Genomic DNA, 144,179 nt, shown 5'->3' on the forward strand with positions numbered 1-144,179 from the left:
GTTATCCCTCGCGATACGTCTTGGAGATCATCCCACACCTCATCTTTGCTCTTAAATTGGCGTCCACTTACATAGAGGCGTTGCTTCATGATACTCCAAAGGTTCTCAATTGGGTTCAAATCTGGTGAATTTGCAGGCCACTCCATCTTCCGTAGCCCAGAGAACCCCAGTTGTTGCAAATAATTTTTGCTTTTGTTTGCTGCATGCGAGGGTGCATTATCCTGCATTTATGCAGGATAATAACAAAAGCAAAGAGTATTTGCATAATGGTTTTTCTGAACCTTTGCTTCTTCAGCCATAGTTCAAAGTGCTCCTGCAGAAAAGCCATGTAAGCATTTGAAGTCATTTTTATGCCTTCTGGGATTCTCCATGGGCCAACTAAAGTACCTCCGATAATCCCTGCCCAAATCATTATCCCACCACCACCTTGTTGGCGCCTTAAACACTGATAACAATGTCGTTCATCTAGGACCCATCCTTTGCTCCAGCTATCTGGGCCATCAAGAGTGACACACACTTCATCCGTGAACAAGACTTTAGAAAAATCCATTTTCATGTTGTCCTCTGTCCATTTCAATCGGTTTTGTATGTGATGTTCCTTTAATGGTTGCTTTGTCACAAGCTTAACAGACTTTGCCACTTCTTTCAGAAGGCAACATCGAGTACTTTTTGAGACATTATTCAATCCGGCTTGGTCAAAGACTTCTTAACTTGTCTGCCAAGGGTTCTTAACTACATCACCTTTAATTTGGAGTAGAGAACGGCGTGAAACAACTCTAGATTTACCTTTATCAGCTCTCTTATGTACCTTTGTAGAGTCTTTGACAAAGTTCTTCACAGTTTGATGGTACCTTGCTATCATTTTCAATATTTCGAGGGTAGTTTTACCTTTTGCTAGCTGTTCTGTAATAGTACTCTTTTCAGAACTACTCAAACCACCTTTACGGCCCATTTTTTTGACGAAACAAACTGCCTTGTTAATAATTTGACACACTTCAAATACCTTGGATTCAGCAATTATGATGGCAAGTTGTTTACATTGCACAGAACAGTACAAAAATTTCACAGTAGACGCAGCTCAGCATTGCCAATGTTTCTGAAGCTTTTGATACAAAACTACCAGTAAGTTTCTGAAACTGGTAAAAATTTTTTATCTCGTTAATAATTTGACACGCAGTGTATAACGGGACTCAGAACAAGGATGATAATAATATTTATATAGATTACACACACTATTCATATTTATAACACATAGATGTGAATTCATTATTGAAGGAATGTGTAATACAGTTCTTTTACATCAGAGGGGGAGAATCATTATTGATGATGGCAGAGGAGACATATTATACTTGAAGGAGTTATACAAAGTTCGTTTACAAGATGATGATAGACAAAACACATTTTCGTTTTCCTTTTGGGTGGAATGACAACAGACGAAGACAACAGTTTACAAATATTAGATGATTCTTTATTCATACCAGCTGGATAATTGATGATTGTCAGGGATTCAAGCTTTTACGACAACATGGTCTCCTTTTCCCTCCTTCCCCCTTTCACCTCCAAAAGGGCATCAACTCTCACTAAATCGCTTTCCGACTCTTGTCTGCTAACTCTCCGTTCGTGACTGTGACTGTGATTGACTCTAACTTCGAACCCTGTCTCAATAAATTGAGAATCTCTTTTCTTTATGACGTCAGAGGTGTGGTCAACCAATGTGACTTATAGTCTATAGAGGTTTATCAGGTTTGTGTCTAACTCTCTGACTTCATAGAAATAAATAATAAAAACATATTTTAAGGGTGAATAAAAAAAGGCAACTTTATTTACTATTTGGGAGGTATATAGAGAAGGTTCGTTTTGTGGCAGAAGAGAATGTTCATGAAATGTGTGTGAGAAAATCAACAGAAAGAATGTTCATTGGGTTATACTTATCGGTTTAGGTGGGAACAAAGTTGGTTTGAATTTACTTCGGTGTCTTCCTTTTCTGGTTTTCGTAAACGAAGCAGTGTTTAGTCATTCAAGGCGTTCGGGCCATAACGTGGGGCCAGTACGTCGTTTTTGACTTTCATAAACTTTTCGGGGCTCCTCCGGCCGCGTGGAAAATCAACCGTCCTCCCTTTTCTTCTTCTTCTCAACCCCAGAAAAAACGTGCCAAAAACCAAACTTCCTTTTTCCACCGGAAGTCCCGCATCTTCCAGTCTGCAGTCAATTCTTATTAATCCCCACAGACTTTATCTCGTTTCAGTTTACCCATGCCCTTTCCGCATATATCTACACACCTCTGATGAACAAAAGAAATTCCTAAATTTAATTGTATCGTTTTTAACCTATTTTATTAATTATTTCTAAAACTCGTATCGTTCATTCTTTTAACTGACATATTTAATATCCAGTTATTTCTAAAAGAATGCACAATCAACTGCATTCATAAATTAAATATCTATCTCTGACATAAATAATATTTAGTTATTTATAAGAAGAATGCTAATCGTTCTGCATTCCTAGGATTTCAATATCTATTATCTTTGAACACTTGCCTACTGGGTTCGATTCTAGCCTTTTCCTAATATCATTTTCAAACTTATCTAGTTTTGCTTTCTTACTTACTGGGATCTAAAAAGGGCGCTTTTTTCATAGCACAAGGTTTTAACAATAGTCAGCAACTTTATGATATCGTATTTTTTTTAAATAAAATAGACTGGCGAGAGAAGTACAAAAAAATTAGTAATTAAATTGTAAATTTCTTTGTAAAAATTTTAAGTGGTTCAAGTGAAAAAAAAAAAAAAAAAAATCTGATAAAATTGAATACGAAACTGACTGCGAGTCTGACAGGAAGTGAGGCAAAGATCAGGTTTTTGTTGTTGTTTTCTTGCCCCACATATCATGGCCGCACCCATTTCTACCTCCATGCTTTTACTTCGGTAGCACGAAAAAGATCAACTTGGAATTTCTTTAAAATGATGTCGACTTCCAAATTTGCGATTTTATTACCTTCGATGGCTCTTCGATACTCGTTAAGACCGAGTGTAAGTTATTTACTTTTTTAAAGAACCTTTAGAAAAAAAAGCTGAGAAAATTTGGGGGAAAAAATCTCGAAATTAACAAAATATATAACGCCAATCACTAGTTATATAATTATATATTTCTACTTTATTATTGTTATTATTTTAGTTTTTACTGGATTATTTTACTAACTAGATTTACGATGTGTATTTATTTTGATATGTATACAACCATTATTATTATTATTATGATTTTCAACTTATAAACGTGTAGGTAAAACATGTTGTTTAGTGATAGTGATTATTTCTTTGATTTCTTTCATTAATAATAAAATACCCATACTTATGCAGAATACGGACCGTACTAAAATAAACGTTATTTAGAAACCTAGATGCTTGTGTAGATTAGTGATGTTTTAAACCAATGCATTTCAGGTGAAACCTATTCTTAACATGGGGAGAGGGTCTTTTAAAACTATTTTGTACTTTCATCTAACAATTTAATAAATAAGATACCGTAAAAATTTAACTTGAAAATTTTATCTAAAAAAGAAAAATAGCACGGTTCGATCGTAATGTACATGTACCAAAATAGCCATAAAATTACTGAAAAGAAGCCATTTTTCATGAGTTAAGAATTTTTCTATATTTTCCATTTTAACGTAAACTTTTTTTTGTGTTTATTTATCGTCTAATCAGGAGGTTATGGACAAGTTAGGTGTTATTTTAACAAATTAGTGCGCTGTGATAAACGAAGCACACCCTGGCCTCCAAAAATGCCCGAGCAACCCTGTCAGCATTCCCCGTTATCGCGCATCGGGCGATTAACAATATAAACTAACCTTTTCTCAAAAGGAAGATAAAGCGTAGTAAAGTGACCATCATCACGATTGACAATAGAATCATAACGAGGACTTTTTTTTTTTTCCTTTTTTTTTTTTTTTTAACATCATATAATCACCCACCGGCCATCAAGACTCGGAAGCCATTCAATTTACGTGATTTTTGGAATATGACATGTTCGTTTTGTGACAAAGATTAGTCTGTATTTTTTTTTTTTTTTCTATTTAGTCAAATTCTAAATGAGAATCGAATATTGGCATTTATGGAGAATACGGGCCGTGCTGAAATAAATGTTTAAAAATCTATTTTCACATGGGAAGGACAGAGGGAGGGCTTTGTTAATTATTCTGTACTTTCAACTTAACAATTTAAAAAAAATATTTTCGATATTTTTGTTTATCAAATTAAGTGAAAGTACAAAATAGTTACAAAACACCCTCTACATGTTAAGAATGGATTTCTCAATAAAAACGTTATTATTTCAGCGCAGTAACATAGATGCATAAGTACCAACAATTTAATAGACAAAACGTTACATTTAACATGCAAATCATATCTAAAAAATAAAAATTAAAAAATAGCACGATCCGTAAACAATAGAAGTACCCTATTTTATTTATCCAATCTGCATTGCAATCCATTGCTTCTTATAACTCTTAACATTCGCTTTCTGATCGTTCCATTATTCATTTATTTTTAAAATTCTTTTCTTGAGATAAATTGAATCAAAATATCAACTTTCTCTTTTAAATAAGCCGACACTTTTTAATTGTCATTCGGGCGTGAACCAAGGGTAAGCGAGTAAGCGACTCGCTCAAATCTGACCTTGTGTCGAATTTTGTTTTATAAGGTGAACAAATTTAAATTCCTCTCATAAAGACACTTAAAAAGAAAAGTAATTTTGTGAAAACGACGAAATCTGTATTCCGAATGTCCACTAAAATTTTATTTTACAAAATAAATAAAATATATATATAATTACTTGGGAGTCACCACTTATCAAGACCCGAAGTCCACTCAAGGATAATGGTTAATGAATGTAAGGTGGCACAGTTTACTAATCGTTCTTGGTGTAAATTGGGTAGAATTTGATTATTTATGGGGACGGCTTAACAAGAACTTGTTTACATTGGATTTGAAGACTACCTGTATTCAACCGAGAAGCTGGCCAGTGTTCTAGTAGAACACTGGCCAGCAGTCCGACTGCTCATCTGTAGAACACTGTTCTACAGATGAGCAGTCGGACTGCTCAGCACTCAGCAGTACTGGGAAAGAAGCTTTGTTCATGGAATCTGTATTTAAATGTAGGCACAGATAGTGAGAAATCGTATATAGTTGTTGTCCTTTTGTGTATAGGTGTTTTTTTTGTTTTTTTGTGAAAGTTTGCCAAAGAGGTACTATAGATTGGAGTTCAGTCGAGCACTTGCCATGAAAATAACGCTAATATAGGCTAACTATATTATTTACCTAACAGAAACTTGTGAAATATTTTCGCGCTTCTTCGGAATAAGAACGAAAATCGAAATATTTAATTTCAATTAAAATCAATTTTATCTACTTAATTGTCATGTCGAAATTAGTAACATATACAAAAATTATGAACAATGATAGAGTAAAAAATAATGAATGAAAATAGTTTTCAAAGCAAATTAAATAATAAACGGGATAGGTCTCTTGATAAACAGGGAAGGTAACTTAAGTCTGTCTTGTCCCCCCCCCAAATAATGGCGGATTAATGGATTGTGAAAATACGTTTTATACACTGTATAAATACCGTTCCAAAAGTGAAGTTGTTTTCCTGTGATGAAGAGAAGATAAATGAATTTGAAGAATCTATCAATCAGGGTGTACTTGTACAGTTTAATAAAGACATTAAAAAATGAAAATATAGAACAAAGTTTATATTGTACGTATCCGTTATGGAATGAAGTTCTCCAAAAAATAAAATTAACTTAATTTCATCAAGTATTTTTTTATATACGGCGAAAAACAGTTTGTTATGATACCGAGCAAAAAGGTTCGAATATTAGGAAGAAAATCTAGTATTAAAGACGAGGAGGGAGTGTCGGCGCTTTAAATTGAGTTATCTCCCGGTGGCGTGTTCTAAAAATCCAAACAAAAATTTTAAAAATTCAAAGATGTCTACCTTCAACGCGCTGTCATAAAAACGTATTTTTTCTGCTGTAAAAAAAACAAAAAAAAACCTACTCGATCAAATTAAGTGAATTTTTTTTAGAGATCTTCAGTTCAAAACGGATATGTGCAATATAACCTTTTTTCGATATTTTCATTTTTTAATGTCTTGATTAAACTGTACAAGTACCAATCAGGGACTGAAATTATTATATTGATCTGCCCCCGTGGGACTCATAGAATCTTTCTAAAGTAGAATCTAATTATGTGCCCTCTCTACAAATAATGCATACGGTGGCAGAATCCTTAAAAGGTTTGTATAATGACTACCTGCAAGTTTTCAGAGAATATGAAGACTGCGGAATAATTGAATCCTCCTCGGTTTCACCCGGAACATACGAGAATTACATCTAAATCCCCCACAGACCTGTTGGAGTAACAACGAAGATCCGCCGTGTCTTCAACTGTTCGTTAAAACGTTGGGTGGGTGGGGGTTTACGGTTTACTTCAGGCAATGACGCCGCTTACTCTGGTGTCAATTTAACAGCTCGACTATTGGGCCTATTACTAGCCTTCAGAAGAAACAATTATGTTCTTTTAGGCGATTTACGTAAGGCCTTCCTACAGATTCACCTGAAATCTATTCAAAATAAGAATAGTTTTTTTTTTTTTTTAAGGGGGACGATAAATTGTACACCTGTTAGATACAATCTATCTATATATCTGTGGAAGTGTGTGTGTATCTGTCTGTCTATGTACATTTCCCTACGCAATAACTCTGTCAATTTTCAGTCTACAGACTCGAAATTTGATATAAAGGGTATTGAGATTTGGGAAAAAAATTTCCTGTCTTTCCTTTCTTACTTTCTCTCTCTGTTCTGCTCTAACCAAGTATGCTGACCTGTTCCACAAACCACAAAATCCTCAACATGAAATATCTCAAAAAAGAAAACACGAATAAACCTAGAACCCCATCCTCCTACGTAGACCCCTACTACCATATCTCCTCCAACATCAGGGGTCTACGTTCTAACCTTCCAGAGGTTGAAACCCAATTACAGGAGACGAAACCTGACATATTCTTTCTAAGCGAAACTGGAATAGGGCCGACTACCTCCCTAGATGAGTTCATAATTAAAGGATACTCTAACCTAACATCTAAATCTGACCCCCAAGATCACCACGGGCATGGAACATGTGCCTACATTAAAGATGGCTTCCCATGTGGCAGGGATATCTCCAGAGAAGACCCTAATCTACCTTATATGGGCTTCCGGGTTGCACTTGCTTACACCACCGCATTTATATTTGCCCTCTATCGCCCCCACAACAGTGGAGTTACTGTCTTTAAGAGTATATCAGAAAAAATTGACCACATCCTGTCTGCTCATCCCTTGGCTAACATCCACATTTGCGGTGACTTCAATGTCCATAATGTGGAATGGCTGACCACACTCAAATAAGACTGATGAAGAGGGGAGGTTCTGTCATGATTTTGCCATTGCCTATGACCTCACTCAGATTGTCCGCGAGCCCACCCGTGTGCCCGATAGTACCGGTCAGTTCGCAAGCCTCCTAGACCTTTTTCTATCCACTTCCCCTGAGCTATGCTCATTTTCCGTTCTATCTCCTCTGGGATCCTCTGACCACTGCGTCGTATCAGTTAAGATAAAAATGAAATATAATAAATCTACAGACGTACCTCTGGGATCCTCCGACCACTGCGTCATATCAGTTAAGATAAAAATGAAATATAATAAATCTACAGACGTACCTCACCACCGTACTGTATACCGATACTCTATGGCGGACTGGGATAGCTTCAAAAACCTAACAGCCAGCCATGGTTCTCCCCCCGAATGTGCTGCTGCCATCGCACACAGAAATCACTTTTTCCTGATAGTACCGGTCAGTTCGCAAGCCTCCTAGACCTTTTTCTATCCACTTCCCCCTGAGCTATGCTCATGTTCCGTTCTATCTCCTCTGGGATCCTCCGACCACTGCGTCGTATCAGTTAAGATAAAAATGAAATATAATAAATCTACAGACGTACCTCACCACCATACTGTATACCGATACTCTATGGCGGACTAGGATAGCTTCCGTAGATTCATATCTGATCTCCCTCTCCATTCCATGTTTAAAAAGGATGTGTCCTCTATAGTATCAGATCTGACCGAATGGTTACTTGTAGGCATAGGCCAATTCATACCATCCAAAAAATTCTAACAAAAACCTAACAGCCAGCCATGGTTCTCCCCCGAATGTGCTGCTGCCATCGCACACAGAAATCACTTTTTCCATAGCTACCAACGTAATAGATGCACTGAAACTAAAGCTGCTTTCAGAACCACCAGTAACCACTGTAAAAGAGTAATAAAAAATGCAAGAGAACTATATGCGCAATCTGTTAAGTCCAAAGTAGCTGAGCAGCGACTTGGTTCCCACTAGTTCTGGCAAATAGCAAATAGGATCTTGAACAGAAACGTGCGCTCTATCCCAACCATTATCAATGGACCAGAGGTCATCTCGACACAAGGCCAAACTATTTGCCAAAAACTTTGCGGCAAATTCTACCCTGTGTGACGATGGCCACCAACTCCCCATATTCCGTCCTATAACAGACAACACGCTATGCAACATACAAATATCTGTGCGTGAGGTTGCCAAGCTAATCAAGAACCTTGACTCCAGTAAAGCAACTGGTCCCGATGGTATTCCAATTATAGTGTTAAAAAAATTACAATCAGAACTTGCCCCCATACTTTCCAAACTGTTTAAGCGTTGCCTTAAGGAGAAGTGCTTTCCAACACCCTGGAAAACCTCATCAGTATGCCCTGTATTTAAGAATTCAGGTAATAAGTCATCCCCCTCTCAATACAGACCAATAAGTCTCCTGTGTGTCATGAGTAAGTTGCTGGAATCCACAATAAATAGAGAAGTAGTCAACCACCTCAGCAGAAATAACCTTCTTAGCGACACGCAATATGGTTTCCGCTCTGCTAGATCTACAGCAGATGTGCTAACGGTTATATCTCATAGGATTAGCGAATCTCTCGACAAAGGCTTCATTTCTAGGGCAATTGCTCTCGACATATCAAAGGCCTTCAATAAGGTTTGGCATAAAGGCCTACTACACAAGATTTCCAACTACGGTATAACTGGAAATGTTTTCTCTATCATTAAATCATTTCTTTCTGATAGGTTCATAAGAGTAGTTGTTGATGGGCAGAAATCAGAGGCCCACAGTATTAATGCTGGAGTCCCTCAGGGGTCCATACTGGGCCCAACTCTCTTCCTGATCTACATCAATGATCTCCCAAAACACATACTAAAATCTTTCGTTGACATCTATGCTGATGACACGACCATCTATGGCAACACATCAAAGGGCGTAAATGATGATATTCTCTCTGATTCTCTCTCCTCTGATCTTGAGCGCGTGGTACAGTGGGGAAAGAGGTGGCTGGTTACCTTTAATGCATCTAAGACCAAGCTCCTATCTCTACATCATAAACGTTCTGATCCCCATCTGGCATCAATTGAAATGAATGGCTCTCGTCTAAGGGAGGCCCCAGGATTTGATAAGCTCCTGGGCTTGACCTTTACACCTGATTTTAAATGGAACACATACATCAAGTCTGTGGCCAAGGTCGCTGAGAAAATGGTGGGATCCTTCTACCGCTCCAGAAGATATCTCACTAATGATGCAATTCTCTATCTATATAAGAGCCAAGTACGTACAAAGATGGAGTACTGCTGCCACATCTGGGCGGGGGCTGCAAAAAACAGCCTATCCTGCCTTGACGGAGTACAAAATAGACTTCGTGGCTTGGTGGGGGATGCCCTTTTCTCTACCCTGCAACCTCTCTCCCACAGAAGAAACGTAGCGAGCCTGTCATTGTTCTATTGTTATTTCCATGGCAGGTGCTCGTCAGAGCTCCATTCTCTGGTCCCCCCTCGCCAATCTTTCTCAAAAAACACTCGACTAGCTGAAACCACCGTCAATAATTTTCCCCACTCCCTATCTGTGCCTAAATCAAAACGTAGATACCATGAACAAAGCTTCTTTCTTAGAACTGCACGCCTGTGGAACTCTGTTCCGCTTGCCTGTTTCCCTCCCGACTTCAACCTGGATGTCTTCAAGTCCAACACAAACAAATTCCTGATGACCCCCCCCCCAAGTAATGACACCTTACCAATTATCCAATACTATTGCTACACTATCCCTTTGATTACTGTACACACAATAACCCTTATCCCTGAGTGGCCATTGGGCCTTGATAAGTGTTGAACTCCATGTAAAAAAAAAAAATGATTTGACCTTTGAGAACTCTACCAAACTCCTCCGTGTTTGTGTGTACAATTCCCTAACTCCATGTGTGTGTGTACAATTCCCTACCAAATTACTCTGTCAATTTTCAGTCTACAGACTCAAGATTTGGCATAAGGAGTATTGAGATTTTCGGTCAGAAATTTGGCTATCAAGGGGTCAAAGTTCAATGATTTGACCTTTGAAAACTTTACCAAACTCCTCTGCTAATTGTTAGTCTAAACACTTGAAATTTTAGATATAGGTTCCTTGCACATGGATCAAACTTTTTAACTTGATTTAATCCCAAAACAAATGTTAAGGGATCAAAATTGGAGTCAAAGTTAAAAAGAATTTGATCTCTCAGCCAATTTTTGGTCTAAGCATTTGAAATTTTCATAAAGTGTATTCAGACATAGGGCAATTTTAATCAGTTTTTGGCCGAAAATTTGGCTGCCAAGGGGTCAAAGTTCCAAAGATTTTACCTTTGTGGTCTCTAGCAAACTATTCAGCTAATTTTTGGTCTAAACATTTGAAATTTTACATAAAGAGTATTGAGACATGCAACAAGCTTTTTAATCAGTTTTTGGGCGAAAATTTGGCTGCCAAAAGGTCAAAGTTGAAAGGGTTGACCTTTGTAAATTCTACCAAACTCCTCTGCCAATTTTGAGTCCAGACACTTGAAATTTTAGATGTTTTAGAGGTTACTTGGACATGAGTTAAAATTTTTAATATATATATATATATACATATGCACATAAAGTTATGAACACTATATAGGGCCCGAGCAAAGCCGGGCTGGACTGCTTGTAAAAAATAGAAAAATTATAAAAAACAAAACTTTTTTATTTTTGATTATAAATAGACTGTCGAAAACACTGTTTTTTTTTTTTTTTTTTTTTTTTTTTTTTTATATATAAAACAAAATTATATATATTGTTTTTAAAATATAATTACCCAATGGTCAAAAAGAAAATTATTCCCAACTCACATTTAGGTAAAAATTCACTTTTTTATAAATAATTGAATTCATTCAAACATACAGCAAAAACAAATAAATAACATCTATACACACACACACACACACACACACACATATATAAGCACGTGCACAGGTGTGTAAGTGTAGTTGACCGAATAGGTTAACTTTTTACCCCCCCCCCATCACAACACACGTGTGTAAGATTTTCAACTGATAGTGTCCGATCCTAAAAATAAATATTGGTACCCTCATTTTTTATTTTATTTTATTTATGAAGACGGTTTATATTTTTTAGTCGGGGGGTGGGGGAGTGGGCATTTCCACCATCAAGAAAAATGCTGAAAACGAAAATAACGTTTACTGGCAATTCATAGTTTTTTTTTTTTGTTTTTTTTTTTTACATAGGCATCACCACATTATCAAGGCCAAGAGGCCACTCAAGGATAAGGGTTAAAGAGTGTACAGTAGAAATTGGACAATATAGTAATCATTAGTAATGAAAATTTGGTAAATTTGATAACTTATATGGAACGGCTCATCAAGAACTTATTTACGTTAGACTTGAACACAACCATATTGTAGTCAGCCGGAAAGCAGGAAAACGGAAAACAATTCCACAGGCGTGCAGTTCTAAGAAAGAAGCTTTGTTCATGGAATCTACGTTTAGGTTTAGGCACAGATAAAGAGTGTGGGGAATTATTGATAGTGTTTACAGCTAGACGAGTGTTTCTTGTGAAAGTTTGGTGAGGGGGGACCATAGACTGAAGCCCAGTCGAACACTTTCCATGAAAATAACGATACATCAGAGACAAACTCGCAACATCTCTTCTGTGAGATAGAGGTTGCAAGGAGGAGAAAAGGACATCTCCTACGAGGCTACGAAGTCTATTTTGAACTCTATCAAGGCAGGACAAGTCCTTTCTAGCAGCTCCTGCCCAGATGTGGCAACAGTATTCCATCCTTGGACGTACCTGGCTCTTATATAGATAGAGAATAGAATCAGCAGTGAGATATTTACCGGATCAATAGAAAGATCCCACCATTTTTCCAGCGGCCTTGGCAACAGATTTGATGTACGTGTTCCATTTAAGATCAGGAGTAATGGTCAAGCCCAGAAGCTTGTCAAAACTTGAAGCCTCCTGAAGACGAGAGCCATTCATTTCAATTGATGCCAAATGGGGATCAGAGTGTTGATGGTGTAAAGAGAGAAGCTTGGTTTTAGATGCATTAAAAGTAACCAGCCACTCCTTTCCCCATTGTACTACGTGCTCAAGATCAGAGGAGAGAGAATTGGAGAGAACTTGGTTGTTTACTGTCTTAGATGTGCTACCATAAATGGTAGTGTCATCAGCATAAATGTCTACAAATGATGTAAGGATGTGATTTGGAAGATCATTAATGTAGATCAGGAAAAGAGTTGGGCCCAGGATGGACCCCTGAGGGACACTGGCATTAATACTGTGAGCTTCTGATTTTTGCCCCTCAACTACTACTCTTATGAACCTATCAGAAAGAAATGATTTAATAATTGAGAAGACATTTCTAGCTATACCATAACTAGAGATCTTGTGAAGTAAACCTTTATGCCATACCCTATCAAAGGCTTTAGATATGTCAAGAGCAATTGCCCTAGAAAGATTGCCACCGTTGAGAGATTTGCTAATCCTATGCGATATAACTGTAAGCACATCTGCTGTAGATCTAGCAGAACGGAAACCATATTGAGTGTCACTAAGAAGGTTATTTTTGTTGAGATGGTTGATTACTTCTGTATTTAACACAGATTCTAGCAACTTACTCATGACGCACAGGAGACTTATTGGCCTGTACTGAGAGGGGGATGAGCGATCACCTGAATTCTTAAATACAGGGCATATTGATGAAATTTTCCAGGGAGGTGGGAAACTATTCTCCTTAAGACAACGTTTAAACAGTTTTGTAAGTATGGGCGCTAGTTCAGGTTGAAGTTTTTTGAGTACTATAATTAGAATACCGTCAGGGCCAGTTGCTTTACTGGAATCAAGGTTTTTGATTAGCTTGGCAACATCACGTACAGATATACGTATATCACATAGCGTGTTTTCTGATACAGGAGGAAATATTGGGGGTTGGCGGCCTTGGTCGCAAAGGGTAGAATTAGCTGCAAAGTTCTTGACAAAGAGTTTGGCTTTGTCTGATGCTGACGAGATTACCTCAGGTCCATTGATAATAGTTGGGATGGAGCACACGTTTCTGTTCAGGATTCTGTTTGCTATTTGCCAAAACTGGTGGGAACCAAACCGCTGCTCAGCTACTTTGGACTTAACAGTTTCTAATATACAAGGAAATATCACTTTCCTGTAAAAATTTTACGTACACTGTGCATCTACTTTATGGCCACCTGTTTTGGTAGGGTAGTGCAGCAATGTACAGTGAACTCAATTTAACGTACCAAATAATAAATTAAAAACATAACGATTTCTTTGTTTAAAAGAGAATGTGGAAAACACGGTTTTTAAATCTAATCAAGAAATGGTTTTATAAGAAACTCAATCTTGCAATAAAAAATTGTGTTTGTGTTAATTTGTGTGTGTGTGTGTGCTTGAGTCTGCAAGCGCGTGCACACGTGTGTGCGCGCTCGAGCATGTGATGTGTGTGTGTGTATATATATGTATGTATATATACACATACGCACATGTGCATTTCATGTTTGTTACTGCAATGTAGTTTGTTTTTGAACCCAAAAGAAGAAAACCGTGTTTTCAACATTATCTTCAGCGAGACAAAGGAAAAGAAACCTAGCATCGCACTATTGAGGGAAAAAAAAGAAAAGAAAAAAAAGGAAAGAAAAAAGAAAATGAAATGTATAATGCGATATGTATATAGTAGATATATGTAACAATTTTTTTTTTCATTAAAATATTTGTTAACCAAGAACTGGTATAGTAATAATGTTATGGAAGGTACGTATAGTGTAGCCATATTTCAATATGATAAATCATTCATTAATGTAGGCAAGAATGGGATTCTAAGAATAATGGAATTTGCCGAGCTCAACCAATAGGAATGGCCGGACGATGGCCCGGCAGGCATTAGTAATTATGTATAGGGAGAAGGGAAAGTTATGTTTAGTCTATGTATGTCATAAGCAGTTAAGAACATTATAGAAAAATGAAGAATAGTACACGATGTATAGTGGTAGTTGTGGTAGGACTTGATAGTCAGAGAGAAAAATAGGAACTTCTTCCTCTGTAGATGTGACGATGGTGATGATACTTCTCCTAGGATGAAATATAGGATTTAATTATAATGAATAAATGTGTATAAAATGGTGTAGTAAAGTTACAGGAGACGGGGGTTGAAGGTTTGGACATAATAAATTTGTATGTAGCATCTGTTAATGAAAACCTATGGCAATTTGGTGCAGAGGGGAATTTCAAAATATTATATAAAGGATAATAAATAAAAGTACAAGTTGTTTAAAATGTCATAAAATGCATGTGATGCAGCAAAAGATTTCACCGAATTTATTTGCGCCACTCGCTCTCGCAGCATAAATTCATAAAAATATGAACTAAACAGATTCATCATAGTCCTGTCGATTCATTCTGTTTGAGTCGATCTTCATTTTTGATCGCAAGGTCAAGGCTGCTTTTTAGTCTGCAAAATGGTAACTGGAGGCCATGTTGATTTTTCTTGCTTAGTTTACTTATATTTAATCATGCATTTCTCGAGTTCCGATGGGTAAAATAAATTGACTTTTTATACAAAATGCCTACTCATGTAATAATGTTTAAGGTACCATTTAATGCTAGTAAGACTAAACTGCTCTCCTTTAACAATTACAAGAAGCCTCTCTAACCACTGATAGCCATGACTAATACCTTCTTACGTGAGAATTCTTCCGTCAAACTCCTCGACTTAACATTCACAGGAAATATGAACTGGAACAAATACCTTGAGGACATTGCGAAGGTTGCTGTAAGAAAGGTGGGCTCCCTCTATTGTGCTAGAAAACTACTTACACCTGAGAGTATCCTGTACTTCTACAAGGCCACCATTTGCTCATGCATAGAGTATTGTTGCTACATCTGGGCTTGTGCATCTACCACTAGTCTCTCCCTCTTGGATAGGGTCTAAAAAAGGATCTCTAATCTAATATATCCCACTTTGTCAAGTAGGATCCAACCCCTGTCCCATTGTCACAATGTTGCATCCCTATGCCTGTTTTACAAGTATTTTAATGGAATATGCTCTGATGAACTCGTTGCACTTGTGCCCCTTTGACTTACATATCCCCGACAAACCCACTTAGCAACAAAATCACACCCCTTAACTATTAAGGTTCCCAAATGCCAGAAAGCTCTCCACTCTAATAGGTTCTTCTCTAGAATGGCTAGACTTTGGAATTCCCTTCCTGCTACCTGTTCCCAAACTGTACTGATATGCAGAAGTTCAAAGGCAACGTAAACCAACATCTTAATCTTTCTTAAACATGGTCCCAATTAGTAGCTCCTTATGTCGTTACGGCAATATGACTTGTTTGGAGTGAAGGGGAGTAAAAAAAAAAATAAATAAATAAATAAAAATAAGGAACATTTTTATTGCCTTATTGTTCTCATATAACCCGTAAACCCTATTTAACGACATTACTGAAGATGGGAGTGGTACCATTAAGATGAGCGACCTATTGTGCTGCAGAACTTATTTTTTTACATAGTCACCGCATTCTCAATGCACTTTCGCCAGAGATGAATGTTGACTCGGTCGTAAAATTCCGGAGCGTGCTTTGTCACTCGCATCTCTGTTGGCTTTCTGATATCAATGAACCCATCTTCTAACTGTGGTGACATTAGCTGCATCGGCTTCGTAAACATTTAGTAGGCGCCAATGAATGTTGATCGGTTCAATTTTTTTCTGCATGGAGGGATTCAATGATGTATCTCTGCTTCTGATGCATGTCCATGACAGCTGTTGCATTCTTAATTCTCACACTGTCAATATCTGTATGAGTGATGAAACTTTCAGGTAATGAATGCATAAATTCAGTCATCATAACAATGCAATTTGATTTGCAATCCCCTCTGATCCATTCTGGCGGAATAAAAATAGGAGGCATTACTTTAGGAACGTCACTCATAATAATATGAAACCTAACTTTGCTTTTTAATTGGAATTAAATTTTGTGGTTTTCGATATTAGTTTTTATTCTGAAGAAGTGTCAATACTAATATACTTAAATATACTGAAATCGAGATATTTTGATGCTTAAATTACATTTTCCAAATACTTTTTATACTTAAATTACATTTTCGAAATATTTTTATTGGTAAATTACATTTTTGAAAGATTTTTATACGTAAATTACATTTATAAATAAAATTTTCAAAATATTTTTATACTTAAAAAAACATTTTCGAAATATTTATATATGTAAATTACATTTTTGAAATAATTATATACTTGTATTTTTGAAATATTTTCTACTTAAATCACATATTCGAAATAATTTTATATTTCAAAACATTTTTGAAATATGATTATACTTCAAAACATTTTTGAAATTTTTTCATATATAAATAAAAGTTCTTAAATATTTGTATACTTGAATAACATTTTCGAAATATTTGTATACTTGAATAACATTTTCGAAATATTTGTATACTTGAATAACATTTTCGAAATATTTGTATACTTGAATAACATTTTCGAAATATTTGTATACTTGAATAACATTTTCGAAATATTTGTATACTTGAATAACATTTTCGAAATATTTGTATACTTGAATAACATTTTCGAAATATTTGTATACTTGAATAACATTTTCGAAATATTTGTATACTTATATATTCAAACTATTTTGATGCTTGATTTACGTTTACGAAATATTTGGATACGTAATTTTTGTTTATGAAATATTTATATACGTAAATTACATTTTCGAAATATTTTCATACTGGAACACATTTTCGAAATATTTTCATACTGGAACACATTTTCGAAATATTTTCATACTGGAACACATTTTCGAAATATTTTATACTGAAAAACATTTTCGAAATATTTTATACTAAAAAAACCTTTTCCAAATATTTATATACGTAAATTACATTTTCAAAATTTTTTTTTTTTTTTTTTTTTTCACCCCAAACAAGGCACAGTGCCACTTTGAAGTAGAGGGCTACTATCGGGGACATAAGTTGCAGGAGTATTATGAAGGAAGAGAAGTAGCAAGATGTCTGTTCACATTACATTTGAACTTCTGCATGTCAGTACAGTTGGGAAAGCAGAATCTCGGAAGGGAGTTTAAAAGTCTTGCAGTTCTGGGGAGGAAACTATTGTAGTAGAAAGCTTTCTTACACCTAGGAACCTCTGTGAAGGGGTGGGATTTAGCTGCTTGTCAGGTTTGTCGGGGGTATTCACGTTGAGGAGGTACAAGTGCTTGTAGTTCGTCAGAGAATTCACCATAAAAGTACTTGTAGAACAGGCAGAGGGATGCAACATTTCGTTAATGGGACAGAGGCTGAAGCTTAGATGACAGTACAGGACCTATCAGGTTGGTGACTCTCTTTTGAACCCTGTCAAGGAGCGAGAGACAAGTTGCAGATGCACCAGTCCAAATGTGACAACAGTACTCCATATGTGGGCGAATGGTGGTGGCCTTATAGAGGCACAGGATACTTTCAGGCATAAGTAGCTTTCTAGCACAGTAGAGAGAGCCCACCTTCTAACAGCAGCCGTGGCAATGCTCTCAATCTATCTATTTCAGTTCATGTTTCCTGTAAACGTTAGGCTGAGAAGTTTAAAGGAAGTACTTTCAGGTAATGTGTTCTTGCCCATTGCTATTGGTGGTCGTGAAGGTGTCTTGTAGTTATTGAAGGAAACAAGCTTAGTCTTGGCAGCATTGAATGTGACCATCCATTTTTGTCCCCATTCCACTACAAATTGGAGGTAATCCTCCGTTTCTGACATTTCCTTAGATATGTATTCATTTGTTTTCCTCTCGTGCTTGTTATAGAGAGTGGTGTCATCAGCAAATATACCCATCTCCGAAGCAATTTTATCATTTATATACGTGAATTACATTTCCGGAATATTCACGTACGTAAATTACCTTTCCGGAATATTCACGTACGTAAATTACCTTTCCGGAATATTCGCGTACGTAAATTACCTTTCCGGAATATTCGCGTACGTAAATTACCTTTCCGGAATATTCGCGTACGTAAATTACCTTTCCGGAATATTCGCGTACGTAAATTACCTTTCCGGAATATTCGCGTACGTAAATTACCTTTCTGGAATATTCGCGTACGTAAATTACCTTTCCGGAATATTCGCGTACGTAAATTACCTTTCCGGAATATTCGCGTACGTAAATTACCTTTCCGGAATATTCGCGTACGTAAATTACCTTTCCGGAATATTCGCGTACGTAAATTACCTTTCCGGAATATTCGCGTACGTAAATTACCTTTCCGGAATATTCGCGTACGTAAATTACCTTTCCGGAATATTCGCGTACGTAAATTACCTTTCCGGAATATTCGCGTACGTAAATTACCTTTCCGGAATATTCGCGTACGTAAATTACCTTTCCGGAATATTCGCGTACGTAAATTACCTTTCCGGAATATTCGCGTACGTAAATTACCTTTCCGGAATATTCGCGTACGTAAATTACCTTTCCGGAATATTCGCGTACGTAAATTACCTTTCCGGAATATATTTATATTTGGAAACCTTTTCATATTTCAAAAACTTTTAAACTGATAGCATAACAAAATTTCATTGTAAATTTTTTATCCCTTTGTTATCTTAGCTTAATCTATAAAGCTGATTTAGTGTATATGTGAGTATATTTATCATACAAGTGAATGTTAAATATAAATAAATGATATACATGAAAAGTAATTATAAAATGTTGGCTGAATAGGTATGAGAGGCTAGTATATGGATCTGCAGATAGATTTCCACATAGTAGTCAAGGAGTTGAGAATCCGAGTCAAAGATATCAAAGGAGTCGAAGTCGGCATCCTAGGAATTCTATGAGTCGGAGTCTGACTTTTACTGTTCGACTCCGCAACTGTGGAAGATCTATTAGAGTAGAAAGCTTTCTGGCATTTAAGGACCTCAACAGTTAAGGGATGATATTTTTTTGTTAAGCAGATTTATTGAGGATATGTACGTCCAGGGGGCACAAGCTCAGTTACTTGTAAAACAGGCACAGGGATGCAACATTGCAGCAATGAGACAGGTTGGAGCTTAGTTGACAAAGTGGGGCCTATTGAATTAAACACTCTTTCTTGGACCCTATTCAAAAAGGAGAGATCACCAGCCCAAATATGGCGACAATACTTCATGCATAGGCGGATGGTGGCTTTGTAGAGGTACAGGATACTCTGAGGTGTGAGAAGTCTTCTAGAGGGAATATTTGATCGAACCTTCAACATTTTTCAGGTGTATCTTATCGAACTCGGGGGAATCTTTTTGCGAAGATCCATGGTGTAACAGGTGAAATTCAGTTGTAAGTTGTTGTAATATTTTGATACATAAATAATGGAGGTTATCGTCCCTAGGAGTTGAAAGATCCTATTTATAAATGCTCCCGATAGGAACTGACAAATAAAATTAATTAACGTTCTGTTATCAACCAATCAGAAACCAGAATTGCTCCATAAAAATTAAATCTTTTAGCATTCCAGCACATAATTTTTTCCGTGTCGATACGAGAAGGATATTTAGCTCTTTGCTTGCAAAATAATAAAGTCCAGAACCTGTACAGAACAGTGAGCCACTGAAAATTCTTCATCTCCAGGACTTGTATAGAAAAGCTACGCGTCGGAAATTCTTTTGCAATTAAACATGGCTGCCAATTTAAGATAGTGAAACACTTCTGGAGTTTGAAGGTTCAATCTTCAGTGCAGGCAATACTAGTAATACCATTGTAATTACTCCTGATCATGGCTGATGGAATGAGAACATTCTACACTCGTGAATAAAATGTGCTTTATTCAAAATTTTGTGCAGATTCCCGAGTTTGACAGAAAAAGATTCCACGAGTTCAACATGATACACCTGAAGAAGATTACATCATTCGAAACATTATGAAAAACACTCATGATGAGAACAGTAGTTTAAATAATACAAATAATTCAAACTTTTATTTTATATTAAATATTAAAATGTTTTTATTTGCAAATATGTTTACAAGTGACTGGAGATCACTTGTGAATTTAATATCCTCCTTTGGAGGAAGTCTGTTCAACCCACCTTGTGTAAATTTCGTACAACAAACAAAAATACATTACTCATGAGTAGGTAAATCCAAACAAATTGGCAATAATTTCCAAACTAGGCTTCCTTTAAAAGCTTTTATGCCATCAATAGTAACATTGACCAAAATCAAATGATGTAAAGTTTATAAGTAAATCTTTGATAGATTTTGAGTTTAGTAAAATGGTCCCCGACTATTGGTACGGTTTCAGAAACTTGAGATTTTAAAGAATTGTTTTGATTACCACAAATTAAGAGGGAAAAGTACATGATAAAAATACATTATGAATACATAGGTCTGTGAAATACAAACTTACCAAGATGTGTAGAGACAATCATCATCCTATTTCGTTTTAATGCCCGTTTTACATGCTGGCATGTGTTGGACAGCTTTAAAAAATTTACTTCCAATCTAACTTATTTCTGGCCAGGTCTTTATTTATCCCTCTTTCCATCAGGTCTATTTTTATCACTTCCTACCATGTTTCCTTGTTAACTAAACCTGTTACCTTAACTGTTTTACATCTACTAATGTTTCAACAATTAATCAAAATCAAGAATCGGAAAAATCTAAATTTTATTGGGGTATTGCAATCAGAAAATTTGTGCTCATTTTTTGATGCCAAAACGATTCTTTTAATTGTCTTTTTTTAAATTTGATTTTCTTTAAAACAATACGTTCCACTGTTGGTACTAATGATAATATAATGAATATTTATTTTAAATGACCAGTAAAACTAAAATTTGTAGATCATCCCCCACAAGTGTATTTTTATGTCTGTGAAAATATATACACATTTTACATATGTTTTTAGGGTAATCAGGAAAAAAATAACAGCTATGATTAAATATTTAGAGATTTATAAAGAATCTGAATTGATAATTGTATCGGAATCAAGAAACAATATTGGAATTGTCTCATCACTAACATCTACCAACTCAAGAACTCTCATTCTTTCAATGTGACCATACCATCAAAGTCTCCAGTTCTGCACATGTCTCTCTCCACTGTCCAGACTTAATTTTCCTCTGAAGTTATCAGATTTAAGCCTATTTTTAAGACACATTACACATCCATTGTATCATTCTCGTATCATTTCTCTCCATTCAACGCATGTCCTCAACCTTCTCTGGCCAGATTTCACTTCCCTACATTATCACACTGAATACACATGCTTGATAGACTCTTCCCTTAATCAACTGTGTTAATACTCTACTCGTTAGTAATGGAATCACATTAACACCTGCTCCTCCTTGTGCTCCAATATTATCACCAAGTAATAAAACTTCTCAGTAGTCCCAATAACTTCACCATGCAGATAAGAATCAATGAATTTTAGTATTGACCATGCTCAACGTTGCTTAACTTCAGTGATTTAACAAGAACTGGTATATCAACGTGATTATGCTGTATACACAACATATAGACATATGGCAATAGTCATTACAAGCTAAAATTATTTTATCTTTGATCGAGTAAGTTGTATGCATGTTCAGCTGGAGAGGACTCGTTTGGGAAGAGGAGAAAGAGGGGGTTAGGAAGAGTAGGGAGGGAAAGATGATGATGATGAGTCCCTTAACACTCCGGAGTCATGAGGGGATGCTGTATTATTTCATGTAGTGTATCTTGGCGAGGAATAGCCTGGCGGACCCCATTCTTCTCAAGGTTTCAGAACACGTAGAGTACCGGGTATGATCAAATGGTGTCCCATCTTAATGCTGAATTGATGCGTCCACGTGATTAAGCTGAATATGCTGATATACTTCCTCCAAATTTGAGTTTCCATTCGTCTCATTGTTTTACATTGCTTGCACACGAATTGATAATCCTTTCTTGTATAAAGCACCTTGGCAAAGTTAATCTGCTTGATGCAGAGTTGAATTATTGTCTGGTTACAGAACGAGCTTGCAGTAAATAAATGAACGTTGTCATTTTGAGTATTTAACTGCAAAGGGAAATAGAGAGCAATAGTATGGCCTCCTTGACAATCGGCTCATAACTGGGAAAAAAAGATGTTGACTCTGAGTCACATCTTTTATAGCTGGTTGCCATGTGACTAAATCAATCAATAATTAACTGTCCCAGATAATCTGACACTCCAAACATTAGGGAAAAAGTGATCCCTAACACACCTGTAAATGACTTTTGCTTGTCATTCATTTTTCATTGGTTTTTGTCACCAAAAAAAATTTTCTTTAGGTAATTGAAAAGATGTGTAATTTTTGAACAGCAGTTTTGACAAAGACTGAAATAAAGTTCAACCAAAATTGTATGTTTGATGATTAAGTTTTTTCACGGCTCTGACAACATCGTATTTAATAATCAGAACATATCCCAAACTCCTAGATTATTGACACAGTTCCCCATCTTGAAGGCAAATAAATGAACTTAACATTGGGTCCAGGCCAACTTAATTGACACTTAATCATTATAGTGGAAATCTGGGCTTTAAATCTGTGAAAAAAAAAAAGAAGTTTAAAAATTAGGCAAAATCCTGTTATCCTTTAGAAAAATGTGCAAAAATGATATTGAAGTGCAACTTTGTTCATATAAAATTAATTTCAACAGTTAACACACTCAATCTTTGTAATATGATTCATATCACAGAGATCAAGCTAGAATTTTCTTTTAATAGTATCAGTGAAAAAGCTGTTAGATTTTTAAAAACAGGTGGAAACACAATTTGATAATACAGCAAGAATTTTTAACATTTTTTTGAAAAAAAAATGAAAACCACAATATTAGTTATCCTCTTGCACACAATGTGGGCAAGTGGTCTTTGTTCTTTGTTTTTATACATGTAGAGAAACAATATTGTGTGCATTAAGTTGGTAAAAAACATAAACATTAAAAGATAAATTATCTGCCAAAAAATAAAAGTAACCGAAATTGAGGTAACCTGAAAAAATATTATTGACACAAGAGTTGTATATTTATAAAGAGAAAAAATTAGATTTTTTGTTTGTGTCCAATTTTTATCAAAATAACCGGAAAAAATAATTGAGTTATCAAAAGTTGAAATTGAAAGAAAATTCACAATATTTACCCTAAATTCTAGGCTGGTTTATGATATCCAATTAAAACGATTGCAAATTATGTAATAACGATATTGTGGGGAGGGGGAGGTTGTTTTTGAAGGAGACAGTTACCTGATGGTAGGCCTTCATTATTATTTGCATGAGCATAGTTGCTTTGTACCCGGATGTAGTTGGAGGATTGGTTAGTCCCTGCTATAAAAACCGCCCCCTTCTTCTCCTTCCTTTTCAATTCAAGTTTTATTGGTCCCTTTACTCAATAGCCACATCTTGGATTTTTATTTTGAATTTTGCGCAAACATTAATTATAGTAAAAGTAAATTTAACAGATTTTCCAGGATAACTCTGGTTGGCATTATAGGGATAACATTGCCCCCAAATCGTTTATCTGTTTGCGCATTTCTCAATAACCACGCTTTGGATTTTAAAAAGATTTTGCACAAACATTAATCATGATAAAAGTAAATTTTTCACTTGTGGAGGCCCCCCCCCCTCACATGCTCAGCTTGTTACTTGGGGAAACCAGCACATGTTCATTGTCAAACCAATTCGTAATTGTTATCAAAATTGGCATAAATTACCTGCCACTTTATTATGAAAAAATGAGTGGCATTTATTCATGAACCTGATTGCAAGCTAGCTTTTTATCATTACCAGATCCTGGACAAGTGTTGATGAGGTAATATTTTTGCAAAACACTGGCAAACTGTTTTTTATCTGATTAGCACCCACCTCTCTTCACAAAGAAAAAAAGTTAACATTAGAATACTATTTTTCAAAATGATTTTTTTCTTTTACCAAAGATTATCTAGTTGTGCTCATAGTAATTTTAAATTAATTCAGATGTTGTTTTGGCTGACCTGTACAATGCACACCCCTTTTTATATATTTTTTTTCTGTTTTCGTCTTTATTCATTTTTTTCAACAAATTATTATTGATTAGACACTAATCTACAAGATTACCCCCCTCCCCTCATGCAAAAAACTTCAATAAAGAGTTTTAGGGGATGCTCAGTTTTCTAATACAATGTTCTAGTAAATTGATCTCCCATATTGGAATCAGTCGATGATTACAAAAAAACAGGTAAGAGGTTTGGTGTGTGTTTTTCTCTTATTTTATTTTTTTTTTTTTTCAAAATTTCACACATTTCTTACAAGTTTTAAACCAGAAAATAATAATTATTCATTAAATTCAAAAGAATTTTGGAGAAAATTAACCTACCCAAATCTCCCGGTTTTATGTCCTCAACGACTAATTCCAATATGAGGGATCGATTTACTTGAACATTGTATTAGAAACTGAACCCCTGCCCCTCAATAAAAAATCTAGTGCTTCTACATTATTGGGACAAGATTTTGTAGTCGATAAATGTAGTTTTCAAATAAAAACAATAGTTTCAACTGATTTTTTTTGTCAATTCTAATAATTTACAATGGTAGCTTCCAAATTATGCAGTCGAAATTACCTAAATATTACTGAATTATTTAAAAAAAAACAACTTTAATCATGTTGGCAGGTGAAAAATTGCTGCCATCTTTGTTTAATTCGAACGGAAAATTACCTTCCTATTTAACTCTTCTGTATTTTATGATCGTTTTCATCAAATTCTATTTTTTATTTTTTTAATAAATAATTTTTTACCTTATCAATTTTCGTAATTTTTTCATCTTAAAAATATGAGGAATACGTAGATACCATTGTTTTCATGTGAAATTCAGTTTTACGATTTCCAAAAATCTCGTCCCAATTCTGTAGAAGCGCCAAAACTCCTTCAAATTATTTTTTTTTCTTTTTGATAAGCTGGTAAATTAGTGTCCAAGCGACAATAATTTGCTGAAAAAAAATTGGAAAAGTGACGAAGTCTCTATCTCTCTCTCTCTCTCTCTCTCTCTCTCTCTCTCTCTCTCTCTCTCTCTCTCTCTATCATATATATATATATATATATATATATATATATATATACACAAGGGGGTGCATTAGGTCGGCTGTTTGGTTTTTGCTACAAGTTTAATTCTTGTTTCAGAAAAATCGTGATTTTAAAAAAAGAAAAATGTCTGATAAAGGGGAGATAATTCATAGAAATAAATTAAAAAAAAAAGTAGTCGAATCAGGAAACCCAAACATATTAACATTTACTTTATAAAATAAGTTTTAATACAAAAATAAGTATAACATTAAAGCATTTTATTTAGATATATACATTTTTTGGAAAGTTCAATGACAAGCTAAACTTGAAACTTTCAATAAAATAAATGCTTTTATTTTTTAAATATTTAAGTTATTAAAGACAAAATTTATTTATATGAAGTTAGGTTTGTGTATATATATATCTGTGAAAGTGTCTGTCTGTCTATGTACATTTCCTTACACAATAATTCTGTCAGTTTTCAGTCTACAGACTCGAAATTTGATATATAGGGTATAGAGATTTGGGAAAGTCTTTGTAATCCATTTTCAGCCAGAAATTTGGCTGTTAAGGGGTCAAAGTTCAACGATTTGACCGTTGAGAACTCTACCAAACTCTTCCACCAATTTTGGGTCTAAACAATTGAAATTTTAGATATAAGTTCCTTGGACATGGATCTAACTTAATAACTTTATTTGAGCCCAAAACAATAAATGTTAAGGGGTCATAATAGGGGTCAAAGTTTAAAAAATTGACCTCTGCAGTCTCTACCATATTACTCAGACAATTTCTGGTCTAAACATTTGAAATTTTAGATAAGGCAAGCTTTTTAATCGGTTTGGGTCGAAAATTTGAGCTACCAATATATAAATGTATGTATGTATATTTGCATGTCTGCCTAAAACTTTTGACATAGGCGACGGATTTTCACAAGATCAATATCGTTTTTAAGCTCCATCCTTCAGACAACAAATACCGAAAAATTGGCTAAAAACATTAATTTTTTCACCCTCAACTGGGCACTTTTCTACAAGAAGGGGTCGCTTTTTTCACCGATATTTTCGAAAGTCATCCTCTCTTTTCGCTTGTCTAGCCTTAATTTAAACCTACGTCACTTCTGGTTTGACGGTGATCGTAACAGTAAAGACGTAACATTTTTTTTTCCATTCTTTTTCTCCTTCGCGGTATGGGTTTGAGCCTACCTTCCTACTACCACTTTTTTTTTTTTTTCAACACACACCTCCAAACACCCAGGCAATGCCGGGCACCCATGCTAGTATGTTTATATATTTGTATGTTTAGGATTTGTTTTTAAATTAATCGATCATTATAAATTTTGGAACATAATTGCTAAACATAAAGGTAGATAATGTAGGCTATATTTAGTTTAGGTTTATGGAAAGGGGTAAAAGGGGGGTAAGAAGCTCTTTATGAAAATTAAAATACACCCAATTTTGTGAAATTCAAACAATAGGTATTAGACATCAATTAATAAATATTCTTCACATTTCAGTTTCTTTGAAGTATATTGGAAGGGGCCAGGGGGCATAATATGGGTGCAGCAAATTATTTGAAGATTCAAATATTTCAGATTTGCTTTAAATTTGATCTATTAAAACACCAATTTGAGTAAGTTTCTTTCGAATTTCAATTTCTTAAGACTCTTTCAACTTAAGCTTTAACTTTTAGACATCAAAGTTATATAATAGATTTTGATAAAAATTGGCATAAGGATTCTAGACACAAGGTTTTGAATCATTCTATCTTTATTTTAATTTTCATAAAGACATAAAAGTGGTGCAAAATTGTTCTGTCCAATGAATTAATTTTACCTGTTTTGTGACGGGTATTATAGTTTAAACTAAAAAATATAAATAGAAATAAAAAAAAAGCAAAACAAGAATTTAACAATAAAATATCTCCTGGGCAACACCGGTTACTTACAGCTAGTTATTAATTAAAAAGTTATGTTTTGCTATCTCCTGTTAGACCAGATTGCGAACTGACATGAACATTCTCAAGACAGTTTTATGAGCCTTACTATTTCCGTTCTGATTCATGACAAATTGGAAGCAGGGTTTTAAAAGATTGCCATACAATGTCAACAGGTTCCCTTTATCTGGTTTGGGTTTTCAACAGAGCCTTTCTTTCCTAGATTTCCTTTCACAATGGCTAAGGAACTCCTGCTACCTCCTGTATGGTAACATCTCTAGAATATCGGAGAGAGGGTAACAGTTACTATATTTTGCCCAAGGGCAACCTAGAACTATACAAGGCAGGGATGTTTATCTCCCTGAGGTATTATACTACCCACTTACTGGAGTGTCTAATATTCTTAAATGGTCACCCATCTAGTACTGACCAGGCTCAATGTTGCTTAACTTTAGTTGCTCTAACAAGAACCAGTGTGTCAACATGATTATGAAATACACATAATCACTTTGAAATTTATGGCTGAACAAATCATCTTGGGTTTATGTTTCTGAAATTTTGAGATGAGGATTGGTTAATTGTATTATTTGGATTCTTTGAACTACTATTCTCATCGTGAGTGTTATTTTCACATCGTGTCTGCTGATGTAACCTCCAACCTTCTTCAGGTGTATCTTGTCGAACTCGAGAATCTTTCTGTCGAACTCTGGAATCTGCACTGAATTTCAAACGGAACCCTTTTTTTAATTCACAGGGATAGTATGCTCTCGTTCTGTCAGCCTTGTCTTAAGTAATTCGCAGTTGTATAGTGGTTAGAGTACTTAAAAAAAAAAATTCAATTGTAAAAGTGACCTTGTGAAGGTTCAATTCTCAGTGGGGCAACCGAAAATACAATTACAAATTAGGACTTCTTTCCAGTCATGCTATCGCATGCAAATTCCTGAGTTCAACAAAAAGATTTCAGAGTTTGAAAAGATAGACCTGAAGAAGGTCGGAGGTTACAGTGTGAAAATGACATTCAAGATGAAAACAGTAGTCCACAGAATCCAGCTAATACAAGTCTCGGCTTTAATTATTAAAGCCGAGATTTGTATTATTTCTCCATTTGTTTTCAGTTGTTTGAATGATGCAATGCATATTAATTTCAATAATGTCACCAGATCTTTTACTGACCTAAAAAGTCATTTGAATATTTTGAGCTGTCTTCATTATTTATGAAACATGGTCTGAATTTTTAACATCTCTTTGATATTATCTTTTCTTGACACCATTAAAAAACAAACAGACAAAAAAAAGGACACTCCTCGTCCTCCTCCTCCTACACAGCATCATCATCATTACCATCATCCACAAAATCATAGATTTCTTTCTCCAGCACAAGAAAAAACAAGGATCATCTGATCATCCAGAAGGGATGACTGATGACATGCGCTTAATTGTGAAGCAAGGGTTGCACAATCTTAACCACTCCTCTCCTGAGTAAGCACTGGGACATTCCAGCCCATATCATCCCCCCCCCCCTCATAAAATTTAGGTAAAATCTAAGAAGTCTGCATATTTAGCTATATTTGAATAAAGAAACTCATTTTTTTCAGAGGGTTGATTTTGGTCCAGAAATCAGAAATTGATGCATCACGACACCCTATTTGGAATCCGGATGTTTTAGAAAATTTGCAATTTTAGGGCTAAAAATAATCCTCTTGGTCCTAAATTTCATCAAAATATGTTTTCAAGGGTGAGGAATTCAATAATAATACCCAAAAATATTCAACTAAGCATAGCTTTCGGGTACAGTGACTTGGATACGAGACATTTCAAAATCTTGGTCACACTTTGGAACAAAATTTGCTGATTTTGAACAGGCATTATATACAACATATTATACAGGTTTCTGTGTGAAAATTCAATAGGAAATTCAAATTTGGATATTTAATGCAAAATCTGAAAATTTAAAAAATTATACTTGGGCCCAAGATACGGGAGCACTCAATTTTGGGTACTTTTTGGCAAAACATCCATGTAAAAAAATAAATTAAAAAATAACTTTTTGAAGTCCCAAAATTGAAAATCTGACCTATAGAAGTTATTCCTTATATGGATAGGCAACTTTTATATGCACCAGATTTTTAATTTAGGATTTCAGAAAAAAAATCTTTGACAATTTTTCAGAAAATCCAGAAAAAATCACAAGTATCAAAAATTCTTGGCAAGTATTTTCTTTCAAATTGGATAATTTCTTGTAGCCTGAAAAAAATTATATCACAAGTTATATCGAAAAAATGAGAAAATCTGGAACATTTTGTCACTTGCCACATATTCCTGTATTGAGCATAAAATACCAGTAACTAAGTTTTCACTTTAGTTCATTGTCTTTTTAGCCCATTATAAGCTACTGATGGCAATCAGTCCAAATTGTACTTGAGAAACATCACAAAAACTGGAAATGTCATTTTAAACCTGGGTTTGAAAACGTTTGCCACCTAAAATAGCCATTTGTACTCTCTTTTTGGCCACAAATGGTAAAAAATAGAAAAAACTCGCATCGGAAACATGTTAAAAAGAAATCCTTTGGAAAAACACTTTCTGCCTAGCAAATTGTATACGTGATAATATTTCAACCAATCAGTGTTGTAAGAGTGCCTAATCATAACATATCAGTGTTTTCGGACAAGTGTATCCATTTTTTGACCTTGAAATGCTCATTCTTGGCTTGCAGAAGGGTTTTTATAAGGACTATCCTCAAATCTTGGATGCTATAATTTTTTTTTTTTTTTTTTTAATGTATTTATGTATTACAAATCTTGAATGTATATATGTATATGAAATATATATATATATATATATATATATATTTCATATGATTAGTTTTTTTTTGGAAAAAGAATTCCAGCAGAGTGCTCAATTAAAAGGAAAATCCAAATTTTAAGAGACGAATATTGGCTGAAGAGAGCTTGATAAGGATACCTTAAACAGGCCTTATTATCGGGCTTGAAACCGACGGTACCAATGATCTGTCTCAACTAACAACTTTCTGTACACAAATATATATATATATATATATATATATATATACAGGGTGGTCAAAAAGTCATGTAATTACACGTGTTACACAATCAGTGGTTAATCGCTTCCAGCGATTGATAGAGCCGTCACCAGTTCTGGTTTATGATGTTGCCTTTTACTAATTCTTCTACTAGCTTCATCTGCCAGTGTGTTGTACTTACAGACAGGTTGTGAGTTCAAACCTCACCTAAGCATAAGTATTTTTCATCTGAATTTGTCTCAAAATGAATTTGAACATTTCATATTACAATATGAAACAGACTGTTTAGTTATACTTTTATTTTTCTCTTATCTGTGTAATGTATATTAGAACTAGTGTTGGAACGATTCCTAAATTTTTTTATGATTCCGATTCCAGGAAAATGTTAATTAACAATTCCTATTCTGATTCCTGTGGAATTGTTGTTTTGAAATGTACCATTATATAATCAAAAGTTTTTGTGTAGCGAAAAAATTTGGTACAGCACCACAAACCGCTTGTAAAAACTATTTTTAGATCAATTAAACAGCATTAAAACTATGTAAGAAAAAATAAAAATAAACCACATATTTTTTTTAAAACTTGATTTGAAATGATCGCTTAAAGATTCCTGCATGATATAACATATCATGTAAGAAAAACACTACTGAAGGCGGTGAAATGGCACAAAATAGTCCCAAGATCTAGGGGTTCATACCATGCAAGCGGTAAATTTGCGGCGGGTTTGATTATCAGATTTGCTGTCAGTGACCTCGAATACCCCTAAAAAACAAATTAGAGTGGTTGGTGTTCCGTTGTAGCGTCAGGTAACATTTACCATTGGTTTATTTCTATATTTATTTTTATTATATAATTATTTATTTTTATTATATAGTTATATACTTATCGTCCTTTAATGTTTATTCGTATTTAATGTCTTAATTTACCTTTTTATTTCTATATAAAATAAATTTTTGGTAATTGTTTATTTTTATATATAAAGTTTTGAAATCGCCTCCGCCTAAATGCTGTTTCTGACAGCCTTTTTATTTTTATTTTTTGTTAGGGGTTGGGAAACATTTACCTATGCTCACATCACAACTGTGATACCAGGCATCAGTGAATGTCGACCAACCCCCAACAGTCCTTTAGTTGAACGGCTCTGAGTGACTAGTTAGTTTGCTAAATTAGGGTTCAAAGGATTTAAAAAAAAAAAAAAGTTAAACTTTTTTTCCTTTTTTAATAAATTTCTCACATTTTTTTTGTTGTTGTACAAAGAAGTCCCAAAACGAAATGTTTAATTGCTTCATTCGCAGAATATTTTAATGAAATGTAAATTTCTAAAAGAAAAAAAAATTAAATTCACTTACCGCATTGTTCTATTAAACCTTTTCTTGTTTAAATAATTTGACTTTTCTTGTTTTATTTTTTAAAAATATGAAGGTTGACAAGACATTTTTCATTTACTTATGAGATTTTTCATTCATTTACTAATGGAAGGATGTCGGTAAAAAAAAAAACTTGCCAAAAGATAAGTGCCCCCCCTTTTTTTTTTTAGTCACCAGTTTGAAAAACCACTGACTTTTAACATGATTTACTCACAATGAGAGCACTGTAAAATCTTTTTTCTCTAAACGTTAAGTATTCATCAATTTTTTCATGGACTTGATATAGTTAGGCTGTTTTATACATAAATAAACTTCGCTCACAAATGAAAACAATGTTACCTCGCGGCCCCTAAAGTTTCGCAACAGTGCAAACAGATAACTAATCATGGGCCTTGAAGTTTCGAAACAGACATACATATGTATGTGGCGGAATAAGAAAACTCATTAAGATAAATAAAGATTACCTTTAAAGTAGTTAATAAAATTCTTGTATATCATATTAAATATGTTATGAAAAGTTCTATGCCGTTTTTATCATAAATTTTTGACAGCATTAATCTCACTTCAAACAAACAGTTCAACTTAAAAATATAAGAGAATCGTAATGAAAGAATCGTAACTCTAAGGTATTTTTTAACAATGCAATTCCGAATCCCCCCAAAATATACGATTCTTACGATTAACGATTCCGATTAATCGCCCCACCACTAATTAGAACCCCAGAGAGACAGATATGTCAGTTACTCTTTCTTGTAACAATAACCCTTATCCCCGAGTGGCTTCCGGGCCTTGATAAGTGGTGACCTTCATGTAAAAAAAAACAAAAAACAATATTTGAGGAAAAAAATAAATCAGTAGTTAGAAATGTTTACAAATCTTCCTCCAAGCTTAAACATGTCCATTATTTAATGAATTATTAGTATAACAAGCTTAAAAGTAGTTCTCCACACAAACGTAGAATTTTTTATTAAATTTGTAAGCGGCTAGCAGTGTTTACATCAAACAAGAAATGCCTCAAGTCATGTCCATAAGTGAAATAAGCAAAATACAGTATTTGTTTGTTTTATAGGGTGGCAATGAATATGATAGAAAGGAGACAAGTTGGTTAGTCAGAATCAAATATAGATTTGTCAGATGCAGTACTGCTTAAATTTAAAGTAGAGAATCCAACTGACTTTTGTTTATATATTAGATAAGTAATGTTTCTACATAGAAAATGAAATAATCACTTGAACTCTGTATTATGAAAATAAATATTTCTTTTTTTTGCTTTCTTCTAGTCTGTTTTATGAGGTTATCGTCAAGTAAAGTCCCTGACGCTTGCTGCAGGCCTGTTTGACTAAAATCAATTATCATGAAAAATGTATCCAATACAGAATATTCCCCCAAAGTTTTATTTTTTATTTTTTTCAATTTTTTTAATCTTAATAGTAAATAAGTAGCAATACCAGAAACCTTAACTTTCAGCGCTGGACAAGGCGCACACTGCTACTTAATTTGACACTCATAGTCTTTAAATCAGTAATAAGTACATTTCTCCTACCTCCATCAAAATAAAACGTATATAACTGGATTCACAATAAAATTTACTTTAAAATGGTATTTTAATATTTTTGTTGTGATTTGTATATTCAAAGAAATTGCTATTTAAATCCGACTATTAACGACGAAACATGTCAGCATAAAATGCCCGCTCGCAGTAGATGAGTTTTTGCAAATAAGTGGTCGGGGTGTGTTCACATAAATACTCGAAGCAGAAGTTGTACCCATCGACGACGTTTCTAGTTGTTTTAGCTAATCAGGGAAAAGAATTGTCTTTGCTACGGAATTAGAACACGACACTTACAATTTTCCCGTTAAAAGTTAGGATATCTCAAAGTTGATGTTTTGTAGCACAAAGATAAGTAAAGATAAAAACTGTGTTCAAACGCTATTTAATAGTGAATATATTAATTTCTTTTGTCCTAAAATTTGAAAAGAATTGGATAAAAACTTCTTATGCACGAGTCGATAGAAATAGTGACAAATGCCTATAAATATGAGAATTGTGCGTCGTGATACGCAACAAAAAAACAAAGTGTTCGTCAATTAACTTACGAATATAAAGTATTCATTTTATTTTTCTTAAGAAAACATAAGTTTTTAATTATGGACAGGAAAAGAATATAAAAAAAAAAAAAAAAATTCTTTGAAAAAGAATAACCGACAATGACTATGCTTTTAAATGAGTTAAAACACACAAACCACTTATCCAGTTAAGTAAAAGAATAACTTTTATTGGGTTTGTTATACAATCCACAGAGGTATGAAAAAGTGGTCAAAAACATATAGCAAATAAATGTTACCAAGGAAAAGTTACTCTTCTATCTACCTCAATAAATTTTGGGTGTTGTAAATGTTTATTCTGTTTAAAAAAACAAGTAGTCTCGAGTGTTACATGAGAACAAGAAAAAATGGCTGCAATGTCTCTTGAAGTCTCGACAATAATTTAAAAATAAAGAATTATACAAAATAGTGGTAAAAACTCACCTGATAAGTGTCACGTGTACTTGAAGCCGTTAAAACAAAATTTAATTATCCCAATTAGTTTAATGAACTTGAAAACATAATTGTAATCTGTACAAAATTTCCTTACATTTGATATGCTACAAGCCATATTTTGTTAATTTCTTTGAATCGTGCTGTGGTGGCCATCTTGGATTTCCTAGTTGCCATCTTGGATTTTTCACAGTGTAATGATGAGAAATTATAGTGTCCATCAGAATAATATTTCGCATGATGATAAAGCCTTACCTCTCGTTTTTTTTAAACTGTTTTTTTTTATGATGCTTCTACTTAAAACCGTTAAAATGAAACTTAATTATGCTGATTAGTATGCTAATTAATTTAATGTACTTGAAAGCATAATTCTGATCTGTACAAAATTTCCTTTAATATGCTACAAGACATATTTTGTTAATTTCTTTGACTCGTGTCCTGGTCACCATCTTGGATTTCCTGGTCGCCATCTTGGATTTTTCATGATATGATAATAACATGATAATGTCCATCAGAATAATACTTCCTATGATGATAAAGCCTTATTTACTATTTTTCTTAGCTGTTTTTATGATGTTTCTACTTGAAGCCGTTAAAATGAAACTGAAATATGTTAAGTAGCATGCTAATTAGTCAGTAAGTTACTAAGTGAGATAGTTTTCCAAGTGAACCTCATGGTATTATATGTTCAAAATTTCATCATAATATCTTAAAAAGATCTGAAGATACAGCTTTTTAAAGATGGGTTAGTCTTTAAATTGTGAAAATTTCCTATCATTTTCAGTCACAAGCTTATATGCATTTGAATAGGACTGACAGTGAACCACACATTTTTTGATACTTTGAATGGCCATAACTCCAGTTCTAATGAGCCGATTTTAAAAACTAAAGATATTATTTCTTTTGTTTTTATGCTCTTTTTCAATAATGCTGGATTTGAGTTTATTCGATCTAAAGAAAAAAAAAATGGTGTGGTATTGCTAAAATAAGAACATTTTTGGAATATTCTGTATTGGATACATTTTTTTTGTTTAATTTTAATCTGACAGGCCAAACAGCAAACGTTGGAGGACTTTGCCTGATAATAACCTTTTATGACAAACCTAAGACAGAACTAGGGGGAAAAATAAGATGCATGTGTGTTCTGTCTTGTAGCCAAAAAAAAAGTGATTCTAATTTTTCTTTTTCTTTCACATCATCATCATCATCATCATATTTTGTTTTACATCCATTTTACATGCTAGCATCTATTGAACGACTTTTAGAAATCGACTTTCAGATTAACATATCCCTGGCCAGCTCTTTATTTATCCCTCTCTCTTAGGCAAGTACTAAATCCTATCTATCTATGTATCTGGTCGGGCTCCTTGTTGGCCTTCACAAATACCGACCTCACGTTATAGTTTGTGTGGAGTTGGCAACAATCCAGGATTGCTTCATTACGCTATACCGTTAGATGAAAGAGACTCTCTCATTTCAGACATAAATTGTGGCAGAATGAGAATATAATCTCCGGTAATCTGGTAGGGCCACCCATAGCGAGCAGATTGATGTAGAAACTGAATTAGCTAACAAGGTTCTAGTGATGTCATGGTGAGCAGCATGACAGTGGCGCACCTTGGCAGAAGAACTAAGATAAACAGTCAACAGCAGGGTATAAAAGATGCTGAGTGGAAGAATCAGTCCTTGATCAACGGTTAAGGTCAACCAGTCTAATTTGAGAAACTACTGCATTTCACTTGTAGACAGAGTTCACACAAGTAATATTATCTGAGCTATCGAAAGATACAATATGACTCAAAATCAAAGCCTATACAGCATCTTTTCTGGAAAACCTATAAAAAACTCGCTGGATAACGCTTCTAAGATACCAATGGAAAACAAAAATTGTTTAGGGAGTTTCATACTGCCCAGAAGAGATGGGTTGTCTTCTAATGATTTCGTACTTGCCTGTCCAACAATGAAACGCACGTAAAGTTTTACTTGACGTTTATTTCTATCAGTCTGTTTTTTTTTTGTTTTTTTTTCTTCATGACCTCATCTTCACATCTTGTCTGAAGAGACAATCTCATGTTTTTTCATCTATTCTATGCAACGTTTGCACTTGTCCAAATTTAGTACAAAGCTACTGACTTTGAACGCTGTCCTCTATCCTTTAAAAAAAAATTCTTTATGTATCTAAAACAGCAAAACCCTCATTCTATCTCTATACAGTTGCATGTACAGGATTCCTTCCTAAACTAATGAACTGATCATTATGAATTTTGGACTAAAGTTAGGTGAGTAATGTGGGCTGTGTTTAATTTCATGAAAAGAGAAGAAAACGAGGATGGAAGCCCTTTGTAAAAATTCAGATACCTCTGATTTGGGGGAAATTTTAACAATAAGTATTGGACATAAATTAATAAATATTCCACAAATTTGTCTTTTTTGAGAATTTTAAAGAGATTTTAAGGGGGCGTAATAAAAGCTACAACTTCCCATTTTAAAATTCAAATATTTCAGATTTTTATAACATGTGACCCATAGTCTGTAAATGCCAATTAAGACTACCCCGAATTTTAATTTATTCTAAAGACCTCTTAAGCATAAACCTTAAATTTTAGACGTTTTCTAAAATCAAAATCATGTAATGGATATTGATCAAAATTAGAATAAGGATTCTAGAAATAAGGTTTAGTAGGGTAATATCTTGATTTTAAGCTTTGTAAGGGGACACACATGAATGGTGCAAAATTGTTTTGAGTAATTTTATCTACCCTGGGACGGGTAGTGTTATTGTTATATGTATCAATATTTTTATTTTTTATTTTCTTCAGCAGGTTGACCTCAGATTATGTCAGAAAATCTCAAAACCTACAACACCAGCATTTATTGAAAGTTTAACGAGCCGACGTTTCCATAATTACAGAAGTTGTGAACCATCAATACGACATTTCCGTAGTACGAATTCACCGCAATGCAAACAATCACCTGTAAGTTGAATTAAAGTCTGCATATTTATTTATGACGAGTTTGATTTTATCAGTTTTTATCCGGAATTCAATCTAAAAAAAAAAAAAAAAAAAAAAAAAAAAATACAGAAAATCTTTTTGATGTAAGTATCCGTCTTGGAATGAAAATATATTGATCAAATATCAATACAACATAAATTTCAAATTGTCCTGGTTGATATATTTTTCTTTGAATATTTGTGCAATAGACTTTAAAATTCAAAGCAAGAAATCTAAAACTGAATATTTATTTACAATTTTTAAATATAAAATTTTAAATGATAAACTTATAAATTGTCTTCAACACAGAATTAAATCTTTCTTTCTTATTTATCAATTTATTTGTAAATTGATCAACATTAATATTTTATTAACTTTGGCATGGCACACTCACGTTGACACACCGGTTCTTGCCAGATCACCGGTTAAGCAATGCTGAGCCTGGCCAGTAGCAGATGGGTGACCATTTGGGAAGGCGAGGCACTGTATGTACCATGAGGTACAATACTATGTTGAGAAACTGGCGTGGTCTATCCTTTTCTCGAGGGTAGATGGACTCTCTTAAACCGTGGTAGGCACCCCATCTAGTGATGGCGTCATGATAAAAAATACTCTTGATAGGCCTGGCGAAGCACCAAGTATTCAGCTACCGACAAGATTTGAATTGCACTACAAACTTGTGTAGTTAGTTCAATCTCTGCTACGGCCACATTGGATGGATGGAATTTTGACACAAATTTATCTTTAAGACTACAATAAAATCATGATGGATTGGGGGGATATGCATATATATTTCAGGTGTTAGATTGGAACCTTAGTCTATTATGCAAATAATTATTGTTAAATGATCACCTTCTTCCTGACCAGAAAGCATTATTGACCATCCACGTGTTTGTCACATTTCAATGAATAGAATTTTTGTATTTACAAAATGGCTGCCATTAAACAAAATCTTTTTTATATTTAATTTTCTTTTCTTTTTAGAACTACTAAAATTTTAGATTTTTTTTTTTTTTATTCACTTTCCTTTTTTTATTTTTCATTTCATATGTTACCACGAACTTAAAAAAATTCAACCCTACATCCGGTGTAAGTAATATGCAAAAAAAATCTTAAGTATGCTATTAGAAGTTCTAAAAAAAGAGAAAAAATAGCACCCAGTTTTGAAATACCACACACACACACACACACACACACACACACACACACACAAAAAAAATTATTACCCGTTTTGTCCATAGTTATGTGATCAAGGAATTGGTGATCTTTCTTTCTTAAATTTAATTTATATATTAAAGTGAACCCCCACTTTAAAGATTTTAAAATAAAATGAAAATTTGTCAATGATATGTTGATGCATAATGGCATTTGAAAAAAAAAGAGAATCACATCTTTTTTTGCTGGTTGGTCTGAGAATACCCCCCCCCATGCCACAAAAAGAGCTGGTCAAACAAAATATTAGCATTAGAATAGAACAGCAAGAAAATTCGAAGTTTTTATTCTTACGTCTTTTATGAAATCTTTTTTATTTTACTCATTTTTCTTTTGGTTATTCATTTTTTATTTGTGCAGATTCGTTTATTACCAAAATCTTGCTGGAATATTAATCCAAGCATTCGAGCATTTGCTTCAATGAAAGAACCTCGAAAAGAAGTAAGTAATTTCCATTTTTTTTTTTTTTTTTTTTTTTTTCCATATTCAAAAAAAATAGTTAAATTCTATTTTTGTACCATGAAAGTTGTAAAAATGTTTATTTTTCTTTCTTTCCCTTTTCTGTCTTATTCTCTTTCTTTTTTTATTTCTCTCTTTTTCCTCTTCCTCCTCTTATCTCTTTATCTTTTTTCTCTCTTCCCCTTTCTCTCTCCCCCTTCCTCTTTTTTCTCTCTTAAACAGTTTAAAAATTGAGAGTATTTTTTAACAACAGTTGAAAAAAAATCAGATACTTTTTTTTTTATCAAAGCAGATCTAAGTATCTAGTTTGTAGGAATAAAACCATTGATGACTTCTTTTATAATTATGTGGACAAGATGAAAGAAACCTTGAATTCTGTTATTTTTGAAAGTGTTGATTCTGATGAATTCATTTGCATTCAATATTAATTTTATCAAAATATTTTTTACTAAAACATTTTTTGTGATGTCAATGTTGAATACAATTACTTTTGTCAGAACCAACATACTCTTTCACAAGTCACTCAATTCTCAATTTATAACTCAATTTACTAACCCTGCTCGGTTGTGTCCTGTATGACAATCTAAGGTATTCTTTTTGGGGATATAAATATACTGTCTTAAGTCTAAAACATTCAAGGAATGATTTTATTATATAAAAGAAAAAAGCCATTTTATCAAATGAAAAGAAACAAGTGAAGCATGCATGATCCTCCGTGAGTGCACAGTGAACGAGGCATAAAAAAAAATGACTAAGTTCAGCATTCCCCCCCCATTTAACCCCCAAACTCCCCAGGGGACATCAAAACCTGGTGAAAATGAACAAACGATGCAGTTTTAGGCCTTATATAACGTATATAAATTTGAGTTCTGCATACATCATTTGCCCCCTCATCTTCCCCATTTAGCCCCAAAAGTCCCCAAGGCCTTAGCATATTCAAATTTGAGTTCAGCACCATCCTCATCATATGTCAACAGGTTATAACTTTTGTGCATTTTTAATTGGCTAAAAAGCTTAGTGCTTTTTATACTTCACTACTTTTAACATTGATTTTTCCAATCGATTGGTGATTCTAATGTTTAAATTCATTTCGTATTGATTTTTTCTTTTGTTTATTTTTATTATTTTTTTTAATTTTTATTAATTTTTTTTTTTTTGATTTCTTCAGCCAATTACATGGAAGTCGTTATTCATAACTGGAGGAATTGGTGGCTTCATACTTCTTGTTCTTTTTTATATCAAACAAGAAAGGGAGTTAAGTGAGTATCAGAAACTTTTCATACTTCCTAACATATTATCTTGTCAGATTTTTAAAGTCAGACCCAAATAGCAGTTAAATTGACAAATCAAATTTGTTTTTGACTAGCCAATCATCATTTGATGATTATACTGTATTATTGGCAGTGTGATGATTTACTTAGCTTCAATTTATTTTCAAAATTACTTTGTCTACCTTCAGTTCAATTATGTGCGGTGCTTATGTATAAAATTGAACAGATAAGATATGACAGTTCCAAATAAATTAACGAGAAAACTCTTTGATATATTTGCATATCAGGCAAAATAGGTATTTACACCAAAAATGAAGGAAAATTATCAAGTAGAATTTTAATTAAAAAAATAAATCAATTTTATTGTATTTTTCTGATCTTCCGATAAGACTGCAAATGTTTTGAAGAGTTGTGAGACAGGGGAGATAAGTCCGGCTGTCATTTTGCCAAGTCATAATAGAGAATCAGAAAAATATGATAAAACTGATTAAAAACCGATTTAAATATTTAAATGCAAATAACACTGAAGATGAGAACATTAATCCGATTAATCCAAATAATACAATTGTGCCTCATCTAAAAAATTCAAAACTGTAATATCTGATTTATATTTTGAATCTACACAATAATTTTCTATAATATTTTTATGTAAGTACTTTTGCCTGATATGTAAGTATATCAAAGAGTCTTCTTGTTTATTTGAACTGGCATTGTAACATAGTCGTTAATATATAGGGACCCAACACATTGTAGACTCCTGCGCAAAAGACATAAAAAAAGAAAGAGGAAAGAAATTCAACTCTCCGTTTCAGGTTTTAACAAAAGACTTCTCCTTCTCCCATCATGTGTGACTTCTTGTCTCGGCCGTGACGTCACTCAGGTCTCTCTAACGGGATCCTCAGTTTGTGCACACGTTTTTCCTTTTATAATCTTTTTTCTTCTTCCTTGCCATGATGTCACCTCGTACACAGCTCAGTCATTTGCATTCAGCTGCCATACGTGTGCCTGCACTGTTACACCATATTTCACCTGCGCATGTAATCAGCAAAAGGTAGAAATAAATATTAATTCTAGGAATCCCAAGCAACACCAGGTAGATACACTTAGTCTATTGTATAAAGGGAAATCTGATGTTCATCTGTCTTTTACTGAAGCTTAGAAACTCCCATAGATATATTCAACAAAACATAAATATATTCTGCTTCACTATCATATCAACCAGGTTAAAAGCTAAACACTTCATGGCATCCCGATCAACGCTGAGTAGTTATAGCTAATATCCATTATATAAAGAAATGTCATATTTTGTGTGTGTGTGTGTGTGTGTGTGTGTGTGTGTCCAGATTAATCTTTGCATTTATGACACTACATAATCTGATTTGGTATGACTTTGGTCAGATTTGGGGAAAATTATTACCGTAATCTTTATATGAACCAAGAACTTTGCACATTAAAAATTTCGATACTTATTTAAAAACCAAAACTACAGAAAAATATTTATGATGTACATACTCGTCGCAGAACGAAAATGTCATATTCCAAAAATCATATGAATTGATCAAGTGGGAGACCTGCCAGATGCCATGTTTTAAATTTTGCCAAAATTCAAGGGTGATAACTCAATTTGTCTACAGAGATTTTATTTGTATGCAAAATAATTAAAACTTTTTAATCGCTAAAAATTGTAAAATTTGATTTTCTTAAGTAAATACAAAAAAGAACTACTTGATCAATTTATTTGATTTTTGGAATATGACATCTTTGTTCCATGATGAGTATGTAAGTCATAAAGATTTGTCTGTATTTTTATTTTTATTTTTTTTAAATAAGTGTAATCTCTATTATATTAAAGGAACTTTGTGTGTCTGCGTGTGAGTTTGTTCTCTATGGACTCGAAAATGGCTGATCTGATTATAAAATTTCACACTTTATGTGCCTGGCAGTGTTCTTAGATAGGTTTTGTATCAGAATGTCTTCGATAAGTATCGATAATTGAAATAAAGAATGAACAGGCGATTTTGACCACCTTACACAGCCTAATATCACAAGTGAATTTGTGAAGTTTTATCACCACACAAGGCAAAAGAGTCAACATATAAAATCAAAAGTAGATTCTTTGATATAACAGGGGCGCATTCAAAATGAATGTTTCTGATTAGAGCACAATTGCACCATGATACTTGACGTTTTCATTTTAAACTTAAATTCAAGCCATTATCACTGCACAAGCAGTAAGGCCAGGCATATAAAATCAACAATGTTCTTTCTTTGATATAACAAAGTGAATGTTTGTTTCTGTTTAAAACACAATTGAAGTATGATACTTGACTTTTGCATTTTAAACTTTAATTCAAGCCATCGTATATAAAAAAATAATTTTATAAAATCGACAGTAGGTTCTCTACAGTGCAATGTAGACTAGAATGTAGTGTGGACTAAGTCACTGCAAGAGGCATGTGAGCTTCTTCCCAGTACACTGCGATGGGTCCCCAACTAGAGCAGGCAATCAATCAATTTGATTGAAAAATGGTCGATTTCACCGATTTTGATGACAGTAAAAATATGGGAATGTCAAATATTTCTTGATCATCATTTTAATCCCGGACAACATGAGATACCCTGTTAGTTCTAAATTACATATTAATAATGTTAAAATATAAAGTGTCCATTTTTACAGAAATTCAAAAAGTTCAGTAGACTAATGTAGAAATATTTACCTGATTTTCTGTTTTTTCTTTGTTTTTGTTTTTATTTTCATTTTAATGAAATAATTTTAATTTGTTTTCATTTGTTCAAATGGATCCCAAAAAGTACTCATAAATTTGAACAATTTTAAGCATATAATATGGATTATCTACTTTGATTTTTATGATAAAAGGGAGATAATCCATAGATATCTAGTTATCTTAAAACATTTTATCATGCTGTTAGTCAAGATATTTACTCCAAATAATAAGGTAACCATTACTATTGCAATATTAATTATTTGTCAAAGAACGAAAATGTCATATTTCAAAAATTACATAATTTGATGAAGTAGTTTCTTAACTAAGAAAATCAAATTTTATGTGTAAGTGATAAGTGTGCCCTTTAATTAATTGAGACAACTCAATTCGAACTAAGATCAGAATCAGCCTTGTTTTCTCTTAAAATCGCTAAAAATTGTAAGAAAATGATTTTCTATATAAAAAAAAGAACTTGATCAATATATACAATTTTTGGAATGTGACGTTTTCATCCCATGATATTTATATCCACCATAAAATCTTTTCTCTCTTTTTTTTTTTTTTTTTTTTTTTTTTAATTAGGTTTAACTCTGAACTTCCATTGAAAATACTGTTGCAAAATTAATCAAAAACAAATTTTGGTTTTCACTTGCTCATTCGTGATTTGTTTGTATATAAAAAATTCAAGAAGTTAAAAAAAAAAAAAATGTAAGCAGTAACTGTGAATAAAAATAGCCATTTTCATGATTGGAGTATAATATTACCTTGAAATACAAATTTAATTCCTTCCTTGATCACTGATGTATCTAAAAAAAAAAAATATCTCAATGATTATTCCCATTTGAATTAAAAGAAATAGAATCTCTTCCAAGGGTAAGAAATTTACCCAAAACAAGCTCAAGTTATGCTCAACAATCACTAAAAAAAGATAAATACAATAGTAATGACACAGAAATTCATATTTAATAAATAAAAACTCTAAAAAAAAATAGTTGTAGGTGAGTGCAAGCATATGGGATGCATGCAAGGAGGAAGGAACAAGAGAAGCAAAGCTACCATGCACTCACACACATACACTATAATAACTAAAGAGTATCAAGATTATACACAATCAAAAACGTTGAATGAACTTACTAAATGCTTAATATTGATGTCTTAATGTAACAGAATGAATAATAAAAGAATACAATTGTAACCAACTGACTATGAAGACAGGGATGAGCGGTTAATGAAGATGAGTTAGGAGGAGGAGAGAGGGCTGAGACAGCATAGCAAAGCCTGATACACACACACACACACACACACACACACAGCTTTTTTTTTTTCTTGCTTTGTGTTTTCTTTTTTTTTCTTTCTTTGCATTTTTTTTTAATTTTTTTTTTTTTTTTTTAAATTTTTTAGAATTGTATGTATCAGATTGATTAGAAATTTTGTGGCGGCTACAAGAGTCTTGAAGATGATGAGCATAGTAGTCGGCCATCGAATGTTGACAACACTCAATTAAGAGCCTTAATCGAAGTCAATCCAAACACAACTGTTCAGGAACTTGCTTCTGAATTAGATGTAACATATATGAAAATTTCGAACCATTTGAGAAAGATTGGAAAGACAAAAAAAACTTGATAAATCGGTGCCTCACGAATTGAATGACAACCAAAAGAAATACTTGTACAAAGTGTCATTTTTCCTTTTTTGACGCAACAAGAACTTCTTGTTTCTCGACTGGGTTATGTGATGAAAAGTGGTTTCTTTATGACAACCTGTGACACTGAGCTCCATGACACTTCCCAAAGTCTGAGTTGCATCAAAAGAAGATCATGCTGACTGTTTGGTAATCTGTGACCAGTTTCATCCATTAGTTTTTTGAATGCAGGCAAAATCGTTACGGTGGCGAAGTACTGTTAACAAATGGACGAATGCATAAGACTGTGACAACACCCAGCATTAGTCAATAGAAAAGGCCCAATTCTCCTCCACGACAATGCTCAACCGCACGTTGCTAAACTGACCCTGCAGAAGTTAAATCAATTGGGTCATGAAACTCTGCCTCATCTGCCATGCTCGCCAGACCTCTCACCTACCGACTACCACTGTTTCAAGCATCTCGACAATTTTCTGCGTGAGAAATGCTTCCAAAACTTAAGTGATATCAAAAACGGCTTCAGCGACTTCACCGCCACCAAACCACAAGATTTTTACGTCACTGACATAAATACATTTGTTTTGTGTTGGCAAGTGTGTTGATTCTGATGGTGCTTATTTCGATCAATAAATTTTTGTTTGAGCCAAGATATGTTCATCTGAATTTAAAAGTTAAAAACCACAAGAACTTTCTTGTCAACCTGATAAAAAAAAAAAAATCGTATCTTATGGCATAAATAAAAATACTATATATCGTTGTATTACAAATATCTTAGTGCATTCGTATCTCAAGATTATACTGTATTTACTTTCGTAGATAATATCAGATGAAGATATCAATATTAGTGGCAGACATTATTTTAAAGTTAACGCAGTTTGAAAATTAGCCCTAAACAATTTATTTGATACTGACAATATCCACTTTCCTTCTTTTTATTCTTCCTCCCATACTTCTTACTAAAAATTATCTGTGTTTCATTTATTTACATTTTTTTAACGTTTCAAAATAGAATTAATACTTCATTTACTGGTTGATATAAGATATTTGTTGTTTTTTTTTTTATTTTTGTTTGTTATTCTGCACTTCTAATATATCATTTTGTTTACTTGCCTCCCCTCTGTGGCAGATTTAGACACAATGCATTTGTTATTTTTTTTCTGTTTGCGATTTATCAACTGTTAACTATTTTGCTTTTTAATATGTCATTTCATGTACAACAGATTTAGACACGAGGTCTGCTTTTAATGTGGGGAAAGTCCAGCTCTCTAAAAAGTGGCACTCTAATTTGGGATACAAATAAAATTTTCCTTTGTCTAGAAGGGTTTTTCGGAAGAAGAAACATTGTTGGTTTGGCCACTTTGAATGAATAGGTGAATGTGCTTGAGTTAGATGTAGAAGAGTTGAGGTAGCAAGGTCATTCGGCAGTTGAAGGTGGTCAAGAAAATGCAGGAGAGAGTGATAAAGGTGGATTTGAGAGGAAGGGAGATAAAGACCTGGCCAGAGATAAGTTAGTTTGGAGGACAATTTCTGAAAGCTGTCCATCTACCAACATGTAAAAATGGATGTTAAACTGAATATGATGATGATGATGATGATATAAAAAATTTATGAAAACTGATTTAAAGTTTCATTTTGATTTATTTTCTTTGGACTTTCTTTCTTCAGAATTAGCCCAAGAAAGGAGCCGAGCTCTTGGGAAGGCATCATTGGGTGGATCTTGGACGCTTGTTGATCACAACAATCAAGTGAAATCCAACAAAGATTATTTTGGCCAATGGATCCTCCTCTATTTTGGTTTCACTCATTGTCCTGACATATGTCCAGATGAAATTGAGAAAATGATCTCAGTTGTGGATGCTCTAGGTAAGTCTGGTGTTTTTAAATATACTTTCCATATTTGATCTTTTAACATTTTTCTCTCTGCATTGTTCAAAAGTAGTTTGTCATTGATATCTCAAAGTTATGTCCATTTAGAGAGTTAATTATTTTATTTGATTCTTGTCCAGAATTCCCCCTATATTAAAAAATAAAGAAAACTCTGCATGATGTACATACCCGTGACAAAACGAAACTACCATAGTCCAAAAATTATGTAAATTGATCAACTAATTTTTTATACTTATTTTATTTGCGGACTGTTATCCTCATCTTCGTAGTTGTTGTTTCACCACGTTTCGGCCAACTCTGGCCTTCTTCAGGTGATTAACTGCGACGAGATAGGAATGCTGAGTCTCTTAAATGTATCCTCAGTAATTACTGCCTTCCATAGTTTTTGTTGTCTCACCATGTTTTGACCAACTAATCCTCTGACACCACTATCTTCAGACAACCCTCACCCGGAACAGTACACATTCTATGCAACTCTATCCACTGTGCTATGAGCCCCGAAGGGCGATTAAAGTTAGATTTTTTGGTCTTATAAGTCCAAGTTTTCATTCTTATCTGGTTTTCCATCGTCGGGTTCATACCAAATGGTATTGTACAATATTTTTTTATTGAAATCCTTTGAGATGAGTAATTTGTATATTTATTTATTTAAAAAAAATATGTATAAAATTTATATAAACATATATATATATATATATATATATATATATATATATATATATATATTATATATCAATCACGGAAAACACAACTCTGACTATTTATTTGCGGACTGTTATCCTCATCTTCATAGTTGTTGTTTCACGACGTTTCGGCTAACTATTTCTCGCCTTCTTCAGCTGGTTAAATATGACGTGATAGGAATGCTGAGTCTCTTAACTGTATTCTCAGTAATTACTGCCTTCCATAGTTGTTGTCGTCTCACCACGCTTTTGGCCAACTAATGCACTGGCCTGCTTTGGGTAGGATTGAAACCGCTATCTTTAGAACATGGTGAGACAACAACAACTATGAGAATAAATAAAAAACATACAAATTACTCATCTCAAAAGATTCCAATAAAAAAAAAAAATTTATTTTTATAAAGAAAATCATTTTTAAGTGATTAATACATTACAACATAAATCTAGTTAGTATAAATTATTGTGGAGTTATCTCCCTTGTTTCTTGAGATTAAAAAAGAAATAAATGTTGAGTAAGACGGTCACTACACAAATACTCATAAAATTTGATTTACTTATATAAAAGAACCTGATTAATACATATGATTTTTGGAATATGATATTTTTGTTTTGTCATGGATACATACATCTTACAGATTTTTCTTTATTTTTGTTTTTTAATACAGCGAGAATTCTGGAGAAGAACCTTTTAATTCATTATTTCATCTATTATTGATTCCAATGAGTGAATGTACATGACTATAAGACCATGTTAATTCACCATGTCGAAAGTCTTTAGGCAGCTGTCAACAATTTTACAGAATGCAGGAATTCCATCAAATGGAATATCTGGAAATGCCTTCTCAGCTATTCCTCTGATAGGTTTATATGAGAAGTTGTCAGTGGGCAAAAGTCTGATACTCAAAATATCACTGCTGATTCATCTAAAGGATCCGTCCTAAGGCCAACTCTCTTCCTTATCTCCATCAAATCACATTCTAAGCTCATTCGTCAACATATACGCAGATGACACTACCATCTAATGCAACACTTCAAAAAACAACAAAGACCAAGATTTTTCAAAGTTCTCTCCTCCGACTTTGAGCATGTAGTGCAATGACGCAAAAGGGGGGGATTTAATTATATCTTTTCACTACCAACACTTTGATCCCCATTGGGCTCCAATGGTCTTTTGTCTTAAAGAAGCGGCCTTCTTTAACAAGCTTCTCGAAGTGACCTTCACCTTTGACTTGAAATGGAAAACTTACATCAAATCTGTTGCCAAAATAGCTGAAAAAATGCTTGGATCATTCTATTGCTCCAGAAGGTATCTCCTCCAAGGTGCAATCCTCTACGAGTGCAAGTACCAAATACGTCCTATAATGGAGTACTGCTGCCACATATGGAGAGGAACTGCTTGGATATCCTATCCTGCCTTGACAGAGTTCTAAACTGGCTTTGAAACTTTTTTTTTTTTAATTGCATTTTCACCCCAAATAAGGCACACTGCCACTTTGATGTAGGAGGCTACTATCTGGGACACAATTGCAAGGACACTATGTAGAGAGTTAAGCAACAAGATGACTGTTTACATTACACTTGAATTTTTGCATGTCAGTACAGTTGGGGAAACAGGAACCTGGAAGGGAACTCCAGTCTAGCAGGTCTGGGGAAGAAACTATTAGAGTAGAAAGCTTTCTGGCATCTGAGGATCTCTACTGTGAAGGGGTGGGATTTTGCTGCTTGTTGGGTTTTTCGGGGATATTTACGTCAAGGGGGTACAAGGGCTTGTAGTTCGTTGGAGCATCTACCATTAAAATACTTGTAAAACAGGAAAGGGATGCAACATTTTGTTGATGAGAGAGAGGTTGAAGCCTCGCTGACATTTCAGGACCTATTAGGTTGACAACTCTCTTTTGAACTCTGTCCAGGAGTTAGAAACTAGTAGCAGATGCACCAGTCCAAATGTGACAACAATACTCCATACATGGGTGAATGGTGGCCTTGTAGAGGTACAGAATACTTCCTGGTGTAAGTAACTTTCTAGCACGGTAGAGAGAGCCCACCTTCTTTGCAGCAGCCTTGGCAATGCTTTCGATGTATTCATTCCAATTCATGTTCCATGTGAACATTAAGCCGAGGAGTTTGAACGAAGTGCTTTCAGGTAATGTATCGGTAATGATAGCTATTGGTGGTTAAGAAGGTTTCTTGTAATTATTAAAAAGAAACTAGCTTAGTCTTGGCAGCAGTAAATGTTACCATCCATTTTTGTCCCCATTCCATTACAGACTGGAGGCCTTCCTCTAGGGTTTCCACCATTTCCTTAGATATGTGTTCATTCGTTTTACCCTCGTGCTTGTTATAGAGCATGGTGTCATCAGTAAATATGTCCATCTCAGAGACAATTTTATCAGGGAGGTCAATGAATATCAAGAATAATAAAGATCCAAGGATCGACTCGTGAGAACACCCACATTTCTATCATATTGTTTAGATGTACGACCGTTGAGGACAACCTAGTAGATGATGCTCTTTTTTCCTCCTTTCCATCTCTTTTCCACAGAAGAGACATTGCGAGCCTGTTTCTGCTTTATCATTATTTTTATGGCAAGTGCTCATCTGAGCTTCAGTCTATGGTCCCCCTCCCATCAAACTTTCACAAAAAAAACATTCGTCTAGCTACAAGTATTATCAACAATTTCCCCCCTCTCTCCGTCTGTGCATAAACTTAAATGCAAATTCCATGGACAAAGCTTCTTTCTTAGAACTGCCTATCTGTGGAACTCTATTCTGCTGGCTTGCTTTCTTACTAATTACAACATAGTTATCTTTCAAGATTTTGTTGAGCCATTCACTTAAATAATCAAATTATTAATGACCATTATGCTGTTGTGTCAATGACCATCATACACATATTAACCCTTATCCTTGAATGGTCTTATGGCCTTGGTAAGTGATGTCTTGTAAAAATAAAAACATGCGAGAATGGCAGTGTACAATACATTTCTTACCTTTACGCTTGAATGTTTGAGATGTTGTCAATGACGAAATGTCATAGCAAAACAATCCTAGCTGCAGTCTAGTAGATAAAATTTTCAGTATTACTGTAAAGGTCACCATGTTACCTGTTGTCAGTCATCTGAAATGCTTCAAAGTGTGTACCTCATCAATGCTCCAAAGCCTCACAGTAGTTCACTTAAGACATGAAGTATGTCAGTAGTGTTCTGCTTGATCGTACATTTCAAATACAAACAAAAATCTAAGAACTCCTCTACTCAGAGGTTTATTACACACTGATGTCAACATAGTTGCTACACAAAATAAGGATTTAAAGAATAGGAATATGAAACGATTAGACTTTGTAGCTGGTTTAAAACGTAAAGAAGTTATAGCCCAATGACTTAGAATGTGTGGTTTATGTTAAGTTGATGGTTTAATATGGTTAAATGTGTGCTCATTTTTGCATTGAATACTGATCCCTATTAATCCTTAACTGTGCATCGAGTGGATACCATAATATTTAGTTCGCTGCACCTTATAACAAAGGTCTATACAAAATTTCAGCCAGAGATGGGCCCAGTAGTTACCAAGAAAAAGTGTAATGGACAGACAGATTAAGAGAAATATAATATAGATTTTTAGTAAGCAAGGAAAAATGGCATTCCAGAAAGAAAAAAAAAAATTTTGTTAACTGAATAGATTGAATTTATAAAAATCAATCATACAACCCATTATTTTTAGTTTAATAATAAAATTGTTTTTTTTTGTTTTTTTTCACAGATGAATCTCGTCAAGCAAGGACTATAACTCCATTGTTCATTACTGTTGACCCGGAACGAGATTCTGTGGAAGCTATAAAGAATTATGTTAACGGTAAGTTTAGTTTTGAAATAATTGGAGAAGTCCAGAGAAAGAAATCTATTATACAGAGTAATTCAAAAGTAAAAAAAACAGTAAAAAAAATATTTCATAATCATAAAGAATTGCATTAATATAACTGATACATAAACCTATTCAAAATGCTGTCAACCTACTTTTGGCTCACTCTATATAAATGAAACTTATAATTTTATATCTGACTAAAAGTTCCAAACTACATAAGATGCGCTTATGTTATTGGATTCAGTGTGACTCCAATCTGAACTTACATTAATAAAAAAATATGGTAATACTAGATTTTTTAGCCTGTTAAAAACTGGCAAAAATTATAGCCCATTGACTTCAATTGAGTATTTTTGGTTAAATTGATGGTTTTGAATGTGGTTAAATTTGTGCTTATTTTTTGTATTAAATACTAATCTCTAACTGTGCATTGAACAGATACCATAATACTTCGTTTGTTGCATCTTATAAAAAGGTCCATACAAAATTCTAGCTAAATCAGCACAATAGTTTTTGAGAAAAAATGGAACAGACATGCAGACAGACTAGAAGAATTATAATATAGATTCCGGCGGGGTTAAATGAGTCTTTGTTGTTTAATGTATATATAATTTATATAATATATACACACTGACAAATCTTTTGTCACTATTCTCAAAATTAGCAGGAAGACAGATTTCAAAGTATTTTTTAAGTACAATTAAGCTTCTTGTTCATTGACAAAGAGAGAGAGAAACATCAGTTGTAAGAGGTTGGTTGGTTGGTATGTGGCTCACTGATGAAGAGCTGTCAAGATGTCAAATTACGCTCACCGTTGTATTTTCTCTCTCCTTTTTCTGTTTATTTTTCTTTTCTTTTATATAGTAAAAAATCGACATTCCTGGAATTGTAAACATCAAGATATTATATTCTTGTTTTCTATTTTGCATTGCACAATTCATAACTTCTGACCTTGGAATGTAAACAGTTTTTGTTTTTGTTTCGATTACAAATCCGGTCATTTTTATGGGACCAAAAATATAGGTCAACTCCATCTGGAATTTGTGTTTATGCGCACATTTGCTTTCAAATGTACATCGCCACATCCCTATATCCAACATCTTTCCAACCAGATCACGACTTTACTCTTAGTAATATCCTTTCACAAACCTTTAGCATTCCTTCAAATCATTAATTTAACAAGTAGACCTTCCATTGTTTCACAGAAGCTACTAAATCATCAGCACACAGCTTTTCCTTCGTACAATCCATATGAAACTCCCTGGATGATGCTAAGATATAAATGACTTTGTACTCAATACAGAAACCTGTTGTACTTTATTTAACTTTGTACATTAACTTAAAAACTGTCACTGTTAATTATAACACAACATCAAGCATTTCTGTATATTGCTTGAACAACTTTCACCAACCATTTGTTTGCTCCTAGTTTACATATACAGCATCTCTCATGGACAATGCTTCCAAGACAAATGAAAAACAACAGACTTATTACACAACTTTGATGTATTACTTTTTAAAATTAAAGATGGCACTAAATATGCTGTAAATTCTGACATAACATTATGCAATTTTTTCACAAGCAAGTACTAAATTATCTGCGTACAGTATCTCTTCCGGACAACTCTCTGAATGATGCTTCTAAGCAACAAATGAAAAGCAACAAACTACAGAAATCTGATGTATTGCTAATTTAACATTTAAACTGTCATTAAATGTGCTGTTAATTCCAATACAACTTTGAACACTTCTGTATATTGCTTGAACAACTTTCACAAACCACTTGTTTGTCCTTAGTTTACGCAAAACCCACATACGGCATAATTACATTGACACACCAGTTCCCATTAGATCATTGAAGCTAAGCAACATTGAGCCTGGTCAGTACTAAGATGGATGAGCATTTGGGAATTCCAGATGCTATATATGCTCTCTGCTTATCTTGGCATTGTTTCCAGTCGTTTTGGACTTCCCTTTGCCATTGGATTCAAGCAGTGACGATTCCGGGAAGTATGGTTGAAATTGCGCAAGCTTTGCCTCACAATTACACACACAGCTACCCTTACAGGGGGTATCCATTGTCTTTTGAGACTGAACGAAGGTTTTCACATAAAATCCACAGGTAACTTCTCTTGGCAGTCTATCAAAAGCTTTGGCCAAATCCACAAAAGCAAAATATGTTCTTCTTACCAAGTTACTTCCCTTGCATTTGTCTGAGGATAAATATTGCACAATTGTTACTTTTCCCAGGAATAAAACCAAACTGTGTTTCATCTTTGCTTATCTGACTTTTTGTTTGCTGCTCAGTTATTCTGTCAACCACTTTCAGAATTTGATTCATGAACTATTTTGAATTATTTTTCTCCAAACTTGCAATTTGGAAATATTTTCCACCATGGCAACACTAGGTAAATGTAACTCGTTTTAAATAGATTGTTATTAATTGTGTGTGTGTTTTGTTTTTTAATTGCTTTAAATTTTATGAGAAGGATCATTTCAACATTTTTTCTATATGAAGAAACATACTCACATAGAAATGATCCACAATAAATATTATTAAGAAAAAAACTGTCAAACACTGTATTTTTCATTACAGAAAAAATGTACTGCTATATGTACTAACTGAGCATGTAGAAATTCTACAAATAATTGAAGAAAATAAGTTTCAACTTTATTAATCTATATACCTTTAAAAGTGAAATTGCCTATCTGTGTGTGTGTGTGTGTGTGTGTGTGTGTGTGTGTGTGTGTGTGTATATTTCCCTACCAAACTATTCTGTCAATTTTCAGTCTACAGACTCGAGATTCGACATAAGGAGTATTGAGATTTGGGAAAATCTTTTTAATCGGTTTTCGGCCATAAATTTGGCTGTCAAGGGGTCAAGTTCAACGATTTGACCTTTGAAAACTCTACCAAACCCTTCCGTCAATTTTTGATCTAAACACTTAAAATTTTAGATATAGGTTACTTGGACATGGATCAAACTTTTTAATTTAATTTGAGCCCAAAACAAATGTTAAGGGATCAAAATTGGGGTCAAAGTTTAAAAAAAAAATTTGACTTCTGCGATCTCTATCAAATTACTCAGCCAACTTTTTGTCTAAACATTTGAAATTTTACATAAAGTGTAATAAGACATAGGGCAAGCTTTTTAATTGGTTTTTGGCCGAAAATTTGACTGCCAAGGGGTAAAAGTTCAAAAGATTTGTGGTCTCTAGCAAACTATTCAGCCAATTTTGGGGCTAAACATTTGAAATTTTACATAAAGGGTATTCAGACATGCAGCAAGCTTTATAATCAGTTTTTGGGCGAAAATTTGTCCGCCAAGGGGTCAAAGTTGAAAGAGTTGACCTTTGCAGAGTCTACCAAACTCCTCTGCCAATTTTGGGTCTAAACACTTTAGATGTAGGTTGTCTGGCAAACTTTTTAATATATATACACATAAAGTTATGAACAGTACATAGGGCTGAACTGCTGGTTTTATAAATATTCTCTCTCATGTGTGTGTGTTTGGAAACTTTGAGTATTTTATAAAAAATATATATAATCAAATGCAGTTTAAATTTCTATGGATATTAACTAAGTTTAACATATCGCAGACTTAGCAATTGCATAAGCCAACTTACTGCTAGAAAAATCAGGAATACAAAGGAGAATTTAACAAGGGGAATATAACAGTGGAAAGAAAAAAGAAACATTAATTTATCTTAAATAGAAAACTGGTATCATCAGCTGTTTACCATGGAGCTGTTTCAGAGATTTAAAAACAGGACAGTTGTTAAATATAGGGCTCTACAGTAGAAAATACCACTTTCCCAATAAGAAAATGTGGACAACCTAGTCACTATTTCACTAATACACGTAACCCACTCTCCCCCCCAAAATGGGAATTTTTAAAGTACATATTGCTAGATGTGAACAAATGGCAACACTATGAGATAGTGACTTTGATGACCTTGAGCAAGTAAACATTTCGCCATTTTAGAAACCATGGATCAGGATTAAGCAACATCATACACTACTCATTGAATCATCACACTAATCATTGAAGGCTCTGAGAATTGTTTGGTAATCATATGATTACAAAATTTGGTTATGTTGCCTGACCTTCTAAGTCGCCAGATTTTTCTGTTTGTGATTATTTTTCATTTTTTTTTTTTTTTATGGAGCTATCTCAAGAGTAAAGCTTACACAACTCAATTAAGAACTCTGGATAAATTAAAACAGACATGTTGCAGCAGTTGATGAGAAATCTCAACAGCAAATTTCTAAGAACCATTCGTACAGGAAGACACAATCTACAGGACATATTTTTTTTTTTAAATGAAAACTCCATCATTGTTTCTTAAATATCATTCTTTAAGATTTCAATAAATAAATGAAATATTTTTCTTCCATCATTCTTGGTTTTATTGGATTGCTAAAAAGTTCCCATTACATATATATAAATTTAAAAAAAAAACGATCATCTATAAACCTATAAAGTTAAATTTTTTTTCTTACTCTGACATTGATATAAAAACCCACTTTTTCTATTTAAAAATTATTAAAGCATATTTCTTAATATATCATGGATATATGAGTGACTGCATGAAGGTTAATTAATTTGCATATTCCTTTGAAAAACAAGCATTAATTAATTATTCATTTTTTATGTTTTTTTTTTACTAGATGATTGGTTTTATTTCACTATTACGCTCAATTTTATGTATGCAAAGTTTCTGCTATTTTAAAAATTTAATCAAGTTTTATTTGTAAGGAAAATCATCCACATGTCGGATTGTCCTGACAAATTCCTGTACAGAGGGATGTTAGACAGTCGGGCATAGTGTCAAGTAGGCATTGTGTGTGTGTGTGTGTGTGTCCAGCCAGATAGGAATGGGTTGAGTGGAGGAGAGAGAAGGGGTTGAAGAGAGGAAGGTAGATAGAAGTTTTCAATAGAAATAGTTTACACTTTTGTCTCGGGCAATGCAGAGAAGCCTTGCTAGTTAAAATATAGATAAGATATATTTCAGTAATTGTCACTATAATCTACAAATAAATGTTTTCTTGCTTTATTATTATTATTATTATTATTAAAAAAAATTCTATTGTATAATTTATGATCAGAAGCATCTGATGTTACTATAATCTACAAATAAATGTTTTCTTGCTTTATTATTATTATTATTATTAAAAAAAATTCTATTGTATAATTTATGATCAGAAGCATCTGATGTTACTATAATCTACAAATAAATGTTTTCTTGCTTTATTATTATTATTAAAAAAAAATTCTATTGTATAATTTATGATCAGAAACATCTGATGTTATCCACCAACGGGAACCTTGATTCTGTACTCCTCTCAGCCCTGAACCCCATTTTTACCATTTTATTATTTCTGTAATTTTTAAATTTGAAATTAGAAAATAAAATGTTTGTGCTACTCATGGATGTCCAGCACAATATTTTTGTAATCTCACTTCCTTTTCTCTTAATATAGCAACTGCTACCAGATCAAGATTTCTGAAGATAAAGGCTTCCTAGCCTTAAAATGCACCAAACATTGATGTTGTTGCACCAAACATTGATGTTGTTTCTTTTTTTTCTTTTTCCTTTGCAAAACTCTATCTGTTCTGTGGTGGGTCATGCGAAAGCTTGGTGTGGAAGAATGGGTTGTACTTAATGGTCATGTATGCGAATGCCGTTTGTTGGAGTGAACGGTCAATACAGGCCTGAATTTAATGTAAAGGTTGGGTGCATCAAAGTTCTGTAATCAGCACTCTTCTCTTTGTCATTGTTATGGAAGCTTTGTCTGAGGAGTTCCACACAGGTTGTCCATGGGAACTGCTTTATGTAAACGATCTTGTCATCAGTACTGAATCGATGGATAGACTCTTCCACAAGCTTAGTATATGGAAATAACAGTTTGAAGCTTAGCGTCTCAGAATAAACATGAGTAAAACCAAAATACTCTGCAGTTAACATGATACTCTAAAACTGGTTGCCAAATGCAGGTATCCTTGTGGTGCATATAAAAAGGGTGTTGTTAACAATTCCATCCCCTGCTCCTCCTGCAAGATTGGATGCTTAAATCATGGTTTGGTATCAAGAGCAGACTGCAAGACAAAACTTCACTTCTGCAATTGAGAGAAACTGTTCTGAATGAGATAAATTTAGAGACTTTCCTTCAATCGTCACTTTCAGAGGCATCTCATTACACAATAGACGTTATTCTTGCAAGACCTGTGTCAGAAGCGTTTTCCTGTCTGCTAGTGAGATGGCTTGTTACAGTTGAGGACATTACTAGACTAACTCACAGTGATCCTCAAAGCTTTCTGCTGGTACTACCAGATCAGGCTGTCTGAAGATATTGGCTTCCTGAGATGAAATGCATCTAACATTGATGCTTTTTGTTTTTCTGCTTCTTTTGCAAAACTTATGTTCAGCAAAAACAAAAACAACAACCCACCTTTTCCCCTTTTCCTTCTTATTTCCCCTTTTTCTTTCTATCTCCCCCACTTCCTGACTGGTTTCCTAACATACAATGTACCAAACATTAATACTGTAACCCTTTTCCCTCTCTCATTGCAAAACTCATTCATGTTCTGCAGGTCAGGGAAAAAAAACTATAAAATCCACTATAAAACAACCAAATCAAACACTACAAACTATCGATTGAAGATACAAAAATTTTGAATAATAAAAACCTTTACAAAATAACTGGATGCAACATGAATACTATTTCCAAAATAACTGGATTCAGCATTGAATAACCCCAAAAAGGGTTGATATGCCATAAAACAAAACAATCAAATGAAAGCTTTCTGATAGAACCTCTCTCAGTGGGCTGAGATCCAGGCTTGACCTCAATTCGGCAGATGAGATCCCGAGCTGGAATAGATCAAGATGGTTTGGCCACATCCAACACGTGACAGTTGATAAGCGACCAAGAAAAATCATTAATTTTGATGTTTTCGGAACCTGTCCAAGTGGTCAACCTAGATAGATTGAAAAAATCCAACAGGACCTAAAAAATTGTAGGCAAACAGAAGCGTTGGCAATGGATTAAATTAAATGGAGAGAAGCCATTCGACTAATTCGATGACCCAAAGTCCAACCCTCGAACTTGAGGGAAACAAGTGATGATAAACAGGCAGTGGTAGTAGTAACTTTCCCCCAAAATGAAAAACGAAACAAAATAATTAAAAAAAAATATAGTGCTGTGGACAAGGTGCAGTAGGATATAAGTTACCTAATTTAATCTGCTGATCAGGTCTTTTTGCTAATATAGTATCGATTCATTTTGTGTTGAAATAATTTTAAAATTGTATATGAGCTGCAAATATAAAATTTAAACTGTTTAAAATTTTTTTTTTTTAAATAAACTTTTCCTTTTAGAATTTTCTCCAAAACTGATCGGATTAACAGGTGACAAGGAGAAAGTTAACGAAGCTACTCGGGCGTACAGAGTCTATTACAGTGTTGGACCAAAGGATGAAGATAACGACTATATTGTAAGTTATTTGTACATGTTAAATGTATACTGAATTATCTCCCTTAGTATTATGCATGTATTGATGCAAAGATATTGAGACAGACGTTTTTTTGGTTCTGATTTAGTTTAACTAAACACCATATGAATACATAAAAACACTCAGTAACATGAATTCCATGCATTTTTAGCTTGCCGAGTTTTACGAGGATGAAATGCTGAAAATTCTGTAGAGCTTAATTACCATATATATTTTCATAGCACTCTGTTATATATATTTAAAAAAATTTATAGGTCAGAAAAATATTTGTACCGCTGGCTTCAAATCCAATACAGAGGAACCAGTTTATGGTCGAGAAATATTGGACTATCTTCAGCCTGTTTTTTATCTGTTCTTCCCGGAAATGACGACTGCACGTTTTTATTTTTAACTTGCAAATTATTTATTTATTATTGACAGTACCAATGTTTTTCTAATCTTCTGTAAAATTTTTAAAATATTATGCCCTTATATTGAATTTTTCTTTATAATGAAGCACTTTGATGGGGTTCTTTGACACAAGCACCACACAGTATATATATATATATATATATATATATATATATATATATATATATATATATATATATATATTACCATTACTTGTATTACAATTTTAGGTTCTAATCTGTTATTTATAATACTTTGTATTTATATTGTATCTAATTCTATACTAGGTCTACTTTGGAATTCATTGTTGCTCAACATGTACATGATTTTAAGAGTCCGTACTATCCACCATTTTTCTTTATTCATAATGTTTACTTTGTCTTATAAAATTAGATAGTTTATCTTTTTGATCATATATGGAGTTAAAAGGGAAATTCTCTGCCTTGTAGATTAAATTTAAGGGTTCAATTCCAAATGCCATTTATGGCATTTGGAATTGAACCCTTAAATTTACCAAGGTTCGAATTTAAGCTTACCAGGTTTGAAATGATAGATCTGAAAAAACGTGGATGTTGCATTGAAACGTGAAAATAATAACCAAAATGAGAATAGTGGTCAGAATAATCCAAATCTCTTTATTTTTCATTCATATTTCATGATGCAAATCACAATATTAATTTTTTTTTATCCCCGAAAACTCTTTATGCAACACTTAGTGCAATTCCGGCCAATAGTTCTTAACCTATGTTGATTGTTATTACGAATGGTAGCAATGGTAATATTAGACCAAGTAGGGAATAAGGACTCTGACTGACTTCACTGTGAAGAAAAAACGATACCTCTCCCTCAACAAAGTTTGACTCTCACCTTCGCAGTTCGCACACATTGGCGCTGTAAACAAATATCACAGCAAGAAAACTTTTTAAACGAAATTTGTATTGCTATATATTTTTTGAAATAATAATAAAAACGAATTATATTATTGCACAAAGCTTTTGTAAACCAAATTTTGTATTGCATTTTTTTTTTTTTTAAATAATTAAAAAAAAGAAATAATTATCTTATATTGCGAGGATAAAGCATTTTAGACCAAACTTTCTATTTATATATATTTTTTAAAACGAGTTATATTATTGTACCATGAAAATAAAATTTTTTCAAACAAACTTTAAATTGCTTTTTTTTTTTTTTTTTTTTTTTTTTTTTGTTAAATAATAATAAAACAAATATTATTTACTTCTGACCAGGACTGATTTTTTTGTAGAGCACATTTATATATTTACGTAACTTTTTACAAAACATTTTGCTGGTAGGAGGATTTTCCGTACATTAAAAACCAATGTAAGAATTTAGAACGCTGAGTGGAATCGCCATAAATTGTTTATTAATGTTCAGGTGTGTGATGTTTAAATATGTTTTGCTCCTTACATTAAAAACTTACCTTGTATTTAACTTTGCCCTTGTGGGGGAGGCAAGCAAATAGCAAAGTTTTTTTGTTTTTTTTTTATTAATAAAAATAAATGTTAGAAAAACATTTTTAAATAAAATTATGTATTTTATTATTGATTATTATGTCATTTTGATAAAATTACCTCAGTCAAGAAGGATTTCTTCTTTGTTGATCACTGACAGTGTCCTGATAATAATCAATATTAATAAAATACATGATTTATTTAGAAATCCTTTTATAACCGTTAGTTTTTTGCCCTTGTGGGGAGGTAAGCAAATAGCAAAGTTGTTTTCTATAGAAAATAAGTTATAAAAAGATTTGTACGTTGTGATACTACACCTCATCTTTATAAAAAAATAAAAGTTATAAGGTAATAATGTAATTTTCAAATCTCGCTTGTTTCTCCTTAACTGACTGCAGACAGGAGAGATCAGAATCCTAAGTTCTCAATTCTTACGTTGATTTTTAATGTAGGGAAAAATTTTGTTCCCCCACAAAATGTTTTGTAAAAAGTTATTTAAAAATTTTTTTATTTATTTTATTATATTTTTACTCCAAACAAGGCACAGTACCATTTTGATGTAGGGGGCTACTATCTGGGATATAAGTTGCAGGGATACTATGTAGAGAGTTGAACAACAAGATGTCTGTTCACATTACACTTGAACTTCTGCATGTCAGTACAGTTGGGGAAGCAGGAACCCGGAAGGGAATTCCAAAGTCTAGTGGTTCTGGGGAGAAAACTATTATAATAGGGTGTACAAGGGTTTGTAGTTTGTCGGAGTATCTACCATTAAAATACTTGTAAAACAGACAGAGGGATGCAACATTTCGTCGATGGGACAGGCTAAAGCTTAGATGACAGTTTGGAATCTATTAGGCTGGCGGCTCTCTTTTGAACCTTGACGCATTCTACAGAAAAATCCATCTAGGCCGCGAGTAAATGATATAACTCGTTTTATTATTATTAAAAAACAAAATCTAAAGTTTGGTTTTAAAGTTTTATTGTCGCAACATAATAATATAACTTGTTTTTATTATCATTTAAAAAAATATATATCAATTCAAAGTTTGGTTTTTAAAAGTTTTCTTGTCACGATATTTGTTTACAGAGCCAATGTGTGTGTGAAGAATAGGTTAAACCGGTGTCGAAGGAAAGGTGTCCTTTTTTCTTTCTTTCCAGGGAAGTCAGTCAGGGTACTTATTACCTACTTTGTCAACTCCAGCAATTTTAATAGGTCCAAGAAATTTAAGAGTAATAGCTAACACAAAAAGTGTTTATAAATTATAAAAAGATTGAGTGGACGTACATGAGTGAGGCCCCCATAGCTAAATGCGCATTGGTTCCAATGTTGTACGCACCACGTTCCAGGGAGCATTCATTAATCTGAAAAGAAAGGAAAGACTTTATTTTATTTTTTTTTTATTTTGATTATTTATTTTATTATCATTCAAAAAATATATATCAATACAAAGTTTGGTTTTAAAAAGTTTTCTTGTCACAATATTTGTTTACACAGCCAATGTGTGTACGAAGGTGAAGGTTAAATCGGTGTCGAAGGAAAGGTGTCCTTCTTTCTTCACATTGAAGTCAGTCAGGGTACTTAGTCCCTACTTTGTCTCTAATATTTTAACTGTGACCCTGCAATGACATGCTTGTTGAAAGCATATCAGGCCATATTTTGATTGATAGTTTTTAACTTATTAACAGTGTCAGTAGCATGATTTTGATCCATCTAGTATGCCAAGGATGCTTTATGCTAAATTTTTTAGTGACTGATGAATAGCTTTGGAGTTTATAAGAATTTTTTTTTTATTTTTTTATTAGTAGTAAGATAAAAATCTATCCTAATCAGCACAGTTTAATTTTGATTGTAAAAATTATTTAAAAAAAAAAAAAAATATATATATATATATATATATATATATATCTAATTCTTTCACTTTAATTATTTTCCAGGTGGATCACACAATAATAATGTATCTGCTAGATCCAAACGGAGATTTTGTGGATTATTATGGACAAAATCGAGATGTTCAGGAAATTACCAGTTCTATTTTGTTGCACATGAAAAAGTTTGAATGGAAGTGACCTATTACTGTAATTAATTAATTCTTACATAAAATGAATAATTTTTACATTTAATGTTTGTTGGAGTTTATTTATTTATTTTTATTTATTACTTATCAAGGTCCAAAAGCCACTGGAGGATTGTGGTAGAATGATCCAACTATTTTTCCAGCGACCTTAACAACAGATTTGATGTAAGACTTTCATTTCAAATCCAGAGTGAAGGTCAGTTCTAGAAACTTGTCAAGCCAGAGTGCTTCTTCAAGATGAGATCCATTCATTTCAATTGGGGTGAAGTGGGGACCAGAGCACTGGTTGTGAAAAACCCCCCAGAAAATTGGTTCTTTGTTGCCTTTTAAAATGCTCCTAGGTATAACACTAAAGTTTATCCAGTGGTAAGGTTCCACTTTGGGGAGTGTAATGTTATCCCTTTTGTCAGCATAACTTCCAGGTCCATTCAGAGACCTGCACTCTGTTTTTTTTTTTTTCTATTAGAGGACCAGCTAAGAACATATGCTCTGTCATGATACCAACTTCATAAGAGCCTGCAGGGAGCTAGGTATAGAATCCAACCTAGAGTAACACTAGGTGCTGCCTAATTGTTCAATTCTCCCCATGCTCCCCACATGGAAGGGGCTTGAGAAAGGATGATCGGCATGACAAAAAAACTTTTCGGCTCCATATTGCTGGAACACAAACAGAAGTTGACTCATGAACTGCTTATTACTTTCCTAGCAGAGGTCACCTCTCTCATCAATGTCAGACCTCTCATAGAAGTATCTAAAGACCCAAATGACCCCTGCATACTCACTCCTGCTACCCTCCTAACCCAAAAACCAGGAGGACATTTCGTCCATGAACTTGAATTTGGGCCAAGAGATATCATAAAAAGCCAATGGAAACTCATCCAACACCTGGCAGCGACATTCTGGGGAAAATGGCGGAAAGCCTACATAGCTTCACTCCAAACACGAGCAAAATAGACCTTGAAAGACTGTAATCTCAGGGAAGGGGACATAGTGCCGCTGAATGACAATCAGGTAGAAAGAAGTTCATGGCCCTTAGAGTTTGTCACATATGTTTTCCCTAGTGTGGACAAGCTTGTCAGGAAAATGGAGCTAAAAGTATCCAGGAAAGACGGCACTGGGTACCTACTTAGACCCATTACAGAAATTGTCATTCTCATATCTTAACATTGATCATATTCTGATCCGTACCATTATAGGCCTTCCGCATCACAGCTTCAGTAACATGTCAGGAGGGGAGTGTCGTGACTTGCAGTCCTTCTTTTTACTGCCCCTCACCATTCCCTTTCTCTTGAGAGAACAACTTGTGACTCTTCACCGCTAACACCGGTGGATTTTTTTTTCCCCTTTCTATGAGGTGATTGCCTCGAGGGCTTAGCTGCTACTGCCTCAATGTTTTTTTCCTTGACATCAGACCTTCGCTGTAAGTTTTTGCTTTCTCCTGTTTTCTTATTGGCACTTTGATTTCTTTTCTTATTTCGTTGGTATTTTGTTCTCTGGACTTATTCAATTCTCCTGTATTTTTAAGTATTTACTGCATTCCATTCCACCCCAAGCTTCATGCTAATTCTGTTTTATTCTTTCTTTTTGTTTTCAGTTTTTACCATCTTCATTTTCAATAAACCTGTTGATTTAATGATAAACTATCTTCAGAGTTTTGATTTTGGAGAGATGTTTATACCTTCTGTCGTAAGACTTCAAACACACTCTAGGCAGTGGAGCACGTGGTCTTTATGAGACGGAACACAATTACTAACTTGGCCTTCGGGACAAGATCAAAGTGTAGTATCTGTTCTTCAGATGCTGCACTTCAATTTCTTGTTCTCTGTCAATGTAGGAGAAATCCTTCACAACTGAGACAATTTTTATTTTTGTTCCTTTTCTCCACGTTAAAAAAACGATCCTGGTATCTAACTCTGTCCCGTGGGGAGGCATTGTAAATAGGAACTCTCTTGTGTACAACGCAATTTGGGAGATTTTGAAGAGTGTGGAGTCGTTCTTACTTTCCATTACTCTCAGGTTTATTAAGGTGGTAGTATGTGTCAGAATTCCATTTATAGGTTAAATAAAAACTATCAATTACAGATTATCTATTTATAAAATATTTGCTTACAAAATAAGTTACGCTTCTTGTCCAGAATTGCCCCCATAATAAAAAAACAAAAATAAAGAAAATTCTGTATGATGTACATATCTGTGACAAAACAAAAAATATATTCCAAAAGTCATGTAAAGTAATCAAGCAGTTTTTCTTTTAAATAAAAAAATCAAATTTTATGAGTAACTGAAGAGCGGCTATATTGTTTGCCATTTTGAAAAAAATCTAAAACAAAAGAAGATAACTCGGTAATAATTCATACATACTAGATTTCTAATGTAAAACTTTCAAAATCCCATTAATCACTTAAAAATGATTTTCTTTATAAAAATATACTTGATCGATTACATATTTATTTCATCATAGGTATGTATTACATGGATGTTTCTTTATTTTTGCTTTTAATATAGGAAGAAGTTTGGACAAGAACTTGAATTAATCTAAAATCCATCATATACCAAGCATATAAACCATCAATAAACCCATTTATGGTTGACATGCCAAAGTAATACATTGCTCTCAGTGGTTCTTGTTAAGGCATTCAATAACACCCAAAATGGACGAACTGAATCTACTAATATTACGTCAAAGTGTAGAGCAATTGCAAATTAAATTTTTATGCTTCTACAGAAAACTGACGGTGCTATATTTTTTTAGGGAAGAGTTTTCAAGTTAAATTCAATTTTTACAGTATTTTTTGTTAAATTGGTAGTTAAAAGTGGAGAATAGTTAGCAAAACTCCACCAACACCCACTCTTTCCATGTTAAGAATGGGTTTGTAAATAATACTGTTATTATTTCAGCATGGTCCCCATTCTGCATAAATGCCTATTTTTTATTTTCTGTTTTTCAGTGATCCGTGACATCAATTATGGTAGATTTGGTATTTTTCTTTGCATATAATTCTCTGATGCATCTGGATGTCAATGCAAATTTTTTTAAATAATATAATGAAAATTGATTTCATTATAAAATAAAACATCAGAAATTTCAAGAAGTTTTGTAGTTTGGATTATTCAGACTATTATTTTCACAAAATTTTGGCCAATATAACCTCTGACGTTTATAAAGTAATGTACTCCTCTCACTCGACAACCCCAACATTGTTTGGCATGATTTTCTATTTGTCTTCTTGCTCTGGCTGTGTCGCTTCAATCACGCTATTTGAAGCTGGGCGTCTCCATTTTTTGCTAGCTTATCCCTAAATGTACTAATGTAAACCTGACCCAAATTAATGCTAGTTAACTCAATATCTGCTTACTGGCATAGAATGCCAACTTAAAGATAAAAATCTCATAGGTTGACAGAAAATGGATACATTTTACTAAAGCAGTGGCTGTTTTTTTTTTGTTTTTTTTATATCAATCTCAGATAAGTCTGTGAAGTCATGTGCACTTTCTTGCTGACAATCGCTGACTCCAACGCTGTTTGCCGTGATTTTCTATTTGTCTTCATCTCTTCTTGATCTGGTCGCATTGTCTTTCTTACATTAGTGCTTGCTGAGGGAGAGAGCACTTGCTTACAAGTATAAAACAATAGGACTCAAAGTCACAAAAGAAAATACAGACTCCGACACATTGTGTGTAGTTATCTGTTGTGCTTTGATGTGTGTAGAAAAAAACTTTCCAAATGTTTACATTCACATCTTAGTTGTCTGTTGAAGTCATGAACATCAGTTGATCAAAGTCAGCCTGCCTTGGATCCGCCAACACTGTCCTCAACGCTGTCCTGATATGATCTGAGCTGCAAACTGCCAACAACTGTCACAAATTGAAAACTGTCTCTAAACTGACTCTTAACTTTATAGATTCAATATAAGACTACCTAAAAAGTGTTGTATTTGCCTCAGTAACCGATAAACAGAAATGATTCGCCCTCTTGGTCACTTCCATGACTATTCAAAAATTGACCACTGATCATGAGGTGTCTTAAAGTCCTGAGAATTCAAGAGACCTTAGTGGCTCTCCATTGTCTTTCTTACATTGGCGATTGCCGAGGAGGAGAGCACTGGTTTATAAGTATAAAACAATAAGATGACTTCAATTCACAACCCCCCCCCCCCCACAAAATCCGACACATTGTGTTTAGATATGTTGTACTCTTGGTATGTGTGTGTGTTATACCATTGTGGAAAATGATCCTCCAAATGACAACGTCCACATCTTAGTTAACTGTTGAAACCACTCTCCCAAACTGCTCTGAGCAACCAACTGTCATCAACTGCCCCTAACATAATTTCTAAATTTATTGACTCTGGAATTGGAAATCCTAAAATCTCATCTTTGTCTCAGAGTGACAAATAAGTGAAAATGACTCTTCTCAAATACTATTTGAAAACTGACCACTGACCATGGAGCGCTTACTGTCTCGAGAATTCAAAAGACCTCTGTGGCTCCCCATTGTCTTTTTACTAATCTCACTTCTATACTTTTGTTCTGCTAATGAACAATTTCCTCCCATTGTTATAGTTTTTTCCCCTCTTCTGACACGTCTTTCCTCTTCCCTATGAATCACTTTCTAACACTCTAGGAGGACGTCCTTAGTATTATACCTTCATGTGCATTTTTCAAACATCAGAATCTTTGTTAAACTTGAAACCTATACAGAATTTCTAGTTTATTGTATTCACATATTTAGCCGCACAAACATAAATACTATAATAGGAGATTTGTGGGTACATGTTCAACTATATTAACCTTTAACCTTCCCATTATAGAATTATAGATATAGAATATAGTTTTTGATTTAATTTTTTTTTTTATATATATAAGTTTATCATAGCTTGCAGACTACAAAAATCCTGCTTGCAGTTTATATGAAAGCAATATACATGAACTATTGAAACCAAATTTAGTGCAAATACGTGATAAAAATCGAATTCGAAATAAAATAAAAAATTCTACTTCAAATGTTATGTTGCATTTAAGGAACAGTTGTAGGAAAAAGATTAAAGTAAAAATTATGTTTTCAAATTTAAAGGAATGTAAATTCCTAAACATGAGGAAGATGACGACTCTTGAAATCAGCCAACTCATTTTGAGTGACGAGAGATTGGCAAGCCAATCAAATCACAGAAAGCTTGTTACTATGTGGAAAAAAAAAACCTCTTTAAGATATAAAAGGGAAAACACGGGAAGAAAGAGACAGGGCCATGCCAAAACAATCCCTGCTTCATCAAAACTTTGCTACTCAAATACTAATAAACAACTCAAATTAAGCCTGGCCATTCGGTCATGGTTTCTTTACAATCACAATCTACGTAAATATAGATTCAGGCCCTTGCACTAAAAAATGACAATGTCTGAAGTCCAAGTAAGCAATATCTGTTGAACAGTAAGACTGTCGACGATAAAATATTTTTACAAATCTTTTACAGATTTTTAGCTATTACTAACATGATTACATTTATGGTTGTCTGATTTTTTTTCTTTTTATAAAAGTCGATCTTTCTTTAACTTTTATAAATTATTTTTATAAATATTTTTTTTTTGTTTACTTCAATCTTAAAATCACAACTTTTGTGTTAACATAAACTAATAAACCGTGTTTGCGCTTTTTTTTTTCTTTTTTTCACATAAATGTATCGTTTTCATTTTAAGAACAAACCATAATATTCTGTAAATATATAAACATTTGTGTATATACAGAAGAACCCTGGGATTCAACATTAATCCGTTCCAGTGTTGGAATTATAAGGTGAAATCACCATATAGCAGGACCTAAGCAAAATTTCATACAGTACATATTAAAAATTAGTAACAAAATACATTACAGTATATGATGCACATGTATATAATGAAATAACATTAATAACACCGTAAGAAGGGGCAAATACCATAACCAGGAACTGGAAAAACATTGTATTCCACATCGTAACCTGAAAAAAAACGTGTCCTGGGCCCACCGTATCTCAGGGTTCTACTGTATATGTAATAGTGTCAAAATATATACTTATAGCAAGTGAGCTATACAGAAGTTTGAATGAATTTGCAAGGATAACTGTTAATCTGATGGATTCCTTCGATGGAATACAGCACTTGCAATAAATGTATATTTTATAGTATTACTGTAAAGTTCTAGAGTATTGAGCAGTTTTATATTACATACACGAGGAGGTTTAAAACATAGAATGAAATCTTAAATAAAATGGAAGAACTGAGATATAAGGTTTTGTTCTCTTTTTCATAAAGCTTATTTTTACAAAATAAAAAAATGAATGAAATTCCTATTGCAATCATATTTCAACATTGCTCCTAAACATTTTATTTACTAAGACCATGTTTTTAAAAGAAATAATGGTGCTTATGCAGAGAAGGTACCATGCCATTTTTTAAATAGTATTTTTAAGTTAAATTCAAGTTTTATGGTATCTTTGGTTTATTAAATTATTAGGTGAAAGTACAGAATATTTACAAACCACTCTCCCTATGTTAAGAATAGGTTTCTAAATAACATTATTATTTCAGCATGTTACCTTCTCTGCATAAGCACCAAATTAATAAAAATAAGTCATAAAAAGTTACATAGTACACATGAAACGATGAAATATAAACTACTGAAAAAAACAGTCGGCATCTTTATAAACTTGAACTATATATAAATATTTTTTTTATAGCTAGCACCTACTAAACCTAAAGATTGCTACTTTATTTTTCTGGCTTTTATTTTTCTGGCTTTATGTATACACACTTTTCATGTTTATGTTCATGAGATTATTTGTTTTTATTTTATTTATTTTTTTTGTTTACTGAGGTGTGTTGAACCAGCTTCTCCCCAAGGCGAAAGTGTTTAGGGAATATTAAATTCACAAGCGCACTCCAGTTGAATGTATATCCTGACAACGCTATGCTTTTGCAGGAAGTTGTTGACATCATCCGACATATAGCACCTGCCATTCCTAAATTGTCACCCATCTGGTACTGGGCAAGCCCAACGTTGCTTAACTTTAGTGATCTAACAAGAACTATTGTTATTGGATTATACACTAATATTATCATTCAAACACTACTGTGTTTTAAATATATGGTTAAGTGGCAGTTTTAGTCATTTAGAATTGCTTTAAAGCTTCACTGCTCACTCATTTTTCAACCAAATTTCAAACAATTATTACAGTTTATAGATCACCTTCTCAGCTATATTGTGGAAAAAAAAATTTCTATTTCTGTTCAATAAAACAAAAGTTATGATGAATTTTCTGGTGTTCAAAATCGTAAAATATGTAAGGAGTTGAGCAACGCTTTTTATGACTGGTTTCCAGAGCAACATTGTTGCTTCAGCGACTATTGTCACGAAAAGAGAAGTAACTCGTGAAACAAGCAGAATGAAAACATGAAAGGGAGATAATTGGGGGTATTTTATTGAAAGCAGACGAGTGCCGTACATTGTTATTACATATGTGTTTATGGGGGCAAAAAAAATAAGACTGAAATTAAACAAAGAACAGGTGAATTTATTGGAAGCCTGGAGAAATCATGGATTATAGAAAAATGCGAGCATAAAAAGTAATATGGTTAAGCTTAAACATGGAAAAGTGAAGGACTAGTTGTTAAAACTGGAAAAGAAAAGGACAAGATATTCTAGTAAAAAATAAAAATTTATAACTTAAAATATTGCAGCACTAAACATTTTTTAAAAAATTCAATTTATAACATTATATAATCAATTCTTAATGCTGCAATATTTTAAGTTATAAATTTATTATATTTTTTACTCGAATATCTTGTCCTTTTCTTTTCCAGTTTAAACAACTAGTCCTTTACTTTTCCATGTTTAAGCTTAACCATATTACTTTTCATGCTTGCATTTTTCTATAATTAGGGATGGTTGGATTAACTTGCTTCCTACAGCAACAAGATTTGGTATAAGACAGGAAGGCAAGTCCCACTGAGACATGCTTGTTTAATACAACACCAACCGAGTTTTCTTTTAATAGGCCATTTGAAGTAGGATGATTAATCAAGGTGAGGTGGTGACTGGGACAAGAGATCGGACATAGAGATTAATATATTTAGAATTAGTTTATGAATAATTTTAGAAGTAGGAGTGAGTTTTGCAACAGTTTACAGTTTATGGATAGTCTTGAGTTTGTGACAATTGAATGCAATGTCCAGTTGGAGGTAGTTTGTAGTGTGGAACAGATGGGGAGATGAATTGATCAACTGATTGACAAACATGGCCTTGAGAGACATCTAAGATGTGAACGTCAGGGTTTAGAAAATCGTTTACACTGATGGTGTCACACACATACCCAGTGTACAACTCATATCAATAGAATGTGACAGAGTCTTTTGTTTTTCTTGAGTTTAATTTTTTACTTGTGAACCACTGCTTGCACTTGGTAGTTGCTCATGTGAGAAATGACAACATGACCAGACAAGAAATATAGAGAAGAGAAAATAAAGAAGGAAACCATGGCACACACAATAGCATTAGGGTTAGCTATTGTTGTCTCATAGGGGAGCACATGGTCTCACAGAGGCACTTAAGATGATAAACAACAAACCAACCTTCTTTTCAAAGAAGGAGCTAATGCCTGGGACGCTGCATCTCCTAAGACTGAACCGAACCTTGCCTCAATCCAATGAAAGAAAGGCCTACGCAACAGTCATGTAGATCTTTGTTTATAAAAATGATGCAAAAGACGTACCTTCGGCTAGCATGGAAACAGTCATTCTGAATTTTGCTGGGAAGTTATGAACCCACAATTTTTCATTAGCTTTGTGTAAAATATCAACTTGTGTTTAACTAATGGTTTCCAATTTTGGGATCCTGCCGTCTTCCATCCTGTGGGCATGTCTAAGCCAGTGTAGGTGACGCTGATGCAAGAGAGTGTACATATTCGGCACATACACATGCCTGAGGACCTCAGTGTTGGTGATGAAAAACCCAAATCCTCCTCGGGCTGTGCATGTGCAAAGTGTGGAGATGTAATTTCCTGATGTGCGTACAACATTCAAGATTCGCTGCTGTGCAGCAACATACTCAGAACGCAAGCCTTATACACCGCCACTCATCTTAATTGTTAATTTTCTGTACTTCCACACTCTGGATACAAGTCTGGTGAATGTAGAGGTTGCACGACCTATGTGTCAGTCAAGTTCTAGTCCCATGTCAAGGCTGTCTGTTACAGATTATACAAAACATTTTGAGGATATGTTCAATTTATGGGGAAGGGATAAGTTTAAATTAAAAGGACCCCTCTGTTCCAAATTCTCAAAAAGAATTTATAAACGTGCAGGCAAAAAGGAAGAAAATTTCATGTTAAACTTTTATATAAAACTGACCCCCACTCCCGCCTGCTAAAAATTGTACAAAGAACTTTATTTAAATTTTCTCTTCAAAATTATTTTTTTTTGCAATCTTAAATTCTGGTGCCTAATCTTCTCTTCTCTATATAAATAAAATGAACTCATTTTTTCCCGTCTGATTTTGACATTAATAGGATTAAAAATCAAGATATTTCATGCAAATATAATATGCACAAACGGCAGAACAATATCTGAGGTGTGTTATAGGCTTATTATTTCTCAAATTCCTCGATAATCTTAGATTTCTATACTTTTTCTGCTGAGAAGTCACGGCCAAAATCGGTTAAGATCAATGGAAGTGGTAAAATATTTTCTCTCTAATAAATTTCTCCTCCCCCTGCCACCACTTAACACCGTTTGGGGATCGTTCACAAGGAACAGTTGAGAAGAGAACACCGGTTTGGCTTTGTAGTTCTTTCATGTGAAGTTATTTAAAATCACTAAACTAAGCTGCAGTGCTCTGTGGTGTAGTGGTTAGCGTGCTGGACAATTCACATTATATTTTCATGTTCGCGCCGACCTACCGTAGTCGTTTTTTTTTGTTTTTTTTTGACCTAAACAACTGGAATGGACTTTTCTTGGTGGCCGAACTGTTAACGTTGCAGATGTTTTTTTTTGTTTTTTTTTCACACTTTATTTTCCTACTTTTACTCATGACTCCGGGTTTGATCCTTCCTACTTACCTACCATAACATTTTTTAAAACTCCCCCCCCCGTCCCGGAAACAAACACTCGGGCAACGCCGGGTACCCCCGCTAGTCGATAATAACACAAAGATGTTTTTAAAAAAAAACTAGTTCTTGTTCAAAATTTTCCTATATTAAAAACTAAAAATAAAGAAAGATCTATGAATATTCATACCCGTGGAAAAAAGAAAATATATTCCAACAATCATGTAAATTGATCGAGTAGTTATATTTTTGTATAAGAAAACCAAATTTTATGAGTATCCAAAGAGTGACTGCCTTGCCCGCCATTTTGAAAAAATATAAAAAACCAAGGGAGATAACTCAACGATAAATCATGCTTACTAGATTTGTTGTGATGCTTACGAATACCAATTAATCTATTAAAAATTATTTTCTTTATAAAAATGAAGCTACTTGATCAATTTATATGGTTTTTGGAATGTGATATTTTTTGTTTCGTTGTGGGTATGTACATAATACAGCTTTTTATTTAGTTTTGTGTTTAATATGGGGTGGGGATTCTGGACAAGAACTTAATTGAATAACAAAATTTTTGAAAGTGAAGTAAGAAACAACATTATCATTTAATTCTACTGACTTTTCTTCTGTGCGAGATATAAATTCTTATCTCTGGTTATTTTTGTAAGAAGTTGAAAAGGCAAATTTTTCAAATTCTTTTCCTTCATTGAAATCTATTTTTATCAGTATTCTGGAATGCGTTAGCTAAAATAACTCTGGGAATTATGTTCAACTGTTTCTATCTGTTTCATTTTACTTCGATCAAAGTTCTCAAAAACGAAGGGGGTTCTCGCCTAAGGACTAACACTTGATCTCTATATGAGATACAAAAATATTTGAATATTCCATCAAAAGTCTTGACATCTCAAACACTGAGTAAAGAGGTTGAGGACATAAATTTTCTCTCCCCAATTGACCATATAAATATGTTATAGTATATCTTTCTTTTTGGTCTCTTGGTTTTACTGAATTCCAGGACGAGAATTCATCTGGTCTGGTGGAGTATCCAGTTTTGTATTGTTACTTGAGGTAACATCACTTAAAAAAGGTGCACGATTCCTCATAAAAACCAGTGTGGGTTAACCATAGTGAGATCTTATTTGGATCGCAAATACTATGTGATTTTGAATATTTGGTCAGGGTTTACTTGTAGGGAAAAGTATTCTAATGTGGGGTTGTTCTGACAAACCCCTGTACAGAGAGACCTTGTACACTCGAGGATAGCGTCTAGTAGGCATTCAAGTTCTCTCCTGTTGGTATGTAGCTAAAATAACTCTGATTTATATATAAATGTATGATATATGTTTGTTTTTCTGTCTGTTTACATTTTACTTCAGTCAATAAAATATCAGAAATCAAACGGACCCTTTCTGGGGCTCACATTTGATTTCTATATGAAAAACTTAAACATAAAATACATAAATACCCGGATGTTCAATCCAAAATCCTCCTTGAAGTGAAGAAACAATAATTTTCCTTTCCTCAATTGTTTTATGTTTTTTTTTTTTTTTTTTTTTTTTTTTTTTACACAGTGATCACCACTTATCAAGGCCCGGAAGCCACTCAGGGATAAGGGTTATTGCAAGTACATCACGTTAGTGAGGAGATTTTATGAAGTGTTTAATTAGGGGGGCGGTTCATTAGGAATTTGTTAACATTAGACTTGAAGACATCCAAGTTGTAGTCCGGAGGGAAGCAGGCAGACGGAACAGAGTTCCACAGGCGTGCAGTTCTAAGAAAGAAGCTTTGCTCATGAAATCCGCGTTTTGATTTAGGCACAGATATAGAGTGGGGGAAATTTTTCACAGTGGATTCAGCTAGACGGGTGTTTTTCGTGAAAGTTTGGCGAGGGGGGACCAGGGATTGGAGTTCAGACGAGCACCTGCCATGAAAATAACGATAAAACAAGGATAGGCTCGCAACGTCTCTTCTGTGGGAGAGGGGTTGCAGGGTAGAGAAAAGGGCATCCCCCACTAAACTACGAAGTCTATTTTGTACTCTGTCAAGGCATGATAGGCTGTTTTTGGCAGCTCCTGCCCAGATATGGCAACAGTATTCCATCCTTGGACGTACTTGGCTTTTATATAGATAGAGAATTGCATCAGTAGTGAGATATCTTCTGGAGCGGTAGAAGGATCCCACCATCTTTCCTGCGACCTTGGCAACAGACTTGATGTACGTGTTCCATTTCAGATCAGGAGTAAAGGTCAAACCCAAAAGCTTGTCAAAACACGGGGCCTCACCCAGACGAGAGCCATCCATCACAATTGATGCCAGCTGGGGATCAGAGCGTTGATGATGTCAGGATAGGAGTTTGGTTTTAGATGCATTAAAGGTAACTAGCCACATCTTCCCCCACTGAACCACACGCTCGAGATCAGAGGAGAGAGAATCCGAGAGAACTTCGTCATTTTGTAGTTTATCTTTCATTTGGGTTCTTTGTGTTACCGCATTCCTGCACAAGAATTCATCTGGTCTGGTGGAGTGTCCAACTTTTTCTTTTTTTTTTTTTTTTTCTTTATATGGTGGTCACTACTTATCAAGGCCCGGAAGCAACTCAGGGGTAAGGGTTATTGCGTGTACAGTAATCAATGGTATAGTATCGTAGTAATCGTTAGTATTGGAGATTTGATAAAGTATCTTACTTAAGGAGGCGGATCATCAGGGATTTGTTTATGTTGGACTTGAAGACATCCAAGTTGTAGTCAGGTGGGAAGCAGGCAGACGGAAGAGAGTTCCACTGGCGTGCAGTTCTAAGAAAGAAGCTTTGTTCATGGAATCTACGTTTTGATTTTGGCACAGTTTAAGAGTGGGGAAAATTTTTGACAGTGGTTTCAGCTAGATAGGTGTTTATCGTGAAAGATTGGCGAGGGGGGGGACCAGGGATTGGAGCTCAGACGAGCACTTGCCATGGAAATAACGATAAAACAAAGACAGGCTCGCAATGTCTTTTCTGTGGGAGAGAGATTGCATGGAAGAGAAAAGGGCATCCCCCACTAAGCCACGAAGCCTATTTTGCAACCTGTCAATGCAGGATATGCTGTTTTTAGCAGCTCCTGCCCAGATGTGGCAGCAGTACTCCATCCTTGGACGTACTTGGCTTTTATATAGATAGAGAATTGCATCAGTAGTGAGATATCTTCTGGAGCAGTAGAAGGATCCCATCATTTTCCCAGCGTCCCTGGCAACAGATTTGATGTACGTGTTCCATTTCAGATCAGGAGTAAAGGTCAATCCCAGAAGCTTATCAAAACATGGAGCCTCCCCTAGACAGGAGCCATCCATTTCAGTTGATGCCAGATGGGGATCAGAGCGTTGATAATGTAAAGATAGAAGCTTGGTTTTGGATGCATTAAAAGTAACCAGCCACCTCTTCCCTCACTGTAACATGCGCTCAAGATCAGAGGAGAGAGAATCAGAGAGAACTTTGTCATTTATGGCCTTTAATATGTTGCCATAGATGGTCGTGTCATCAGCATAGGTGTCAACGAATGACTTAAGTATGTGTTTTGGGAGATCATTGATGTAGATCAGGAAGAGAGTTGGGCCCAGGATGGACCCCTGAGGGACACCAGCATTAATACTGTGAGCTTCTGATTTCTGCCCATCAGAGAGAAATAATTTAATAATTGAGAAAACATTTCCAGCTATACCATAGCTGAAAATCTTGTGAAGTAGGCCTTTATGCCATACCTTATCGAAGGGCTTTGATATGTCAAGAGCAATTGCCCTAGAAAGGAAGCTTTGTCGAGAGATTCACTAATCCTATGAGATATAACCGTAAGCGCATCTGCTGTAGATCTGGCAGAATGGAAACCATACTGCATGTCATTAAGGTTATTTCTGCTGAGATGGTTAACTACTACTATATTTAATATGGATTCCAGCAACTTACTCATGACACACAGGAGACTTATTGGTCTGTACTGAGAGGGAGATGACTTATCACCTGAATTCTTAAATACAGGGCATACTAATGAGGCTTTCCAGGGTGTGGGGAAGCACTTCTCCTTTAGGCAATGCTTAAACAGTTTTGTAAGTATGGGGGCAAATTCTGGTTGAAGCTTTTTTAACACTATAATTGGGATGCCGTCAGGGCCAGTTGCTTTACTGAAATCAAGATTCTTGATTAGCTTGGCGACCTCACGCACATATATTTGTATGTTGCAGAGCGTGTTCTGTGTTATAGGAGGAAATACGGGGAATTGATGGCCTTCATCGCATAGGGTAGAATTAGCTGCAAAGTTCTTGGTGAATAGTTTGGCTTTGTCTGATGCTGACGAGATGACCTCAGGTCCATTGATGATGGTTGGGATAGAATGCACACTTCTGTTCAGGATCCTGTTTGCTATTTGCCAAAACTGGTGGGAATCAAGACGCTGCTCAGGTACTTTGGATTTAACGGACTGAGCATATAGCTCCCTTGCATTTTTTATTACACTTTTACAGTGGTTGCTGGCAGTCCTGAAAGCAGCTTTAGTCTATTATGTTCCTATTTACTATGCCTCCCCACAGGACAGAGTTAAACTCCCGGGTCGTTTTTTAACGTGGAGAAAAGGTACAAAAATAAAAATTATCTCAGTCGTGAAGGATTTCTCCTCCACCGAAAGAGAACAAGAAAATGAAGTGCAGCATCTGAAGAACAGATGGTATTTATTTGCTCCCCCACCGAGCAAATTAGGCACAAGGCCGATTTTTAATGTGAGGAGTGAAGGGGAAATGGGAACCAACTCCCCGGGGAGTAGGGGAGCTGGATAGTGACAATTGGTATGAAGGGTTGCCCCTACATTGAACAAGGTCTTATCTGTGGGGTCACCCCCACATAGGGTCTTTGCTTGCAGTATCTGCCGGAACAGATGGTATTTATTTGCTCCCCCACCGAGCAAATTAGGCACAAGGCCAATTTTTAATGTGAGGAGTGAAGGGAGGGGGAAGGGAAAAAGGGGACCAGCTCCCGAGAGGTGGGAAATGGGAGCTGGTTAAAGGTCAGGCATGTGGGGTTGCCCCCACATCTGGTCTTTGCTAGTCATAGCTAGTCATAGCTTGCAGTATCTGCCGGAACAGATGGTGTTTATTTGCTCCCCCACTGAGCAAATTAGGCACAAGGCCGTTTTTAATGTGAGGTAAAAACCAGCTCCCCTAAAAGGGGTCACTCTGGTTACCAAAAATAATAATTGTCCCAGTATAGAGGGTTTCCCCTCCATTGACTGGTACAAATTATCTTAAGTGCAGCATCTGCCGGAACAGATACTACACTTTGATCTTGTTTATATATTTTATTGCTTTTAAAATTTTGTAAATAAACAAAAAACAAAAGATTATCAAACAACAAAATTAGGCACAAGGCCCTACAAGAAATTGGGGAGGGGAAGGGTTCAGGGTCTTTGTGACTAAAGTGATTAAAAAGTAATAAATGTAGACTTTGGAGTCTTACTCTTGACTGGCAACATTTACCAAAATACCTCATTCACTCTATGGATCTTAAACTAACTAATAAATCCCCAGCGTTTAAGAATCAAAACCATATTTACAATCTATAAAAAGTTGTCTGTGTGTTTGTGTATGCATTTTTTTTTTTTTTTAATATATTAATTTTGTGTGTGTGTGTGCATGTGTGAAAAAATAAAGTTCCATTTCATTGGTAAATAAAAAAGTTTTTGAATTAAGAAAAGGATTGCTCGTGGAGAGGGGAAAACTAATTAAAAGTGTTCATATCCAAAACAAAAAATAAATCCTACTGGGTTGTTAGTGAGACCCCCCTGTACTAATCTAGGTGACTAGACCCCCCACTGTTTTCCGGGGAACCGAAAACAAGCAGGGCGATCCCTAATGGGGATTGGGGAAAATGTCTTAATGGCAGTGGGAGAAAACAAAGCAACGGGTGGAGGGGGGTTGGAAGGTGACCTCTGAGTAGGGGAGTGACCGGGGATGTTGAAAAAGCAAGGATGTGGCACAAAGGGGATGGGCAGACTCAGAGGTTCTCTAGTACCAAAAAATAAAATCAGGAACAGGATCTCATTTATACCACCAGTCAAGAGTCTTCTTAAGTTTTTCTTAGCTAGAACCTAAGCGGGATGGGTTCCGAAGGCCCCAGCACCGCCCGTGCCATGCTCAAGGAGGGAACACGTATTGAAACTTGGCTCCTCGACGGATGCACAAACTAGTGCTGTGCACCCACCTCTTGTCAAATTCCACTCTAGGCAACCTCCTCCAATCGCATCTGATCTTTACTTTAAGCAGATGTTTAAAGTAAATGATCAGATCCCGATCCGGAACAGATGTCCCTTTGCGGACCAACTTGAGGCGTGTGATCCAAATCACCATGCGCGCTACTGCCAGGATCGCCAGGACAACCATTCTTTCCTCCCTGGGGAACGGCGGCTCCATGTTGTACACAAAAAAAACCTTCGTCGAGATCGAGCGGACATTCGGCATTGATGCGAGCCGTTACCCCCTCGACGTACTCCAATAAGGGCTGGATCCGGCTGCAACTAAAAAACGCGTGCCCGATCGTTTCGGGCTCGCGTTCGTCACAGCGCGGACAGAAGCCGCTCGTATTTTCTTTATACCGGCAGAGTTCGTCGAGAAGGGGCAGCGCGTTGCGGACCAGTCGCCAGGTGAGGGAAAATTCCGAGTTGTTCAGAATCTCCCGTCCCGGCGTCCAACTCCAATGACAACGGACAACCTCCATCGACCATCCCAACCGCCTACAAAGTGGATCCTTCGCGATCCCCTCCACTAGCTCCCGATATAGTTTCTTTCTTGGCTGATCGAGGACACTGGTCCCCGGCAAAGCTCTAAGAGCGGTCCGGCATTAGGAGAACTTTGACTCCCCCCTCGGCCTACGATGACCTTCTACCGAGGGGTTGGATTTGAGATTGGGAAACGAGTTCTCAACCACAGGGACCCAAGGAGCGTCTTCTTCAAGCGAACGACCCAGGAAAGCCAATCTCTCGGTATTTCTATGACACAAGAGACTGGGCTGACCCAGGCCTCTCTCGCTCGGCCTCTGGACACAGACCTCTCTGCAGACATAATGCTTACAATCGTTCCACAATAGTGAATCGAGGCGCCCTTGCAAGCGGGTTAGTCGTTCTGCAGGGAGAGGAAGTACAGACAATCGGTAAAGGATGAGCGGAAAGACGTATGTAGCACACGCCTCCGCCCGACCCTTCAAGGACAATTTCCTTCCAATCCAAGTCTTCACCGACGATTTGACCTTGCCATATACTTCCGACCAATTCTTTTCCAGCTGAAGTCCCGGTCCAAACCAGACACTGAGAATACGGACCGGTCCATCGGTCCAGCTGAAAATACCTGGAAGCGAGTTTACCCCGGTCCAGGCCCCCAACCGCAGGCCGACAGACTTGCTGTAGTTGAAGATGGCCCCTGTGACTTCTGCGTATCGAGCGAGCGCCTCGACCACCGCTTGAACGTCCGTGTGGCAAGACACGAACACGGTGACGTCATCAGCGAACGCGGAAACCCTGGCTCGTGTGCCTCCAGGGAGGGCTATTCTGCGCAGGACTGGTGTAGCCGCCTCGTCCCTTAACTTGCGAAGGAGGGGTTCCAACGCCAGGACGTACAACAGAGGCGACAGCGGACAACCCTGACGCACCGACCGAGAGACAGCGAATGACTCCGACAGCTTACCGTTGATCTGCACCGCTACCGTCGGCCTATCATACAGGACAAAGATCCACTTGCGGAAGTCCGGATTAAATCCGGCGGCCTCTAACACAGCTCCCAGGAACCGATGGTCGACCCTATCGAATGCCTTGGACTGATCTAAACTGATCAGTGCGGCTTCGGCGTCGTCTTCTGTCCCCTCTATGATCGAGCGTATCAAATGCAAATTGTCTTGAATCGATCTCCCCTTCACAGCATAAGTCTGGTCCGGTTCGATCAAGTCAGTGATGACAACCTGCAAACGATTCACAAGAATCTTTGCCAAAATCTTTAACTCTGTGTTTGGCAGAGTCAAGGGCCTAAAATCGTCGAAATTTTCCACCCCACCATGCCGTTGACCTTTCCTCAGCAATGTGATCACTCCCTTGGTCACCTGTCCAGGGATGGAACCCTGAGCAAACCAATGGTTGAACATATCCTTCAGAATAGGGACCAACATGGGCGACAGCCTCAAGTAGAACTCGTAGGGTAAACCATCAAGCCCCGGGGATTTGTTGTAGCCGACCTGCTTCAACGCAGTAATGACCTCATGTTCAGTAACAAGACCATCACAGCTAGCCGCCCGAGCGGGGCGAGTCAGCCAAATAGCTGCCAAACTCATCGACCCTGAGTCCGGGTAGTTGGGTGAAGCGCTCCGATAGATGCTCCCGAAACCCCTCGCAGATTTCCCGAGTCGAAACTAGGGCGTGTCCTTCCAGGTTATGTACTTCACGAATGTACCCGTCCGAACCGCACCTTAAAGCAGCCTTACATTCAATAGCATCAACATTCACAGCCTCGTTGGAAACTTTCATTAATCTAGCCCTAACTACTTGACCTTCATACCGCTCGCTAGCCAAGCAGCTGAGGTCTTGTTTAGCTAGTGCTACCTCTAGGGGATCCCCCCTCTCCACTGCCCGGGTCAGCTTATCCTCTAAGCGCTTCTTTGCCTTGGCCTTATCTAACGCGAGGCGTTGGCTGTATTGGACAGAGAAGCGCCTAATTTTGGCCTTAAGACTAACCCACCACTTACTCCCTGTAACCGCCCCCACTAAAGCCCGCTGAATTAATTCTGTAACCTTCAACCGGTAGTCCTCCAACTCCAACAAGGTGCTGTTGAACTTCCAGTATCCGGCTAGTTTAGGCCTAGCACTTAAGTTCAAACGGGCCATAACGAGTTTATGGTCCGAGTGTCCTAACAAGTGGAACGTGGGGCACGATAGAAAGTCTACGTCGCCTCTTCTAACTAACATCCGATCCAAGTAAGTACTCGAATGGGAAGGCGTTCCAGGATGCCACGTCCACATCTCCCGCCCCGGATGATCCAGACGGAATCTGTCGACGAGATCGCACGAGGCCATCAGGTCGAACAGAGTGCTGTCACACCGCACCGACCCACTAGTCCCCCCGACCTTATCTATTTTGGGATCAAGGATTGCATTCCAATCACCCATTAGAACTAACCGTTCCGGATCCACTAAGAAGCCCTCCAACCGTCGAAAAAAGGATGCCCTCTCTACAGCAGAATTGGGAGCATAAACAGCGACAATCCGAAAAACACTACTATTAACGGCAACATCAACAACAACTAGCCGCCCGTCCTCGCCTGCGTGAACAACATTCACCGACGCTGACAGGGTGCGACTCACTAGCAAGGAGATTCCACGACTATAAGTATTGCCATATGCTGAGTAAACATCGTAATCGTTCACCAGCACCTGACAATCCTCATCACAAATAAAGTGGGTTTCCTGGATAGCGGCAATATCTACCTTAAGGGACACCAAGTCTCTCACAACGCGCGAGGCCTTGCTTCGACACCTGATGCCCCTCACATTCAATGTAGCCAAGTTCAAAGCCATGTTCACTTACCTTATTCAGTGTCACAGACGGGTCTGAAATCCTTGGCAGTGAGGACGTGGCAGGCCTGGCCGAGGCTGCCGGTAAGTAAGTCTGCTGAGGGTACTCCGTCCTTGGCCACACCTCCCACGTCCAGAGGGAAAGTTAGTTTAAGTGCCCTGTAGAATGAGGGGTGTATATACACAGGGACTCTGCCCTCACACTTAAAGAAAAAATTTTTCAGTGAAGGATGGTCCCTACCCACCAGCTGCTGGCCCGGGATCGCATCCTTCGCTGCTTTTATCATGGCCCAGAGGGCTTGTGTCCTAGAGTCCTTGTTGATCCTAACAAAAGTGGTCAACATGGGAGCGTCCTTGAACTTAGTAGGATCCGTGATGCTGTCACCGTCCACGTGCACCAGACTCCTCAACTTGTTGTAGCGGACCTTCTGCTGCCCTTTAAAGTCCGGTATTGGTAGGTGGGGGTCGAGTTCGCAGATCCTACCTCCTGGCAGGAAGGGGAGTTTTTTGGTGCGTTCTTTGCGCACTGCGGTTGTTGGGGAGGGGGTTTCTTTGGGTGGGGGCGGAGAAGCGGGACGTGGGGTGGGGGCGGAGAAGCGGGACGTGGGGTGGGGGTGGCTTGCTCAGTTTGTTGGTTTGTTGAAGTGGGCGGTGAAGGGTTTCTGGGGGCTTTGGGGAGATCTGGGGAGGGGGATGGTTGCTCGGGCTGCTGAGGTAGTGGGGTGACAGGGGGCTCAACTTGCAACTTGCGGGACTGTTGCCGTGTCTTTCTCAGTGGGGGTTGGGGGGTCGGCGCGAGTCTTTCTGCTTTTCCTCCTTCTGGCCCTCCTGATTTCGGTGGCGCTCAGTTTTGCCGGAGCTGCTGTTACCTCCTCTTCCTCGGACACTACCTCCTCCTCAGACTCTTGTAATTTCCTCTTGTTTGAGGAGGGGGGTGCCTGTGTCTCCATGGCCTCTTGTTTTTCGGGTTGGTCTCTGGTCACCGTCTGTGGGGATGACTGTTGGGGGGTCTTCCCTTTTTTGGTGACCGTCACCCAGCCCGTTGGTGCTTCTGGGAGGCTTGTGGTCGGAGCGGGAGCGGAGGCTTTGACTAGTGCTGCTTCTTTTCCGGTTGTCTTGGGCGGGTTTCTAGTCTTTTTGGGGCAGTCTTTTGCCATGTGCCCCTGTTGTTGCCATTGTCAGCAGTGGGGCTTTCTCCCTTCCACTATCAGGGAAAGGGTCCAGTCCCCAAACCTTAGCGTCGCCGGGATTCCAAAGAAGCCGGCCTTGTCCAGGACCATCTTAATCTTGTAGTCCCCGGTCATGATGTTCCTTTGACCGCGGACTGGAGTTACCTCCTCGATGTCCCCGTACTGGCTGAGGATGGCTCCCAGCTGGTTGGCTTCCATGTAACAGGGGACGTTAAGGGCAGAAATGACTGACCTCCTCTTGTTTAGGTACACCGGCTGCAGCTTGATGTTCCTGCTCTGGTGGGTGGTCCTGGACAGTTTGTCGGCGGCTTCTGGTGTGGGGAGCAGCACATCCCACTGTGTGTAGCTCCGTCTGCAGACGTAACTGGCTGGGATGTTCTGTTCCAGCAGGAGTTTCAGCATGGTGTCCTTGTTGACTACACTTTGATCTTGACCAAATATTATGTTGGTAGCTATAGAAAAAGTGATGTCTGTACGCTATGGCAGCAGCACATTTTGGGGAGAACCATGGCTGGCTGTTAGGTTTTTGTTGGAATTTTTTGGATGGTCGGGCTATGCCTACAATTAACCATTCGGTCAGGTCTGACATTATAGAGGACACATCCTTTTTAAACATGGAATGCAGAGGTAGATCAGATATAAATGTACGGAAGTTATCCCAATCAGCCGTAGAGTATCGATATACTGTATGGTGGTGAGGTACGTCTGAGGACTTATTACATTTCATTTTTATCTTAACTGATACAATCGAGTGGTTGGAGGATCCCAGAGGAGACAGAACGGAACATGAATTTAAGCTTAGAGTTTGAGCTTAAATGCTGTTACTTAAGATAACATCACTGAAAGGTGCTCCATTCCTCATATAACCCATAAGTGTCAAAGAGATTCTCATTCAGTGTTGAAAGCTGTTGGAATAGGAAGCTGTATTACAATGAGATATCAAAACAGTGAAAGAGCAACAAGTCAAACAAGATGGAACAAAAGAAGCAGTAAATATTTTGGTAGATTTTAAAATTTTATGCTTAAAAAAATAAAAGATTAATTTGCAACACAAAAGCACAGAATAATTAACCAACTTTTTAGAATAAAAAAAACAAAAAGATTTTATTTCAGAAGAAAAAGGACTGAACTGTGCTGAACTGAAAGAAAGAAAAGGAATAGAAAGTTCTTGGATGTTCTCGTGTCAGGAAGCAGAAACTTAGAGTGTCCCCAGATTGTCCAGTGGAGGTCTTCAGTGAAGCAGTCACAGCCTGGGGGGATTCAGTGGATAGAGAGAGTGAGAGGAGAGAGATTTGTCTTCTTTGGTGGTTTGGGATTCCTCTGCTGGCTAGTTCTTGACAGAAGTAAGGAGTTCCTTAAAGGACATATAGCTACTAGGACACATTAATCCTATATGTCCTTTAAGGAACTCTCTCACTTCTTGCCTTAGGAAATGTGGTAACTGGGTCTTCCAATGTGGCCTTCCACCATAGCCGCAAGAACACATTTTTTTAGGGTGCGCATAAAACGCTCTACTTCACCATTTGCCTCAGGCTATAGAGGTGTAATGTGTCTATGTTTGAAACCTGCTTGTGCTGCTAAGTCTCTAAAGTCTTGTCCTTGAAATGGCGAACCATTATCGGATTTTAGAACGGTCGGATAACCTTGTCTAGCAAACATCATGTTTAGACGGGGAATGACTGTCCACGCAGATATTGAGGGTATTACCTCCACTTCAGGGAATCGGCTGTAATCATCGATTATGACTAACACATAGTCACCTGATAGGAACGGACCTGCAAAATCGACTGAGATTTCAGTCTATGGTGCAACTGGTAGTGATGAGGAGTGCATGGGTTTGTGGCTCATGTGCCTTGGATCTGAGGCTTGGCAGGGAATGCATCCGTGTATTGCGTCCTCCACCAGTCTATCGACTCCTGGGAACCACACCTTTTCCCTTATTAGTTGCTTGGTTTTGAGCTTGCCCTGGTGAGATTGATGGGCTATATCGACTGATCTCTTCCTTAATTTTGAGGGAATTATAAGCCGGTGTCCTAAAAGGACGAGACCATTGTGTATTGAAATTTCATCCTTGGGGAAAAACTTGACAGCTGGGGGTCATTCCACTGTCCATCTTTAACAGCAACCATGACCTTTGGTAACTGGGGGTCCTGTTCTGTGGCTTGTTTGACTTCTTCAAGAGTTAAAGATTTTGGTATTGTATTCTTAGCTACATACCTTATGTAGGCTTCTGCTACATTGTCTTTAGATGGTATGTGTTGTGGGTGACGACTCAGATAGTCTGCAGGGTTTTGGTCATCTTTCCCGGGATGGTATACCAGGTTGTACTGGTAGGGCATGAGACAAATTCTTGTTGTTGTCAGTTTAAGACTTTTCACAATCCCAAGAAGAGGTCGATGGTCGGTGGTGATTTTGAATCTCGCTCCATATAAATAGAGATGAAAATGTTCAGCTGCATGTACGACGGCTAACATCTCTCTCTCAGTTGAGAGTATCGCTGTTCTGCATCTGTGAGGGCACGACTGGCATAGCATATAGCACCTTCCCATCTTGTGTCAGAACTGCACCTAACCCAACTGGGCTTGCATCTACTAGGATGTCGGTGTCTTTCTTCAGGTCGAAATACGCCATCACCTCAGCTCCAGTCAAAGTTTCCTTTAACTTGTTTGCAGCTGCTTCTTCTTCCTCTGTCCATCTCCAGTTTGCATCTTTTTTTGTGAGCCATCTCAGTGGTTCACTAATATTGGCATAATGTGGAATAAATCGAGCCACGTACTGTGTCATGCCCAAGAATGATCTGACTTCACTGATGTTCCTTGGAGATTTGCATTTTGTAATAGCAGAGATTTTCTATGGGTCAGGGGACACTGCATTCTCACTGAAGATGTGTCTGAAGAAAGTCAGTTTCCATACAGAAAAAAGGCATTTTTCTTTGTTCAGCTTGGCTCCTACTTCTTGTAGACGTTTCAGGGTGTTCCTTAAGCTGATGTCATGTGATGGCTGGTCACGTGCATAAATTATTATGTCGTCTGATAGGTTTTTCACTCCTGGGATATCTCTGAGGAGGTTTGATATAGCTTTTTGAAATAGTTCAGAGGCTGTATTCACGTCAAAACTTAGACGCTTGTAACAAAATAAACCTGCATGTGTGGCAAATGTCATTATAGATCTGCTGGACTCTTCCAGTTCTAGTTGATGATAAGCATTGGAGAGGGCTAGTTTGCTGAAAACTGTACATCCATTTAAGTCTGCTATTAAGTCGTCTATGGTTGGCATTGGATGTTTTATCCGTTGAATGGCTTCATTTGCCTTTCTCATGTCGACGCAAATTCGTACGCTACCATTTTTCTTGGGAACTACCACAACCGGGCTAATCCAGGGGGTAGGTCCAGACAATTGAAAAGAGGCGATGACATTCGAAAACATCAGCAAAAAAAGCGACCTTTCCCTGTAGAAAAATGCCCAGTTGAGGGTGAAGGAATTAATGTTATTGGCTAATTTTTCGATAACTGTCGTCTGAAGGATCGAGCTTCAAAATGATACTGATCTCGTGAAAATCCATCACCTCTGTCTAAGGTTTTTGTAAGACATACATACATACATACATACACACATTTAAACAGACAGGTGAGATTTATATTATAGATGTATTGATGATATAATTAGAAAGGAAGATAGTTTTTTATATACATGTAAAAAAAGAGTCAATTGAAACTATACAGTCAAGCTGAACAGACGAAGGGAGTCAGGTAGCTGTTTGGTATACAATATAGTCAGAATGTAGATAAATGTGCAACTTTCAAAGGAGGAAAGATTCTGGAAATAAAAGTTGTTGAAAATACATTCCGAAACTTCTGGCCGTTTCCTTGGGATGAATCTTCATTGCAGTTTTGCGGGTCTATGAAACAAGACCCAAAGATGGACAAGGTAGGTTCCTCCTATTGGACAGATGTAAAACCCCCCCAAGAGATTTTATCCATCCATTTTCTTGTAAACACGTAGAGAGTCTCTTGTAAATTGTTATATGTCCGTGTTGTTGAACTGTATCTTTTCATTATATCAACACGTTAAATCGTTATACACACATCAACTACAGAACAATAAAGAAATTAGACGATTACAAACAATAAAGACTCTCGCATATATGAACACTTATATACGCCCACAATGAACTGGAAGTAAGCGCAATGAATATTAATAGACGTTACAACTGTTAAGATGTACATAAATGTGTCGCGGTTTCAACAAAAAAAAAACACTCATAAAAAAAAATTGAATTCAAAGTATAAACACCATAGACGACGTCCTTCTGGCAAGTACATCAACACAAATAATCATACAATTCCCACTCGGATACATCCATGACTTTATCAACTTCAATTTGATATGGACAAGTAAACATAATCCCCAGACAGATATCTCCCTACAGTACGTTAAAACATGAAAACAAACACAAAGTAAAAACAAAAATGATGATTAGCGTCGGAAGCCACTTGTCTACAACTACGTCTGCCGAATGAGTATAAATACAGCGGGGCTTTTCAACAAGCAGTTAGAAACAGCTAGATCGCTGAGTGTTGAGGTTCGTCCCATCGGCAGCTTAACCCATTGCAACAGTAGCAACAGCCATGCCACCACAGAACGGGTTAAACTACCTGTCCCCCAACAGCAGCCTAACCTAGTAGCAGCAACAGCCACTTACCGCCGACTCACTTAAATACCAGCAGCTTAACATTGTGGCAGCTGCCAGCTGTCCATCGTCGGCTCACACCAGACGACAAATGCACCTACCTTTCTCCACTGAAAAGCCATTATCTCTCTTTGTGAAATTGACTCCTCTTCCTACCATTCCCAGCACCTTCCTACAACTTATCCAACACCTTCCCGCAACTTGTATGGCGCCTTTCTGCAGTTTCCAGCACCCTTCCATAGCAAGTCTGCACCTTTCTGCAGTTTCCAGCGCCCTTCTATAGCAAGTCTGCACCTTTCTGCAGTCTCCAGCGCCCCTCCATAGCAAGCCCGCACCTTTCTGCAATTTCCAGCTCCCTTCCATAGCAAGCCTGCACCTTCTTGCAGTTTCTAGCGACGACTATGAAGCCACTTCAGTTCGAACACAAGCAGTACTACAACTCTCAACCTAAGACCTTTGACTTCCTTTATTTGTTTTTTTGAAAATAAACTTGGACGGATTTGTGTCCGTTCACGACTGTATCAACTGCGTTTGTCATCTTTTCTTTGCTACTGTCATTCGTCTTTTTCTTGCCTGTGTCATCTTTTAGTTGTAGGGTCGATTGCCACGGACATTCGGCCCTGCAACAAATGTATGAACGTGTTATACAAGAATAATAATGTGAATTTGCTTTTTTCCCATCTTGTATTCAACGTTCTAAAAGAAGGCATAATTGTTTTAAAACGATTGTAATTTAAATGATTAGATAGAACGAAAAACGCTCTTTAAAATGATATATAAAGTAAAGATATTATAACGAAAACTTATTTGAAATCAAAATTTAAAATTCTGCAAGAACTTTCTTCTCAACCTAATATATACATGTTAAACATACGTAAATGACAGACCAATAGAGAAACTAGATGATCACAAACACCAAAAACATATATGAACACTTATATATACCCACAACGAATATTAATAGACGTTAAGACACACATAAATCTGTGAATATGTGATTTGCACTCCCTAATATATAACATACACATTTTATACCCTCACTATGCAACACTCCCTCCCCATACATACTGTTTCTCATTAGAACAATAAAATTATCGCTCTAGAAAAGACAACATAATTCCATTTTCCGGGTTTCATTTTTGTTGCAGACCATTTATTAGTTGACCAGTTGTGTACAAATCCCAAGAACGATAGGAGCATTCTATCATGTTTGAAAGTGGCACAATAATCAACGAGAGAGATCAACAACAGAACCATTGCCAGCAAAATTCAAATCTGGATGGTTCAACACTTAAGGGCACAGCTCAACACATCAGACAACCCATGGTTATAGCCTTTGGTGTGGTTTCAGTTGAGCGCCACATCATATCACCTCACATCTTCGAAGTCGACTTGAAAGTCATCACCAAAGTGTATCTGGATGTACTTAAAAGTGTGGTGACCACCTGGTGCAATCAGGTGGCCGCTGGCAGACCCTGGGTGTGGCAGTAGGACTGATTGCCACCATTCGCTGAGTATTCACCGAGCTCCTGCAGGTGCTTGTGGAAAAGGCATGCTCCCAATTCTAGACCTGTATGAAGGTGTTAATTAAAGCTGACGGCGGCTACATTGATAAGATGTCAGTTCTACTACATAATCAAATTACTTGAATTGATTTTTTAATTAAAAGTTTTAAAATAAAGCTGTAGTATTGTTTTCTTTTGGGCGACAATTTTATTGTTCCATCATGTACAATCCTGGTATGTCGAAGTAGATTTGTGGTATAGACTCAACAATACAAACATACAACACAATGCCAAATCTTTTTATAAAGAACTTGATTCCTGATGATTCCTGTACTTATACATTCTAAGATGGAGTATTGTTGCCACATCTTGGGAGGAGTAGCTAAGAGTACACTTGTGGCGGAGTGGTTGAATATTGTCTACCACATTGGAAAAGTAACATTTATAGATATACAACAAATAAAAAAAATAACGCTCATTAACTTGAATAAATTACAAACCATGTGAATTTATTACGGCCAACACATACAAGAGTTGCGGCGTTCCAAGTGCAAGAAAACGATCAAGAGAGAAAAAGGGGAAAGGAAATTGATATTGCCACCTATGGGCTAAAAAATGCAACTGCTGGAAATAAGGGGCAATAACTGTATATATCTCAAGCTGAAAGTGTTGTGTATTATGTTCGTGTGTGCGTTGCATGCAAAATATTGTTTTAACAACACCTCTCTATACTCTTTCTTGTTTTGATCAACAAGAAAACAAAATCAACTTGGCAATCCAGTGGAAAGAAATATATTCCCTTCCCTACAATCCTTTCTTCACAGAAGAAACGTTGCTAGTCTTTTTCTACTCTGTCGTTATTTTCATGGTAGGTGTTTGAGCTCCAATCTCAAATTACCCACTGTAAAACATTCATAGCAAGAATTTGTCTAGCTACCACTGCTACCATCACTGTAAAGAACTTTCCTTTCTTTCTCCGTGGACCTAATATTTAATTTTTTTATTTTACAAAGGCGTTACCACTTATTAAGGCCCAAATGCCACTCGAGGATAAGAGTTAATGAATGTAAGATGGCAATTTAGATTGGGTAGAAATTGGATTATTTAAGGAGACTGCTCAACAAGAACTTGCTTACATTGCACTTGAAGGTTACCATATTATAATCGGTCAGGAAACAGGCCAATGGAACAGTGTTCTGCATGCGGGCAGTTCTAGGAAAAAAACTTTGTTCATGGAATCTGCATTTAGATTTAGACACATATAAAAAAATTGTTGGGGAAAATTGTTGATCAATCGGAATTTCCATTAATAGATGTTTTGTTTAAGAACTTCCTATCTGTTGCTGAATACATTACTACAATACTTCTTCCCTGAAAACTACAAATAGTCGTCTTCAAATCCAATGTCAACAAATACTTATCATAAACCGTCCTAATAAGTAACCACAATTTGTTTATTCTATTCATTATTTCCAACCTTCTCATAATATTTTCCATCATTCAAATCATAATCAATCTACTTCATCAACCGCTGTCCTTGAGCGGTTTTTAGCCTTGATAAGTAGTGATTGGTTAATAGATGAAAAAATATCACAAGATCTCAAGTAGATATAGGTACAAGTGACGAGAGATGATCTAAATTTAGACGTAAGTGATGAAGAAACAATTGCATCTGCTTTTCATATTGATGATATTGATGAGCGATTCTGCTAATGATGATGACAAAACCGGATTTCAAATTGTTGTCGGTCAGCCTGCGATGAGCAGCGGAATCTCAAGGGGAAACGCTCCTTCAACGGGCAACATTAATTATGTATCATTTTACTTTGTTTATTTAATACTCTCTACTGCCAAGCTATTAAATCCAAAAGATAAAAGGAGCAACCCTGCCACCACCCCATGGTGCTTATGATGAAAACCTACATGTGTCTAATCGATTATATGAACAAAAGTCGAATTTTCTTCTATCTATCTATCTATCTATCTATCTATCTATCTATCTATCTATCTATCTATCATACTATTATACTTATTTATTATATAAAAGGAAAGTGTGTTGTGTTTGTATGAGAGAGAGAGAGAGAGAGAGAGAGAGAGAGAGAGAGAGACAGACAGACAGACAGACAGACAGACAGACAGACAGAGACAGAGAGAGACAGAGAAAGAGAGAGAGAGAGAGAGTTCTCTATGAACTCAAAAAAGGATGGACCGATTTTTATGAAATTTCACACAAAAGTACTTTATGTTGCCCAGGATTGAATAATGATCAATATTCGTTGATCATTATTCAATCCCGGGCAATGTCGGGTCTTTGTGCTAGTAGTCCTATGTGTGTGCGTATGCATGCGGTTGTGTGTATATATGCACACATATACATATACACATATATATACATGTATGTATGTATATATATATATATATATATATATATATATATATACATATATATATACACATACACACATATATATATACACACATATATATATACACACACATGATATAAAGCTATTAAAATATATATGATAATTAAGCTTAATTGTCATATATATTTTCATAACTTACTAACTAGCTACACTTACGCATTGAGCACTGTTGAAGTAAATACATAAAATCGATATATGAATATTACATCTCTTTATGAAATTTTATATGGATATATGAAATAATGATAAAAATAATTACACACACACATACACACCATACACACACAAAATTGGCGGAGGAGTTTAGTAGAGTTTTCAAAGGTCAACTTTGAACCCTTGAGAGCCAAATTTCTGGCTGAAAACCGATTAACAAGATTTTCACAAATCTCAGCATCCCTTATGTCAAATTTCGAGTATGTTTGACTGAAAATTGACAGAGTAGTTAGGTAGGGATACGCACGCACACACACACACACACACACAATTTCACATATATATATATATATATATATATATATATATATATATATATATACTAGCAGAGAGACCTGACGTTGCTCAGGATTGAATGATAATCAATGAATATTTCGCACTGCCATATTTTTATTGCCGTCAAAATCGTTCATTTTACAATCAAATCGAATAATTGTCTGGTCTAGTTAGAGACCGATCGCAGTGCACCGGGAGATAGTTGCACATGCCCCCCTCTCCACAGTGACTTAGTTCACAATACATCATAGTTTAGATTGCACTGTAGAGAACCTATTGTTGATTTTATAAAATTATTTTTATATATAACGAATTGAATCAAAGTTTAAAATTTTAAAGTTAATATCATACTTCAGTTGTGTTCTAAACAGAAACATTCATTTTGAACACGCCCCTGTCATATCAAAGAGCCTATTGCTGATTTTATATGCCTGGCCTTACTGCTTGTTCGGTGATAATAGCTTGAATTTAAGTTTAAAAGGAAAAAGTTAAGTATCATGGTGCTATTGTGCTTTAAACAGATACATTTATTTCGAATACACCCTGGTCATATCAATGAACCTACTGTTGATTTTATATATTGGGCTTTTCTGCTTGTGTGGTAATAAAACTTCTCAAATGCACGTATGATGTTAGGTTGTGTAAAGTGTTAACCTTTGTCAAAATCGCCTGTTACTTCTTTCATCAGATTTTTTCGGTTATTGATTATTGATACTTATTGAAGATATTCTGAGACAAAATCTATCTAAGAACATTGCCAGGCACATGAAGTTCCTTCATGTGAAATTTCATAAAAATCGACCCAATCGTCTTCGAGTCCATAGCGAATGAACTCAGAGACACACAGACACACAAAGTTCCTTTTATATAGTAGTACAGATAGAGATATTATTATAAACAAGAAGGGCATGTTGAAATTCCATGAAAGGAGAAATATATTTAATCAACAAATATGTTTTGAGAAAGCTGATATTTTTATGGATAGCGCAAAAAATTACATTTTTTTTTTTTTGGCTGAAAAACCAATAACACACAGCAAATATAAATTTATTAACATTTCTATGAAAATAGTGTCCATTGTAATTTAATTATAGAACTTACCGAAATGAGATAAATTTTTAAGTACAAATAAATAATCAGAAAGTAATATTGTGCTACATAGTTCAATACAAATAATAAAATAACATTGTAAGAGACAATCTTTAATTCATTCCTTCAGTTCAGCGGCTCTTGGCAAACAATGTTTTTTTTGCCCTGTTTCTTTTGAATGTTCCCTTTTATGTAATGTTTCACTGAGTTTTTCTTCAGTGAAGAACCGCTGCATATCGAAATTACTATGAGATCCTTTCTAACACCATTACAACAATGATTATTATTATGATGATAGTTGAAAACGAGGCTACATCAAAGGGGAGTCATTCTCATATTCTTGTATGCGGTTGCCAGATTAGTCTTAAAACCAAATTTTGCGAATTTTGCATATTTTGAAGCAGTTTGGTTTTCAAATATTGTATTTGGCTTTTTTCAAAGCATAACGTACGGACTAAGGAAGGAACAAGCAAACTATTATGTAGATAATTGATTTTTTTAAAAATTATTAATTTTAGAGAGTTACAAGAAGTGGAAAAAATAACTTTAATTTTTTAAAAATATTTTTCTTCTGTTTTTTTAAAAAAATCACTTTGGAGTAAAGAAAAGAAAAGAAAAAAATAATCACTGAGGGGAAATATTTTTTCTTTTTTACATGGCGGTCACTACTTATCAAAGCCCAGATGCCACTCGGGGATAAGTGTTATTGTGTGTACAGTAATCAATGGGATAATATCGTAGTAATAGTTAGTATTGGAGATTTGATAAAGTGTCATTACTTAAAGGGGCAGTTCATCAGGAATTTGTTTATGTTGGACTTGAAGACATCCAAGTTAAAGTCGGGAAGGAAACAGGCAAGCGGCAGAGAGTTCCACAGGCGTGCAGTTCTAAGAAAGAAGCTTTGTTCATGGAATCTACGTTTTGATTTAGGCACGGATAAAGAGTGGAGAAAATTATTGACAGTGGTTTCAGCTAGTCGGGTGTTTTTCATGAAAGATTGACGAGGGGGGACCAGAGAATGGAGCAGTTGCCATGGGAATAACGATAAAACAGAGACAGGCTCACAACGTCTCTTCTGTGGGAGAGAGGTTGCAGGGAAGAGAAAAGGACATCCCTCACTAAGCCACGAAGTCTATTTTGTACTCTGCCAAGGCAGAATAGGCTGTTTTTAGCAACTTCTGCCCAGATGTACAGCAGTACTCCATCCTACGTACTTGGCTTTTATATAGATAGAGAATTGCATCCTTAGTGAGATATCTTCTGGAGCGGTAGAAGGATCCCACCATCTTTCCAGCGACCTTGGCCACAGACTTGATGTACGTGTTCCATTTAAGATCAGGAGTAAAGGTCAATCCCAGAAGCTTATCAAAACATGGGGCCTCCCCTAGACGAGAGCCATCCATTTCAATTGATGTCAGATGGAGATCAGAGCGTTTATGATGTAAAGATAGGAGTTTGGTTTTAGATGCATTAAAAGTAACCAGCCACCTCTTCCCCCACTGTACCATGCGCTCAAGATCTGAGGAGAGAGAATCAGAGAGAACATTGTCATTTATGGCCTTTGATGTGTTGCCATAGATAGTCGTGTCATCAGCATAGATGTCAACGAATGATTTAAGTATGTGTTTAGGGAGATCATTGATGTAGATCAAGAAGAGAGTTGGGCCCAGGATGGACACTTGAGGGACACCAGCATTAATACTGTGGGCCTCTGATTTCTGCCCATCAGCCACTACTCTTATGAGCCTATCAGAGAGAAATGATTTAATGATTGAGAAAACATTTTCAGTTATACTGTAGCTGGAAATCTTGTGAAGTAGGGCTTTATGCCATACCTTATCGAAGGCTTTTGATATGTCAAGAGCAATTGCTCTAGAAATGAAGCCTTTGTCAAGAGATTCACTAATCCTATTAGCACATCTGCTGTAGATCTAGCAGAACGGAAACCATATTGCATGTCACTAAGAAGGTTATTTCTGCTGAGGTGGTTGACTATTTCTCTATTTAATATGGATTCCAGTAACTTACTCATGACACATAGGAGACTTATTGGTCTGTACTGAGAGGGAGATGACTTATCACCTGAATTCTTAAATACAGGGCATACTGATGAAGTTTTCCGGGGTGTTGGAAAGTACATCTCCTTAAGGTAATGCTTAAACAGTTTTGTAAGTATGGGGGCAAGTTCTGGTTGTAGATTTTTTAACACTATAATTGGAATACCGTCAGGACCAGTTGCTTTACTGGAATCAAGGTTCTTGATTAACTTGGCGACCTCACGCACAGATATTTGTATGTTACTTAGTGTGTTGTGTTTTATAGGAGAAAATACGGGGAGTTGATGGCCTTCGTTGTATAGGGTAGAATTTGCTGCAAAGTTCTTGGCAAATAGTTTGGCCTTGTCTGATGCTAACGAGATGACCTCTTGTCCATTGATAATGGTTGGGATAGAACGCACGCTTCTGTTCAGGATCCTATTTGCTATTTGCCAGAACTAGTGGGAACCAAGCCGCTGCTCAGCTACTTTGGATTTAACGGATTGAGCATATAGCTCTCTTGCATTTTTTATTACTCTTTTACAGTGATATTGTAAATATTGTTACTTTGAAAAGTTTTGACTGAAAATACTGCTCTTTTTTTTTTTAATCTGCCCCCCCCCCCGTTCGTATTTTACTATGTGTTTTTTGGAGTAAAGAAAAGATAAAAAGAAATCATTTTGAAGAGATTCCGTTTCGCTTCACTTTTTGTGAATTTTTATTCTTCTTTGGAAATTTAAATTGAAATTTAAAAAAAGTATCTTGACTATTTTGTAATAATGCCATTTCGCCCAGTATTATTTAATTGTATAGTTTTATTTTTCTACTCAGATTGATTCAACCAAGCGTCTTAACCAATTATAGTCCACAGACAAATATACAAGTTGTTTCTTTGAAGATAAACTTTGTTGGCAATTGTGAAACTTTGTTAATCTAGAGAAAAAAAAAATTTGATCAATCAGATTGAAGGAAAGTTTTGCATAAACCTCTACATGAGTTGTTAAAAAAAATCGAATGTTCAATAGTTGGTCCGTCGTAAATGACTCGGTATTTCTTGAGTGGACGATAGACTGGTTTGACCTTTTGCCATCTTCAAGATAATTCTGATTTTCTGCATCAGCTGCCAATTCTTTAGTCGAATTCCATGAAAAGATATTCTCTCAATAAACTTTACAATAACAAACCTGAATGCTTTTTTAGCATCTCAAAGCTTTTAGACTCTACTAAGATTTGTGATTTCTGCAGATTATGTAGGGATTTATGGTAAGTGGTCTGTCTTTTGTAAAATGTCGAATTGCTTTGCGTCAGGTCATGCAGGATGTTTGAACGGGAAATAATAGAAAATAAATAACACTTGTGAGTTGAGGAATAAAATAAGTTAAAAAGTCTAATGATGAACAACACCATACACAACTTCATCAACAGTCTAGGTTAATGATGTGACACACAATAACATGAATTGATTTGGCTCTACGAGCATGCTCTCGTTCTGTCAGCCATGAAACCCATAAAGGGTCTATTCGAAATTCCGTCCAGATTCCCAAGTTTGACAAAGATATTCCCAAGTTCAACAAGACACACCTGTAGAAAGTCGGAGTTTACATCGATCGAAAGTTTGTAAAAATGACACTCAAGATGAGGACAGTAGTCCAAAGAATCCAAATAATATGAATAACCAATCCTCATCTCAAAAATTCAGAAACGTAATACATTTGCTGACTACAGAGGTTGTTGCCTACTATGATAATCATGTATCACCTCACTTTACAACATCGTCGATCCCAATGCTGCTGCTTCTCTTTCGTTGTCTTTTTCATTCTGGCCATGTTGTCTTCTCCCATGCACTGGTGACAACCGAGGAGATGCACTAACTCACAGGTATAAAAATAAAATGAAACAACCCCAAAAAACATAGAAAACACATTATGTGGATGTCAGTTGGGTTCTGCTTGTGTGTGTGACATCATTGTGGGAAAAGTCTGTCAAAGCCTCATTGTCGTCGGTCGATCAATTCATTTCCCCATCTGCTCCAATCTACAAAATGCGTTCTACTGTGTCCAACTCACAACTGTTCTAAACTTGACTGTCGTCAACCATCACAAACCCAATGTAACGTGCAGGAACAAACAAATAAAGGAAAGAAATGAATAAAAATCCAGGTCGGCATTTTTCTTTCTTTTTTTACTTGTTTATGTCTGTTTTTCTTTCTCCCCATTTTGACACCAGCTTAAAAAGTCTCTCTCTTCTACTGCATGGCCACATGTCCATCTCCCCTGGCTTGCGTTTTTCCTTCTGCTCCACAACGCGCCGATCATAGACAGTCATTACTTGCCTTTGACTTTATACATCCATCTTTATCAACTGCCCTCTTTCTTCTCTTGACCACGTGGTGTCCTTTTTCCTTTTTCTTGTTGCGACAGCTCATGCACATTTCCTAATTTGCATATGTGCTTTTTGTCAGCTACTTCTACTAATACCCTCACAAGCCAGCTATCTTACAGCTGCTGCTGATATTTTTCCACATGCTCATACACGCTCTGTTACACCAAGACTGTCTGTAAGCTGTCATAAACTGCCACAAAAGTCATAGTCACTCCTCAAACTATCTGTAAAATAACTCTAAATATATATCCAGCTCTTTTGTTCCAGTTTACTGTCACACCTTGATGAACAATTCCATGTGAGCTTCTTCCTTTTGTGTATCTTGGTGAACAACTTCCTATACATTTGTTCTGCTGATAAACTTATTTCCTCTTTTATTTTGTCATATTTTTTCCTTACTTTTTACTTCCTAACATTAAGGGGAAGTGACATCAATAGAATTGCACTTACATCACTTCGTACATTTTATTTAGATGCATTTATAAACCAAATTTCAATTCTGTAATGTCTTAACTAAAAAAGCTATCAGTGATGCACAATTCTTGTGTCTGCTTTGCAAATATTTTCAAGGAATGTGCCCTGATGAACTTTTAACACTTGTTCCTCCTTGACCTATATACTCCTGACTGACTTGACACGCAGCAAAATCCCACCACATGACTGTTAAAGACCCTAGATGCTGGAAAGCCTTAAACTGTAATAGTTTCTTCCCTTGGATTGCTAGACTTTGGAATTCCCTTCCTGTTTCCTTCTTCCCTAACTGTACTGACATGCAGAAATGTAAATGTAATGTGGACAAACATCTCGCTCCTCACCTTGCCACAGTCCCCCTGTTAGACATGATTCCAAATACTAATCCTTAACGACCAATGCCTTGTTTGGGATGAAAAAGAGTAAAAAAAATGTAAAAACGCACAAACAAACATAGAGACGTATTTTATTGATATAGATGAATTGTTAATAACTTATGTAGTTTTACTATTTTGACTTTTAAGGAACAGATTTTATTAATACGAAGCATGGATGAACGAGTTTGTTGGTGTGATGCTATTTTGTAGTCATACGTTTTTGATAGGCAGTGGTTGGGCTTTTATGTAGAGACAAATACTAAGAATAGAATTGTGAGTTACTTAGGACTACTACTCGGTCATGGTTGATGGAACAAGAGTATGCTACCCCTGTGGATAAAATAAAGGGTTCTGCGAGAAATTCCGTGCAAATTCCAGAGTATGGTAAAAAGATTCCTGAGTTTAACAAGATACACGTGAAGAAGGTCAAAGGTTACATTGACTGAAAAGTTGCTAAAATACCACTCAGATTGAGAATAGTTGTTCGAATAATCCAAGTAAAACACATAAATATTTTAATAATAAACTCATAGCAATCACGCTTGCATTAAAAGAATCGTAAAAGAGCTTCAGAAGAACCTGAAATAAAGAAGTGGTACTATCCTCATTTTGCATAGATCATACAAGAATTACGCATTCCTGTTGGCTTGAAGAAGAAAAACAACCAATGTGGCTAACATACACTGAATATATATATATATATATATATATATATATATATATATGTGTGTGTGTGTGTGTGTGTGTGTGTGTGTGTGTGACTGAATATATTGATCGATAAGAGCAAGATTTACTGCATAAGCAATATGAAAAATATTGCATGATAAAAATAAGGTAGATGTTATACAATAATTCCTAGAGAGTAGTGTCTATTCATATAGTCATCCATTTCGTATGAATCAGATGATTCTATTGTTGGCATTGGTTTCCCCGATATTTTTCTAGTCAGAATTCTTTCTAGAAAGACAGTGGGTACTTAGGGGAAGAACCACATGAACGTCACAAACATCCTAAGTGAAAGTGACTTTGTGGAACGAACTGGATTTGAACTTCAACAAACTCCTAGATTATCATCCCATGTTAACCACCTAGCCACCGCCACTTCTTTGTGAGTCTACGAGGGGCTTTCAATAAGTAATGACTCTAATCCACTTCTCATAGCAGTAAAGCAATGGAATTCGGCACAGTTATTAATCTTTCTCTACATAGAAACTATGTTTCTATGCTTATATGCACAATATTCAGTGCAAAACTAATCAACTGATTATTATGAATTTTGGAGCACAGCTGCTAGGTGAAAGGGTGGATAATGTTGACTATATTTCTTTTAATTTAGTTTCTTCCATCATTTAATGCAACTCTGGAGACAGTTTTTGTAGAACACCCCAGGTTGGTCTTCTAACTATGACGTAACTTCAGAAATCAAAGCTGCATCATCTAGGAAACACTTCTTTTCAATAACAATTTCATGGCTGGAAAGGTATGAAAGTCAGAGGGTGCAAGGTGAGGAGAGTAGGAAGATGAAAAAGATTTCATTACCAGACACCCTAATGTGGCAACACGCGCATTGTTTTGCAAGAGATACTTTTACTGATCTTACTTGTTTTTGGCCAATATTGATTCTATAGTAGCTTGATGTTTCACTAGAGGCTCGTAGTTTCTGCCACTTGTTTCTGAAGTGTATGCCCCTGAATATGGTTTGACATATTAGCTATTGTAAAAGGTTTTGCTGGTTTGGCACTCTTTGACATAACTTACAAGCAGCTATCTTGGGATTGCCATCAAAAAACTTCTAGTAGAAACTGGTTGCCATAATGGTTAAAGATTGTTTTTAACATTTAGTTAAATTTTTATGTATTTAAATTACTTAAGTCTGATAACTAATTAGCAATTTATCTCAATAAAATATACATTATCTAAACCAGAAAAATAAAAATATGTATGCAATGGTTGTCGTCACAGCCTGAGTTAAAATGCATGATAGTTACTCTAAATCATATTCTCTGACATTAGCAACCATATTTGTTACTGAATCCTGCAAGACAGCTTTATTCTTATTCTTGATATTGCCATCAAAATACTTATAGTAGAAACTGGTTGCCATAATGATTGAAGGTTATTCTTAATATTTAGTTATTTTTTTTTTACGTATTGAAATTACTTATGTCTGATATCTAATTAGTAATTTATCTCAATAAGATACACATTATCTAAACCAGAAAAATAAAAATGTAATAGTAGCAAGAGTCCGATAATGAGGAACAACATTATAACTGATGGAGAATGCTTTATTTTCGGTTCGCACATCGGTGCAATTTATTGTACAATTCCTCAACATGAAAACTGAAAAATAAATGAATAATTTTCATTGACAGTGAGTTAAAGTAAAAAATAATAATTCGAGAAAGGAAGGACATTTTCAGTGTAGTTGTAAAAGTGTACATGCTAACAGCGCGTCATGCCTGTTATTTGGATAATATGGTTTAGACGATGCATGTCTCTTCGATAAATTTTCACTTGCAAGCAAAAGAGTTAGTTAACTTATCTTCCTTTCCAATATCATTAATATTAGTATTAATTATGACAACAAAATTTGCTGATAAATTGGCACTAAAAAACCTATTAATCGGCCGATAAATCAGTAATCGGTCAATTATTCAAGGCTAATTAATCAGTAATCTGAAATCGGTAATCAGCCAATTTGATAATCGGTACATTCCTACCTCAGACAACTTTAATCTTTAATCTTTAATCCTCACATTTCAATGAGCAATGTTTCTGACAAAGAGGGAAGAATTGCTGTTTTCTGAGTCATAATCTATCCATCTAATACTTATTTTTGACTAGTTTTTGACCTTGAATTAGTATTTTTTAAAATGTTATTTTAACTTTTTACATCAAGTGACTTCATGCCTTGTCTAGAGCGATTTAAAAAAAAAAAAACTTAAATAGAGTGAGATAAATCCTAAAATGATGTACTGCCATCATATCTGGGAGGTGACGCCCGAGACACTACTGCACCAGTCACAATTAATTTATTAATTAATAGTCATTCCTGAATGAAAAGAGCTGCCCTGTTAGGTGATTTGGTTACACACTTAGCAAGCAATCGTCAGCTTCCAGGGTACATGAATTTGATCAATTTGATCAATTTGATCAATTTGATCCGTGTCCTGAAGGACAATGCAAACCCTCTTTGACAATTGCAAGTGTCATCAAAGACTTTCCTGGAAGCAACAAAGAAGCGACCATATCTTGTTGTCACTGTCGTTCTGTCATTTGAGTATTATTAAAATTGTGACTTCAGGTGGTATATACAATGAGCATAATCTCTCTCTTCCTCTCTCTGTCTGTCTATCTGTCTGTCTGTCTGTGTATATATATATACACACACACACACATATATATATATATATATATATATATATATATATATATATATATATATATATATACACATATATTCATATTGTGACCTAATCTTTAAATTGGAGTAAGTAGTTAATTTAAAATTTAAATATTTTATTTTAGACTGACGAGATATATCGTGTTTTTGGTTTTTATACTTTGTCGCCGAGGTAAAATAAAACGTGATTCCCACAAGATAGACTAATACAGTAGTTGTTTTGAATGGAGCGAGAGTCTATTAATGTATCCCACCCCCTTTAAAACTTGCAGAGACCTTACCGGCTAGGGGTTTCCTCAAGTCTATTTTTAGACCGGAAGAGTTATCGCTTCCTCTTTCCCCTTTTTTAACTGGACGCGGAAGTCGCTCTTTTCGGTTTGGGTCGCCGACCTGTTAAGAGGTCTCTCTCCTCGTAGGAGGGGGGGTGACTTCTTCCCCTCATGCGAAAAGGATATGGATATGTGGACGACGCGACCTTCTCCAGTCATGTGAGAGAATGTGATTAATTTACTTTCTCATGAAAGAGACGATGACCTTTTTCCCATCATGCGAAGGAGATGTAGATATACTGACGCGGACGATGTGACCCCTTATCCCTCACGAAAGAGACAGATGTATAACGCACAAACAAGAAAAGAGGACATGTGAATTTGCTATTCGAACTTTTTCCCCACTGAAGGAAATATCTTGGATTAACTGCGTCGTTGACGAGTTGGAAAACACACCAGCAAAAGAAACAAAAAACAAAAGGGAAAAACAAAAGAGACCCGTAAGTGCAAAGACTTTGATTACCCCCCCCTCCCAAAAGGACTTTCGCTCATTTCAATACGCGTAGATATACTTCAGATTCCATAACTATGAATACATTTCTTTCTTTTTTTCGTTAAACTCTTGTTTTTTTTTTTTATCTTAAATAAATCTGTTTTTGTATCATTTGGGAAAGTGTTTGTTATCCCGTTATTTAATCGCATTTTTATTGCGTTCGTCCTTGTGTTTCTATCCACTTGCTTTATTATTTTTTTTGCTGTGTCACATATGCGATAAAGAGAAAAATACTTGGGTTTTTGCTTTCCCGTAAATTCCCTTATACCCCCCCACTTTTGGCAACGTGTTACAAAGGTAAACGATATTTGTTTTATCATTAAGTTTCCATTCATACCCCTACCTCTATTTATTTCTTAAATCCCCCATTTTTTGTCGCATATGTAACAATATATATATATATATATATATATATATATATATATATATATATATATATATATATATATATATATATTCATATATATATATATATATACACACACACATACACACATATATATATATACTAGAGACCCTTTCAGGCGATTACAGCATATATGGAAGTAAAGTTTGTAATACAGCTTGTAATATAACAAACTTGTTGTTTATTTATCTACCTTAATCTGATCTTAAAGATAGCATAGACTCAACCATTATATTTTCCTTTCAGTCCCCACCCCTCAATTTCTGCCTTCATTTTATCTCGCAATTACTTATAACGTATCCAGCTGACTTTCGGAAGTCCCCCTCCTTCCGCTTTCCTTTTATATCGCAAGTTTCTTAAAATGTTACTAGCTAAAGTCCAGAATATGATGACGCTTTTCTTTTAACGGTTAATTAAAAAAAAAAATCTTTGGAACGCTGTTATTAAAGCTAAAATTCTCTTCTACTGTTTGCATTTTTGGAGACGGAAATGTTTTTTCGAGATAAGTGACTTCTATATTAATCCTACTTTTTATCTTCAGATTCAAATATTAATAGCTACATTTTATTTCAGTATTTAATTTATACATTTATTTTCTGATTGCTTTATTTAATGCTTACGTTTTTCTCGCCCATAAATGTTGTTGATTTATCTACCAAGTTGATTTTAAAAATAGATTAGGTAATTGTATTCATTTTTAATTCGTGAGAAGGGAATCTATCACCATACTTTCCCTTAAACACGCCAGTTGGACTTTTATTAAATACAATACTTAATATATATTTTTTTTTTATGGAGAGTAGAAAACGCATTGTGGATGCATTATCAGCAGCTCCCATTACTCTCGCTTCTCTTTATTTGTCCCTCAGTCATCATTTTTTTAAATGAGTGATTTATCTGACAAAGGGAGAAGAAAAAGCTGTATTCTAGGTTGGCAGTATTTTGCGCGAACAGTTGGCAGAGATGGCGGAAATTTTCTGTTTCTATGTCTATCCTTGTGGCCATGTCACTAGCAAGGGTGCTGGAGGTAAACGTTTTATTCTGGGCTGACATTATCCGCCTGATAGTCAGGGACCCGAATCTTGGATTAACCACTAAGGAGGCTGTCCTATCAGCAGGTGCAAAGTACTGGGGCTGCTGTATTGTCATTTGGTGAATGGATTTTGGACCATGCAGTAGCTTCTGGTGGAGCCTCTCGATGCCATATTAGTGGGTAATCGTTACGGCTTTACCTTATCATGTTCTACAAAAAAAAAAAAAATTCTTTGTTTCTTTTTCTCTCTTAGTTTCCCCTCTCTGTCCTGCTTTAAGCAAATCTGACGACCTAGTCCACAAATTCCAAAATTCCATCATGACAAGTTTCAAGAAAAAATGCACGATTAAACTCGGATCTCCAAGTTCCAACGTAGACCCCCGCTACCACATCTCCTTCTCCAACATCAGGGGTCTATGTTCTAACCTTCCAAAGGTTGAAACCCAATTACAGGAGACTAAACCAGACCTTTTATTTTAAAGTGAAACTGGCATTGGACAGGCTATTTCCCTAGATGAATTCGCAATTAAAGGATACTCTAACTTAACTTCTAAATCTGACCCCCAAAATCGCCATGGGCATGGAATATGTGCCTATATTAAAGATGGCTTCCCATGTGGTAGAGACATCTCCAGAGAAGATCCTAATTTACCCTATATGTGCTTCTGGGTTGCACTAGCTCACACTACTGCATTTATATTTACTCTCTATCGCCCCCACAACAGCAGAGTTACTATCTTTAAAAGCATATCTGAGAAAATTGACCAAGTCCTATCTGCTTATCCTTCAGCTAACATTCACATATGTGGAGACTTCAATGTTCACAACGTCGAATGGTTGACCCACTCAAACAAGACCGAATGATAAAGGGAGGCTCTGTCATGATTTCTCCATTACTTATGGCCTCACTCAGATTGTTCAGGAACCCACCCGTGTGCCCGACAATGACAGCCAGTATGCGAGTCTACCAGACCTTTTTCTCACAACTTGCCCTGAACTATGTTCAGTTTCTGTTCTGTCTCCTCTTGGATCTTCCGACCACTCTGTTGTATCAATTAAGATAAAAATGAAATGTAATAAGTCCCCAGACGTACCTCTCCATCGTACAGTATATTGATACACTAATGCTGACTGGGATAACTTCCATACATTTGTATCGGATCTACCTCTGCGTTCCATGTTTAAAAATAATGTGTCCTCTATAGTATCAGACCTGACGGAATGAGTAATTGTAGGCATAGACCGTTTCATACCCTCGAAAAAGTTCCAGCAAAAACCTAACAGCCAGCCATGGTTCTCTCCAGAATGTGCTGCTGCCATTGCACACAGAAATCACTTTTTCCACTGCTTCCAACGTAATAGATATATGGAAAGTAAAGCCGCTTTCAGGGCTGCGAGCAACCATTGTAAGAAAGTAATAAAGAATGCAAGAGAGTTGTATGCTCAGTCTGCCACGTCAAAAGTAGCTGAGCAGCGGTTTGGTTCCCACCAGTTTTTGCAAATAGCAAACAGAATCCTGAACAGAAGCATGTGTTCTATCCCAACTATCATCAAAGGACCTGAGGTAATCTCCTCAGGATCAGACAAAGCCAAACTCTTTGCCAAGAACTTTGCAGCTAATTCTACCCTTTGCGACCAAGACCGCCAACCCCCAATATTTCCTCCTGTATCAGAAAACACACTATGTGATATACATATATCTGTACATGATGTTGCCAAGCTAATCAAAAACCTTGATTCCAGTAAAGCAACTGGCCCTGACGGTATTCCAATTATAGTACTCAAAAACCTTTAACCAGAACTAGCGCCCCATACTTACAAAATTGTTTAAACGTTGTCTTAAGGAGAATTGCTTCCCATCACCCTGGAAAATCTCATCAGTATGCCCTGTATTTAAGAATTCAGGTGATCGCTCACCCCCCTCTCAGTACAGGCCAATAACTCTCCTGTGCGTCATGAGTAAGTTGCTGGAATCTGTGTTAAATACAGAAGTAATCAACCATCTCAGCAAAAATAACCTTCTTAGTGACACTCAATATGGTTTCCGTTCTGCTAGATCTACAGTAGACGTGCTAATGGTTATATCTCATAGGATTAGCGAATCTCTCGATCGAGGCAACCTTTCTAGGGCAATTGATCTTGACATATCTAAGGCCTTTGATAGGGTATGGCATAAAGGTTTACTTCACAAGATCTCTAGCTATGGTATAGCTGGAAATGTCTTCCCAATTATTAAATCATTTCTTTCTGATAGGTTCATAAGAATAGTAGTTGATGGGCAAAAATCAGAAGCTCACAGTATTAATGCTGGAGTCCCTCAGGGGTCCATCCTGGGCCCAACTCTTTTCCTGATCTACATTAATGATCTTCCAAATCACATCCTTACATCATTTGTAGACATTTATGCTGATGACACTACCATTTATGGTAGCACATCTAAGACAGTAAACGACTAAGTTCTCTCTGATTCTCTCTCCTTTGATCTTGAGCACGTGGTTCAATGGGGAAAGGAGTGGCTGGTTACTTTTAATGCATCTAAAACCAAGCTTCTCTCTTTACATCATCAACGTTCTGATCCACATCTGGCATCAATTGAAATGAATGGCTGTCGTCTTGAGGAGGTCTCAGGTTTTGACAAGCTTCTGGGCTTGACCTTTACTCCTGATCTTAAATGGAACTCGTACATCAAATCTGTTGCCACTGGAAAAATGGTGGGATCCTTCTATTGGTCCAGTAGATATGAATGTGTACGACATATAATTGCTTATATAACAACAAATAAAAAGTATAGCTTGCTCTACTTTGGATTGAGCACTCTTATATTAACCTCGTTAAACTTCATTGGTTACTTTACCACTGGAAAAGATTAACCTTGGATTATGTATATATATATATAATAGCGGGGGGGTACCCAGCGTTGCCAGGGTTTTTAGAGGCGTGTGTGGTTGGGGGGTGGCAAAATGAAAACAATGCGAAGTAATAAACCTGTTTAAATATTATAAAAACAAACAATGTTAAAACTATTAAACAAAAATCGTAAGAAAAAAAAAATTTTAAAAAATGAATGTGATGCGATACCAACGGTCCGGCGGTGCCGTGGTGTTTGAAAAATCCCAAGAAAGTTTGAGGGGGTGGCTGTTGAGTTGAAAGCACTAATAAATAAAGGTCAGAGTTAGATTTCACGGTTGCTGATAAATTGGCACTAGAAAACCTATTAATCGGTCGATAAATTGGTAATCAGCTAATTATCGAAGGCTAATTAATCGGTAATCGGTAATCGGCCAATTTGATAATCGGTACATGTAATGTCATGATTTTTAATCCTATTAAGGTCAAAGTCGGAGGGGAAAAATGAGTTCATAGATAGAATAGATAGATAGAAATAAGAGAAGGGATATATATTCATGCATATACACACACATATATATATTCATGTATATACACACATTTATATTCGTGTATAAAATGATTTCATATATATGTATATATATATATTTATTATACAAACATTATTGATTATATATGTGCATACATGTTTCAGTGGAATCCCAATTCAAAGATACCACTTTATCAGAACAATAAAAAGGAGCGATACTGAAACGAGAGTTAAGATTACATCCATTTTTATAAGATATTCAAGTGAGGTTTATGCTCTGGAAGAAAGTGAGGTGTATACTTTGTGGATGTAAACATTTGAGGTTTTGGAGTGAGGTATGGTGAAGAAAAGGAGTGGGTCTGGGGGGGAAGAAAGAGGGGGTATGATCACATGTGGTTAAACTGGAGCAACGGGAGGTATTGGTATTATTTTAACTTTGTGGTTGTTTATTGGCCTAAGTTTTCACTTTGATCTAAAGTAATATTATACCCTCATCACCGCTACTTCCCTATCTTATGTTTTAATGGTTGTTTTTCTTTTCTGGTGGCGACTTCATTATTCTTCTATTTTTTTGATAAGTTCTATTTATTTATTTATTTTATTCCTCACATTTTTATCCATTCATTTGTTTCTCGTTTTCAAATTATTTATTTATTTGTTTATTCATAAGATATATGTACATATGGTCAAACTAACAGTCATTTGAACAGATATATATGTTTATTTATATAATTTAAATAAAGGTGGTATAATAGGAGTTATATTTTCCATTCTATGGCGGTGTCTAAAGTAATTACTGCACAAAGGTTTTCATCTCTCTATATAAATTTAATTTCGATGGTTGTCATTATTTCATTTGGGTTGTTTATCTTTTCCTCAGTACTAAAATATAGATATAGTTTATAACTTTATATGCTTCTTTTTAGGGATAAGTTCTTCAGACCATATACATGCAAACAAGTACAAATTAGTATATATTAGTCTATATTGGTGGAGGATTTTGTTCTCAAAGTCCTCTAGTTAGAGTACTTAGTTATCATTTAGGGTCTGTGGTTTGTTTCCTTATGTAACGCTTCTTTACAGTAATACTTCTCATAAGTATATATCAATATTCCAATTACAAGCGTACTAGACCCATGCATTATTTTAGTTAATCACTTCTGGGTGCTTAATTATTAAGTATGCAAAGTGCACTCACCTTTATTCAGTTGTTAGCATATTGTGTTTCTGTTCGTTTAGAGTAGTATTAAACAGTAAAGATAGTGTTGAGAGGTAATGAGAGGATGGCTCCTTCCTTAATTTAGCTAAGTTATTTATACTAGCCTATTCTTCGACGCTTTTTGGTGAGTGTAATTATTAATTAGAGGTGTGTCGGTTTTTAGTAAGTATAGTTATTAATTTGTGGTGTATCAGGATTACTTTGAATCCTTTCAGCTCTTCATTTTGTTTATTCATTAATTAATTAAGATGTTGGGAGTGAGGGGTTATGAATTATTGTATTACTTCGATGAGGGGGTCGCTATTCGTTTTTTACATCTATAAGTGTAGTCTTCAATATACAAGCTCTCTCCTACATTGAGCACTCTTTAATAATGACGCGAATTTCATTGGATTTATATCTAGGAACCCAATCTATACAACCATTAAACACACACACACACACACACACACACACACACACACACATATATAATGGCTGTATAGTTTGGTTTTCTAGATGTAGATCCACTGAAACCCCTGTGTTTATTAAAGAGTGCTCGCTGGAGGACAGAGTTTAGTATATAATATGTTTATTATACAAACGTTATATATATATATATATATATATATATATATTCATATTTTATAAATGAATATATATATATATATATTCATTTATAAAATTTGTGGAGTAAAGTTAAAATAATAAACAGAAAATAACACATAAAAATCAGCCCATATGCTAAACTTCAATGACCTTTTAAGTCAGCCAAATATAGGATGACACCACTCTTAGACTTGTTATTAATAGGGCTATGACAACAGCATATTCTTTTCCTCGATTTGATTCTCAGGTATATATCCATTGATATCTTATGTGTTTTTATGTAAAATGATGTGATTCTCAGTTGATTAATTGTGTCTGTGTCGGATATATACTCGAGAGTCAAAATACTGAAAAGAATATGCTGTTGTCAGTGCCCTAGTAATCGACCTAATATATTCTGTGGGAATTGACCAACCATTGTGCCAAATCTTGCCATCGTGGAGAAGCAAGTAGATAAGGACCTTCATAAATATACAAGCTTTTTTTTTTGTTTGTTTTATAGTTCGTGAGTTTGCTCTACCAGAGAGAAGTTTTTGCGATGAAAAAAGGAATACATGGGATAAAATAATGATCTTCAATGAATCAAGATATTCTGTTGGGATTGACTCACTTTACAACACATCAAAAGTGTAACGTATTTTGTTTGCGGTTCAAAGTGTCATTGATAGATTTTCTGGCTGTTTCACTGATCGTGTTCTTCTCCATCCACCATGGAGTTCAATTTTATATTGGAAATTTTCCAAGCAGGGAACTCATTGATCAGTATACTCGAATTGAGAACAAATTTCGAGTTTCTATCGATTATAAACTTTCTGTAACCATACTCAGTGCTCAATGTTGCAACAGTAATCGGTATCAGGTTTCACTCATGGCAATTAACCCTTAGCCCCCACCTTCGAGCACCTATATGATAAGAGAAGCTAATATATGCTATAAAATGTAATGAAGAATATGGTCGGGTTAGTTATATGCTTGTTAGGGCTTGATGTTAGAAGCCGATTGATCCGATCGAGCATCTTCTACCTTCAGTCCAGTGGAGGGTTGCAAATCCATGACATTTAATTCAATGAACTCATGGAATGCTTAGTCACCAGGATCCTGCTATGAAACATGAACATTTCTGTGTAGCTTACTTGCCGTATATATATATATATATATATATATATATATATATATATATATATATATATATATATAAAGGCTGGAACGATACATTTGTCACTCTGAAGAAAACAACACTAGAGCTTTATTTCAAAACTTTTATTGAAAATATCAATTCAGGTAACTTGATTATGCAGTAGAGCTGACATCTATTAAATGTAGCCGCCTTCAATCACCACTTCAATACTGGGAGCATGCCTTTTCCACAAGTGCCAGTGGGAGTTTGGCGAATACTCAGTAGATGGTGGCGATCAGGTTGGCTTTCATGTTGTGGGAGGTCATTGTTGGTGATGTTCTTGACGTATGACCAAAAAAAAGTAGTCCAGCGAGTGCAGATCGGGGGAGGAGGAGAGCTAGTGAGAGAAGGTTATAGCACTCATTCGGAAGCCAAGCCTGGGTCACTTTGGACTTGTGGGCCCTCGTCGAGTCCTGCTGCCACATCAGCGGCCACCTGATTGCACCAGGGGGTCACCACACTCTTCAGCACATCCAGGTACACTTTGGTGATGACTTTCGACATCGAAGATGTGGGGTGGCATGATGTGGCTCTCACTTGAAACCACACTAAAGATCATAACTGTGGCCAGAAAGTTTGTTTTCATCAGCCTTGACATATCCCTGTGATTTGTGACAATCCAGCAATGCAATTTGAGGGTGCTGGCAATGGTCCTGTTGTTGTAACTTGGATCGGTAGCAAGCATGAGTTGTACAGCGATGCATCTCCGCTTTTGCTCGTTGAACATTGTGTCACTTTCAGATTGCTCTTGAGATTTGTACACAACTGGCCAACTAGTAGATGGTCTGCAAGAAAAAAGAAAACCAGTTTTCATCAAACAGATTCATGTCATCTTTTATAGGGTGACAATTTTATCGTTCCACTCTGTATTTTCATACTAGTACAAAGGACTACTTATGTACTGAGCACTGTGGAAGTAAATACTTGGAATATATATATACAAGATATTATATTACCTATAATATTATATGTGTGGTAGAGGTTTAGCAAATAAAGCAAAAAGTCGTTTCATGGCTGGGTTTGAATCTTACAACCGACAGGAATTGTCATCCCCTTACACTGATGATTGCATAAGCATGAAACACTAGTGTCTGACGGTATAATAATTATTGTTTAATTAGAATTATTAAGTCCCTTTAAGAAGAATACTTAAGGATGGACACTGTCTGCAAAATATTAATTTATGCAATGTTTACAACTTCTGCTTGTTCAAACACTCTAGATTGTCTTAATGTATTTGTCCGAATTTGGCATTAAATAGTTCTTAATTCCTTTCATTCCCGTGGCAATTATTTGGCCCTGAGGTAGAAGCTTAGAAAAAGAAGCAAAAGGTGGCTTCATGACTGGGTTCGAATCTCATGACTGGCAGGCATTGTCACTCCCTACACTGTTCTTGTATAAGCATGAAAGAATAGTGTCTGTAGGTTCTGTAGGTATAAAAATAATATATATATATATATACAGAGGGTGAGAGAGAGAGAAAATTGAGGAAGAAAGAAAGATAGATCGATAGATAGAAACATGTGCATTCTATCCCAACCATCATCAATGGACCAGAGGTCATCTCATCAGCATCAGACAAGGCCAAACTATTTGCCAAGAACTTCGCAGCAAATTCTACCCTATGCAACGAAGGCCATCAACTCCCTGTATTTCCTCCTACAACACACAGCACACTAAGTAACATACAAATATCTGTGCGTGAGGTCGCCAAGCTAATCAAGAACCTTGATTCCAGTAAAGCAACTGGCCCTGACGGTATTCCAATTATAGTGTTAAAAAAGCTTCAACCAGAACTTATCCCCATACTTACAAAACTGTTTAAGCGTTGCCTTAAGGAGGAGTGCTTTCCAACAACCTGGAAAAGCTCATCAGTATGCCCTGTATTTAAGAATTCAGGTGATAAGTCATCTCCCTCTCAGTACAGAACAATAAGTCTCCTGTGTATCATGAGTAAATTGCTGGAATCCATATTAAATAGAAAAGTAGTCAACCACCTAAGCAGAAATAACCTTCTTAGTGACACGCAATATGGTTTCCATTCTGCTAGATCTACAACAGATGTGCTAATGGTTATATCTCATAGGATTAGTGAATCTCTCGACAAAGGCTTCATTTCTAGGGCAATTGCTCTTGACATATCAAAGCCCTTCGATAAGGTATGGCATAAAAGCCTACTTCACAAGATTTCCAGCTACGGTATAACTGGAAATGTTTTCTCAATCATTAAATCATTTCTCTCTAATAGGCTCATAAGAGTAGTGGTTGATGGGCAGAAATCAGAGGCCCACAGTATTAATGCTGGAGTCCCTCAGGGGGTCCATCCTGGCCCAACTCTCTTCTTGATCTACATCAATGATCTCCCAAAACACATACTTAAATCTATGCTGATGACACGACCATCTGTGGCAACACATCAAAGGCTGTAAATGACAATGTTCTCTTTGATTCTCTCTCCTCTGATCTTGAGCACGTGGTACAATGGGGTAAGAGGTGGTTGTTACCTTTAATGCATCTAAAACCAAGCTCCTATCATTACATCATAAACGCTCTGATCCCCATCTGGCATCAATTGAAATGAATGGCTCTCCTCTAAGGGAGGCCCATGTTTTGATAAGCTTCTGGGCTTGACTTTTACTCCTGATCTTAAATGGAACACATACATCAAGTCTGTGGCCAAGGTCGTTGGGAAAATGGTGGGATCCTTCTACTGCGTCAGAAGATATCTCACTGCCGATGCAATTTTCTATCTATATAAAAGCCAAGTACGTCCAAGGATGGAGTACTGTTACCACATCTGGGCAGGAGCTGCTAAAAACAGCATATCCTGCCTTGACAGAGTATAAAATAGACTTCGTGGCTTAGTGAGGGATGTCCTTTTCTCTTCCCTGCAACCTCTCTCCCACAAAAGAGACATTGCGAGCCTATCTTTGTTTTATCGTTATTTCCATGGCAAGTGCTTGTCGGAGCTCCAATCTCTGGTTCCCCTGCGCCAATCTTTCTCGAAAAACACCTGTCTAGCTGAAACCACTGTGAAAAATTTTCCCCACTCTTTATCTATGCCTAAATCAAAACGTAAATTCCATGAACAAAGCTTCTTTCTTAGAACTGCACACTTATGGAACTCTCTGCCGCTTGCCTGTTTCCCTTCTAACTTCAACTTGGATGTCTTCAAGTCCAACATAAACAAATTCCTGATGAACTTAGGTAATGACACTTTATCAAATCTCCGATACTAACGATTACTACGATACCATCCCATTGATTACTGTACACACAGTGGCTTCTGGGCTTTGATAAGTGGTGACCTCCACATAAAAAAAGAAGATATATATATATTGAGAGAGGAGGGAAGAATGATACTACTTGTATTGAACTTAATAGATTTATAGAGAAGCAGAGAAGCTTGTGGTTAATATGAAATCATTTTTATGGGTGCCATAATTTGGACTAGGAGGTGGCTTTGTGGCTGAGTTCGAATCTCATGACTGGTAGGAATTGTCATTCCCTACACTGATGATTGCATAAGCATGAAACAATAGTGCCTGTATGTATAAAGAATAATTATATATAATAATTATATATATATATATATATATATATATATATATATATATATATATATATATATAAATGTACCTCTTGGTTCGTTCGCAATTAATAGTCTAAAAAGCCACTGGACGGATGGCTTCCACGTTTTTGATAGATTTTTAAAGTTTAAAAATTGAAAAATATTGAGTTCGTAAAAATCATTACTGTTAAAAAAAAAAAAAAATATTTCTATTACTTTTAAAACAACTTTAATAGTTTATTTTGGAAGTATAATCCATAAAGAAAATATACAACCCACTTTTAAAAGAGAAATTACGTTTTTTTGATATTTTATCCGCAGTTTCGTGATAGGGGTGTCAAAACTTCCTACAAAAATTCTGATACATCTACTAGATTGGAGTGTTTATTCGTTGTAAACGTACGCGACGACCTATAAATGTCGACATTTCCAATGTGAATGGTAAGCTGGACTCATGTAAAAAATAACAAAAAGATATACCAAACTGACTTTTTCGTTTAAAAATGGAATTATTTCCCTTTTCGTTATTAACTTTTTTTTTTTTTTTTTTTTTTTTTAAATATTTTGTGTTTTATATACATAAAGTACAATTGTTGAATGTTACTGATTTGATTATATTCGTTTGGGGGGACACAATTAAAAAATTAAGAAAGATTAAAACGAAGCGAAATTTAAGTTTCCGTTCCATTTTTACAACAACCGTAAAACAGCACATACTCATCAGGTTTTATCGTAATTTATAAGCATAATGTTGAAACACTAAATCAACATTTTATTTATTTTTTTGCATAATTAATGATGGAAGTATTTTTCTGTTTATTTTCTGAACATCTGTTAAAAAAAAATAATTTGTACATTCTCTTGAAAAACAAAAATCAAACTTTTCTCTACTTTCACATAACTATTTACAGTGTTCATGTAAAGCATTCATCTGTTCTTTTTATAATAAAAATTCCGTTTTCAAAGAGAAACGTTTACAGCCATATTTCTTAAAAAAAAAAGTGCAAGTTTTCCTGAAAAAAAAACTTTCACCTAACAATTTATGGTAAAAAATTAATCTTTTTTTTTGGGAAGAAATAACAACTTTTATTGATTAAAAAAATTGCAAAAAATAATAAAAGTAAATAAATGAACAAAATGCAATTTTTCTTGAGGAATGTTTTCCATTTTAACAAACTGAGCCACAGCAACGCGTGGCCGGGTACAGCTAGTATATATATATATATATATATATATATATATATATAGTCTTTGAAGTTTTTAACATTTGAAACCACACAAAAAATTATTTTTTATCATTCATCAAAAAAAACATCTAGTCAGTAAGTCATTTAATCACCTGCAATCACTGCATCAACTCTCAAATTTACTATAATACCAATTTTTATATTTTTTAAGGGATCATCAGTTGTTTACCATGAAACATATATATATATAGATAGATAGATAGATAGATAGATAGATAGATGCTATATAGAGAGGGATAGAAAGATTGAGGAAGAAAAAAGATTGATTGATAGATAGAGACATATATATATAGAGAGAGAGAGGGGGGGAGAAAGAAGAATGATACTACTTGTATTGAGCTTAATAGATTTATAAAAAAGCAGAGAAGCTTGTTAATATGAAATCAATTTTATAGGTGCAATAATTTGGACTAGGAGGTGGAAAGGAACTCATCAATATATTAGTTGTATTTATGAACTTTTAATTCAGTATATTTTTTATTGATTTCATTGATTTTTATAAATTGTAAATTTTATTTGACTCAACAAGCAACACGAGAATTTGTTGCATGAAATAATCTATAATAAAAAAATATAATAATTACTTTTTTGGGTGTCTGTGAAGAAAGAAAGTGGAAAAAGTGTGTGTGTGTGTGTGTGTGTGTGTGTGTGTGTGCGCGTTTACTTTTTGTGTCTTGCCTTCCCACAAGAGCAGAATTAGACACAAGGTCGATTTTTCTGTAGAAAAAAATCTAGTTTCCTAGAAAGGGGCAATCTGTAACGTTACCCACGTTTACATACGTGTTAACATGTAGACATTTTGCGTCCCTTGATAACATTCACGAACCCTTAAGTTTACAGTAGACAAAGAAACCCTTAAGTTTAAGTAAACAAAGAAGTTAATTCTAGTCTTCCATTTTGGGTGTACTAGTTTCCCAGAATTTTTCCAGTTTTTTCACTTCCGTCCATCATAAACCTACGTTAACTGGTCTTACACATTGGAACTCATTTTGCCCCATGAAACAAAAATTCAATTTAATTGAAGACACTTACGGCTTAATAATTTGTTCTAATAATTTGGGTTCTAATAATTTGTTCAAAGACTTATCGAAATGACGAAATTAAATTTATTACAAAAACCTTCTGTAACAATAAACATTGTGGAATCTCTAATTAAAAAAATAGTTTCTAATTTTTTTAAATTAAAGAAGTTTCAGTAGACATATGTTCTATGCACTTTCGTCTAACTTGGCTAGATACTATAAATGTCAGATTTGCCAAACAAATATTGGCTGTACAACAGTGTCATTTTGAATCGAATCCACATATTATTTTTGCCACTGGAGCCATCTAGTCTTCAATTCGAAAAGATGCCCCTCCACCATAATAACTCTATTGTTTATTCATTTAAATGTAGTTGCAGTTCACACTACGTCGAATAGACATTGCAAAGATTAGACTTCCTGGTCAAACAACATATTGCATCAAAGATTCGATACATAAATTATTCACCATCAAATGTTTTGACTAATACCAACGGTTCGGCCATCTGTAAATGCGTTATAAATGTTTGTGCCTCCAAGTTCAGTATCGAGTTGCTCTCCATTCTTAGCATTTTTTTTATTTGAAAATTATAGAAACCATCTTTGAGACTTTCTATTTGTAGACAAATAGAAATTCTTTTAGGATTTAATGTTGTTTCTATTTGATTCTTTCTCTGTTTTCCCTCATTTTTGTCCCCGCCATATTTCAACTTCCATATATATATTATATATATATATATATATATATATATATATATTTTTTTTTTTTTATCATAATTTCTTAACCTCGATTTATCTCTGTTGAACACGCTTTGAAATCAGTTACTCGTAGCTAATCTTTTCATTGGTAAGGGAGTTAGAAAAGTGCTTTGTGGCCCGGTTCGAATCTCCCGACCGATTGTAATCATAACTCCCTGCATTGATGATTCCCAAATGGATGAAACACTAGTGTTTGTAGGTATTAAAATAATTATAGTATATATATATATATATATATATATATATATATATATATATATATATATATATATATATATAAGAGCAAATAGTTAATAAAACATGTTAAAAACACTTTGATAAAGAGTTAAAAACATATTTAATCTGAAAAGGAAACACTTAATAAGTGGATAGTCCTTAATCCGCGGAGTTTCGAAGAAATACTTTCCTTCTCATCAGAGGGTAGGAATTGGCAAAATGAGGGATTGGATTTTGCATACAAAAGTATTTGATGAAATACAAGTAAGTCAAAGATCTTACTTGATAACAAAAAAGTGAAGCAGAGGGAATATGGCGAAGAAAAAGGTGATTTCACGTGAATGGATAGTCTGGTGAAAGGTAAAGTATCCAATGACGGTAAAATGGATTTACATTTTTGGATTTTACCGTCATTGGATGGAGGTTGTTTATGAATATCAGGAATAATAAAGGCACACCTGCATTAATAATGGTCTCTGTTTCTGGGTTTATTTAAATGAAGTGTGATCCAGGGATATACTCCTTTCATTCTTACTCCGTAAAGGCGTGACTTCTGTTTGTAGCATATAATCACTATATCTGAGGACTTACAGAGGAGATGTAAGAATAGAAAGAAATTAGGTAAAAAAGAAACGAAAAAAAAAAAAAAAAAAGAAAGAAATTAGGTAAAGAAATACCTAAATTAGAGATTGGTTGGTTGCTTTTTTTTTGTTTTTTTTTTTAGTTGATTTATTTTTTTAGAACAGCAAAAGAAAAAAAGTGCAGACGTTTTTATCTCCGCTTCCTTCAGACGTAATCTGCTAAAAGAGGTGGAGGGTAGTAAAAAGTGCCACAAAAAAAAAAAAAAGAAAAAAAAAGAGGTGAGAGAGGTCAGGAGTCGTGAGTTCGTCCATTTAGTATGAATGAATAAAAAGGAATTAGTATTGTTAAATGGCTGTTAGGGTTTCACAATGCAGAATGACACAGGAAGTAATTCTTCTAGAAGATTCTTACACACACACACACACACACACACACACACACACACACACACACACACACACACACACACATATAAACGGAAAATAAAAAATGTATAATTAAACAGAATTCTGTTTTAAACAATGTTTGCTTATATATATATATATATATATATATATATATATATATATATATATATATATATATATATATATATAAGGTAAATGAAATTAATAAATCAATATGAGATCATTTACATATGTTAAAAAAATCAAAGGAATAACAACCTGGAATAGTGTACCATCGTTTCAGAGACGATATCAAGTTTATTTAGATACAGTCTCCTTATCAGCACGGCAACGGGGCTCTCCTCTATTGACCTGATGTATTCGGGAAGACTTGTCTTAATACATAGGTTTTACCTTATTTTAGAGGGCTAGATATAATTATTTACCATTCGTTGACTTCATGGACTGTGGTACATATAGCGCCTAGTCTTCCCAAATGGTTATCCATCTGGTACTGGCCAGGCTAATCGTTGCTTAACTTTGGTGATCTAGTGAGAACCGGTGTGTTAAGGTGATTTTGCCGTATATATATATATATATATATATATATATATATATATATATATATATATATATATTTCTGTGAAAATATATTTTCTTATAATATATGCCAATCCTTATTTAAGAAGCTCAATGTAATTACAGAGCAATAGTCATTGTCATTACACAGAGTAATGGTCTTTTGTCATTTATTCGCTATATATATATATATATATATATATATATATATATATATATATATATATATATATATATATATATTTCATGATGTTTTTAGAGATACAAAATTTAAATATTGCAATTAGGAAGGGAAGACTTTTATGATTCATGATTAAAAGTAAATTAAAAGTAAATTTGTATATATATAAATATATATATCTTCTCTCCAAAAAGGTGGGAATGAAGGGGGAGCAGGAGAGGAAAGAAAAAAGAATGGGGAGCCAGCTGACCGGTTTCGACCCTCGCTTCTCAAAGCTGTATCGAGGGAATTATTTTAAAATAAAGAATGAAAGCGATTAAAATAGCGTTTTATTAAATTTACGGGGAGAAAAAAAAAAAAGTGGGAAAACGATTAAAATAAAACGGCGTTATGGACGTGATTAATCTCTAGGGTATTCGTCCATAACGCCGTTTTATTTTAATCGCTTTCCCACTTTTTTTTTCTCTTTCAATTCTTTCTTTTGACTTTCAATAGTTCTATTTCACTCACTGTATGCACACAGTTTCTATCCTTTTTTTTTTTTCATATTGCTACCTAGATTCAAGCTTAGTGTTAGAGTTAATATGTATTCAATATATTCAAGCTTAGTGTTAGAGTTAGCATGTGTTATTCTTTTTTTTTTTTCATTTAATAATTTATTATCCTTAGCACAACTATACACACCGACATGTGGCTTGCTTACGTGGCATTGCAAAATTTTGTGTAAATCATCTGTAGAGAAACAAATCACCAGTGCAATTCTTAGAAAGAAACGACTGGAATTGGAAGCTGTATTTGAGGTATCAAAACAACGAACTGTTAAAGACCACTAGATCAGCAAGTCAAACGAGCTGGGACAAAAGAATCAGGGAATAGACAAATCTGAAGAGCACATGTCATAGTAGTATTTATAGAGAAAATTGAGACTAACAACATTACGTCTGTGAAAGAGATATTGTAGAGAAGGGTAATGGATGAGGACAAATTACAGATACGTTTTTGCACCTTCAAACTTTCACAAAAAAAACTCGACTAGCAACAATCGCTTTCAACAATTTCCCCCACTCTCTATCTCTGCCTAAATCTAAACACAGATTCCATGAACAAAGTTTCTTTCCTAGAACTGCCTGCCTGTTCTGCTGGCTTGCTTTCCGTCTTCAAGTCCAATGTAAACAAGTTCTTGTTGAGCCGTCCTCTTAAATAATCAAGTTATACCTGATTTCCATCACTAACGATTAGTACACGGTTGTCCCGATGACCATCGTATACTTATAAACCCTTATCCTCGAGTGGCCTTCGGCCCTTGACAAGTGGTGACACCTTTTAGTAAAAAAAAAAGTTTTCAAATGCAAGAGAAATTCACCAGTTCAAATATGACAGTAGTATTCCAGCGTGTATACATTAACACCGGATATATCGAATTTAACGTGTCCTTCTATCATGCTAGAAGACTACTCACACCTTAGAATATCCTGTACCTCTACAAGGCCACCATTCGCCCATGCATAGAGTAATGTTGCCACATCTGGCTGGTGCATCTACCACTAGTCTCTTCCTCTTAGATAGGGTCTAAAAAAGAGTCTTCAATCTAATAGGTTCCACTTTATCAACTAGGCTTCAACCCCTGCCCCATCACTTTTAATGGAACTCGTTGCACTTGTGCCCCTCGACGTACATATCTCCGAAAAATCTGTAGATTGAGGTGTTGACGAATGTTTCATGTTCGTCATCACGTCAGGAGTCACCAAGATGGAGACAAGAAATCTCATTCTAACATTTACTAAACAACTTTATTGGTTATTTTCGTTAGTAAGGATAATGAAAGAGATTAGTCGTAAAAAGAGTTTCTGTGTAGAGACGTTGATGATTATACAAGTCTGTTGAAAGAGAAAAGTGTTCAGTGGATACGTGTTGAAGTTGGTAGTAGAAGCGTGCGTCCATGTATGGACGGGGGCAAAAGATTAGAGAGTCCTGTGGTAAAAAGAGAGTATGTGTGTGCCGCATGTGGAGATAGCCATGTTGGTTTGTTTGTATTCATACTAGCCCGGAGCCAAAGGGTCTGAATGAAGCTGTACTCCGACAGAGGAGTGTGCTGTCAGCAAGAGCCAGGAAATATATATATATATATATATATATATATATATATATATATATATGTAGAGAGAGAGAGAGAGAGAGAGAGAGAGAGTTTCCAGTAAAACCTTTTATAAACTCAGTCATATGACTGAGAGCTGGCTTCTGATTCAACAAGCCAGGAAGGAAGTGTATTCAAAATCTCCAGCCGCGAGAATTCGCTCCTTCTTATGTTTGTTGCAATTTCGTCTGCTAAAAACCCTCTTAGCAACAAAATCATACCCCTACACTGTTGACGTCTCTAAATACTAGACAGCTTTCTATTCTAATAGTTTCTTCCCTTGAACAGCTAGACTTTGGAATTCCCTTTCGGCTACCTGCTTTCCTGACTGTACTGATATGCAGAAGTTTAAATATAACATAAACCAACATCTTGTTAACCTTTCTTAGGCATGGTCCCAAATAATATAGTAGGCCCTTACGTCCAAGTAGTGATATGCCTTGTAAGGGAGTGAACGTGAGTAAAAAAGAAAAGAAAAAAATTCAAAATGAAGAATATCTGGCTTATTGAGTGACGTATATCCTTTCTTAAAGAATACTGAACTGTCACTGTATGTGAGCAAAAACTAATGTCATTAATGTTATGTTTACGTTTATTTGTTATGTTGTCGATTGTAAATAGATGTGTATTTGTACTTAATATTTATTCCCTTAACTATTCATGCTTATTTATGTTTCGAACCTCTACTAAATACAAAGCTGTAATGTAAAGTAATCTCTTATCCCAACACCTCCTTATGTACATTAGCAGTTGAACGATAGCCAAAACGCCATTGATCCTCACGATATATTCTTACACATTTCTGAGTGGTGCATTGTTTCATATTGACATTTTTTAATAATAAATTTTAACGACTTATGCAGAATAAGGACTGTGATATCGTCAGAATTTTCCAGGCAGTTTACATAAAATGTGTCGAAGCAGTGACCCAATGAAATCGCGGAGCCAACGTCATTTAAGAAAAAAAAATTATTTACTCCCATTGGGTTATTATATATATATATATATATATATATATATATATATATAAGTGAACGTGTCTGTGTGTCTGTCTGTGTACATTTCCCTACGCAATAACTCTGTCAATTTTAAGTCTACAGACTCAAAATTTGATATACAGGGTACTGAGATTTGGTAAAATCTATGTGATCGGTTTTCGGCCTGAAATTTGGCTGTTAAAAGGTCAAATTGTTGAACAATTTGACCTTTGAGAACTCTACCAAACTCCCCCGAGAATTTTGGGTCTAAACACCTGAAATTTTAGGTATAGTTTCCTTAGACATGGATGTAACTTAATAACTATATTTGAGACGAAAACAGTAAATGTTAAGGGGTCATAATAGGGGTCAAAGTTTTAAAAAATTGACCGTTATTTATTTATTTTTTTTTGCTCAGCATACACTTCCAAACACCCGGGCAACGCCGGGTCAAAATGCTAGTATATCTATAAAATGGAACGTGTCTGTGTATCTGTCTGTATGTGTATCTGTGTGTCTGTCTGTGGACATTTTCCTACGCAATAACTCTGTCAATTTTTAGTCTACAGACTCAAAATTTGATATACAGGGTACTGAGACTTGGGAAAATCTATGTGATCGGTTTTCGGCCTGAAATTTGGCTGTTAATGGGTCAAAGTTCAACGATTTGACCCTTCAGAACTCTACCAAACTCCTCCGCCAATTTTAGGTCTAAACACTTGAAATTTTAGATATAGTTTCCTTGGACATGGATGTAACTTAATAACTATATTTGAGCCCAAAACAATAAATGTTACGGGGTCATAATAGGGGTCAAAGTTAAAAAAAATTTAAAAAAAAAAAAAGCATACAACTCCAAACACACGAGCAACGCTGGGCTGGAATGCTAGTATATATATAAAAGTGAAAGTGTCTGTGTACATTTCCCTACGCAATAACTGTCAATATTCAGTCTACAGACTCGAAATTTGATATACAGGGTACTGAGATTTGGAAAAAATCTATGTGATCTGACCTTTGAGAACTTTGACCCCTTAACAGCCAAATTTATGTCCGAAAGGCCAGAAATTTGGCGATTAAGGGGTCAATTTTGGGTCTAAACACTTGAAATTCTAGAAATAGGTTGCTTGGACATGAATCTAACTTAATAACTATATTTGAGCCCAAAACAATAAATGTTAAGGGTTCATAATAGGGGTCAAAGTTAAAAAAAAATTGACCTCTGCGGTTTCTTCCAAATTACTCAGACAATTTCTGGTCTAAACATTTGAAATTTTACATGCAGGCTATTCAGAGATAGGACAAGCTTTTTAATCAGTTTGGGTCGAAAATTTGAGCTACCAATATATAAATGTATGTATGTATGATTGCATGTCTGCCTAAAACTTTCGACAGAGGCGACGGATTTTCACAAGATCAGTATTGTTTTGAAGCTCGACCCTTCAGCCGACAAATACCGAAAAATTGGCTAAAAACATTAATTTTTTCACCCTCAACTGGGCACTTTTCAATAGGGAGGGGTCGCTTTTTTCGCCGATATTTTCGAAAGTCATCCCCTCTTTCCGATTGTCTAGCCTTAATTTAAACCTACGTCACTTCCGGTTTGCCGGTGGTCGTAACAGCAAAGACGTCACATTTTCCCCCATTCTTTTCCCCCTTCGCGGTACGGGTTCGAGCCTGCCTTCCTACTACCACTTGTTTTTTTTTTTTTTTGCTCAACACACACCTCCAAATACCCGGGCAACGCCGGGCTGAAACGCTAGTATATATATATATAAAAAAAACAACAAAAAAAAGACAACTAAATACTTATCTTGAAAAATCGTAAAAAAAGAAACAAAATTATTGTATTCTTAAAATATAAGAACTGTACAATCATTGTATTCTTAAAATATAAGAACTGTACGATCAAAATGAGAACTGTACGATCATCGCAAGAGTGTAACATAGTGCTTATGAGTGCATGGAAAATATCAGCAGCAGCAAAGGATGGCTGGCTTGTAAAGAGATTAGCAGCAGTAACTGAAAAGAGCACATATACAAATTAAGAAAAAGGGGAAAAAAGGAGAAAAAATGCATCACGCAGTCGAGAGAAGCAAAGTGTGTGTCAAAGAAAATTGACGTGTAAAGTCGCTAGTTAGAATTAGTTGGCTGATGGCAACATGACGTCAGAGAAGAAAAGTGTAGCCGGGCGAGATGGACGATGGCGAGAGACTTTTTAAGTGACGTCGAGAAAGGAGAGTAACGCTAATAAATACTTATGTTAAAAAAGAAAAAAAATGCCAACATGAATTTTTCTTTCTTTCTTTCCTTTGTTTGTAACTGTAACGTTACAAAAGAAAATAAATGTTTATTTTATTCATAATTACTACATCCCACTTGTTTTTTATGGATGACCTCAAGCTGTATGCCAGCTTAGACGCTGACTTAAGGCAACTCTTGCGGATTGTACACACTTTTCCCCAAGATATTGCAATTAAATTTGGTCTTAACAAATGTATCAAGTGCTCCCCCAGAGTTAGGAAGAAGATTCATACAGAGAAAATACAGCTACAAATGAACAAATAGATATAGACAAACATCACAGACCTACAAGAGCAGAAACGATGCAAATAGCTTGACATTGAAGAAAACGATCCCATTCAATATAAGAGAAAAATTGTCAAATAATCTGTACATCATATAAAAATATCTACAAAACAGTTTACAAACGAAAACAAAATAGCTGTCATTAACCAACTTGCCTTGCAAGTGATAACATACAGCTATGGCATTTTAGAATGGCCGTAGCAGAATATTAACAGGCCAAATACAAAAGCCAAGAAGCCAAGAAAATTTTGACACTATACAGGGTGATATACAGGAACCAGAGTCTACGAAGGTTGTATCTGTACAGAGGAGAAAGAGGTATCTAAAAAAGTTAATTATCAACACATATAATTTTGTAAATGTGTGTCTAAAACTTTGAAAGCAAATAGACAAGAAAGGGAATGAATATTGCTGTAACTTTTTTAATCATAATCAGATAGGGTTCACATTAAATTCGATGATGTAAAGTTTGTGAATCTATCTTCAGTAGAGTATGACTTTTAACAGGATACACAGAAACTATCTTTCTATTATAAAATAATGGTTACTGACGTGAATTATGAAGCTGAAAAATCGAGTTCGAACCTACCGGGATCTGTTATGCTCACTTACTTTGTAACATAGCGCATATGAACGCATATGAAATTAGTAGCAGCCAAAGGATAGATGGCAAGCGATTGTATTAGTAGCAGGAGCAGCGTTTGGACGCGTATGCAAATTGGCAAGTGTGCTCGGGCTAGGGTCAGAAGAAAAAGAATAAAAGGACATCTCGTGGTCGGGGAGAAACAAAGTCGGCACCGAAGGAGACGGACGTGTGAAATGAAGGGAGAAGAAAGAGTGCGGTTTAAAAAGATGGACGTATGAGAAATGGCTGTCTACGGATGGTGTGTAGTGAAACAGAAGCAAGAGACTTTTAAAGTTGTGTCGAGACGGGAAAGAAACAGTGTTAAAGGCTTTGGAAGAAAAAGAAAAAATGCCGACCCGGATTTATTTATTTTTGTTCTTTTGCAACGCTGCTCACGTTACAACTTTAGTTCGTCTGTTTTACGACGATGAATCAGAAAAACAGGCGGCTTGAAGTCCGCAGCAAACAATGTCAAATAATAAAAAAAATCACATTAATATAAAAATGTTCTATTTCTATTCTTTTTTTTTTGTAATAAGAAATCAAATTGACGTAAAAAAATGTGAAAGTTTTGTACACAATGCCATTTTTTTTTATTTGACACCGTTTGATGTGGATTTCAAGTCGTCTGTTCTTTCGATTCATCTTTAAAAAAAACCAAACCAACACTTTCTGATCATCCAATGAAGGAATTCAATTTTTATTGTAAACGACTCGTTGAACACAAGTTTCTATTTTACAAATGGATGTGGAATAAAATGTAGGTTCATACCTTTCCCAGTGATATTACAAATGTAAGTCAAACTCAATAGCACAAAAGGGGAAATACATTTTTTAAAAACCCTTTTTCATCCCAAACAAGGCATATTGCTTCTTGGAACGTAATTTGGGATCATGTCTAACAGGGAACTGTGAGAAGTTGAGAAGCGAGATATCTGTTTACATTACATTTAAATTTCTGCAAGTTAGTACAGTCAAGGAAGTAGGAAAGAGGGAGGGAATTCTTCTTCTTCTTCTTCTTCTTCTTCTTCTTCACGTATCGTAGCACATATATGCTGTAGATGAAATCATGGTTAGTGTTCTCTATAGGCTTCAGTCCGATTCCTTTTTGAAGATATCACATGAGTTTGAACTTGGCATAATACATCGGGTGGCTTGCCATTACCTTCCCCAGCGTTGTCCTTAGATCATCCACATAGCTGCAGTCGAATAACGTAACTCTTAATACCATAGAACCGTTGATCTGCTAGAGATTCATCCTCCTTCTTGGCTAACCAACGTCATCAGAGTTACCTTCTCCTAAATGCATATCTTAACTAAGACTAGGGGTGTATCTTTCCCAGTGAATTAATACGCCTCAAGATACCAACCTGGAAATCTCTTATGACTCGGCACGATACATACAGCGCCTAGCTTTCCCAAATGGTTACCCATCTGGTACTGGCCAGGCTCAACGTTGCTTAACTTCAGTGATCTGACGAGAACTGGTGTGATAACGTGATTGTACTGTATAGAAATAGCTGGGAATTCTAAAGTCTAGAAATCTAAGGGGAGAAACTATTAGAGTAGAAGGCGTTCAGGCATCTAGGAATCTCTATAGTGATGGGGTGGGATTTTGCTGCTTGTTGGATTAGTTCGGAGTATTTATGTCGAGGGGCACGAGTATTATGAATTCATCAGAGCACATTCCATTAAAGTACCCGTAATACAGGCACAGGGATGCAACATTGTGGCAATAGAACAGAGGCTGGAGCTTGGTTGATAATGCGGGACCTATTATTAGATTGGAGACTTGTTTTTGAACCCTGTCCAAGAGTGAAAGACTAGTGGTAGATGCACCAACCCAGGTGATGTGGCTTTATAAAAATATAGGATCTTCTCTAGTGTGAATAATTTTCTAGCAGGTTAGAGAGAGCCCATCTTCTTTGCAGCAGTCTTGGCAATGCCCTCGATGTATTTGTTCCACTTAATGTGTCCTGTGAATGTTAAACCGATGAGTTTGGAGGATGGGTTCTCAAATGAGATGTTATTTTCATGGCAATCGGTGATTGAGAAGGTTTTACTCTAATTTGGAGTGAAAATATCAATCCCCACTAAAAGAAGAAAATTTACCATTTTTTTTTTCCTATGAATATGTAGCTAGTCTCTATTTATAAAGGATAACTATTAATTTAATTAGTAATCATCCACAAAAACGTCCCTTGAAATCGGGGAATTGAGGAAAGGGAGGAAAATTGGCAAAGACGCGTCTGCCTGGCTCAGATAAAAATGGCTACTGAAAGGAATGAAGATGATATTGATTTGTTACTGTGAACAAGATAAAGAAATCTTGACAATAATTCAAATGTCTTTGTGGACCATCGTTTGATCAATAGTAAGAATGCAGACTTAATTTTTTTCTTTTCTTTTTCTACTTCTTCATTTTTTTCTATTCTTATTTCTACTTCTTCGTCTTTTCTACCTTCTTCTTCTTCTTCTTCTTCTTCTTCTTCTTCTTCTTCTTCTTCTTCTTCTTTTCTTTACTCTTTTTGCTGCTGTTGATCATCTCTTTGCTTCTTCTTTTTGTTCATCCTCTCTTCTTCCTTTTCTTCTTCTTCTTCTTCTTCTTCTTCTTCTTCTTCTTCTTCTTCTTCTCATTATTATTATCTTTCTGCTTTTTTTTCCTTCCTCTTTTTACTGTTGTTGTTTTTGTTGTTGTTGTTGTTGTTGTTGTTGTTGTTGTTGTTCTTCTTCTTCTTCTTCTTCTTCTTCTTCTTCTTCTTCTTTTTCTTCTTCTATTTAAATGTTAAAAAAATGACTGCCATTCATTTTTTAAAATTTCACTTTCTCATCCATATAAAAGACTAGCAAAAGTACTCACCATTTCCCGGGTCGCATATTTATAGAATTAAACATTGTCAAATTCAAATTTCATTAACACATACAAATGCACTTGGCTCTAAGTACCGACAGGCAACCAACTCATTTATTGATTTAAAACTTACAAAAGAAATTGAAAAAATAACACAATTTTGATGGGAGTTTTAGTACCATTTTATTTGAAAAAAAAAAAAAAGCCAAAGCAAGAAATCTAATAAATAAAGTGAAGTGTCTATCTGTTTGTCTGTCTGTTTGTTTAGTTGTCTGTTTGTCTTCTTGTGTAGTGAAAATAAAATAATGCTTATCCGATGGAATGACACGAATCATCTAAATCTTTCGGAAAGAATGATGGATGACGCATGCTGAATTATGAAGCAAGAGTTGCGCAATTCTTAACCACTCCTCTTCTGATACTGCGGTGACATGGAGAAGCCCAGGACAATTGGAAACAATGCCAAGATAAGTGGAGAGCACATACAGCACCTAGTATTCCCAAATGGTCACCCATTTTAGTACTGACCGAACTTAAATATGCTTAATTTCAGTGATCTTACAGGAACCAGTGTACTATATACTGTAAGACAGAGAAGGACGTGTATAAAAAATTCACAAAATAATTACTTATAACTTCAAAATCCTTTTTTTATATTAGGTTGAGAAGAAAGTTCTTGCAGAATTTTAAATTTTGATTTCAATATATTTTCAAATAAGTTTTCGTTATAATACCCTTCAATTTATATATCATTTTAAAGAGCGTTTTTCACTTTATCTAAACATTTAAATTATAATCGTTTAAAAACAATTGTCTTCTTTTCAGAACGTTGAATACAAGATGGAAAAAAAGCAAATTTGCACAATTTTCTCATTTCATTTCAAGCTAGGCCAAAAAGCTGCTTAAACAGCTCACGATATCAACGAAACGTTTGGCCCAGGAACCACGACTGAACACACAATGGTGGTTTAAGAAATTTTGTGGCAGCAACGAGAGTTGTGAAGATGATGAGCATAATGGTCGGCCATCAGATGTTGACAACGGTATATTAAGAACCTTAGTCAAAGCCAAATCACGCAGAACTGTTCGAGAACTTGCTTCTGAATTAGATGTAATGCATACAGTGATTTCCAACCACTTAAGAGAGATTTGAAAGAAAAAAAAATTGATAAATAGGGTCTTCACGAATTGAACGACAATCAAAAGAAACGCCGTTATGAAGTGTCATCTTCCCTTCTTTTACACAACAAGAATGACACATTTCTCAACTAGGTTGTGACTTGTGGTGAAAAGTGGGTTCTTTACAACAACCAGTGATGCTCAGCTCAGTGGTTAGACACCGATGAAGCTCCATGACACTTTCTGAAACCAGAGTTGCACCAAAAGAATGTCACGCTGACTGTTTGGTGGTCTGCGTCTGATCTCATCAATTACAATTTTTGTTAATCCAGGCGAAACCATTACGGCAAAGAAATACTGTCAACAAATGGATGAAATGCATCAGAAACTTCAACAACAATACCCAGCATTAGTCAACAGAAAAGGCCAAATTCTCCTCCACGATAATGCCCGACTGCACTTTACTAAACACACACTGCAGAAGTTGAACAAATTCTGCTTCATCCTCCATATTCTCCAGACCTCTTACTTACCGACTACCACTTTTTCAAGCATCTCAACAACTTTTTGCATGAGAAATCTAAGTGATATCAAAAACACCTTTAGCGATTTTATCGCCACCAGAACGCAAGATTTTTATGTTACTGGCATAAATACACTTGTTTTGCATTGGCAAAAATGCGTTGATTCTGATGGTGCTTATTTCGATCAATAATTTTTTGTTTGACTCGAGATATGTTCATCTGAATTTAAAAGTTTAAAACCGCAAGAACTTTCTTGTCAACCTGGTACCAATGTTTTTGCATAGAATTAGCATTCCTCATGTGTTGAGCGTTTTTATTGATGCACATCACAGAACTCTGTTTGTTTTCACTCTTTCTAACATTGCTCTATCAATTTGGCCGACTTCCATGTGAGCAGCTTTCTCCAAATCGTCCAGTGTATGAGGCTTATTCATGTCACGAGTAAAAGTCGTCTTATTAATCCAAATTACTAATCTTAAAATTTCCGATATGTTAAAACAAGTTAACTATAACTATTAAAAATATACCTGCCCTCTCCTGCAGCCACATATATTTTTGCTAGTATATATAAGTGTTATGGTTTGTTAATGAACAGCCGATTGGGTTAATTTTTTGTTGACGTATGATACCTGCCTTTAAAGGAGGAGGCATACCTAGGAGGATGTTCTCATAAAAATAGGACAGATACTACACTACCTCCCAAATGAGGAGGTAATGCCTGGGAGCATAATCTTATATTAACAAAACAGATAAAACACTACCTTCACAATGAGTAAATAAAGCCTGAGAGGATGGTTTAATAACATCAGAACATTACACTACTAAGCCTGAATTTAGTATAGAAGCTTAGGTAGCCATGATTTGGTGTGTTAATTGCAAATTATGACCAATTTAAAACGATTAAAATTGAGTTTTTCCGAGCATAACTCAATCCCAGAAGTAGGGAATATTTTTGTATGTGTGTAACAGAGTGCGGATGTGCATATGGTGGTTGTATGCAAACGGCAAGCCATGTGCAAAGTGATGTCATGGCGAGGAAGAAAAGAAAAAGATATAAAAAGAACATGTGCGCAGACTGGGGATTACATTTGAGAGGATCACGATTGCATGACGTCACAGCCTTAACAAGAAGTCACGTGTGGTCGGAGAATTTTTTTTTTTTTTATTATTACATTTTCACCCCAAACAAGGCACATTGCCACTTTGATGTAGGGGGCTACTATCAGGGACTTAAGCTACAGGGGTACTATGTGGGGAGTTAGGCAGCAAGATGTCGGTTCACGTTACACTTGAACTTCTGCATGTCATGTTGGGGGAGCAGGAACCCGGAAGGGAATTCCAAAGTCTAGCGGTTCTGGGGAAGAAACTACTAGAGTAGAAGGCTCTCTTACATCTAGAGATCGCAACTTTGAAGGAGTGGGATCCTGCTGCTTGTTGCGTTTGTCGGGGGTATTTATGTCGAGGCGGTACAAGTGCTTGCAGTTCGTCGGAGCATTCACCGTTAAAGTACTTGTAGAACAGGCAGAGGGATGCTACATTTCGTCGATGGGACAGAGGCTGAAGCTTAGATGACAGTTCAGGACCTATTAGGTTGGTGATTCTCTTTTGAACCTTGTCTAGAAGTGAGAGACGTAGCAAATATGACAACAATACTCCATACATGGGCGAATGGTGGCCTTATAGAGGTACAGGATACTTTTGAGCATTAGTAGCTTTCTAGCATGGTAGAGAGAACCTACCTTTTTTGCAGTGGTCCTGACAATGCTCTTAATGTAATTTTTCCAACTTATGTTTCCTGTGAACATTAGGCCGAGGAGTTTAAAAGATGTACTTTCAGATAAAGAGACTTTGGCCATTGCTATTCATGGTAGAGAAGGTTTCTGGTAGTGATTGAAGGAAACAAGTTTAGTCTTGGCAACATTGAATGTGACCATCCATTTTTGTCTCCATTCCACTACAGATTGGAGGTCATCCTCTAGTGTTTCTGACATTTCTTTAGATATGTGTTCATTTGTTTTCCTGTTGTGTCTGTTATAGAGCATGGTGGCATCAGCATATATACCCATCTCACAGGCAATTTTGTCAGGGAGGTAATTTATGAATATTAGGAATAATAGAGATCCAAGGATAGACCCCTGAGGCACTCCCGCATTTATATCATATTGTTTAGATGTACGACCGTCGAGGACAACCTGGATTTTTCTCTTATCTAGGAAGGATTTAATTATGTTAAGTATTCTTCCAGTGATACCGTATGATCTGACTTTCCTGAGAAGACCTTCCTGCCATACCCTGTCAAAAGCCTTAGATATATCTACCCTCCCCTGCTTTGTCAAGTGAATGGTATATACGCTCAGAGATTACAGTTAGCATGTCTGCCGTGGAACGGGCTTGCCTAAATCCATATTATTGGTTGGTCAAAAGTTTAGCATCTGTAAGGTTATGGACTAGAGCTTGGTTAATTATGGACTTAGTGGGAGGAGGATAATGGGGCGATAATTTACTGGGTCAGTTCTTTCGCCAGAGTTCTTGAAAACTGGTACAGTTTTCCAACAGGCAGGAAAGCAAGATTCATTAAGGCATTTGTTGTAAAGTTTGGAGAGAACTGGAGCTACTTCGGCGGAGCACTTTTTTAATAGGGATGAGATCAGGTCCACATTCTTTTGAAGTGTCAAGATTTTTTATGATAGCATGCACCTGAGAAGAGGTGATTTTCAGATCGTCTAGTGTGGCGTCTGTCCACAAAGGAAAGTCAGGGAGAGGGTGATTAGCAGGGTCCAGTGTGGAGTTGGAGGCAAACCGACTGGCAAGCATTTTAGCCTTCTCGGTTGCTGAGCAAACAACCTCATGATTGTTGGATAGTGGGGGAATTGTTGATTGCCCATTATTTACTACACTGTTGTAGATTTTCCGAGGAATAAAGGCCTTTTCTGCAAGCCTGAAACAGCGAGTTGAATTTCTTTCCTATTCTTTGTCTTTGTCTCCTTTGCTGCAACGTGACGCGTCCATACATGTTGACATGTGTGTGAACGTTACATGTGTTTCATGTTATCCATAATATAAATCTCACCTGTCTGTTTAAAATTATGTATGTATGTATGTATGTATGTATGTATGCCTAAAACTTTCGACAGAGGCGACGGATTCTCACAAGATCACTATCGTCTAAAGCTCGACCCTTCGGACGACAAATATCGAAAAATTGACTAAAAACATGAATTCCTTCACCCTTAACTGGACACTTTCTACATGGAGGGTCGCTTTTTTCGCCGATATTTTCGAAAGTCTAGCCTTAATTTAAACATTCGCCATTTCCGGTTTGGCGATGGGCGCGACAGCAAAGATGTCACGTTTTTTTTCATGTTCTTTTCCTTCTTCATGGTACGGGTTCGAGCCTGACTGCCTACTACCACTTTTTTCTTGCTCAACACACACCTCCAAATACCCGGGCAACGCCGGTCACCCACGTTAGTTAAAATATACAGAGGAAAAAGTCTTAAGGCGGACAAAATTTGATTGATTCAGTTTTCATTCCAAAATTCCCATGGTTTAGTTAGCACCTGCTAACTGGTTAACCATTCGCGACATTCATGTTTTTATCCATCTTTTTCATTTGCCGATTTTACCATGTTTATATTTATTTCATAAACAATATTTTATTTTGTTAGCGTTGTTATTGTGGCCAAGTACACAACCTGTAACCAGTGGCTAAGATGTTTAAAATATGTTCAAATGCATCAAGACTCAAACTTTCTGAGAATAACACTGTGCAACAAATTTCAGGTTAAAAAAGTAGACGCTGTATAAAATCTGTTTTAGTGTAAAAAATGTATCCTGATACTAAATTTAATCTTTATTTCTCTTGAATAGGAACCGTTCTCGCGTACTATATGTCATATTTTATTATTATTGGTTATGAATGAAAAAAAACACATAATTATCTGTTTAAATAACATTTGTCTTCTTAAACCTTTTGTGTTGCGTGTCGTCCTCCCAGCAATAGTTTGCCAATTTTCCTTTAAAGCGTTTTTCCATCACTGAAATATCCCGATGAAATCTCTCGCCATGTTCATCGCTCACATCATTAAGATATTTCGCAAAATTCTCGAAAGGGACAATTTTGCAAAAACGTTACTAAATTTGACAAAAGGGAGGTTAGAAATTGATTTTCCATGCCATTTTGCATATAAAATTGGCAACAGATGTCCTGTACTTTTTTTTATTATTGCACTGTGTAATTTGTGGTAGTATAATTTCACTTTGTATTTTGGCGTCTGATTAATGTTTTAAAAGTTATTAAGAAAATGTGTTGCTTTGTCAAACTGTGATCAGTGCCAACAAAATAATTATGCTCGTTTGCAAAAGATAAAAATGCCATTCCATGCACATATCAGTATGGTGTCGCTTTTAAACATCAATGTTTAAATAAGTTCAATCGAAATGTTGGAATATTTCCATAAACGAGAGAAAACAAAGAAAAGAAAACATTCATGTGAATGACCAATTGGTGGTTTTATTTATAGTGTGCATAATAGCTTATACAGAATATTAAGGTCGATATTGAAACACCGATTATGAGATGCGTTCATCTATTATACGAAGGGCAGTTTTCTGTTTGTATGGTTTTGTATTCAGCTAAGACTTAAGAAATACACAACAAACTCCTACAAAATATGCATCCGTATATCTATAAGAGACTAGTTTGTGATGCTTAAGCTTGAAATAGCATTTACATCGTTAACTACGCAGATTCAATGGACGCATTTTATTTTCAATGCGTCCAAATATCTGTAAAATGGTTGCGTTATCTCTTTGAGTTTGAATCTGGCTGACATTTTTTGTCTCAGAAACCCCAAGAAAACCCCAGGAAAACTTTCTTTTAATTCTGACTCGAGATTTTCCTTCTTTGTCGTTGGAGTTTCCACTTTTTAACAAAACGTATTTATACGCAAATTGCACAAATTGAATTGTTGCATCCAATCTGTCCCAAAAAGATTTCCTGTATGTTTTAACACAAACACTTTTAATTATTTTGTCGTACTGTTAGATTTAACATTAGTGATTAGTTCACCTTCAAAATTTATTTTCGGCCCTGTCACCGTTCTGGCAGTTTTTACACGATTTTAGCTTGGTAGGTTTATTTAATCTTTATCATGTATGCAAATTTATGATTAATAAGTCTGATCTCGAATTTAACTGAAACTTCACGTTTTTATTTAAAATTTTTACCAGCACATATTTACGCATGTTTTTATTGTCGGTTTCGTTTGTTTTATTGTGTTTACCCGACTTTTCATTTTGTCAATTCTCTACAAAGGTAGCTTTTATGTCCAATTCTATTGTAAGCCAGGAATGTTTTTGTGCAGTCTGTACCCCAATGTAAAGCTCCGCATCGATAACATGGACTTGATGGTGAATTACTTTGATTTTCAGTGAATTGTCTTTTCTGTGTGCTGGAGGAATAATGTCCTTTCTTTTTATTTTCTCTTGAGAATAGGGTTTTGACATTTTATGTATCTTTCTTACGTGCACGACACCGAATTCTTCAATGTCCTTTGAATCCTTTTTAATGCTAATTATTCTTCTGTCATCTTTTGAAGTGTCAGGTTTGGTTCACTTTCTAATTTAGTTAAAATTTTTCGTCGAATTTAAGAGTCTTTTGCAAATGCCGATCCTTATACAAATATTAGGCATTTGAAATCATCAGTACTCAGTCCAGTTAGTTTAAAACCGTCGCAATGTTTGTTGACTATTGGTGCAAATGTTAAATAGTTTTCATAATCTTTCTTGGTTAAATTCAGGCATTTCTACCTCTTATGAGATAACGACGTTTTGGGAGCTGAACAGTTCTGTTAATTGTTTGACAGTTTCAGAAAAAAATTAGTCACACGTTTTTCGCGATAAAATGTAATCTACGAATTTGTTGTATTCTGTGAATAAAAATTTTCGAAGCAATAAGCGGACCTTTTCAGAGTCCGCCCATTCGACAAAATTAATGTTATACAGGTCCCCACTAAATATGAGGTGAAAGTCTTGTCTTCGTCTGGGGCGTAAATGAAATCTCTGCGTTTAGTGAGAACGCTATGTTACTTCCTGTGACTTGGTTTGTAGTATTAAGTCTGTTTTCTTTTGTTATTATTGTTGCTCCAGTCTTTCTTCGTTTTTTGCTGAAAATCCATTTGATATTTCCACAGTTTTGTTCTGATTGGTTTGAAGTCTTCCATGGTTTCTTTTTCTCTTTTTAAGTAGAGAGAAAGAAAAAATGATAATGGCTTTGAACGTGTAACAAAAAACTTACGATTTTCCACCTAGCCATTTTTTTCTTAACGATCAACACAATGTAAATCTTGTGATCGAACGAAAAAATAAAAATTACATTTTCCTCTCCAAATTAAATTAATTTTTTTTTTTCATTGGCAGAAAAAAAAAAAAATTAAAATAATTTTTTTAACTACAAAAAGAATATATTGTATATGAAAGTGAATACAAAGAAAGGTTGTCGGTATTTCCGACTATTAAGTTAGACAGTCTGTAGTTTCACGTTGGGTCACAATATTTCCCCACGAGAGTATTAACTCTCGAGTTTTTATAATTGCTAGAAGAGTCCATTATGAGTGAATGGGTAAGTCGCCACAACAGAAAGGGAGTCATCTACCATCATAATAATGCTTGTTTTCACATAGCACCACTGACCACAGATCTCCTGGAAGAATTTGGTTGGAAAATCTTGCCACTTCTCACTTATTTCGAGGATGAAAAAACCATTTAGATGGCTTTAGGCTAACATCACGAGAGGAGAATGAACACCGACACCGGTTTCATTCATATTTCACATAAAAACCTAAAGAATTTTACAAACAAGACATTTATAAGCTCGTTGGCAGATGGAATAAAGATGTAGACTGCAAATATCATTATTATTATGAATAAAAAGTTCCAAAAACAGTTTTTTATTTTTAAGATTAAATTTTAAATTGACAAAAACTTGTGCCTAATTTTTTTTTTTTTTTTTTTGTACATTTCAAAACAATAAAAAAATATATAACTTAATATATTTTCAAAGAAAATCAAGAGAATTGCATTTTTCGTCCCCCGACAAAAGGAGGGTGGACCTGTAAATTCACCCTTGTCCGTTCATCCGTTCGTCTGTCCGCACTTTTCTCAATAAGTACGCTTTGGAATTTTTTGAAATTTTGCACAAACATTAAACATGATATGAGTAAAAAAGTAACAGAACGGATTTTCCGGGAAAACCTGATGCCCCCCCCCCCCCCGGGGTGCCTTTCAGGTTAAAATGGCTAAAATAGACACTTTTGTGCTTATTAAAAAAAATTGATGCCGTGGATTTTTATAAAACTTTCTGAAAAGTTGTAACTAATTGATTTCTATATAATTTTGTTTGTTTATACTTTGTGATAACTCTTGGGTGTGCCCCAGGGGCTCTTTTAGGGCTAATAAAAGCACTTCATTTTTTGGACTATTTTACCATATTTTATCCAAAATTTTCTGTGTATGTCTATTTAGCAGTTTTGTATGGTGCTGAACTCAAATTTAAATATGTTAAGGCCTTGGGGACTTTTGGGCCTAAATGGGAGGGGAGTGTATGATGGACTAAGTCATTTCTTTTTTGTATTGTGAAGAACCAAAATTTACATATGTTAAGGCCTAAAGCTGCACAGTTTGTTCATTCTCACCAGGATTTGACGTCCTCTCAGGACTTTTGGGGCTAGATGAGTCGGGGGGGGGCAAATGCTGAACTTAGTCGTTTTTTATGCCTCGTTCACTGTGCATTCACAATGGACCATGCATACTTCACTTTTTTTTTTTTTTTTTTTTTTTTTTTTTTTACACAGTGATCACCACTTATCAAGGCCCGGAAGCCACTCAGGGATAAGGGTTATTGCAAGTACATCACGTTAGTGAGGAGATTTTATGAAGTGTTTAATTAGGGGGGCGGTTCATTAGGAATTTGTTAACATTAGACTTGAAGACATCCAAGTTGTAGTCAGGTGGGAAGCAGGCAGACGGAACAGAGTTCCACAGGCGTGCAGTTCTAAGAAAGAAGCTTTGCTCATGAAATCCGCGTTTTGATTTAGGCACAGATATAGAGTGGGGGAAATTTTTCACAGTGGATTCAGCTAGACAGGTGTTTTTCGTGAAAGTTTGGCGAGGGGGGACCAGGGATTGGAGTTCAGACGAGCACCTGCCATGAAAATAACGATAAAACAAGGATAGGCTCGCAACGTCTCTTCTGTGGGAGAGGGGTTGCAGGGTAGAGAAAAGGGCATCCCTCACTAAACCACGAAGTCTATTTTGTACTCTGTCAAGGCATGATAGGCTGTTTTTGGCAGCTCCTGCCCAGATATGGCAACAGTATTCCATCCTTGGCCGTACTTGGCTTTTATATAGATAGAGAATTGCATCAGTAGTGAGATATCTTCTGGAGCGGTAGAAGGATCCCACCATCTTTCCTGCGACCTTGGCAACAGACTTGATGTACGTGTTCCATTTCAGATCAGGAGTAAAGGTCAAACCCAGAAGCTTGTCAAAACACGGGGCCTCACCCAGACGAGAGCCATCCATCACAATTGATGCCAGCTGGGGATCAGAGCGTTGATGATGTAAGGATAGGAGTTTGGTTTTAGATGCATTAAAGGTAACTAGCCACATCTTCCCCCACTTGTTTTATTCAGGACACATGAACCAGCGTTACAAAATAGGAAATGGCTATTTATAATGGAATAATGATAAGTTTGATAATCCAACCTAACATTAGTGCACTTTTGTATTACTGACTAAAGTGATAATTTTTAGCGATTAGTATATTTACTTGCCTCTGACTGAAGGAAAATTAAACATGGCATCAGTTTATTGTGAGGAATCACATTTCCAAAAATTTGGTAAAAATAATTTGCGATTGGACCTGTCAGCATTTTACTGTAGGAACACTTCTTGCGATAAACTGATCGCTCTCCAGAAGGAGGAGGTAATGCCTGGGTGAATAACCTCCTATGGCCAAACTCTAATCCACGGCAAGACCCCTGTGCCTAAAATTAAACAAAAATTCTATAAGCGAAGCTTTTTTCCCCCAAAATGTTCGTTTTTGGAACACGATATTACAGAGCTGCTTTCCAGCTAACTATAACATGGTTGTTTTCAAGTTCAACGTAAACAAGTTCTTATTGAGCCATCCTCTTGAATAATTAATTTCTACATAATTTCCACCATCACCGATCATCATGATGTTGTCTCACCTTATATAAGTTGTTTGTTTTTCCTTTGATCAAACATGCTGCAGTTAATTGTGATGCAAAATCGTGGGTTTCATAAAGAAAACATTATCAAACAGTATATGAGAGATTATTATAGTGCATTGAGATTTGCCCGGCGAGCATTCGATTTTGACTTGGCTCTCAGCCATCTGCAACCAGACACACTTCTGACAACCTTGCCGAAGCAGGTAAAAAAAATATTGATTCTGAATAAACAACATCGATAAAGATACGTGTGCGCGTATTCAGTCTCGACAGGTTGGAGTGGTAGTCAAAATACATTCAAAACAAGTTCTAAAATCCTATAAATAGATTTGAAATCATTGTGAACTACAAACAAAAACAATAAAGAACAATTGCAGGAAAAAAAATTTTTGTTACAGAAAATAACTTTGTGTTTCTAATTTTTTTTTAGATGGAGATTGATTATTCGTATCATTGGATTCTTCGGACTACTGTTCTCATCTTCAGTGTTACCAGATGCCTTCAATAAGTTTCCAGACTTTTTGTACAGGCATTTAAAATTGTCATAGACTCTTAAACATTCAGTATGTTATTGCTATACATCTTGTGAGATGACTGACCAATTTATGATTTCAGGTTTAAATAGAACAGCTACAGCGATAATTGGAATACACTCTACTAAAGCCTGATTGTCACAGCTGGTGAATTTCGAAAATGCAATCTGGACATAAGGACACTTCAGAAGAATGATATGCAATAAAATTTTGTTTTAAACTTGAAAAGAAAAAATGCCACAGAAACGTATGGAATGCTTCAGACTGCTTTTGGACCATCTTGCATGAATCGAGCATTAGTTTTTGAGTGGCATAAGAGATGCAAGGAAGGCAAAGAGGCTGTGAGAAATGATGAGAAGTGTAGAAGGAGTAAAGAAGTCAGAACACCAGAGTTGATTGGCCAAATAAAGAATTTCATGGATAAGGACTATAGTGTGTCTATAGAGACAATGTGCACGGTTTGATGTCAGTGTGGGAACTGCACACACAATTATTCATGAGGAACTGAAGATGCAGAAGATTTGTGCAAAATTTGTCCCAAAGGTGCTCAGAGAAGACCAAAAAGAAAGAGGTTGTCATGACCAAGATAGGCATCAAGACAGTTCCTCATCCTCCCTATAATCCAGACCTTGCCCCCTGTGATCTTTGGTTATTCCTTAAGCTCAAGGAAAACCTTAGAGGCTGTTGTTATGAGATAATTGAGGAGATGAAAGCGGCTGTGATGAGGGTCATTAACACACTCACACAAGAGGACTTCCAAGGGACCTTCCAGAAGTTGTTGGAACGGTACAACAAGTGCATTGCAGCCGGAGGAGATTATTCGAATGGGACTAAAATTTCATGTGTATACTATCAATAAAAGTGCCCATACGAAAAAAGTCTGGAAACTTATTGAAGGCACCACATATTTCCACATTTCAGTTGGTGTAACCTCCCCCAATCATGGCTAATGGAACGATAACATTCTACGCCCATGGATTAAATAATGAGTTCCGTTTGAAATTCTGTGGAGCTTTCAAAGTTTGACAGAAAGATTCCCAAGTTCGACAAGATACACCTGAAGAAAGTCAGAGGTGACATCGAACGAAACATTTTCACAATAATATTCCAGAGTAGAACAATAGTTTGAAGGATTCAAATAATACGAATAGAAAACAACTTTCTGAACAATTCTATTTGCAGAAAAAATATTGTTGCGTAATCCAAAGCACATTTGTTCATTGATAATTCAATAATAATAATAATCCTTGTGTATATTTTTATTGAATGAAATTTTATCTGTAACACTCTATTGATTAAAACATATGCCGTCGAGAAATTTTTTAGTTTCTTAGTCTGTCGTACATGAGATTTTTTTAATTAATATATTAAAAAATTTTTGTGGGTCTTGCTTGACACCATGCATCTAATTCATTAAAGTAGAAGAAATTACTTTTTCAGAGCATGTACTTTCAGAATAAAAAGAGCACTGTTAAAATGTTGCAATCTCTCTCTTTCTCCCTCTCCCTCTCCCTCTCTCTCTTTCTCTCTCTCTCTCTATTTCTCTCTCTCTCTCTCTATATATATATATATGTATATATGTATATATATGTATATATATGTGTATATATATATACATATGTATATATATATATGTATATATACGAGGGGCGTGCAATAAGTAATGCCCTTGACCCACTTCCCATAACAGTAGAGCAACGAAACTTGGCACACTTATTAGTCTTTCTCTACATAGGAACCACCCAGAGTTATGCATTTCTCCCATCGTTTGATGCAGCTCTGGAGACCGTTTTTGTAGAACACCCCAGGTTGGTCCTCCAACCACAACATGACTTCAGAAATCAAGGCTGCATCATCTGGGAAACGCTTTCCTTTCAAAAACAACTTCATGGCTGGGAAGAGGTGAAAGTCATAGAGTGCAAAGTCAGGAGAGTAGGGAGGATGGGGAAGGATTTCATAACTACACGCCCATGCTTCTGATCTGGCGACATGCGAGTTGTAGACCGGAGCGTTGTCCTGCAGGAGGAGGGTACCTTTGCTGATCTTGCCCCGCCTCTTGATTTTGATAGCTTCCCTTAATTTCCTCAAAAGTGATGCATAATAGGCTCCTGTAATTGTAGTACCCTTTGCCAGTAAATCTGTCATCACTACTCTGTCCTGGTCCCAGAAGACTGTGAGCATGACCTTATAAACTGAAAGTATATTGGTTTATTTGATATACAATTATACTTTTTTAAACACACACACACACACACACACACACACACACACACACACACACACACACACACACACACACACACATATATAAGCTGAGGTTATTGTTTTCCAGAGATTAAGTAACCAATGAAGTTTAACAAGATTAATACAAGAGTGCTCAATACCGAAGTAGAGCAGGATGTACTCTTTATTTCTTTTTACATAAGCAGTAATATGTTGCTGCACATGCAAGAGCATGTTTCGGTCAGCTAGTTACAAGTACAGCTTATACGAAAGCAAACTTTGCTTTCATATAAGGTGTATGGCCTGAAGATGTCTCTAGTTACTGGTAACTAGCTGACTGAAACATGCTCATAAATGTGTAGCAATACTTTTGCGATACTTTTTTGAATGAATTATATGAAAGTGAATTTTTAACTAAATGTGAGTTGGGAATAATTTTCCTTTTAATTAATTTGGTACCCCCAAATGGGCAACGGCATATGTATTATTTTTAAAATATAAAAATATATTAAAAATATTAAAAATTTTTTTTAAATATCCAATGACACGTGTTTCGTCGTCTATGACTCATGAGACTGGCTAAATGAGTCGTAGATGACGAAACATGTGTCAGTGAATATATATATACACACACACGCACACACACGCACACACACACATACACACACACACACACCTTATTAATATAACTAAATTACCAAATCTAACCGTATAGGGTAACCCCCCCCAATACAATATATAAAATGTGAAGAATTAGTTTCGTATTTTCAACCTATGTAAACTTTTTTTTGATATGACTCATAGTTAACAAATTACAGAAAATAAATATTAGATAAATAATAATAATAATAATAATAATAATAATAATAATAATAATAGTAAGTAATTTCATTGTAGAATTAAATATTTTTCAAACCCCTTTAATTCAAACGTTGAATGGAACCTGTTTAGCTTTACAATATGGTTGTGGAACTAACACACGATGCTGAGTCTTCTATGAATTTTCTTTCTTTTTTTTTTCAACATTATATTGTCGTGCATTTTTTTCTTTCAAAGCAAGGAATTTCTATTTTTCTGAGGAGGATATGCACAAAAGAGTCGGTATTGACATAATAATAACTGATAATAATTGGTTCTACATAACAAACCAGATCTGGAGAAAATGTACCGAAATATTAATCTGCTGGAGGAGCTGTTTTTCATGAAAAATAAATATTTGGATCTTTAAATGTAGCTATACTGTTATTCTTCAGCAGATTAATATATATATATAATAATGTCTGATGCCATAACTTATAATGTTATAAAATAATGGTATCATGCGTGATGACCTCATCCATTAAAACAGATAGGGCATAATAATCATTTAGAATGAATGATATCACAAAATTATGACGTCATTGATCAAATCTGAGAGAAAGAGGTTGAAAGAGATTTTTTTATTGCGTTTTATTTGGATGAATCGATCCGAAGTGTCATAGGTGGTCTACTGGATTCATACCCAGATATCTAGGTAGGTGGGGGGTCGAGGTTTAGTGATTCAATGTAGGAAGAGAATGAATAAATCTTTTTTCACCCCAAACAAAGTGTACTGCTACTTGGATGTGAATAGCTACTAATTGGGACTATGTCTACAGAGGACTATGTAGGGAGTTGATCTGCAAGATGTCTGATAGCTTTTCATTTAAATATCTAGGAGGTGATAGTTGTCAACTGGCTAACTGGGTGTTTCAAGTTCGAATCCAGTTCCTTCCACAAAATCATTTTCACTTAGAATGTTGGCAACTTTCACATGTCCCCTTTCTTAAATACTCGATGGTTTCTAGAAATAATTCTGACTAGAAAAATATCGGGGAAGCCAATGCCAACAATAGAAACTTCAGATTCATATGATTTGATAATGATAATGATTTAAATTTCTCCATGTTATTACATTCAGGGA

At 35.5% G+C, this 144,179-nt stretch overlaps 1 protein-coding gene across 2 annotated transcripts; it reads left to right on the top strand.

Moving 5' to 3' along the window:
• The first annotated feature begins 2,825 nt into the window (after nucleotides 1-2,825).
• LOC145269907 (cytochrome c oxidase assembly factor SCO1-like) lies at nucleotides 2,826-62,590 on the top strand. Of its 2 annotated transcripts, none has more exons than XM_080125642.1 (8): nucleotides 2,826-3,026; nucleotides 37,173-37,328; nucleotides 38,919-38,999; nucleotides 40,186-40,276; nucleotides 46,322-46,519; nucleotides 50,986-51,078; nucleotides 58,471-58,586; nucleotides 62,405-62,590. In XM_080125642.1, the coding sequence occupies exons 1-8, from the start codon at nucleotides 2,958-2,960 to the stop codon at nucleotides 62,534-62,536; spliced, it is 936 nt and encodes a 311-aa protein (XP_079981768.1). In that variant the 5' UTR covers nucleotides 2,826-2,957; the 3' UTR covers nucleotides 62,537-62,590. The 2 variants fall into 2 exon arrangements, with proteins under 2 accessions (XP_079981768.1, XP_079981770.1); XM_080125644.1 differs by having other exon boundaries at nucleotides 2,837-3,026; nucleotides 37,176-37,328.
• Nucleotides 62,591-144,179: the final 81,589 nt, after the last annotated feature.

The sequence above is a fragment of the Euprymna scolopes genome, chromosome 4 (genome assembly GCF_053919585.1).
Source record: "Euprymna scolopes isolate OS-2025 chromosome 4, ASM5391958v1, whole genome shotgun sequence".
Classification (NCBI taxonomy): Eukaryota; Metazoa; Mollusca; class Cephalopoda; order Sepiida; family Sepiolidae; genus Euprymna; species Euprymna scolopes.

What these genes read in the sequence shown, in the direction of transcription:
- LOC145269907 (XM_080125642.1), top strand. Translation starts at nt 2,958, where the DNA reads ATGATGTCGACTTCCAAATTTGCGATTTTATTACCTTCGATGGCTCTT. An exon ending in CGCAATGCAAACAATCACCT is followed by an intron (nt 37,329 to 38,918) that starts GTAAGTTGAATT and finishes TTATTTGTGCAG; the next exon opens with ATTCGTTTATTACCAAAATC. An exon ending in TGAAAGAACCTCGAAAAGAA is followed by an intron (nt 39,000 to 40,185) that starts GTAAGTAATTTC and finishes TGATTTCTTCAG; the next exon opens with CCAATTACATGGAAGTCGTT.